The 141904-nt window shown below is 41.2% G+C and overlaps 9 protein-coding genes and 1 pseudogene across 22 annotated transcripts; 5 read left to right on the top strand and 5 right to left on the bottom strand.

The window, feature by feature from the left end:
• Positions 1–41422: 41422 nt before the first annotated feature.
• On the top strand, positions 41423–59678 carry LOC147322553 (cyclic nucleotide-gated channel beta-3-like). Of its 4 annotated transcripts, none has more exons than XM_086307019.1 (17): positions 41423–41577; positions 41979–42033; positions 43405–43549; positions 50551–50711; positions 51325–51836; positions 51915–51965; positions 52050–52136; positions 52240–52304; positions 53310–53432; positions 55406–55547; positions 55891–56050; positions 56211–56308; positions 56406–56489; positions 58220–58338; positions 58446–58598; positions 59052–59202; positions 59289–59678. In XM_086307019.1, the coding sequence occupies exons 1-17, from the start codon at positions 41467–41469 to the stop codon at positions 59304–59306; spliced, it is 2235 nt and encodes a 744-aa protein (XP_086163145.1). In that variant the 5' UTR covers positions 41423–41466; the 3' UTR covers positions 59307–59678. The 4 variants fall into 4 exon arrangements, 3 of the variants coding, with proteins under 3 accessions (XP_086163145.1, XP_086163146.1, XP_086163147.1); XM_086307020.1 differs by lacking the exon at positions 55406–55547 and adding an exon at positions 55005–55146; XR_015131106.1 differs by lacking the exons at positions 58446–58598; positions 59052–59202; positions 59289–59678 and adding an exon at positions 57540–57626 and having other exon boundaries at positions 58220–58333.
• A 482-nt stretch (positions 59679–60160) lies between these two features.
• LOC147322552 (cyclic nucleotide-gated channel beta-3-like) lies at positions 60161–70991 on the top strand. 2 transcript variants are annotated; one of them, XM_086307009.1, is made up of 18 exons: positions 60161–60395; positions 60683–60872; positions 61480–61546; positions 62968–63119; positions 63220–63519; positions 63602–63810; positions 63892–63942; positions 65064–65150; positions 65243–65307; positions 65381–65503; positions 66808–66949; positions 67037–67196; positions 67674–67771; positions 67962–68045; positions 68192–68310; positions 68546–68698; positions 68853–68985; positions 69095–70988. In XM_086307009.1, the coding sequence occupies exons 1-18, from the start codon at positions 60300–60302 to the stop codon at positions 69113–69115; spliced, it is 2250 nt and encodes a 749-aa protein (XP_086163135.1). In that variant the 5' UTR covers positions 60161–60299; the 3' UTR covers positions 69116–70988. The 2 variants fall into 2 exon arrangements, with proteins under 2 accessions (XP_086163135.1, XP_086163138.1); XM_086307012.1 differs by lacking the exon at positions 63892–63942 and having other exon boundaries at positions 69095–70991.
• On the bottom strand, positions 69820–85286 carry nsmaf (neutral sphingomyelinase (N-SMase) activation associated factor). Of its 2 annotated transcripts, none has more exons than XM_086307007.1 (31): positions 85136–85286; positions 82120–82206; positions 81124–81217; positions 80762–80823; positions 80415–80451; positions 79492–79542; positions 79057–79128; positions 78907–78954; positions 78517–78569; positions 78214–78343; positions 78021–78092; positions 77813–77921; positions 76991–77167; positions 76790–76869; positions 76619–76709; positions 76154–76217; positions 74872–74923; positions 74661–74781; positions 74442–74573; positions 74313–74355; positions 74059–74225; positions 73537–73648; positions 73186–73244; positions 72933–73000; positions 72771–72838; positions 72561–72684; positions 72030–72113; positions 71669–71819; positions 71263–71365; positions 71068–71177; positions 69820–70512 (listed from the first exon to the last, which is right to left on the bottom strand). In XM_086307007.1, the coding sequence occupies exons 1-31, from the start codon at positions 85171–85173 to the stop codon at positions 70418–70420; spliced, it is 2754 nt and encodes a 917-aa protein (XP_086163133.1). In that variant the 5' UTR covers positions 85174–85286; the 3' UTR covers positions 69820–70417. The 2 variants fall into 2 exon arrangements, with proteins under 2 accessions (XP_086163133.1, XP_086163134.1); XM_086307008.1 differs by having other exon boundaries at positions 69821–70512; positions 81124–81202.
• Positions 85287–85800: 514 nt separating this feature from the next.
• On the top strand, positions 85801–89777 carry slc35d4 (solute carrier family 35 member D4). 5 transcript variants are annotated; one of them, XR_015131104.1, is made up of 16 exons: positions 85803–86077; positions 86484–86530; positions 86718–86795; positions 86890–86971; positions 87073–87150; positions 87246–87274; positions 87355–87406; positions 87480–87528; positions 87734–87779; positions 87909–87944; positions 88257–88291; positions 88380–88462; positions 88705–88782; positions 89050–89143; positions 89253–89317; positions 89574–89646. XR_015131104.1 is itself a non-coding variant. In XM_086307018.1 (15 exons), the coding sequence occupies exons 1-14, from the start codon at positions 86006–86008 to the stop codon at positions 89110–89112; spliced, it is 828 nt and encodes a 275-aa protein (XP_086163144.1). In that variant the 5' UTR covers positions 85801–86005; the 3' UTR covers positions 89113–89143; positions 89253–89566. The 5 variants fall into 5 exon arrangements, 3 of the variants coding, with proteins under 3 accessions (XP_086163144.1, XP_086163143.1, XP_086163142.1); XR_015131105.1 differs by having other exon boundaries at positions 85806–86077; positions 88705–88774; XM_086307018.1 differs by lacking the exon at positions 89574–89646 and having other exon boundaries at positions 85801–86077; positions 89253–89566.
• An 81-nt stretch (positions 89778–89858) lies between these two features.
• Positions 89859–96133, bottom strand: rbbp8 (retinoblastoma binding protein 8). Of its 3 annotated transcripts, none has more exons than XM_086307013.1 (19): positions 96023–96133; positions 95439–95565; positions 95285–95327; positions 95093–95188; positions 94676–94767; positions 94388–94460; positions 92869–93050; positions 92698–92781; positions 92541–92617; positions 92355–92422; positions 91960–92248; positions 91680–91845; positions 91476–91564; positions 91044–91161; positions 90818–90955; positions 90667–90706; positions 90481–90568; positions 90257–90398; positions 89859–90103 (listed from the first exon to the last, which is right to left on the bottom strand). In XM_086307013.1, the coding sequence occupies exons 1-19, from the start codon at positions 96023–96025 to the stop codon at positions 90006–90008; spliced, it is 2013 nt and encodes a 670-aa protein (XP_086163139.1). In that variant the 5' UTR covers positions 96026–96133; the 3' UTR covers positions 89859–90005. The 3 variants fall into 3 exon arrangements, with proteins under 3 accessions (XP_086163139.1, XP_086163140.1, XP_086163141.1); XM_086307014.1 differs by having other exon boundaries at positions 90667–90703; XM_086307015.1 differs by having other exon boundaries at positions 91960–92209.
• Positions 96134–96613: 480 nt separating this feature from the next.
• Positions 96614–101765, bottom strand: fam168b (family with sequence similarity 168 member B). The gene is made up of 7 exons (XM_086307006.1): positions 101414–101765; positions 99335–99426; positions 99147–99230; positions 98699–98841; positions 98402–98600; positions 98194–98318; positions 96614–98110 (listed from the first exon to the last, which is right to left on the bottom strand). The coding sequence occupies exons 2-6, from the start codon at positions 99402–99404 to the stop codon at positions 98206–98208; spliced, it is 609 nt and encodes a 202-aa protein (XP_086163132.1). The 5' UTR covers positions 99405–99426; positions 101414–101765; the 3' UTR covers positions 96614–98110; positions 98194–98205.
• Positions 101102–104730, top strand: fbxo45 (F-box protein 45). The gene is made up of 3 exons (XM_086307005.1): positions 101102–102615; positions 103256–103612; positions 103714–104730. Exons 1-3 carry the CDS (start codon positions 102289–102291, stop codon positions 103897–103899), a joined length of 870 nt encoding a protein of 289 aa, XP_086163131.1. The 5' UTR covers positions 101102–102288; the 3' UTR covers positions 103900–104730.
• Positions 104731–110276: 5546 nt separating this feature from the next.
• Positions 110277–115035, top strand: nrros (negative regulator of reactive oxygen species). The gene is made up of 3 exons (XM_086307004.1): positions 110277–110432; positions 111750–111864; positions 112988–115035. The coding sequence occupies exons 2-3, from the start codon at positions 111763–111765 to the stop codon at positions 114941–114943; spliced, it is 2058 nt and encodes a 685-aa protein (XP_086163130.1). The 5' UTR covers positions 110277–110432; positions 111750–111762; the 3' UTR covers positions 114944–115035.
• Positions 115036–119895: 4860 nt separating this feature from the next.
• sh3glb1a (SH3-domain GRB2-like endophilin B1a) lies at positions 119896–129524 on the bottom strand. Its single transcript, XM_086307003.1, has 9 exons — positions 129285–129524; positions 128721–128862; positions 127974–128102; positions 126471–126604; positions 125999–126091; positions 123292–123381; positions 122230–122330; positions 121477–121711; positions 119896–121106 (listed from the first exon to the last, which is right to left on the bottom strand). Exons 1-9 carry the CDS (start codon positions 129345–129347, stop codon positions 120999–121001), a joined length of 1095 nt encoding a protein of 364 aa, XP_086163129.1. The 5' UTR covers positions 129348–129524; the 3' UTR covers positions 119896–120998.
• Positions 129525–131505: 1981 nt separating this feature from the next.
• LOC147322544 (crystallin J1C-like) lies at positions 131506–138866 on the bottom strand (annotated as a pseudogene). Of its 2 annotated transcripts, none has more exons than XR_015131102.1 (10): positions 138794–138866; positions 138203–138269; positions 137587–137766; positions 136822–136920; positions 136199–136291; positions 135964–136120; positions 135771–135886; positions 133485–133562; positions 132438–132577; positions 131506–131846 (listed from the first exon to the last, which is right to left on the bottom strand). The product of XR_015131102.1 is annotated as a crystallin J1C-like, transcript variant X1 (transcript). The 2 variants fall into 2 exon arrangements; XR_015131103.1 differs by having other exon boundaries at positions 138203–138272; positions 138794–138832.
• Positions 138867–141904: the final 3038 nt, after the last annotated feature.

The following is a 141904-nucleotide window of genomic DNA, read 5'->3' as shown; positions in this document are numbered from 1 at the left end:
TCTGTAACATGTGGAAATGTGAAATAAGGGAACAACTGATGAAGTGTGTGGGTAGTTGGGATGGACTGCCAGAAGAAAGCATCTTCCCTCTGCAACGAATATCTTAACATAGGTTAGGTGAACAGACCTTTTTGGAACATATCTGAGCAAATAAGACTAAAGTGGAGAAGTTTGGCACAACACCTTGTTCGGCAAAAAAAAGACAGAATGGTAAATCAGTTAGTTTTGCAACTACAAGACCTGGACACTGGTTATTGAGTCTACCATTAATTCCTCTGTACTTAGGTATTACAGAGTCAAAGCTAAACCTTGGACCAAAGGTGTCATGCAACAGGACAACAGGTCTCACAGTCTGCACCTCAACCGCATTAAAAATCTGTAGCATAAACAAATCTGCAAACCTCAATGAAATGAAGCAACGTTGTAAAGTTCTTCCTTAAATATGTGAGAGGCTGATAAAGTCATGCAATGGCAATGATTTAAACACTGTCAGCAAGCAGATAACGACTTGCTGGTTTGGGCAGTGTGGGACGGCTCAATCCAGTTTATTTCTTTCACCTAACTTTTTTTTTGTAAGGCAGAAAATCCAAATCATGAAATCCAAAGTGCGGCAAATACTGTCAAGAATCAGGAAGACAAGCGGAGAGTGAGTCATAATGTTCTAGCTGAATGTCAGCACTCAGGGGTTTTTTATGGTATACCCATCACTGAAACGCCATCAATCATTTCAAGTATGATTTCAGTGCAGTTTCTATTCAGCTTTTGTTATCCTCCTCTGGACAATTAATGCACCTGCTTTCACCGAGATAAAAGCCATGCAAGAGGCTTATCTCAGAGAAGAATAATTACGCCAGAGTCTCTGCCTGAAAATATAAAAACAGGAAAGAAATTGTGGTATTGCACATCTCTGTTTGTCCTGGCTTTTAAACATTTGTCCTGTCCTCTCTGCATAATATAACCAGTACTGGTATTCTATCCTAACTTATTCAACCATTATTCTCTGATTGCAACCTATTGACATTTTAACCTTTAGACACAGTTTGTTTTTTTCCCCTCAGATTGGTTCTTATGTAAGACATGTTTCTAATCATTAAGCGGCTACAATATACAAGTGATTATCAGCTCTGACAAACAGAAAGCAATTTTGGGAATGTGAGAAAGAGAGAATGGCTCATATCAAAGCAGAGACAGTCCCGAGGTGACAAATGAAAATCCAGTGAGCGTTGTCGGCTCTGCTTTGACACTCTGTGATGATGACAAATTGATTCATAAATCAAACCTGGTTTCCAACAATGTCTTCAGCGGTCAATCTAATAGAAGTATTTTCATTTTCAGCTGACTTTCAGCATGTCTCAGCAGGACACTTTATTTTCACCCCCATGTGGAAGCTATTCGTCTAAAAAGGAAGAACGATAATGATTTTTATCTCTGGAAGAAAGCTGTCATGTCATGAATTAAGATGTGGACCTATAACCAGAATGTGAAGGTTGGGGTGGTCAAACAACTTTGTGTGGAACTGAGATCACACTGTGTGGATTAAGATGGATTTTAACTCCAGATTGTTCACCAAGACCCTGCACTGGTTCAAAATGATCACATTTATGTGTGCTGCTGACTGCTTAATACCAAAGTAGCTATGAGTAATGACTCCGCTCACTGGTTACTGTGGAGTTTGCATGTTCTCTTCATGTCTGCATGGGTACTCCAGCTTCCTCCCACAGTGCAAACACATCCACATTAGGTTAATAGGTGATGCTAAATTGACAATAGGTGTGAATGTAAGTGTGAATGCTCATCCGTCTCTCTGCATTAGCCCTGTAATAGATTGTGGAACTGTCAAGGGTGTATCCCAGCTGCCACCCTATGACAGCCGGGATAGGCAGCAGCTCTAAATTGGACAAGCAGAAGAAGACAGATGGATATTTGTCTACAATGATATTTTTTTTTTTTTTTTAACTAAATAGGAGCTGCTAACTCTGACCAATGGATCATGTCGCTCTTATTAATTACAGGCTATGTGTTGCTGATTTAGCGCAGTGGTTTCCATATAGCCTATAATTTAATCAACAACGTTAATTGTAGGTTAGAACAAAGACTCCCCAATGGAAGAGTAACCTTCCCAGCCTGATCATTGCTGCGCATTCAGTCATTTCATTTATACCAGTGTGAACACAAAACAATCCTGTTCAGGGAAAGCTTCAGTTTCCATTGTAAATGACTGTTATTAAGAACCCCAAATCCCACCCCATTCCTACCTACATTCATGCTCTGCTATAGCTGCTATCACATCTCATTTTGATATATTTAATGGTGTGGCTTTGACGATGCCAGATCTAAAGAACAGATTATAGGCTATGCATTTGTCCAGTTAAATTTTTACACCAATCTCAAGGCTCTTTATATTAGAAGGTACAGAGCATACAGTATCAGAGGGAGAACCCTAACAACAAAATGATCCCCTGTAAGCAAACACTTGGTGGGGAGGAAGAACTCCCTTTTAAGAGTGAGACACCTCTGGCAGAACCAGGCTCAAGTGAAGCTGCTACCTGTTGCAGCCTTTTGTGGGGCGAGAGGGAAAAGAAGAGAGAAAAGATGAGACCCCTGCCATTTCTAGTTCAAGGGTCTTCACGCACCCCAGCTTGGGCATAAAAAATAGAGGGTCCATCAGGTTCTGTCTGGTCCCCACTACAAGTACTCAACAAGCTTGGATCTAAAGTTACAGTATCTGCTGCTGGCCTCTGTTTTATTTAACTTTAAGTAGAATGTAAAGCAAGCACTACAAAAGCAAATCAGAAGAAATTTCCAGTCTTATAAGAAGCTAGTTGATGCTGCTTCAGCAGTGACAACTTGTTTCAGAGGCTAAGTGGCTGACAGTTTTTTCAAGTAGCAGAATTCCCTGTGGTGGCCTCTCTCATGTCTTGTCATTCCTCTCCTACTTCCTGCCCACCCATCCTCTCAATTTCTCCCTTTCCTCCCCCCTTTGCTCTCTCTGTCTTTCCCCTCCTGTATCTTCTTCTCGTTTTCTGTCCACATCGTCTTTCCTCGCGCTTTCATCACGTTCCAGGGGGTTTAATTTGCCAGAGTCTACATGGGGAACGAGCTCTTCAGCTAAGGAGCAGAGGAGTTGTGGAGTGCAGCGAGTGAATTGTAAATGGGTGGATGGATAGAGACTGAATAATTAAAAGAAGCTAAGGCAGACGGGAGTGCTTTTAAGCAATCTGACCGCTCTCAAGTTCAGTTCATTTTATAGTAAGTGTGATTCAGGGATTCAGGTTGGTATAACCTGCCATACGTAAATGCTTGAGTGAATTTCCATACATATGGATTACTGTGTGCACTCAAACATCCATGTCTAATTATTGTCCAGGCGTGAATGGGCAGGCAGATTCTCCCCGTTTGTTTTCCTCCTGCGTTCCTGCAGCTAAATTTGATAGACACAGACAAAACTGCCTGCTTGCTTGATGTATTCAAATGGCTTTGGTGAATTGAATGAATAATAGATGGTGATTGTATGGGGGGGGCGGGATGGCGGGGTGGGTTGTTTCTTCAGGATGATAGGGATTGGTGACAGGAAATGGGGCTGTCTAAAGCAATAACATCAAAGCTCATTTCGACTGGACAGTAGTTATGAAAAAAGAAAAGAAAAATGGTAATCTTCAACTCCTCACTGCAGGCATGTCATGTGCCTGCCTGCTTCAAGTCCTCTACCATAATCCCTGTCCCCAAGAAACCTAGGATCACTGGACTAAATGACTACAGACCCGTGGCTCTGACATCTGTGGTCATGAAGTCATTTGAGCGCCTAGTTCTCTCCCATCTCAAGACCCTCACGGCCCCCCTCCTGGACCCCCTGCAGTTTGCATATAGAGCCAACAGGTCTGTAGACGACGCCATCAACATGGCCCTACACTTCATCCTGCAGCATCTGGACTCCCCAGGAACCTACGCCAGGATCCTGTTTGTGGACTTCAGCTCTGGCTTCAACACCATCCTTCCAGACCATCTCCGAGGCAAGCTTTCCCAGATGAATGTGCCTGATCCCATCTGCCGGTGGATCACTGACTTCCTGACGGACAGGAAGCAGCACGTGAGGCTGGGAAAGAATGTCTCGGACTCCCGGACCATCAGCACCGGCTCCCCTCAGGGCTGTGTTCTTTCTCCTCTGCTCTTCTCCCTGTACACCAACTGCTGCACCTCCACCCACCAGTCTGTCAAGCTAATCAAGTTCGCAGATGACACCACCGTCATTGGGCTCATCTCTGACGGGGATGAGTCTGCCTACAGGAGGGAGGTTGAACGTCTGGTGTCTTGGTGCAGCCACAACAACCTGGTGCTGAATGCCCAGAAGACAGTGGAGATTATTGTGGACTTCAGGAAGCACACAGCCCCACTCCCCCCCATCATCCTGACTGACACCCCCATCACCTCTGTGGACTCATTCCGCTTCCTGGGTACCACCATCACCCAGGACCTGAAGTGGGAGCCCACCATCACCTCCGTCATCAAGAAAGCCCAGCAGAGGATGTACTTCCTGAGGCAGCTGAAGAAATTCAACCTGCCAACACGGACGATGATGCAATTCTACACTGCAATCATCGAGTCCATCCTCACCTCCTCCATCACCGTGTGGTACGCTGGAGCCACTATCAGGGACAAACAGAGACTGCAGCGTGTTGTGCGCTCTGCTGAGAAGGTGATTGGCTGCAGACTCCCATCTCTGCAGGACCTGTACACCTCCAGGACATTGCGGCGTGCAGCTCGGATCTCAGCTGACCCTTCTCACCCTGGACACAGTCTGTTTGACCTGCTCCCCTCAGGCAGGAGGCTCCGGTCCATTCGCACCAGAACCTCTCGCCACAAGAACAGTTTCTTCCCCTCTGCTGTTGGACACATGAACAATAACCACATGACTGTCCCCGCCACTAACACATGACCCTACGCTGTGTCACTGCATCATTTCATGTCTGGCACTGATCACCACCTGCACTCATGTATATATCTTTCTACGTAGCACTCTTAATTCTTATTCTCATGTATATATCTCATGTATATCTCATGCACATATCTTTCTTTCTACATAGCACTTTAATTCTTATTGTCTGCACTGAAGCACCGCAGCAATTTCCTAATGTTGTAAACCTCAACATCTGGCAATAAACCCATTCTGATTCTGATTCTGATTCTGATTCTGATTCTAAAAGACTTGTAGCTGTCAACATGCCAGCCTGTCTCACTGTTACCTGCATTAATGAAAGGCTGACCAGCTCTGTAACTGTCTCTTTATGGCAACTTTAAGGCAACAACATGCTTAAATAAGAGACATAAAATCAAATTAATATCCTGAGGTTAGAAATTGTTTTTATAAAAGTTAAAGAAAACGATTTATAAAAGAGTTGCCATAATCAGCTGCCATACTTTAACAATGTTTGACAGTGCACACAGAAACGCCTGACAGAACCAGGGTGAGGGGAGGGAGACGGGACAAAAGACACTTTGAACCCTCAGGTTTGGGACTGTGGTCTTCTCCACAATGGTGGTCTTTGTTTCTTAGGGATTGATATCGATATTTACTACAAAAAACACAGTTATTTTAAAGAGGATCAGAGGTGATGAGGAAGGGGTGAATTTACAGTGCTTAACAAAATTAGACCACCACCCAATATAAGGTTCATGCCACAGCTGGTTTAAATTATGAATTACCAAAATGATTTATATATTTCTGTAATAGTAAATCCACCAGTGTGCACAAGCTGTTTAAATTTTAATGATAATACATTTTAAACATAGTAAACATACAATGTTTACTATTTTTTTATAAAGCAGGAAAATTGTATTTAATTAAACAGCACATAATTGTTTTTTATTAAGATGCCAATTTTTGTAAACAGAAAAATTAGTTTTATTGGTTGGGTGTCATGCTTGAATAATTTCTGACTTCTCAGATGAGTTCAGATGGTAACTTTGTGTTTGCACTGCTTGTATGTGCAGGGTAAGAACATTGCTATGCATATGATGCCCAATGACTGTATGCATAGGAGTTGTTAATTGGTCAAATGGTATAAAATCAAACTTTTAGTTGAAGATAATGCAAGGAATACAATCATAGCAGATGTAACCCTGAGATCAGCCAACTGTGAAGTACACTGACATCATAAGGACAAAGACACAAAGAGAAAAGCAGTGTTCATGGTTTCTGTGCAGACAATAAAGACATGTGTAGTAATCAAAAAGAAAATGGGTGACATGCCCCACGCTCTGCCAAGAACCTGCTTTCCCTCCACTACACCAAACTGCTCTCAGGGATTTCTGCGAAAGCAACACATCCTGTGCTGGAGGACGTTTTCTGAGGTCACATGATTGAATTCAATTTGATCATATTGCAACCTGCAAGTTTGAACTTTACTGGGAAAAGTCACAAGAACCTGCTGTTATTTTCTTTTTTTTCTGTGTGCGTGTGTGTGTGTTTGAGTTGTGCCACAAGATACAGCAGTGATGATGATGGGGTAATCAGGTTGCTGCCTGCTTGCAGAATAGGTCAGAGACATCAATCATAGAAACGTTCACAATGCAGGCCTGCCGGGAGACCGTCGATTCTGTGTGTTTATGTGCACACGTCTCAGAGCGACAGGCGCAGATGTTTTTGTGTACGCCTTTTGCATCCACTCATACGGGTGGGGCTCGCTGTCTAATTACAGAAATCTGTCCAGTTGAAAAACATATTCACGATGCGCCAAAGAGCAGCATCACACATGCAGATAGCTGAACCAGAATTGTAGCATCATATGTTAAAACTTGAAACTAATTTTGTATTTTGTATATATTTTCTTTACTTTGATCTTCCTTTAAGAGGTTTGTAGTGCAATGTGTGTGTAACAGTCCAATACAACTACAATACAAACAATGGCAGTAAGAATCATAGTCTTAAATAGCTCTAATATAGCATCATTATCACTTTGACCTTCAGATCAATCTACTGTCCATAAAGTACAGGTCAGAGGTCAGATGTCACATGATATTTAAAATCTTTATGCAGCACTTTCTATTCATTGACAATACACAGCACACTTGTAAGAATCGTAGTTTCTAAGTTATGAGGCTTTTTGTCAGTTTTCGACCAATAAATCATGAAGTTGACCTTGACCTCAAAGTCTGATCAGAATCACTGAGTTATTGTGTTTACAGACTGAGTGGCACACATGCACAGATGCATGCACTAAAACATAACCTCCTTGGCACAGTTCAAAAACATCAGTTAATATCAATTTGGCACTGATGCAAGCCAACAAGATAAATGCACCATATTTGTCCCTAGTGTGATGCTCTCACATGCTCACAGTTTCACTTCTGCCTGTTCAAAGATTAAACTTGGGTTAAAAGCTCTTTGCATCAAACTTCTAACAAGTCGTTAACAACACAGAGATTTTAACCCAAAGCATAACCTTGGTACTTCTGGTGCCTAAATCTAACCAAACACAAAAGTATTTTTGAAATCTATTCGTCCACTTTCTGCTACTTAACCATGTCCTGGTCATGGTTTCAGCAGTCCTAACAAACCAGACTTCCATCTCTTGCCACCACCTCCGGATTCTTTAAGAGAACTTCAAGGCATTCCCGAGCCAGCTGGACCACAGCGTGATTATATCTAAGTTCAGGACTTTTTGGGTGGGCAGAGATGTTAATCTGAGCAGTAAGAAGAAATGTGGAAGAATTTCAGTAGTTTTGACTGAAAACTGGTGTATCTCAGGCATGTTTTTAAGAATGGAGCATTTCTATGGGTTGAATATTGGTTTGACCTGTTAGCTGTTGGAATGCATGCTTATTACTTACCAAGGGAATTTGTCTATGATGTGGATTGTTAATAGATCCAGCCTCTGAACCTCTTACTGGCCACGCAGCTGAATACTTTCTCCAATATATTCAAGTTCCACTGCCACAAGGACACAGAAAATCCTCCCCACCTCTTACCGCATTCATTTTACATTTAACCTCCTCATATCATATTAGATGTTGATTCATGGAGGTCTTCACTTTTCACTTTTTTGTATTTTCAGTGTTATTGGCTGCTGCACTACAGTCACTTCCCAATTATATTTCCTATCTTATCCCTTTGATAGACTGTGCTGATCAGTGGAGACGTGGTTAGTACCATCACCTCATTAAAAAGGTCCTGGGTTCAAATGCAGTCCGGGGAGTTTGCTTCTTCTCCCCATGTCTGTGTGGGTTTTCTCTGGGTATTTGAGCAATAGGTGTGAATGGTTGTCTCCCTCTCTGTTAGCCCTCTCACCTCATGTCAGATGGGGCAGGTTGAAGGGATTAACATGAAGGGTGTCATCCAGCAAGAGTATGCCCTCAGCTTGCCTGGTGCATTGCCAGATTACAATCAATTACATCAGTCGTTGACTTTGCTCAAATTATATGCCATGAGCTTGACTTTTTTTCCTTTAATGAAGCCCTTAGCATCAGTGGAGGAAGAACAGGAACACTTTATTCAGCCTCATTATCTGTTTGAACACAGATTTAATATGGCAGTTTATATTCAATATGGTAAAGCAGGATTTAAAGGCAAGCATGCATGGTCCGCCGATAATGAATCCTCCAACACTGAGGACCTCTGTCCTCTCTTACCAAGTCATGCATGGTTTTCGCTGAGCTCTGTCTCATAGCTTCCAGCTTGTTTCAAAGGTTCAGGGCTATATGAGCTCAAAGAGCGTCTATGCTAAATCAGTGCTTGCACATCTAGTCCCAGTGATGCCAACAGGGAATCAGCAGCCTGTGTTATCTGCATTTGATTTCCTCTCATGGCGCTATTGCTTTTGTAAGCATAAGGTAATAATTAGTTTATGGTTATTGCACCTCATATGAATAGGATGAGCTCAGTCTGTCAGTTTGTCACATTGCAGCCAATGTAAATGGAATTATGCTGAGCAGTGCTGTTTGAATCTATTTAAACCATATTTATTGTAAAGATTTTCCTTTCTTCTGAAAGATGAAACACATGAGTTGTTTTGTGACCACATGGTGGAAATGTAATGTATGCCATGGATATTTATTCTTGCTTTCATACTGATCTGAACAAAGTTGATTAAGCATGACTTAACCAGGAGTGTGTACCTGGAAGCACAGGGCTAATGTAACCTTACCTGTATGGTGAACAGTATAGTATATAAGACAGACACAGAGTTGCTACAATTCTAACAAGTTTAAAAGTCAGCTTTTGATATGACCACCTTTATTCTTCATCACAGTCTGAACTCTCTTAGGAAGCTTTCTTGTTATGTCTTTAAGTAGTCTTCAGGAATAGTTCTCCAGGCTTATTAAGAATGCCTTCCTGAAACTCTTCCACTAAGATGAGGCTAGAGCGAAAGAGAAAGAGAAAGCCCAGATGTATCTATATGGTCCTGCGTGAGGTCTTTGCTGGATTTTTTTCCTAATTTTTTATGGACACAACTTTCAGATACTTTTTTGGGCTTTTCAGATTTCCCACTTGGCTAAAGAAAATAAACTGGGCAGGAACATGGGCTGGACTGTTAATAATTGAAAAAGCAGCTAATGTACAAAGAAAAACAGTGATAGACCTTCAAAAAGCCTGGATGACTATTACTCAAGATTATTTTAAAAATACAAGAAAGTCTGGCAGCTTGGAAATAAAATACACAACAATGAAGTATGGCTCAAGAGTTTTGCACATTACTGTAAAAATTTAAAAAGAATATGTAAAGTCAACAAAGTACACAAAATAAATGCCCGTCACGCTCCTTGAACTGTAGAAAGACTCCTCACTAATTAGATCTGGGATCCTCAATCTTCATTTACTGACCTTGTTTCCTTCCAAACCTTTTACTGCTGTTGTCTTTGGTCTTCACCCTCGACCTGCAGATAATTAAATGTGCTTCCTCTCAGGCTGTTACAGGCATCACAAGCCTTGTGATACTTTACTAGTAATGTGTTAGAAAGAGGGCTTGGCTCTGTATTGCAGACTTGACCTATAAAGTAGACCTCCTACGTGCATCTGGAGACTGAGAGCTGTCATGACACCCTGACTGTGGACAGAATTATTTACCATTCATCTTCCAATAACCTTCAATCTAAAGATGTTTTTAATAAGCCATAGAGTCAAGAGTCTTGTTTGCAACTTCAGGGAGGATATACAGCAGTGCTCAAGAGTCAACAGACTCACAACAACATATTAAAATTATTATTTTAAGCTAGCTTCATCAATAGGTGATTATTTTAATTTGTTAATGGAAGCAATTATCCCTCTGCTCTAACACCACCACCTCAAATCTATTATCTATTTTTGATGCAGACATCGAGTTAGATCAAAATATTGCTGCAACTATTTAGCAATTAAAGCTATTTTCAGAGTTAGACAAGCAGCTACGTTGCCAGGCAAGGTTGCTAACCACATGAAAAGTTAAACAGATCAGAGATTTGGAGTCGATTCCAAGCGTTGAAATAGAAACTGTTAGCTGTTCATTGGTACATTGAGGTCTAACAATATGTTGGTTCGTCGAAGGAGCAAATCAGGAGTTGCCAAATCAACAATCCAGTACATTCCTGAAAAGAATGAATGGACTGGCCAGCTCAGCAACACCACTAGGCCTGAAAGACCAGAGAAGAGAAATGAAGATCACAAAATCCTTTCCTTGGCTAACAAAAACAACCTCACAACATCTAATCAAGTCAAGAACAGTCTCAAGGAGATAGGAGCATCATTATCAAAGTCTACAATCAAGACTTCTCTTCCTGAATGGCAATACAGGCAATACAATACTCCTTTGTCCCACACGCCATCAGACTGTTTAACTCCTCTCTGGAGGGGAGAGGGAGGGGAAACAGGAAACAGGAGGACAAAGGAGGGGGGAACAACTAAGCTGTAGTGCCTCTTCACCTCACTGTGCAATACCTTTTGTGCAATACTTTTGTAAATAGTCAACAGTGCTCTGTATTTATATATGTGTGTGTGTGTGTGTGTGTGTGTGTGTGTGTGTGTGTGTGTGTGTGTGTGTGTGTGTGTGTGTGTGTGTGTGTGTGTGTATATATATATATATATAACAATTCTGTAACTGTAACTTCGGCCGTTGCTGTGCTTTTTGGAAGTCGAATTTCCCGGAGGAACCCACCCGAGGGATTAATAAAGTTCTATCTTATCTTATCTTATCTTATCTTACAGGGGGTTACAACAGTGTAAACCTCTGCTTCCACTGAAGCAAGACCAGATTGACTGGAGGGGCAAAGTATAGAGAAGTACAGAAACAGCTCGTGATCATCTGTCAGAGTGACGACAGTATTATGACATAGGCACCTATTGCTGTTAGTGCAGCCATCGTAGTCTCCTGTGTTTATTGATGATGAGACTGCTGACAGAAGCGGCAGGCAGAATTGTGAAGTGTACTAGGCTATGCTCTCTGCTCGGATTCAGCCCAACACTGCAGACGTGATCACACAGAGCTTCAGTGAAAATGGATAATGACCCAAAGCAAAGTGCAAAAGCTACCCAAGAGTTTCTCACAGCAAAAAAGTGGAATATTCTTCAACAGCCAAGTCGGTCACTTAATCTCAGTCCAGTAGAGCAAACTGAAGGCAGAGAGACCCACAAACAAGCTGCAGTAAAGGTTTAGCAGTACTTCTTGAGGGAGGAAACAGCATTTGGTGATGACCATGTATAAAAATGCTAAACAGTTAATGTGATACTTGGAATATGGAACATGGAATACCTTAAATTAACTGAAAGTCTGCAGTTAAACACACCTTGGTTGCAATTATCCAAAAACCATGGACCTAACAGTAAAATTTTAGATGAACTTTCTGCATTAATAATGTAGTGTCCCATTCAAACAAACCTCTTATTAAATAAGAGTATGATCAGAACTCAATAAGCCAAACTACACTGGCTTATTTAGTATGCGCGGAACTGTGAACATGCAAATTAGACCCACTTCCACTCTCAGCTGCTTGCTTGCAGACTGCAACTCTTCCTGTATAAGTTCTTTTGCTTTATGGAGTTAGACACAGCACCAGTAAATATTGCAGAAGTGTGAGTTTACATAGATGTTGTTTAGTTTGTACATCAAGCAGTTGCGAATACAGAGATGGTGCTGAGGCACCTGGTCACATCCAATAACCACACAGCCTGGATGTAATACAAGCTTTTGCAGTTTTCCTACTAATTGCCATTCATACTACACTAAAGTAATTAACCTCCAGATTTCTGTCTTTTAAACATTTAATTACAACTTACAATTTAAACCCAGAGAGTCAGTTTTAGGGGTTTTTCTTACTCATACTTGAAAGCAAGGTTGTCTTTCTATAGCAAAACAACGCTAGTGACCTCTTCTAGCTCAATATGTGTTTTTGAAAATACTTCAAGTAAGTGCTCCACAGCTTAGCAAAGAAATAAAGCTCTAAAATAGCAAAGCTATGCCACGGCTGCCGAGGCGAGCCGTGTGGATTTAGAAGGAGGACCCAAGATGCAGGCAGTGGATGAGATACCGGTGGTTTTATTTACAGAGGTGTAGTGGCAAACAAACAGTGGGGCATAACAAACAACTAAAGACACCTAAACTGGGAGAACTAAAATAACAGACCTGGGAGCATATGACAACGGATGATGAATAGCAGAGAGACGCAGACGAAGAACGGGACACCGTGGAACACAGGGTAACAGACTGACACAGAGTTACACAGACTGACACGGCGGAACACAGACAAACCGGCAACAGGCAGGAGAACACACAGGGCTTAAATACACACACCAGTAATCAGGGGATGAGAGACAGGAGGGCAACACAGCTGGGAGGAATCTGGGCTGACGGGACAGGGGAAACGTAAACTGATCACACTCACATACGACGCAGACCTTCACAATAAAACAGGAAACTCAGATACATGGAACCAGACAAGACATTGAACTAAACAGACAGATTCAGATGCAGACTCAGAGGCAGATCGAAAATATAACACACAGAACTCAAACAATAATAATCATCATCATCATAAACTAGAAAATGATAACTAAAAGCGCTGGGTCACCGACCCAGGACCATGACAAGCTATGTATTTCTTAAAGCCCCAAGGTTAGGCCGTGAGGAGTGCTGGGTCTTTATCCTGCTTTCACAGTAAACAAACATCTTTAATTAATTCAGGCTTGAACTGCTATTTTCATCCAACACATGGTGACACTAATCATAAATGATAATAGTAACCGCTCCCGCTAATCCTTCCATACATTTGTAATTAACTGGGGGAAAGTTTATCTTCATGAGTACAGGAACGACTTGAATTATTCCTAGGGAACAGAAAAAAGAAACATTTTCTGCAGTGTCGAGAATTTGTAGCTCTGTGACACGCACATGCACGTAGAGACACACACTCACACAAACACATGCACAGACACACAGAGCTGAACAGTCAGAAAAGGGACAGTTGTGTAGGCAGGGTGGCAGATTAATTTGTGGAGTGGATGGTGTTGTGTGTGTGTGTCAGGGGTTGGAAAGAGAGAGTAATAGAACAGACAAACAGACTGACAGCCCCCTGTGCCAATGGAGGAGTCGGCTATGTGCAGCAGCAGCTCGGTGCTGTGGAGCTTCTGTTGATGCTGTACTCCCGACTTTTCCACTCAAGGGAAACACGGCTGTAAAGAAACAATATAGAGCGAAAGATCGATACACTAGCAAATGCTGACACAGTGGATGGACTAGTCTATCAACTTTCTTGCTGTCATTTCTCTTCATCTTGCACTCCCTGCCTTTGACAGTCTGTTTTAGTTGATGGGAAAATGGACACATAAGTCCGTCCACTGCCTACAGGCCAGGAGCTTTCAACAAAGCTGATAAACCAGTGTTTGGCTGATGTAATGGGACATGACTGCTTAAGAACAAGAACACAACCAAAAATAAGCCATGTGCAGTGACAGTGTTGCAATTTCCATCTCTGTCTTTTCGAGTCACATTCAGGGTTCACCAGTACAAGTCTGCTGTGTGTACATGAAGCTACGGTTACAAGGAATATAAAGGCTGGAAGTAATAAATACATGAACAAGTTTTTCAGCATCGCTCTGAAACAGGATACTAATTTTAGAGATATCCCCCACACACTACACACCATGCTCTCATACTGTTTAAGGAAAATTCTGACCCCACCATCCGAATGTTGCAGCAGAATTCAAGACTCATCAGACAACCTAATGCTTTTTCTTTTGTTGTCTCATTTTGGCGAGCACCGTGTGAACTGTAGCTTCAGTTTTTTGTTCTTAGCTTAAAGGAGGCTCAGTCGGTGTGGTCCTCTGCTCCTGTAGCCCATCTGCTTTAAGGTTCAACAAGGAAATGCGCTTCTGCATACACTGATTGTAACGAGTGGTTATCCGAGTTACTGCTGCTTTTCTATCAGTTCAAAGCAGTCTGGCCATTCTCTTTTGACCTCTGGCATCAACAAGTAATTTTCACCTAGAGAGCTGCTGCTCACTGGATTTCTTTTCCTCTATTTCAGACTATTCTCTGTAAACCCTGGAGATGGCCGTGGGGGGAAATCCCAGTAGATCAGCAGTTTCTGAAATCCTCAGACCTCACTCTGTCTGGCACTAATAACCATGCCAACTTCAAAGTCACTTAAATCACCTTTCTCCTTCCGCTGTGATGCTTGATTTAAACTTCAGCAAACAGTCTTGTCTACATGTCTAAATTGCTGAAATGTGATTTATTAATTAGATGTTTATATTAACTTACCTAACAAAATCGCCAGTGAGTATATTTTTATACTGATGTGGCTTAACATGCACCGCCCCTGTTAACTAAACCGAAAATATAATAAAACAGACACACATTCTAGGGGTTTCTAAATTCATAGGCTGCATCCTCCTGAGGACCCGGCCTTCGCGGTCTCCGTGGGCCGGGTCCTCTGAAGGTCGGGCAGACCGGAAGTGAGCGGCTGTGAAATTGGACGGTCTAGCCTTCAGTTTTGCATCACCAGCTGTCTCAGTGGAGTTTAATAAACTCGGCCGTCTGCTCCTTGCTATGTAACATATAACAGGACACTGTAAATTCGTAAATTCTCGATCAACTCAAACTTCTGTTTAATCGGTTTTCTGTTTGACGTTTATTCAGCTGTGAGAAAACTGTAACTTTAATCTCAGCCAAAGTGATTTATTCAGATATTTGAAGTTTACACAGCCACATTCTTGCCTGAAAATATCTTGAAAGTTTACTTTGTGACCCAGAAAAAGTAATAAGTAATATTAAATTAAGTAGCTGCCGCCATTGTTAGAAACTGGAACTGGCTGGGCCGCCCTTTGAATTCTGGGATATGGTGGGCCACGAAGGATACACCCGACCCATCCTTCAAATCTGGGGAAAAACAGGACGCATTTGTCGGCTGCATTCGGAGGACTCTATGAATTTGGACAGCCTTCGTGGGGTCACTGTAACGTAATTGGTCTACAAATGCAACCTCAGGAATATGCAGCCTATGAATTTGGACTCCCCCATTAGCACTATAGCCACACTCTGACACTATGTAGCCAGTTAGCTCTGGCTATGTACCAGTTAGTCTAGTAATTGTGCTTGTTGGCTTGTTAAAACTACTTTTCTGAATTTTTAATTTGGGTTTGTTGACCATGCCTGATTTGTTTTAGCGGTAAAACTTTGAGGCCAACTCTTTCTTTCAGTCCCTCGTTAGCTAATGCTAAGTTGGCATCTAACTGTAGACACTAGGCTATTGTCTTGACAACCAGGAGATTAATCAGCTCTCCGATTAATCTCTTTTTTTTAATTCTTTCTCTGCTAGTTCTCCATATAAGAATTTATATTAGTTTTTGCCTAAATTGACCTCTAAACAACATCTTTAGATTATATATTAGTACAACATGAGAGAATCAAAGTAGCAATAGCCATATAAGACCCTGGTTGACTGGGTGTGTATACCCTTTAAGTCACTCCCTTGCGACTTAAGAAGATAATACCTCTGTGGATCTGCAGTCACAGTCAGTGAAAAACCCTGCATCACAATGATTATCAGTGCAGCTTTTGAACCATCTCTGATAAATGCATGTGTGGTGTACAAATCAAAACCATTTCTCTTGAAAAGCGATGAGATCCATTCGTGTAAAAGACAAATGCAAAGAGAAAGGAAACTGAATAGCTCCCTCGTTGTCATCAAAGTCAGAGAAGCAACTCAAAACAAAGCTACATAATTCTCATGAAAGAGCTCGAGCTGTAGGGACACATCTTTCTAAGGCTCCACGGATAAAAAGCTTGCCGTATAATTGGGGATAATCAAATTCTCTGGAGTTCTGGCTGTGTGTTGGTGGCCTCACTGTTTGTAAAGATTACAGTCCTTCGTCATCACTCTGTCATCATTAATAATTGCAGTGATGTTGATTCCACCTCTGCACAGTCTGCTGCTACAGCATTCTCTCATCACGCATTTTCACAACCAACAATCTGGGTCTTGAGGCATGGATCAGATTAGTTAGTTTGAAAAGATACCTGCTGTCAGTGATCCGAAAGAGCCACTCACCTTTGGCTCTCAGAAAACTGTAACTGCTGTTATCACACAGCCTCAGTCTGGACTCTGACTCTTTATAGCTGGCCACCAAATACCCTTCTTTTTTCTCTTCCTCTAGTGGATGTGGCAGCAGAAAATAGCAGCTAAAGCAAAGTTGGCCAGTGACATAAATCACTGGGATGAGGCACCATTGATAAGACCGTTCTATCTGAAAGTTAGGGACCAAACAGCTCCACTGATGAGACAGTGGAAGGACGGGGATGATGGCTAAAAAAAACAAAAGTAAGGTACTGAACTTAATTCTAAAATAACGTATCACCTTCTCTCAGTGATAACATCCTCAGGTGCTGACTGATTACATGTTTTCGTTGCACCTTTGTCCTTCCTTTGCTGCACTTTTTCGTCAAGAGGAAAAGAGCTTGAAAGGGTGAAAGGTCAGTCCCAAGGAAGAAGGCACGCTGGTTAAATTTCAATTTTCAGCCAGCAGAAGGGGATTGCAGAGGCAGCCACAGAATGGTTGTGTCTTTAGGGAATTGTGGGGCAATGAGATTCCTACTGAAGCCATTTAGAGTTGTATCGGGATTAGCCAATCACTGTGGCCACTGTGGAGCACTGAGGACTATCCATCACAGCGAAGGGAGCAGGGCCTGGGATGCCTCTGTCACTAGATAATGCATAGTGAGGAGGAGAGAGGGGAAAATGTCTCAAGAGGAGGGTGAATGTCCTCCACCGTCCTTAAAGGATGAGTCTTATTTCAGCCTGATGTAGTCTTTTACTGTAGGCGGGACCTGGATGGTGAAGCCAAGACAGAGACAAATTGAAAAATAGTCCATAAAAAAGGGGCAAAAGAAAGAACTTTAACAGATACCTCAAACCTTCCCACACTTGAGCAGTCGTGTTTTTCTTGAGGACTCAGCCAAACACCAGCAGCACCAGCAAGGCCCAATCACTGTGAGCCAGAAGGCTCAGTGTCCACCATCATCACCCAGGCTGGAACAGGTCCCAACACCCAGCCACTGGAACACTGGGTTTGATTAATGCCCTCACTACTCCGACTGTTAGCATCTGAGTGAAATGGAAAATCTGGGGATGAAAACAACCAGGACAAAAAAGAAGTAAATGAGCAAAGAATGGGTGTTTAGAAGAATTGTTTTCTCATGGGGATTTCCCAGCAGCAGGAGCAGCTGTCTTTAAACTGAAAGAGAGACCTGGCAGTGGGATGTGAGGTTACGTCCCATCTCTGCCAGAAAGAGTTGTCTCGACAGAAAAAATATCCACCACAGAGATTAAAGTGATAATATTTCAGCTGAAATGGGGCTCTGCAGCAGCCAATCTGAGTGCCAGCGAGAGATCGGAGAGAAAGGGAGAAAGAAGCACATGATGAGGGTGGGGGTTTTTTTTGTGAGTCCAATATGAGCTCGATCAAGTCTATTATATTACCTAACAGTCAGAGTATATTTTATTTTATTATTGGCAATAACATCTTCCCCTATATAAGATGATAAAAGCAGAAAAAATCTAAGCCCTCTTTAATAAAAGTGTCTTTCAGGTAGGTGTCTCTTTTGTGTTTGTAAAGGGAGATAACACAGAAAACAATTGATAATATAAAATAATATAACAGAGAAATTGGTACTTGTGTCCATGCCTAGAAATCTAAATAAAATCCAAAACCAAATCTTAACATAGAACAGCTAGGAGACAATATAAAACACTAAATGTGCATTTTTATTTATTTAATTATTTATATGTAGTGATTATCATAGCATATTAGGTATAAAAGAAATATGGAAAACATTTCTTTAGGATTGGTACTTATGATAAATATTAAAGTCTTTAAACCTAGGCTAACGTTTTGGAAGAGGTGTAAAGGTTGGCCTGTGTTAAACGTCTGTGTCCAACTTGGCCCTGGTAAGTGTTCAAAAGTGGAATAAGCCTTTCTCCAACTTTCAGACGGAACATCATCAACATCAGTCTCCAAACGGGAAGATCTGGATTTGATAGTGGAAAGAGCCAGGTGAAATTTTCAGCCAAGAAAAATACCAGGTTCAGCTGCCTTTTCAAATTTAATAAAATATACTTTTCAGTTTTTCTTTTTCAATCAAACAACAAGCAACGGATCATTGTTAAAAATGTTTTGCCATCAGTTACTCATATTTTATTGATACCAATATGCTCTCCAAACCTATTGTTGGTGAAAATATTACCATTAATCATTATATCTGAACAATCCCTCTCACCTCTGAACAGTGGACACAAAAAACCGATGCCTCCATAGCTGCTTGTGTTGTGCAGTTTTTGTTTTTCTGGTGTTGCTTGGGCAGTACGCATAGATTGCATAATAAATATTCAGGTAGCAGCCATGATGCCACCATTAGTTTATGATATACCTTGTTGAAGCCTCGAGTTTTTGGCTTTCACCTTTTTTTGGCACCAGAAAGGATTATATTTGGAAGAGCAGCGTAGTGCTGATTACTGCTGCCATATAAATATAACAGTGCTTGAATTTCGCTTATCAGAAAATGTTGAGCACAAACGTCTTACATGGTCTGTAAAAATAAAATGAACTGCACAATAATCCACATCATTTGTCAGATTTAGCATTAAAAGTGCTCCAGAAAGTACAAACAATACAGATGCAGTATTGTTTGTACTTTGTTGCTAGCTCAAGCCTAGCAGACAGCTAGCTTATAAAGATGCCTGTCTTAATGCATATTTTAAATGTAATGCCTAAAGTCTTAATACAATTTAAACCAACAAAAAAAGAAAATAAACAAATCAACTCCACACACGAGAAGAGAATTAGTTACTTACCTTAGCTAGCTAAGCTGGCTAAAACTGTTTTATCTTCCAAGCCATAAACATATAGAGCCTATGAAAACTGATTTGCTTTAGGGTTCAGCACAAAGTGGCCATTCAGAACTACAAATTTCAGAAACTAGAAGTATAGTGCAAAATGTATTAACTGCATTATGGCATTAATGTTCTGTTACTACTTTTTTTTTGGCACAGATGTTAATTTGTGATGTGCTAGCTTTTAACACTGTTGAACAGTCATCTTGCTTTAAAACTGCAGCATTATCTTGTACACGGGGATGTTTCTACATTCATATGATTTATTATTATAGGAAAGATGGACTTTACTAGCCATGGCTGTGAACGAGATTATAAGATTTCCCGCTTGTCCTCCAAGCCAAAGCTTATGTATTCCTACTGAACACACATGATCTGTGTGTGCCACATATTAAAATAAGAAAAAATGTGCAGCACTTGCTTTGGGTTGCGACTCCAGGTGATGGTGACTGTGCTGAATCTTATTTTACTTGTCCTAAAAAAAATTTCCTTGCCCAATTTCTCTCTTTTCTTAGGTGACTGAGTTGATCTGTAATTTTCCGTGCCCTCGGGAACTTTCAGTCTGTCATGTTTCACCACCAAACTGGATGCACTCCATGGGCAATTGCAAGGGTGAGGAGTTCATGCGCTGGTAATGAATGATCCTTGGGCTTTTTTACTCGGTACTGTAATCACTGCCTAGCCCAGAAAAGTGAAATAAAACAGCATTTCTTGCCTGGCAGTATATATACTGTGTAGGATTTCCATGCACCTGACTAGTTCTGAAAGACGCTCTACCTCAGCTGACCCTCAGAGTGGGATGGAAAGGAAAAGTCATTTAGTGTTGCGGCGCTCCTCAGGATGACTCATTCCTCCTCTGCCAGAACCAGATGAGAGGGGAACTTCCCTCCTTTCTTCCTTCAGCAGCTCATGTCTGTCCACTCTTTCCTCGGTGTTGACGTTTCCACAGCACGATGAGCGCTTGGGTTATATTTATGTCCTGCTTCTTTTCCTTTTCCCAGCAGTGTGTCAGACAAATTGAAATTTTAAAAAGGGATGGGTATAAAATGAAGCAAGAGGGTAAAAATAATGGGGGGAAAGTAATCTGGAGGGAAATTGTATTTCCAGCACTGTACGACTGCAGGATTATTTTATCGTTGGATGTGCCTCGGTGCTACAAAGCTGCTTCCAAGCACCTGTCTCATATTGGAGAGTGACGCTCTGCCTCCCAGTGTTTTACACTTCATCATTCCTGTGGCAAGCAAAGTGCTGGCAGAGACTTTTACAGCTATCTGTTCCATCTCCTGAGCTGGCACAGCTCCTAAACACATCCTCTCCAATGCATATACTGCTACATTTAAACCATGTTTCTACTACATCTGAGCCTAGCAAGGACAGCTGTGTTTGTGACTATCATGCCGGGTGCGAAAACATCATCTGTTCAACAGTGTCTTGATATACGGTGAATTATGAAAACACTTCATTTCCTTGGTTTGATTCATGTAACATCCCTTCTTTGCAAGGCTGCGGTTCAGCAGAGAGAAGGATGGTTAAATCATTTGCTCATGAGACAGGACATCAGTCCCACCCAGAGTTCTGGCCTCACATCTTTGGGTGTTTACAATCTCTATAAAATACTTCAACATACCCCTTTGTCATGTAGGTGTCTGGTTTCGGGAGAAAAAAATAACGATAATAAAAAAGTGATCGCCGCAAAGAGGCAAAGGAAAGACGAGATCTGGAAATGCAATGATACTGGTGAAAAGAAATCGCATAGCATGAAATGAGCAGAGAGGACCATACGGCTGATTTCGCTGTACACAGTAAAATCTGGCTGTAGGAAATTCTGGCTAGAAATTGAAATTTTCTTTTCAAACCACTGGATTGATCGTTGTTGGTGGTGGTGTTAGGGGGTGGGACAGATGCATGTTGTTTTGTCAGGTACGCATCTGTCACGGTGCGCAGCTGCTGGCCTTAGCTAATAGATAGATTGCTAGCTTTGCAGCATAGTCATTTTATCCTTGTGATTTTAAGCTGGAGTCAGACAACAGACATTAAACAATTACCAATTCTCATTCGCTGATCTCACTCAAATACTAAAGCATTAAACATGAAGGTTGTGAGAACATCGTATTACAGACAAGTTAGCTTACTGTGTGGTTTTTTTTTTGGTTACTATGCTGATACACAAACCTCTGCAAAGTTTACTCTCGACTCTTTACTTGTCCATTTAAAAAAGATATACAGCTATGATGGCAAGGGATGGGATAAAATGAAGTAAGAGCCGGTGTCTCCTTCCCCTCACCTCTAACAGATGGCCACACCTGCCCAAAGGTGCTTCTGATGGAGGTTTCTTCCTGTTGAAAAGGAGCTTTTCCTTCCCACTTTCACCCAGTGCTTACCTATAGGTGGCCTTCTGATTGTTGGGATTTCTCTATATTATTTTAGGTTCTTAATCTTACAACATAAAGCACCTTGATGTGACCTTTGTGATTTCATAAGTAAAACTAAATTGAACTGAAATCTTAAAGCAAAGTAACAGTTCAGTACATTTACTCTTACTAAAGGTAACAGTTACTATTATATATGTGTGAGTACATAGTTAAAAATACAACCTTATGCTAAACAAAAAAATGGAACAATATAGTATTGACTTGACCTGTAGGCTTATGTTTAAGTTTAAGCAGAGATGCTCCTCTCCTCAGCCTCCTCCTTGAAAGGCGAAATCTCTCACTACACAAATATTTCCTTTTCTTTCTCACTACACAAATGGTAGTTGTATTTCATCAACAGCACCTTCTTCTGTACCTGAAGCTCTCGCCTGGCCTTGGAAGTCATCTATCACTTCAGACAATGCTCTTGTTTTAATAGTTTTTATCTTGTCTGGCTTGATGTGCTGAGCCGTCATTCTTGATTTGACTCTGGTAACAATGTCACTCATGTCATCAATGACTTTGTCTGCATATTTTTCATCAAGGTATACCAGAATCTACAAACTACGGCCTAATAATTCACGCTTAGACTCTGGGACATCGGTGTGCTTCAACGCTGGCACCACATGTCTGTGTTTCTGTCCAAAGCCATGTCTTGACAAATAGTCTTTTGTTCTTCCAGCACTCTTGCCACTTCTTTTGGGATGAGCCCGATGTTGCTGGTCACTCTGTAACAAGCTGGCATTTGGGGAAATACGGTTGTTCCTGAGGTGCCATCAGGTCTCTGTCTTTTTTTCTTTTTTTTTAAACCAGTGTTAATAAAAGCTGCCATCACTGTCACAGATGCCAGCAGACCCACGCTTCCACCGTTCAGTGCCGCACTAAAAAATTAAAAAGAAATAAGCCAATAAAGGAAGATGGTATGTTCAATCGTCGCAGTTAAGACACGCAAGCTTTACAAAATCTTTTTATTTTCATTCTCTACAGTCCATTGAAAATGACACTTAAAAATAATTTAATGTGATTTTGAACAACTTCGTTTTTTTAATCTATTTCAGTTTTTACCAGTTTGTATATTTTATTGCTGAAATTTACACTCCAAAAGCTCGCAAATGTGTCACGTTCTGTTTGTCTTCATTGTGTAACCGTGTGTGAAAATTGTGTTTTTATTGTAACTAATCCAGCCCAAGTATCTGTCAGTGGATGACTTTAAAGCTACTGAAAGCCAAAGCTACTCACCAGTCGCTACAGTGTTTTGGCCACCGCTTGCACTCAGCTATAAGACCAGCTGTTAAGTGAAGTGGCTTTCACTGTACTCGCCCTGCTGTCAGTGGTGATGCATACTTGATTGTTTTCATTCAGACCCCTTTAGTCCAGTGCATCAGTCAAGCCTCGTGCAATCAGTTCTGCCTGTGTGGTCCGCTGGAAAATGTGCTCTTTCCCACCATCTATGAACGCAGTACTCACATGTGCAGAGATTTTGGAGGAATGACCAATGACAGCTCTTTTTTTCTATAGATTCAATGCAGCCAGAATAAAGTTGCCAGTCAGCAGGAGGTCAGCCATAATCAGAGGGTGTTCAAGGGTTTGCCAGACTTTTCAGCTATGCACTGTTTGGGTGTTCATCGTGCAGCATTACACGAATGCTTGCACAAATGTACACAAGGTGGTACAGTTCAGCAGTTAACATCCAGTCATGCTCAGTGGTATGTACAGTGCTGAGCAGACTCTACGTGATTCTGATTTTATACCAAGATTACAAGAAGAAAAAACAACAAACAGAAAGGTGGGTTCACTGTTGGATGAACAGCTTCACGAAGAACAGTGACCAAAGTGTCATCATAGTGTCAGATATTTTGGACGACAGCCCATATTTAATGACTGAAACGCATCTGTGCATGAGTGTGAAGTCTAGAAAAAAAGCTAATGACCAACACTTCTTCAGGTGACTGAAAATGTTGTAAACCAACAGTGTCGGCAAGAACAGGCTGGGAGACAGGAAAGACAAGTGCACATTTGAGAGTTCAGTCGCGCTGGTCTGCAGTGATGTGGAATTAAAGTTAGATGCTCACTTGAGTCGTCCTTCCCTAGATCCCTATGTTCCTGACAAGCGGACAAGCACATGTGTGGCATACACTGAGAGAACGCTCCAGATCTGAACCTCCACTGTGAGCAGATGTATCTGCTCTTGGGTCATTTTGCTGCTTGTATAGTTTATGTCTGCTAATCCTGTTATAGGGCAGGGTCACTGCAAATCAATACAGAATTGTGTTGAATCATTGCCTTTATCCCCCGATGAAATATTTCTGTCCTCATGGGAGTCACTGAATGGTCTGATGAGTGTGAAAATGATGTAAACAACATCGCTATGGCCTTCACGGTCACCACACCCCGACCCAGTTAAACACGATTGGAGAATTCAGAGCAAATTCTTAGACAACAACAGACTAACAATTTGAGGAATGACAGGTGTTACAAAAACTAATATCCCGAGCCATAATACTATAAAACTATCTGTTCCGATATTTCATATCTGAGGCTCGGACACAGCTCCTGCCTGTTCACAGGACAGCGCTGCAGCCATCGGGTTACGCTGGCACAGTCAATGAGCTGTTAGGACATGAGTCACTGTCTGATGCTTCAGGACTTGCTGCATATTGATCACAGCTCCTAGTTTAGTAGACAAACACAGACACAAAGCCAGAGCAGGCTTGCTATCAAATTTCCATTTCCACTCTAACATGATGGTGCCTATTGATTGCGCTCGTCTCTATGGCTGCTAATAAATACCTTGTTGCTTGAGCTCCTGCAGTTTTCCCTGAGCTTGCATCTCTCCATAGTTTTGGTAAGTGTGTGTGTGTGTGTGTGTGTGTGTGTGTGTGTGTGTGTGTGTGTGTGTGTGTGTGTGTGTGTGTGTGTGTGTGTGTGTGCATGAGAACATATGTGACCATGCTTGTCTTCCCTGTCAGTATTTACAGTGTTCAGCACACAGACATTTCCTTTGTTTCCTCTCTTAACCATGCAACAGGTCTTCACTCATTCAGATTGTTGTGACACTCAGCAGCAGCATCCAGGCAACAGAGTCGAGGCTGAGCTGCTCACTTCTCTGTCCTCTCCGTTAGCCTCTCCACGGTCCCTTTGGTGAGGCATCAGCATCAGTGAGGTCACATCAGTCGTGATGATCAGACCAGAGTAACAGAGAGCATAATATTCCTATTCTGACATGGGAAGTAGACATTTTTCTCTAGTTGTAGCAGCGAAAGAAATATTTCAGGTATTTGATGGGATGCTATGACATTTTCTGACATTTATTTGTGAGCTTAAGCTATCCAGCAAATGCATCTTGCTGCAGTAAACCAAGACACTGAAGATAAATGTTAATGCATCACTGTGCCATTAGGATGGATTGGATTACTGTTATTTTTCATTATTTTTTTTTATACATGTTTCAAAGTATGTTGCTTTTTAAAAAAAAAAAATTAGGCAGTTACATCATATGTCACATATGTTAAATTTCATGTGTCTGAGAACGGTATACTGATGGTTGGGGCAAAGACTGAGCTCTAAGCAGCTGTGATGGTGATGCAGTCCTGCATGGTAACACCATGAGGACCGGTTGACAGGAGAACTGCAGTGGTAGCATTACTGAACCAGGCTACAGAGGGAGTTGGCTGCACCAGCACCTGACTTGTCAGGTGGAGGAAAAGGTGCTTGATCATGAATTTGATTAAACATTTTCCTAACAGATTCTGGATTTTCAGATACATGATCAGTCTGTCACTTATGGCACTGAATCAAAACAAGGAGTCTAGCAGTTTTACTTGATTAAAAACTTTTCTAAAGATCACCAGAGCAACGTCAATGTATCAGGTCACTGTGTCAAACATAAGCCCCCGGGGCCAGAATCAACCCACCTGAGACTCCAGTCCGGCCCACTGGATGGCTTTGGAAGATCTGATGTAGATTTGGTGTAGTGGGTCATACTACACCAAAGTAACTAAGTGATAGATAAATAATGAAATGACAGAAAAGTTCCTGTTTTTTCACTAGAGCATTGCTACTTTTTCTGTAATTTCACACACCAGTGGTGCTGACACATTTCTACCATTTACTACAGCAACCTGAGATTCCAAAGAGTACAGTAACAAAGTATTTGTACTTTGTTACCTCCCACCTATGTCCATGACCAGCTGGCCACAATAAAACTCTCTGTCCACTAAGCATCATTTCACCAGCTGTGACACGTCATATCAATATTTAACACAGCCCAAAAGCTACAGTAAACAGTCGGCTTTGATGAAAGATTTTTTCTGCTTTCCTGCTGAACATTGCGTCACTTTTAAAAACTATATTTGCTAATATCTGTAAAGGGAAGGAGGCATTTCTTTCCATTTACTGAGATCAACATTAGACTTTCTGAGTTTGATGAATATGTAAACCTTTCCGTAACACGTCTCATAGCATCATGGGCCACAGTTTCTAATGTTGCAGTGGCACGTTTGTGTCCAGAGCCTGTAGTCACGATAATCTGTCTCGATATTTACAACGGCTGGTGCTCACTTGTTTTCACCACCATGGCTACCGAGAGACAAATGGAGAAACATGCCCAGCAAATGACTTACCTTTTCAAACACTCCAGTGTTGTGCATGTTAGGTTAATTTATGACTCTACACTGGCCGTATATCTGAATGTGAGTGGCTCTGTTATCCAGAATGGATCCCAAAGTCTTCTGGGATAGGCTCCATCGAGTTCTTGCACTGCTACACTTATAAATGAAGATTAATTTGTCGAGCATTTTCTGAGATTTCTTTTTATTTATGTTCCTTAACAAGACCTTGAACACAGTGAATGGACTGTCCTTGTGCATTTGAAGGAGTTGGTATTTGTGAACTCATGAGTGAAAATAGTGGTAAAACTGATTTACAGCTTTTGAAGGTTACTCAGACACATTGAGCTTGGCCAAGGTAGTAACCAAAGAAAAGACAGCAGAGGAAGAAACAATGACATTTCTCCAAGTAGCCTGTCCATCTACTACCCTGATATTAGACTGAAAGACCAAATGAAACAGAGGGAAAAAAGAGAGTGTGGGAAGAAAGAGAGAGCTGATTCATAAAGAAACATAAATAGACAGAATCAGAAGGGAAACTGTGTGAAAGCGCAGACAAAGCAGATGGAGTCCTGTCTTCCTTCAGAAAACAAGCCGTGAGTTCCGCTGAGCTCACACACCAAGGCTTTTGTCCCCTGGCATTTACCCATAAGCACTGCGGCTGGACACCCGTCCCATCCTGTCCCAGAAAAGACGCATCGCCCGACATGGCTGAGGTGGAGGGGCAGGTGCTGCGTCCCAGCAGGAGGACGGTGGGGAGGGACAATGTATGCAATTCCTGTCTGGCACACAGTCAGGCTCTCACGGGAACAGGAAAAAGAGAGAGAGAGTGTGTGTGTGTGTGTGTGTGTGTGTGTGTGTGTGTGTGTGTGTGTGTGTGTGTGTGTGTGTGTGTGTGTGTGTGTGTGTGTACATGCCACTATTTGGACTCCATGCCTCTCTGAAAGTAAAAATCTGGTGAGGCAGCAGGCATAGGTGGAAAAAAAACTGCATTGTACTTGGAAGTGATATAAGGTCAGCAGTACTGCATGTGCACACACACTCACAGACACACACACATATACACACATCTTAAATGCCTTTCAGCAGGTCTGCTGTAAAAGTCAAGTGATCAATTTGGGCCACATTATCTCCAAATTCCCTCTCTGCCTTGCATGAAACACATTGATCCAAAAATTCTGCAGACTTGCTTATTTGAAATCATAAAATCCATTAAAATTATATTCAGATTTTTGGTCAGCATACGTTTCTATGCCTGTGTGGTTTTCCTCCAGTATTATTCTGCACTCCACGGGCATGGGGGTAAGGTCAAATGGAGACTTTAAATTGCCTGTGGGTGTATATAAATGTGATATGTGGTAGTGTTATAAGAATGTCCAGCTGCACGATTTCTGGGCTCCAGGAAAAGTGGGTACACAAAATGTGCTTGTTCGTAGTGTTCATAATACACAGTATGCACACACGTCGAGGTAATAAGTGTCCTAAAATCCTTAGAAATTAGTCGTCTATGTTTAAATCTTTTATTTATTCATTTATCTATTTTCATTAAATTCTGTCGGTAAGTATTCCTCAAAGACACAGGCAGTCTTTGTCTCATCTTTGCTCAGAAAACAGAGTTTGAAATGATCCTCTGTGGTGCTGTGGGCTAAGTAGGAGCCAAAGTGTGGGCGTAGGGTGGAGGACGGACAGTGGAAGAAGATCTGATTTGTCCCAAGAGTGAGGGGAAGAGGAAGCTTTGACTAAGGGTGTTGCAGGGAAACCCTTTACCTTTAACAGCTTTATAAGCAGAGGTTTTGGCATTTTGCTGGTCTCAAGCTTGTGTTCAGGTTTGTGTTAACACAATGCCCCAGTCTTCCCAGAAGTGGGTAGATGTGTGCTGCTCTCTGCTGCTGTACAACACCCATGTAAGCTTTCGCATTTGTTACTAACCATAGTTGGTTTTTATGACAGACCATCGCTCACAGGAAGGGATGTGTTTACAGCTTTTGTTTCATTTGAAATAAACAGACAAAAAAAAGTACATCTGGCAGTTATCATGAGACAATAAACAGCAACAATAAAACCACCTACACTACCCCAAACTACATCTTCAGAAATTCCCAAAAGGCGTTGATTTAATTGTTCGACTAGGGTTTCGTTTGAGAGGAGCATTACAAACAAGCAAAATTAGATCAGTCTGAGAAATGAAACTGACAGATTACTAAGTTTAAAGGACAACACTAACGTTTCAGTCTTTCTCTCCTTCATAATTTTGCTGTTGCCGTCTGCCGACCTCCAGCCTCCAATGCGAGTGTCAAACACTGCAGTTCCTTAAACGGCCACTTGAGGGGAGTCAATCAAATCCCATTCATCCATCCTCTTCCGCTTCATCGGGGTTGTGGGGAAGCTGGAGCTTATCCCAGCTACCATACAGTAAGTCCGGGGTGGGAGGGGCTTAAAGAAAACTTTAAGAAACCTTGAAGAAATATATTAAATTACATGTAAGGTATGTACACAAATCTACACAGATTGATTTCATTTCCAGTTTCATATCCAGTTCATTTAATGTAGTTTTCCTGACAAAAATAAATAAATAAAAGATAATGAATGAAAATTCAGTAAAATAAAAACACTTTTGCTGACATACATGTCTGTATGACATCCACAGGGTTCCAAAAGTAAAGCCTTCTTGTCACTTTTAAGTACAAGGTTTGTTTTTTTGCTGTAAACATACGACATATTCAGCTGAGGTCAGCTTGTATTTGCTATTTTAGGATATTACTGTTACATTACTTATCATTTCCAGTATTCCAGGCCTATGCAGACTGTCCTACCTTGCTCACAAATAGCACACTTGTATACACACACACGTGCACAGATTACAGCTGGTATTTGTAGCCTAGATATGAAGATAGTTGGTTCTATAACTCTTATCCAGAGGAAGTGGTGCTCTGCAGGGAGGCAGCTGGAGGCCAAAATGCAGCCTGGTGCTCAGAGAGGAAAGGGAGGATATAATCAGTGTCTCCATCTGTGGAGGGTGGCATAAGACAAGACGGGAGACACGCCTTTAATTAACCTTCACCTTCCTCTGCTTGTTCTCACATGTGCATGCCCGTGTTTGCGTTTGTGTGATTAGATGCCAGATAAAACACGGTCAGAGTGGTGCTGTTAAACTTACAGAGAATAAAATGGATGGAAACCAAGTCACAACATCCAAGGCTGAAAAGTGTTTTTCTGTGTTAAACTGTCACTTCCTTTTTTACAACCTGGTCCAAAAACCAGCTTTGATGTTTTGTTATTATTTTCTGTCTTCATCGGGACCCTTTTTAAAAACTCATCCAACCATCATTTGTTAAGACTCATCTGTTAAGGCTTAAAAAGAGAGGAGAGGAGGTGGCTTTGATTGACATGCGCGACATCATTACTCAAAAAAAATAATGAACTACTCATACATGTGCGTATGCATTACTGGTGCTAACACGGGGGCGCTGTATGCTTCATCTCCACTAATTCAATTCACTAACTGCATCTCTTGACTGTGTGGGCACTGTTGGTTTCATTTGGGTCATTTTTGATGGAATTATCCAAAAAATGTTTGACATGTGGCACAGACCATCAAAGAAGTACTGTATGTGTTTCTATTTTTTATTCTGTTAGGCCTCAGTCACACAGACCTAAGGACAGCTTTGAGATCCCTGCAGTCACCTGGCACTGGCTGTCATTGGGTGAAATCATTGACAAAGCGGTGCCGCAACAAAAAACTCCATGTGATTGGCTGATTGGTCACTGGTAGTTTGTAGGGAATACGTCTGTAAACATTCGAAATGTACTCACCGAGTGGTAGTGGAACTTGTGCAGTGCAAACCAGTTTGTGTTGCACATTTCACAGTTTCAGTCCTGTTTAGTGAGCAGGTGTTTTTTCCACACCAACTTTCCAAAGCAATCAAAGCATTTACAAGGAGATTTTTGACTACAGCTTACTTAGTGTTGTCATGCAAACAGGACCACTACTGGCTCCAAAAAGTGACCTGCACCCAATATACCAATGATAAACTTCAAAATGCAGATCAGGAAACTCAGCTGTATATGACGCATCACCTCGTCTGTACAATTTTAAAGTGGGAGCTGAATTTTTGACCCTTATCCTTGTAAGTCAAGTCAAGATTTAATATTATATACTTGTGCATGAGTTTGCCTTCGCACCATTTATGGTAACACTGAGTCCTAAGACAAAGAAGAAAACTTTAACATAGTGAGCTAACACAGAGAGGAAAACACACATAATTGTTTTTTACTGGAAGATATATGGACTGTAACGGTTTCTTGGCAAACAGGGGCACCGTGGCTTCCTGGAGTCTCTGCTGGCGTCTTGGAAACCTCATGGTGACAAGAAAACTCCAGGAAGCTGTGGCCTTTAGCATGTTACAGTTTTTAAATATAAGAATGGTAAGACTCTAACTGGCATCTGAAATGTCAACTTTTCTTCCTTCTTCTTTTTTGCTGTCCTTTAATTCACTCATTTATTGATTCACCTTAATTGGATTCGGTAGTGCGGACATTTAGGATGTAGTTCAACTAATCCTCGAGTCGTTTGCCGCTATAATGTCCACACTGACAAGAAACATCAGAGCTTCATCTGGCTGTATGTGTCACTGTCACTGTAACTAATTCAGAAAGTGTTGACCCAGGGAGTAATACTTTTCAGCAACAGTTGACCTTTGTCAGGCTCAGAGTGTTATGGTGAGGAGACCTGTAGCTTAACGCTGACTGACAGCCTTGTCATGTAAGATTTGATTGGTGCCAAGGGGTGTGTGAGACAGTGATGTAAAAAAAGAGGAAAAAAAGATATGGGGCTGTCAACATTCATGAGAAATGATCACGGTGTCAAAGGGAGAGCATCCACTTGTCATTTCTCAGACCGCTCTGTTCTGTTCCACTCACCATCTTTCTTCCATTCATCTTTCTGATGCAAATCTATCTTGTTTTCTTCCTTCCTTCCTTCCTTCCCATCCTTTCCTCTTTGTTTTCCTTCACTCTCTCCATTCTGCCAATCAGAGATGGGCAGTAACGCGTTACTGTAATCCGATTACTTTTTCAAGTTACGAGTAAAGTAAGGGATTACTATTGCAAAAACGGTAATTAGATTACCGTTACTTTCCCGTAGGAACGCTGCGTTACTGCGTTACTAAAACCGTGATTTTTTTGCGAGAATGTCTCATGACAGTGACGTAAGCGAGTGCGCCATTCGTGACAACAGCTGTGTGCAGATCAACAGTGGATCATATATCGAGTGAGGAGAGAGTATGAGCGTGCAGCGTTTAAAGCGTGGAAGTACTGACTTTACTTTAAGTTTGATTCCATAAAAAGTGACAAAAACATTAGCGTCCATTAGCGTTGTGCGTGGGAAGAAAACTTCTTTTTACAACGAAAAAAACCCCTAAACTTCCAAGCAATCCTTCGCTGCTGCACACCTGCACCAGGATAAACCTCCGCCTACCCTACTCCTGCTTTACAGGTGAAAATAGAGCAACAGGACCGCTAGTCTTTGACTTTATTTATTTTCTGCTGTGTTTTACTTGCATCTATTTGAAAGACTGAGTGTAAACACAAAAAATATTTTATTTTATGTGCTGGAATGTGTAGAAAATAGGTTTTAATGTTAAACTAATTTATTCAAGTCAGAGAATGTTGCATATAATTACATTTTTGCTTGATGCATAAAGTTAAAAGATTAAAACTAATAAAACAAGTTTTAAAAACAGACTTTTCCATTTGATTACATTTTGTATGATGGATTATGCAGAAAATGAAGAATTGGGCTGAAAGATCTATCGCTTTATCACCTATTGAGGTTGTAAATCGTGTTTTTAAAAAGTAACAAAGTAACTAAGTAATTAATTACTTTTGAAAATAAGTCATCAGTAAAGTAATGGGATTACTTTTTGGGGGAAGTAATCAGTCATTAGTTACTGATTACTTTTTTCAAGTAACTTGACCAACACTGCTGCCAATCCTTCGTCTCTCCCTTTCTGTTCTTTCCTTTACTTCCCCTTGTTTACTTCCTCCCTTTCCTCCCCTCCTCTTATTCTCTTATCCTTTGCATCTTTTCCTTATTCTAAAACTGTCCAGCTTACAACCAATTCAAGCACCATAATCTAACTCTAATTGTAAATGGACTGGTTTCTACTCTACCTGACCTCTCAAAGCACTTTGAGTGTGTAATCAGCCAGATACACACGCACAAAACAAATACTTTTATTGAAGCTCTTGATCCATAAATATCAATTATCACGCTGTCATTGCTGGATATTGATAAAAGACCTGAGGAGCTCAGACATTTTTGTGCAATCAGTCTTTGACTGAAGATGCCACTCTTGATTAACTCCAGAGCATGTGGGTGTTGGGAGAATCCAAATACAACAATGCAAACACATATCGAGGCACGAGATGTTAGAGACTGATGTGAAATGGTGTTAGCACATCGTTGTTTAATAAGCAACCATCCACACAGCTCCCTGTGTTTGCTGGACAACCACTGAATGCACCTGAGCTGCTGGTCCAGCCCCACGGTTGTGACAGTGAGAAACATGTGACTGTAAGCTTTAATGGGCAGTCTAAAATCTCAGGCCTGTCACTTTGTGCCTTCATTCAGATTAATGTGCACACCGAGCGGCTGGGCATTAAGCCCCACAGGCCCTCTCAATGACACACTTCAGTGCTCTGTGGCTCACTGCTGTACACCTGGAAACACATACCAATATCCTGCACGGAGGCTTGTCATGGTCACTCAGGAGGATGTGCACTCAGAACACAAACACTCACTTCCCCGAGAAAAGCCCAAGAAAGGTTTATTTCAACTCCAATTCTTTATAATAAACAAATTACTGAATAAAATCCAACGATGGCATCACTGTGCCTGTTTTACAGAAGGTCTTAAAGACTCATATGTGTTATGTTTTCCACTTCTAAGCTTTGGTAACAAATAAGAAGAAGAAACTGTACTCAAAGAACGTCAACATATTAAAAAGGTTTCTTAATGTTAATGAAGAATGATACATTTTTCCTGTGAAGTGTATAAATTCATTTTAATATTAAAGTTACTCATTGCCCCCCAAAATACTTCATCTATAAGAATCAGATGTTAATTATTATTTCCTTGGGATTTGGGATTTGACAGTAAATTAGTGACTCTTTATTTTCTTGGGGCAAGTTCTGTAGTGGCACCAGATGTTGCTGTCTTTAAAATGCTCATAAGTCATGCTGGTGTCTATCTTTTTTTTCTCTTGGAGCTTGGAGTAATTCTCAACAGCATCTGGCTAATTCTAATGAAAATTTTTTCATCATCTGTTGGAGAGAGGAGGCAAGAGGAGATACAAAGTGTTGCTCTGCCCCCATTTGGTAGCAGACAGAAAGGCAGGAGAGCATATTCAGGACTGATAGCTTATAAAGCACCAACACTCAGTAACTAGATATTTAAAGATAAATTTTGTACTACTCCCAAGGTACGCTAAACACCGACATATAATTTAGATGCAGGCGATTAAACCCTCCACTCCCAGGCAGATTGCATAGTACAGGCGGCAGAGGAATGCTCAAAAAGCACTTATTACAGTGGAATTAAAACCACTTTCCTGCTTGTAAATTCAACAATATATTATACAAAGCGTGTGCACTCACTACAGAGACGGTGTGTCATACTGTGCAAAAGTATATGTGCACTGTGAAGACCTAAAGACTGCATCGGGTCATAAGCTGCTACTTTTTTCCCACACTGTGAACACTGCAGCTTATACAGACATGCGGCTAATGCATATTTTTTTCATGCGGCCAAAAACGTTTTGCCTGGTAACAGTAGGCCAATAAAATTGATAAGTAGTATATATACGGTATATATTTTTACCGGTTGTTAAGAGCTGTTGTAATGTTGTTTGTGCACTGTTCCGTAAAAAAACCATAAGCAACGTAATTTGTGTGTTACTGATACGTACGTATACTTAAAGGTAGCCGTGTTACAGGCGCTGTTCGAAGAAAAAAAGCATTTGCAGTATGTATTTTTGTATGTTTATGTTACCATGTTTATGTTACCGTACGAATTAAATTAAACGTTAAAAATCCTCATGTGTAATGTTTCTGTGTAAATATCTCATATTACAAGTGAAACGCATACGGCTTAAAATCCGGTGCAGCCTGTACAAGTACAAAATTGATTTTCTTTCTAAAATTAGAGCATGTGGCTTTTAATCAGGTGCGCTCTGTAGTCTGGGATTTACGGTAATATGTGCTGATGCAGCATTCATTTTCCAAAAGCGTTGTGCAGTGAATAAAGAGACAAAGAAAGTCAAACTTTGTCAAAGCAAAACAGGAAAACTACCCACTATGAGTATATACACCAAAACACCCCCAATTTGAACCCTACATACAGGTAGAAATTAAAACTTTCTCAACCTGTAGTGATACATTAGGTGGTGGACTAATGAGGCTATGGAGAATCTGCAGGTGTGTCTGGACTGCACTGACTGGGAAGTTTGGATGAGTATACAGATGCTGTGACGCCATCGGCTCTTGTGAGGACAGCTGCACACTATCTCCCACCACGCTGAGTTATAACAATGACAAGCTCACAGCTAAGGTAAGGAGGCTAAGGTTGGATGAGGAGGAAGCATTTTGGAGTGTGGACAGAGTCACTAGATGATGTTAAAGAGCAGATTTATCAAGATGGTGACAGAGGCCGTCAACTGTACTAAAGAAACCAGTTTCCAGCTAATGACTGCGTCTGTCTGAAAATTCAATTAAATTTTATTTATATACTCAGTGTTGGGAAGGTTACTTTTAAAATGTATTCCACTACAGATTACAGAATATATGCCCCAAAATGTTTTGTACCGTATTCCGTAACGTTACTCAATGAGAGTAACATATATTGAATACTTTGGATTACTTAATGGTGATGGTAAGCTACATTGTAGCCACAGCCACCCTGGGGCGCACTGACAGAGGCATTGATTACAGTTACTGTAATGGATTACAGTTACTCATATTTTGTATTTTAAATATGTAATGGCGGTACATTTATTCCGTTACTCCCCAACACTGTATATACTTATTTACTAAATCATGACAGCAGTCACCTCAAGGCACTTAAAGGGCAAATGGCAAGTTAGATATTTCTATTTATCGTTTTAATAATGTATTTATTTCTCAGTATTTATTTTAACAGCCATCAAACTGGCTGAGCCTTCCAAAATAAGAGACTTCTGGGGTGTTGAAATCCTAGCAATGGTAGTATTTGGCATTAGTGAATGCTAGCTAAACACAGACAGTTAGCTTACCTAGCAGTGACTCCTGCAACATCCACTACCAAAACTGGGTTTGGGGGGAGTTTAATCATGCATTAGATCCTGAGAGTCCAAATACACCTATGGTCGACATGTGGGCACTTTGGAAAACAAAGATGCAGAATAGAATAGAATAGAATAGAATTACTGTCATTGTACATGTACAATGACATGGTGCAAGAATAAAATATAAATAGTAGAGAGCAGGAATCAGTGGCAAACAAGAGAAGTATATATAAAACCAAGAGAAAGGCACACATTAGAGAACATTAGCATATTACGTTAGTTGAGTGGCTTCATTAGCAGGTCATGCTGACTACTGATACTCACTTAACGAAGTACAAGCCTAAAGCCCCTCACCTCACCTACAATTCACACCTAGCCAACGGCCTGAACAGCTTCTACTATTGCTTCGACAAGCGGTGGAACAGAGCTGTTATCCCCCCCACACCTCTCTCCATACTTGAGACCGAGATAAACCCTGTCAAAGCACGTGGACCAGATTTGGCGTTTCCATCCACCTTGAAGCAACTGTGCTGATCAACTGTCTCCACAATTCACTGACATCTGCAACACATCACTGGAGACATGTCATTTGACAGCCTGCTTCAAGGCCTCTAACAATATTCCTGTTTCCACAAAAACAAGGCTCACAAGCCTTAATGGCTACAGACGCATCTCATTGACCTCTGTAGTTATGGAAATAACTGAAAGCTTGACAGCTTTGTGCTGTCCCATCTCCAATCAAGCACAGCTCGGAGCTGATTGTGAACAGGACATACAAAACCTCACAGGACCTCGTCTTCCTGCATAACTCTCCAGTGGACACTGTGTAGTCCTTACATTTCCTGAAAAATATGAACAAGGACCTACTTCCTGCGGCAGCTGAAGAAGTTCAAGCTACCAAAGTCAGTGATGGTGAAGTTCCACTCCTCCACTATGTCCTCATCAGTGTCTAGTACACTGCTGCCAAAAAATTCTGAAGACCATATGTAAATATGTGTACATTTTTTGTATTACCAGTGTATTCCACTACAGATTACAGAATACATGGCCCAAAATCTGGTTTGTAACATATTCTGTTAGGTTACTCAATGTGAGTAAGGTATTCTGAATACTATTATAATTACTGAAGGCTACTCGCCACTGAGCTAACATTGTTAGCTGGCGTTAGCTGAGATTAGTTAATAGACCGCAGACTGTTAGACTTGATGGACAGCATTAACAACCTGCTAGCTGCAAATAATCATGTGCAGTTCTGAAAGCAATACCAACTAGATTTTTAAATCTTAATATAAAATGAGTCACAGTAGGCTGGACATTAGGTAAGGCTGCAATTTTTGCAGTGGTTTGGCATAGAAAACTATTTCTTTATCAGTAATATGTTTTCATTCTATCTGCTTTCAGAACTGCACGTGATTATTTGCAGCTAGCAGGTTGTAATGCAGCCTTCATTAATAGTAATAAATCACACAGCAATAGTACATCGAAGATGCTGAAGTGGCACATAACCCAGGTTGCTACCACAACTAAAACAAGGTAGTTGTTGAATGCAGGGAGCGGGACCACACCTCCATACACATCCCTTCCGGTTCTGTCTATGTATGACACCCCCTTCAAGAAATGCTGTCAAACCTAAAATAAGGGTGTGGTCCCAGCTAGTCAATGTTAGCTACATCTTTATATAGCAAAGTGCATGTGGGCAAACTAAATTTATATATGTTCAACAATATTCCTCCACCCCAGCACTGCTGTACCTAATGACTTTTTTGGTGATTTGAGGCATTGAGGCGATCGTGGCTCAAGAGTTGGGAGTTCGTCTTGTAATCGGAAGGTTGCCGGTTCGAGCCCCGGCTTCGACAGTCTCGGTTGTTGTGTCCTTGGGCAAGACACTTCACCCGTTGCCTACTGGTGGTGGTCAGAGGGCCCGGTGGCGCCAGTGTCCCGCAGCCTCGCCTCTGTCAGTGCGCCCCAGGGCGGCTGTGGCTACAATGTAGCTTGCCATCACCAGTGTGTGAATGGGTGGATGACTGGGTATGTAAAGCACTTTGGGGTCCTTAGGGACTAGGAAAGCGCTATATAAATACAGGCCATTTACCATTGATTGCTTATATCACAATGCATTTAATTTTTAAGGAAAACACATTTGAAATATTTAAATGAATAAAATAAATCTACTTGGTTGCCTCTGCTGTATGTACGTATAAGTATTCCGCACCCTCTCTCTGTGTATTTCTATTAATTTTCCATGTCATCAGGTAAATCAGTAACACAACATCTCTACTACTTTAGACAGTGGAATAAGTTTTTTTTCATTAACTTGAAGCAGTCTTTTAAACAGCTTCGTTCGCTGGAACAAATTGTTGCCTTATTGTCTCCTACTGAATGGAGGCCCCTCACGTAGTAGCCAAACAGATTTTATGGCATTGATAAAGGAGTAATCATGATGGCATTTCTCACAGTGATTATTCTCTGAACTAGCCTCCCTCAGTTAGGCCTTCTTATCATTTCTAGACCCCCCTTTTGAGAGCTGTTCTGTATTACACCAATTAGCACAGTGAGCAACTCAGCCGCTTCCACTCTGTGCTATAAATTTATTTCTAGCTGTTTCACTGACAAGGTATGCTGTCACTGTGCTGCTGACTGACAGGAGTAAATGTGTGCTTGTGTGTTGGATGGTTCAGCCTGGCATTTTATTGCACTATTAAACGTTATTAAACATCCTTTTTTTGTTGTATTTTACTGTGTTTTAAGGATAATGCCCTTGAATTAAAAAAAATACAATGTTAAGGGCTAAAGGCCCAACTCTCTTGGTTTAATGGAAAAGGAGCAGATACCAATACCCATCTCCCTGTATAAATGGACAGTAGAGGGCATGAAAAAGTCATCTACACCTTCCTGAACTCCAAATCCTCTCGTGTACCTCAAACGAAGTCGATGGTCCTTCAGACCGCTCAGAGATACATTGCACAAAGCCCGTGACTGAGTCAAGCCACCATCTGCATCACGCTGGCATTTTGTGGGTCATTCCTCAGCGTGACAACAGGCATAGAAAAGCATAATATGAGCTGAGTGGGTGATAGTGCTGCAATTCTACTCTTAATGACAACTGAGAGTGTGTATGTTTCATTGTGATAAGGGCTAAATGAAAACAGGAAAGCATGAAAGAAAATGACAATGACAATAAAGTGAGATCTGTGGGTGAAAATGACCATATTTCTGCAGGTTCCAAAAAGGTGCCACAGTGACTATGAAATCAGCTTAATGCATTTAGGATGGCCCCAGTGTTCCGATGAGCAGGTCCCTATTAGGAAGGTAATTGGTTTGGCGGATTACTCAAAAAGTTATGGACTGATTTGCATGAAAATTTACCAGAGGTCAGCCTTGGCCCAACTTCAATGCGATTAACTTTGGAATAAAATATAGTTTCAGATCTGGACTGAGTATTTTTGTGAGATAAAACTAAATTGGACATTTTGCATGATGTCTTCACATAAAATGTGGAGGAAATCTTTTTTAAAAATTGAGTATGTGGAAATAGAAATGTTAAGAAGTTCACGCCTCTGAGTTTATCCTTCTTGCATCCTATCAGGAAGTTACAAGAAGCCTAAACACATGTCTTTAGCATGGCCTCGAATAACACAGAGACTTTATGTTTGGGTTAAAGTTAAAGATAGGTTTGCTCTCTTAAATCAGGCTGGTGGCTGCTGAACCAGAGGAATTCTGGTTATAGCTGAGGCAGATTCTCATTACTGCAACAAAAATATAATGGAACGACTCAGTTAGTATGACTGTACAAGACATTTGCAGTGGATTTAATGTTTTAGGTCTCATAGTACTGCCATCTGTAGGCCAGGTGAGGAAGTGCGTCTATTTCAGCTTTAATTCTTTTTTTCAATTCAATTTTATTTCTACAGCATCAAATCACAACAACAGTTGCCTCAATTTATATTACAATAATACATACAGAGGAAAAAACCCAACAATCACATGACCTATGAGCAAGCACTTTGGTGACAATGGGAAGGAAAAACTCCCTTTTAACAGGAAGAAACCTCTGGCAGAATTACTCCAGATGTAACGGGACTCAAACCTTCCTCAGTAGATAATGGTTCTCACTGTGGTTCATGAGTCCTAATGCCTTGGAATTGGCTCTGTAATCCTTTCCAGACTGATAGATATCGGTGACTCAGCTGTTTCTTTAGATCGTGGTGTGGTGCGCTACATTTAGAGATCTTTTAGCCTTCTTTACTTTGTCTGACAGGTTCTGTTTAAGTGATTTGCTAATTCACCAACTCAGAGTGCTATTGAAACAAAACTCAGCTTTCCAAAAAATGTGAATAATCACAGTTAATGTTTAATTTAAAAAGAGAGGAAGTTGCTTTTTCACACAATGACAGGTAGGTTTGGGTGGCTTTTCCCTCTTTGTCTAATATTAAAGTTTGATGATCTGGAACATGTGTGAAAAATATCCACAAAAAAACCTAAGAAATCAGGAAGGGGAAAGAAAAATACTTTTTCACAGCACTGTAGCTCTGAAGTATGAACCATTATAATTATGGTTATCTGTAACATTTAGCTCTAAATGTGAAAGAAAAAGACTTCAGAGTGGCACAGTTACAAACCAGCGCCATCATACACTTACAATCATTTTCTGTTTTTACTTTGAAGTGTCTTTTCAGTCTTGCTGTGACTGACGTAAGCTGTTAAACAGTGGACCTCTCATCATGTTGAAAGTTTAGCTGTGAAAGAATATGAATGAATTCCTCATAGCCAGAGTGAAGACAACAGCATCACGATCACTGCTTCGTTTTGCTGAATGCTATGAATAGTTTGACCCTGCAGCCAACATGCAAGCTGCAGTGCTGCTGCCGTTGGCCATCTGCAGGTATCTGTTTAGAGAGATTAGTAAAAGTGCTGATGATGCGAGAGCTGTGCCTTGCACTCCCGACTGCACACTAAACAACAACTCCCAGACTAAATTAAACACACACTTAGCCCAGAGAAGCTCTCAACAACTTTTAGTTTTGTTTTTAGCTCTAAAAATGTTTCCCAGGTCCACACGTAAGCCATCTCCAAACTGGCCATGGACATGAGCTGATTACCTGCACTGAGACCGCGGCAAGACTGGAGTTGGTTGTATGAGAAGCGGATCAGCCTGTTTGATTCCCTCCTGCCCTGCTTCAGACAGCAAAGTACTACAGTGAGTAAATGAGAGCAGCGGGCATGACGCACTCATGACCACATTTTAACTCAGTGAAAGGACACAAGGACAGAGTCACTTTGACCTCTCAGTGAACTGGTGTATATCTAGTTGGGTCATTCAAACCCACTATGTGGACTTTGTTTGATCACTGTCTTCCATCCTTTTACAATGATACATTCAACGGGAATGGCAGTTTTTTAAAGTGTATCATGACTCGAGAGTGTGTCACTTACAATAAGAAGAATGACAGTGTGCTCCACAGACATTCGCACGCATGCTAAGCAGCCCTCCCTGCTTTAGTGGTCACCCCTAAGCCAATTGAGGGATGGGCTGACATGTCACTGCTGATGGTGGGGGCTATGCTCAGTGCAAGAGTATTAGTCCTGCTAAATACAGTAATGCAATTAGGGTCAATTTGGTTATGAGGACACGCTGAATTAAAACAGGTGGAGAAGAAAAGGTAGGCGGAGTGAAGGGGATCAGGCTAGTTGAGGGATCGTTTTGATCCTTGCCTCCCGCCACACTCCCCTCATACAAGCAGCAGGCAGGACGGCTGATGCACTCGTAGGTCGTTAGACATGTTTGCAAAGTTGAAGGGTCTCTTTAGCAGCCCGCAGGTGCCAGAGGGCTCTGGGACTACTAGCAAAGCCCCTGACCCAGCTCCACCTCCACCTCCACCTCCAGCCAAGGTATGTGTTCCGCCTGTATATTCAGTTATTAGACTAACTATAATAAATCGTTATTGTCAACCAGATTTTTGACTGGTTACAGACATGAGCAGTGGCGTCTCGTCTGCCTCTATCATTCAACCAGCTGCTCTGTACCCTGGCAGCAAAACAGAAAAAAACCCCAAATAAAATTGTTTCACTACCTCATTGAAATCACTCATTACCCAAACGGGCACTTTGAAATTTGTTTTATCATGAACGCAGCCTGTTTTTAAAAGTGTCCATCAGGGGAGGCAGTCATTTGTCAAACGCTGAATTCACCATTCTTTAAAACTGCCACTGAAATTAAAGCGTCCACTGTTTGACAAATGGAGCCAGGCGTCAGATTTTGTGAAGAAAAAAAATGTTGATTTGTCGTGTAGGAGGAGAAGCCAGCTGAGAAGGAGAATGAAGACAAGAAAGTGGACAAACCACAGGGTGAGTCATTCTAACGGCTGAAAAGTTTACCCAGTTCCTTTTTTTTGTCCCATCCTGTGAAATTAAAACAAGACTGACTGTTAATATGTTGGGAACATGAGAAAATATGGATTATTTTAAATTTCGCTTCATTTTGGTTTCCCTCTTTATTTGTCAGGGACTGTGTACAAAAACTATTCATCTAACATGACAGTTTGTTGTCCCTGCACAGGTCATCGAGCAAATAGAAACATATGCATCATCATTTTTTTTAAAAGACATACTAATACAAATGCAACTGACAAATCAACGTAATAGGCCAAACACCCACATCTAAATCCACCAATATCCATCCACATAAATACAACACTTGTTTATTTACAAGGGAAATAAGTATGTAACGTTTTACTGTATAATAAGCTTCTTTACAAATGTATTTGCTAATTAGATACTGCAGTGAAACACAGTGTTACTGAAACACCTCCACACTCGTGTATTATTCTGTTTATTCTTGTTATTTGTATAAAGCTGTAGTTATAATAGTTATAGTCATAGTTATAAAGCGCAAACAGTCAAACGAGTGACAAAAAGGGACCAAAATAAGAGAAAGCCTTTGGACAAATGTCCAATATGAAACGTTCAGCCTTGGACGACTTCTCTCGCGCCTGCTGACCGTTTCCATTTTAGTTGAGTTTCCTCGACTGCTGAGCTCGACAAGAAATGGAATTTCACTGATTTGTTGATTGTGTTGCTGAAAGTTTGAATGGCCTTTTGGAGCCGGAGTGAATAACATCAGGTTTGTCTCCATCATCCATCCAGGTTCTGTTACTTCATTCTGCTGATCCCACGGTTGCCTAATGTGTCTGAAAGCCGGACAGAAACACGGCCAGCGAATAATCAACCCCTCAAATGTCATATTCAGCGTCTTGTCTCTCTCTTTTACAGATGTTACAGGAATCTTTAATAGATGATGAACTAAATAAAAATGGTTTCACATAACCAGTGCAGCAAAGATGCCAAAAAAAGGATGAACACATTTACAGTTCGTAGTTGCTTCACAGATGGATGACATGCAGTTATAAGACTAAAGGGACTATAAGGAAAACACATAATACAATGATGAGGAAATTAGCAATTAAAAGAAATAAATGGGAAAACAGAAACCATTATAAATATAAAACTTAATCTAATGTATTGTTACGGTTATATTTCTAAATGTGTAATATTTTTATAAAGATGTCTAAAAGAAATGCTTTACAGGAAAACAAACGATGCAAAATAAATAATTAGGTAAGATCAAACATTTTTTTATTCTTCTTCCAGGAGGTGAGGACCATTTCTAACAATCTTGAAAAGCCAAAATAAACGTAGGATTTTTTTCCCCTTTCTTAGAATCAGCTCCATCGCCGGCACCACCCCCAGCCCCTGAACCAGCACCATCAGCGGCCCCGGCACCAGCTTCGGCACCAGCTCCTGCCCCAGCTCCAGCCGCGGCTCCAGCTCCTCCACCAAACCCCGATCAAGCTGGAGCTGAGGGGTAAGACATGCGCTTGCAGTGTTGTTTCTTCTACCTAATTTTTTCCAGGTACATTTCATTTGAAAGCGGGTGCACCGACAGTCAAAAGCGTTTACAGAGATTAGTTACAGTGTGTTTATCCTCAGAATATCAGCCCAGCCTCCAAACTCCACTTTAGCTCACTGCAAACACACACCTGCCAAGTGACACCACAAACCTATATCAAAGTAATCACCCCATGGACGCTAATTAATCAGATTCCCTGGCAAGAGGGCGGAGAGGGAGGGAGGGTGCCCAGGGAGATAAGCGCAGCATGTGAGATCTTTACCTGCTGGAGCAACATGCATATTAAAAGAGGGATGGCCTGAAAGTGGATTAAAAGATTTTCAGTTCTTTAGGTTTTAAGGAGCTCACCAGAGCTGCTTCTAGTCCCTCAATAAACACTATGAAGGCGACAGGTAGAGGCAGCAACGGCTGATCCTCGTAGTTCTAAGCACAGGTTGGATTTCAACGAGGATATGATATATATGACACAACAATGGTGGCAAGAGCCAGAGGCTCCAGGTGGAGGACAGGTAGCGTGCGTGTGTGTGTGTGTGTGTGCCAGCAGCTTAAGTAATGTGTGGAATAAATAGTGTCAGAGCTCAGAGGGGATCCTGAGGTACTCTACAGAAGAGCTAGACTGGGAGTTTTTACTGCCAGTGCTACACAAAACCTGAAGTGTGTGTGGTTTACTCTGTGTCCTTCTCATATATAAACCGCCCAAGTATGTGTCCTTCTTCTTTTATGAGGCATATTAGTGAGATGAAATGCTGCATCGCCTTTAGGGTTGATTAAGTCTGCAAAGGCTTCCTACCAGAACCGGTGTCACCACGGCGTTGGCTCACTTTCTTTAACTTTCTTTCATTTAGTTTCCACAAACCAGGGGCGGTACTCCAACCCAGCACAGTGTACCATTTACACACTGAAAACAATGAAAGAAACGATGGAAAAACAACCTGACAATTAAGTGTGAAAATGTACTGACTTTAATTTGACTGCAGGGCCTGATCTCAGCATGTTGGATGTGTCAGTTTAAACATGGTGTATTGTTCTGTCAAAGGCACTACAGAATTTTATCCACTAGGGGGAGAGCATCCATCATTCTCACAGCTCGGGCCGAAGTGGAAGACCGCTATTGGCCTAGCCTGGCCTGACCTCTAGATCTGTCCTCCCTGACCCAAAGTGCCCTAACCTTAACCACAAACAGGTGAAGCTGGACTCCATCCATTTGGCTCTGCAGTGAGCACCACTTGGCTGATTGCATTTATCCGTGTAATGTGATCCTTCTTATGTCACAAGTTATTTCTCTCTGTGATTCACTCTTTTTAGCGTTTCAAATCACAGGTACTGAGCTGGGTCCTGAATGAAAAGGGAACGATTGTAAACTGAAATAAACACTGAGGATGGTCGCAATGCACTGAATCAAATATTTCTACATTTATATACCTTAAATGTGTATTATACTTTATCAGTGATGGCAATAACGGAGTTACAAGTAACGGCGTTACTTTTTTCAGTAACGAGTAATCTAACTAATTACTATTCCTATCGTTACAATGCAGTTACTGTTACTACTTTAAGGGGCGACCGTGGCTCAGGGGGTTGGGAAGCATATCTGTAACCGGAAGGTTGCCGATTCGATCCCTGGGCTCTCTGTCCTGGTCGTTGTGTCCTTGGGCAAGACACTTTACCCTACCGCCTACTGGTGTTGGCCAGAGGGGCCGATGGCGCGATATGGCAGCCTCGCTTCTGTCAGTCTGCCCCAGGGCAGCTGTGGCTACAACTGTAGCTGCCTCCACCAGTGTGTGAATGTGAGAGTGAATGAATAGTGGTATTGTAAAGCGCTTTGGGTGCCTTGAAAAGCGCTATATAAATCCAATCCATTATTATTACTAACAAGAAAATGCGGCGCGGATGCGTTACTATTTTTCAACAAACAGACAGTTGAAGCTGTGTTCAGCTTACTGCACCTTATATCAGTTGCACGGAAGTAGCTGTCTACGTAAGTAATCTGGGCGCTACAGCTTTAAGCAGCTGCGAGCGCTCTCGCGGACGGCAATCACTTTTTGGCACAACACCTGGAGCTCAGGGGGGCAAAACAATTGCATGAGTGCTGCTGTTTGACTGAGGAAGAATAAAGTAGTCGTGGTAAGTTAATCACGTGACCACTTAAAGATGACAAAGCAACAGGGTGATATATACCAGTTTTTAAATTGTGCAGATAGGCCACGTAAAACCAGAATCCTGATAAACAATATATACACTGCGTTTTTTCCTGAATAGTTTCGTCACGTTAACGTCTAAGGACAGCGCTAGCAAGCACTCTCTGCTTATGACCAAAAAATTAAAAAACTAAACAAAAAACAGCCCGTTCGTGTTGGTGGAAAAATGTACCATGCTGACCAATCAAAAAATTATATTTGTTTAGGAAGAGGGTGAAGTTTTAGGAGTGACAGCAAGAGAGAGAGAGAGAAAGAGAGAAAGAAAGACAGCAGAAAAAGAGAGAGAGAGCGTGTAGTTAATGTGTTGTCTTCAGTGTTGGTCAAGTTACTTGAAAAAGTAATCAGTAACTAATTACTGATTACTTCCCCCCCAAAAGTAATCCCGTTACTTTACTAATTACTTATTTATGAAAGTAATTAGTTACTTAGTTACTTTTTAAAAACATGATTTATGACCTGAATAGGTAATAAAGCAATAGATCTTTCAGCCCAATTCTACTTTTTCTGCATCATCCATTATATAAAATGTAATCAAATGAAAAAGTCTCTTTTTAAAACTTGTTTTATTAGTTTTAATCTTTTAACTTTATGCATCAACCAAAAATTAAAGTATATGCAACATTCTCTGACTGGAAAAAAATTGTTTAACATTTAAACCTATTTTCTGCACATTCCAGCACATAAAATAAAATTGGTTTTTATGTTTACACTCACTCTTTCAAATAGATGCAAGTAAAACACAGCAGAAAATAAATAAAATCAAAAACTCAGCGGCCCTGTTGCTCTATTTTCACCTGTTTAGCAGGAGTGGGGCAGGCGGAGGTTTGCTCTGGTGCAGGTGTGCCGCAGCCGTCATGTCAGTGGAAGGATCCAGCAGTTTCTCTGTGAATTTCACATTCCTGTGGCAGCGCACTCGGCGCTTGCTCGGAAGTTTAGGGTTTTTTTCACTGTAAAAAGAAGTTTTCTTCCCACGCAGTGAACAGCAGACCCTAATGTTTTTGTCACTTTTTACAGAATCAAACTCAAAGTAAGGTCAGTACTTACACGCTTTAAACGCTGCACGGTCATATTACAGGGAGTGCAGAATTATTAGGCAAGTTGTATTTTTGAGGAATAATTTTATTATTGAACAACAACCATGTTCTCAATGAACCCAAAAAACTCATTAATATCAAAGTTGAATGTTTTTGGAAGTAGTTTTTAGTTTTTTTTAGTTTTAGCTATTTTAGGGGGATATCTGTGTGTGCAGGTGACTATTACTGTGCATAATTATTAGGCAACTTAACAAAAAACAAATGTATACCCATTTCAATTATTTATTTTTACCAGTGAAACCAATATAACATCTCCACATTCACAAATATACATTTCTGACATTCAAAAACAAAACAAAAACAAATCAGCGACCAATATAGCCACCTTTCTTTGCAAGGACACTCAAAAGCCTGCCATCCATGGATTCCGTCAGTGTTTTGATCTGTTCACCATCAACATTGCGTGCAGCAGCAACCACAGCCTCCCAGACACTGTTCAGAGAGGTGTACTGTTTTCCCTCCTTGTAAATCTCACATTTGATGATGGACCACAGGTTCTCAATGGGGTTCAGATCAGGTGAACAAGGAGGCCATGTCATTAGTTTTTCTTCTTTTATACCCTTTCTTGCCAGCCACGCTGTGGAGTACTTGGACGCGTGTGATGGAGCATTGTCCTGCATGAAAATCATGTTTTTCTTGAAGGATGCAGACTTCTTCCTGTACCACTGCTTGAAGAAGGTGTCTTCCAGGAACTGGCAGTAGGACTGGGAGTTGAGCTTGACTCCATCCTCAACCCGAAAAGGCCCCACAAGCTCATCTTTGATGATACCAGCCCAAACCAGTACTCCACCTCCACCTTGCTGGCGTCTGAGTCGGACTGGAGCTCTCTGCCCTTTACCAATCCAGCCACGGGCCCATCCATCTGGCCCATCAAGACTCACTCTCATTTCATCAGTCCATAAAACCTTAGAAAAATCAGTCGTGAGATATTTCTTGGCCCAGTCTTGACGTTTCAGCTTGTGTGTCTTGTTCAGTGGTGGTCGTCTTTCAGCCTTTCTTACCTTGGCCATGTCTCTGAGTATTGCACACCTTGTGCTTTTGGGCACTCCAGTGATGTTGCAGCTCTGAAATATGGCCAAACTGGTGGCAAGTGGCATCTTGGCAGCTGTACGCTTGACTTTTCTCAGTTCATGGGCAGTTATTTTGCACCTTGGTTTTTCCACACGCTTCTTGCGACCCTGTTGACTATTTTGAATGAAACGCTTGATTGTTCGATGATCACGCTTCAGAAGCTTTGCAATTTTGAGACTGCTGCATCCCTCTGCAAGATAGCTCACTATTTTTGACTTTTCTGAGCCTGTCAAGTCCTTCTTTTGACCCATTTTGCCAAAGGAAAGGAAGTTGCCTAATAATTATGCACACCTGATATAGGGTGTTGATGTCATTAGACCACACCCCTTCTCATTACAGAGATGCACATCACCTAATATGCTTAATTGGTAGTAGGCTTTCGAGCCTATACAGCTTGGAGTAAGACAACATGCATGAAGAGGATGATGTGGACAAAATACTCATTTGCCTAATAATTCTGCACTCCCTGTACTCTCTGTCACCACCCGATCCGTACTGGAAACCCGATCGGTACCCCGCATGCGCAAAAGGTGTCTACTTCCGGTCGAAGCATTTTATGATAGCATTTTACGGGTCAGAGTATCTGTTAAGCGCCGTAAAATAAGAAGAATAGCGCCTAATTACAGAGTTAATAATACAGACTTTGTAATATGTCACATGTAGATTCATCAGCCAGATGAACTGCTTACTAACAACTGACAATGATAGCAGACATCATCATCGCTATTCCAATCAATCCTCTCCACACAGACAAGCATAAACACACTCAACTATCACTAAATCAAATTTAACACACGTTTGTAATGACGTTAAATCAGTTTACAATAGGGTTCATTCGCTCAGTCAGCAGGTGGCAGTATCCTCTTACACTGGGGAGTAAACTGCCATCATACGAACAGAAGAAGAAGAAAACCCCTGCACATGCGCGGTACGGATCAGGTAGACCCGATTTGTATGGTCCGACTTTGCACATGCGTAGTAAGGATCGGGGAGTCCTGATCCGTAACTATCTTTTTATTTTCCGTTTTTGTCTACATTGTACTGAAATGCTTCATTACTGGAAACATTTTAAGAGATACTTATTATTCCTAACATCTTAACAGATACTCTGACCCGTAACTATCGTAAAACGCTTCGACCGGAAGTAGACACCTTTTCAATTCAATTCAATTCAATTCAATTTTATTTATATAGTGCCAAATCACAACAAAAGTCGCCTCAAGGCGCTTCATGCGCATGCGGGGTACCGATCGGATTTCCAGTACGGATCGAGTAGTGACAGGGTCGGGTGTGTCCTTCGTGGCCCACCATATCCCAGAATTCATAGCACGGCCCAGCCAATTTCAGTTTCCAACACTACTACTAAGCCACTACTAAGTTTTAAAATTACTCTTATTAATCTTTCTGGGTCACAAAATAAACTTTTAACATATTTTCAGGCGAGAAAGTAGCTGTGTACATTTCAAATATCTGCTTGGTTTATCAAGACATCACATATTTGCAAAAGTGCGCCGGTCGAGCCGGTGAGAGCAGCGGACTCCCGGCTTCATCGTTTTCAGACCCCCGCTCTTTCGCTACTCGGGTTAAACATAATATGTAAGTCACTCGGATAACTTAAAAATGTAATTGTTTGCCTTTTTTCTGTGTTTTATTTGTTCCGGAGTAAATCGGTTTGGCTGAGATCAAAGTTATTAGATTATTAGATTAAATAAAACTTTATTAATCCATCGGGTGGGTTCCTCCGGGATTTTCACACTGCTGAATAAACGTCATAAAAAGAAGTGTGAGACAGTCGAGAATTTACGCCAGTGTCCTGTTATATTTTAGATAGCAAGGAGCAGACGGCCGAGTTTGTTAAACTCCACCGACAAAGACGAAAATCTGAAGGCTAGACTGTCCTATTTCACAGCCTCGCACTTCCAGCCTTCTCGGTCTTCGGAGGACCCGGCCCACGTAGACTGCGAAAGCCGGGTCCTCCGAAGGATGCAGCCGACGTTTTGGGATACAGCTATTATCCATTGTTGATCTGCACACAGCTGTTGCCACAAACGTCGCACTCACTTACGTCATTGTCATGAGACACTCTTGCAAAAAAAAAAATCACGGTTTTAGTAACGCAATAACGCAGCATGCTCACAGGAAAGTAACAGTAATCTAATTACCTTTTTTGCAATAGTAATCCCTTACTTTACTTGTTACTTGAAAAAAGTAATCGGATTACATCTCTGGTTGTCTTGTGTAGTAGTGTGTAGTGTTGTGGATAGTTTTGTGTTGTGTGTCAGTACAATGTGACTGCTACATGACCAGAAAACCTCTTAATGCATGTTAAAGTAAAGTTCCAGATTTTTCAGAGTAAAATCTTACCTCTAGGCAACTTTAAATGCTGGAGTAGAACAGGTGTTGAATCATTAATGCCGAGTGGAGTCTCTGATTATTACACAACTTTTCCTGATTTGTTCCTTTTTTTTAATTGGTTGAAATTCCTCATTCACATCAGGAATTTTTAGGAGTTTTTATGATTTTTCTATCCTCGCTACATCAGAAACTCACTCACTGCCAATAACAGCGCAACTTTCTTATTTTGCTTCCTCAGAGAGGAGGGAGTCCCCCCTCCACCTCCCCCCATAGTCATCAACAAGTACTCAGATGAGCACCTCAGAGCCATAATCATGAAGATGAGAGAAAGAAAGCAGCTCTTCAAGGAGAAAGTGACTGATCAGTATGCTTCATCCCCTGAGATAACCCCTCCTGTCAGTGAGTGCCAACACAAAACCATTCAGTGCTGCAGATTTTCTAATATTTCTAATATCTGTGGATGTATCTAATATTTCTAATATCTGTGGTGTAGTTCATTTTCCTTGTTTAAAAACATGTTTAAAAATAGAGTATTAGAAAAATATATAAATCAAGAATGAAAAGAGCAAAAAGGAGAAAAAAAATAACCTCTTGATTCTTTTGCTTTGATGTAGTTACTTATCTAAGGTGGAAAGTTTTTTTTTCTTTGGGTTTTTTTTTTTTATTGTTGTTTGTTTGTTTGTTTGGTTTTTGCTTTGTTTTATTATTTTCTTCAAGCCCTATGTACAGGAGCTGCATACAAAAAGATATTTTGTGAAAAGGGTTGGCGTAATAAGCAAATGCTTCAGCCAATACCTTTTGATTAGCCTTGTCTCATGCTTTCTTTCTTTATGGTAGATTTTTGTTCTATTTTCACTGTTTTTTTTTTTTCACTGTTTTCACTGAGATTTGAATTTGAATGCTAATCAATAAAATCAAAAATCAAAAAAAAATGTTATTGTTTTCATGGGGCAGTAAGGAAACTAATTCTTAATATTTAACTGTTGCTCACTCAGCCCCTTTATCCTTTCAGCGCCACTGCTACGCAAAGACGACTACAACAGAGTCATAGAGGAAAGGAGACAACAGGCAGAGGAGGCACGGATAAAGAAGGAGGAGGCAGACAAGAAGAAAAAAGAGGAGCAGGAGAAGAAGAAAAAGGAGGATGAGCAAAAGAAAGCAGAACAAAAGGCAGCAGAGGCCAAACAGCAGGAGGAGAAGAAGAGTATAAGAACCAGGATATCCGAGGCAATGTGGTCAGTGGTGGACACTGTGTTGAAGCCACTCGAGGACCTGATGGACTCTGTGTTTGGGCAAACCATAGACCCTTTCACGGACCGTCGCTACATTGCATGGCTAAGCTTGGTGACTGTGGCCTTTAACTACAACACGTGGTTCATCACGGCCCGCCTGTGCTTCCCCTACCACACTGAGATCTCCATCCCTTACTGGTTCACCCTGGATGTGTTGGCTGACATCATCTACCTGGTGGACTCTGTCATCTCCCAACCCCGCAAACAGTTCGTCAAAGGAGGAGACATCATTGTAAGTGGGAAATGATCCTGACTGCTGACAGAGAAAAACACTGGCCTGAATGACAAAGTCACTTTTATTCCCTTGCAGAAAGACAGAGTGATGACAAAGAAGCACTACAGAGATTCAGAGAGATTCCTGGTATGATCACTTTAATCCCTTGAGCTTTGAAGTTATGTACTTAATTAGAGTCAGCGACCTTACAGCTGTCTGTCTCTTTCACAGGCAGACGTGGTGTCAGTCTTTCCATTTGACTTGTTGTACATCCAATTTGGATTCAAATCTGCCTTCAGAGTCAATCGTCTACTGAAGGTAAATCTACTTAAATAATGTTTAGATGAATGAGACAATAAACAACGCCTATTAAATGTACTTTGGCTCTCATCTGGCTCACATTTCCTCACCTGTTTTCAAGATGGACACATTTTTTGAGTTCAGTGATCGTCTAGAGAGCATCATGGCCAAGGCTTACATCTGGAGGTAAGACCATCCATCCATGCATCCATCCACCCACCAATCCATCCATCATCCATCCACCCACCGATCCATCCATCCACCCACCAACCCATCCATCCATCCACCAACCCATCCATCCATCCACCCACCGATCCATCCATCCATCCATCCATCCACCCACCCACCGATCCATCCATCCATCCACCGATCCATCCATCCATCCACCAACCCATCCGTCCATTCATCCACCGATCCATCCATCCATCCATCCATCCATCCATCCATCCATCCATCCACCCACCAACCCATCCATCCATCCATCCACCAACCCATCCATCCATCCATCCATCCACCAACCCATCCGTCCATCCACCCACCGATCCATCCATCATCCATCCACCCACCGATCCATCCATCCATCCATCCACCAACCCATCCATCCACCGATCCGTCCATCCATTCATCCATCCATCCATCCACCGATCCATCCATCCATCCATCCATCCATCCATCCATCCACCAACCCATCCATCCATCCATCCACCAACCCATCCATCCATCCATCCATCCACCAACCCATCCGTCCATCCACCCACTGATCCATCCATCCACCGATCCATCCATCATCCATCCACCCACCGATCCATCCATCCATCCATCCATCCATCCATCCACCAACCCATCCATCCATCCACCGATCCGTCCATCCATCCATCCATCCATCCATCCATCCATCCATCCATCCATCCACCCACTGATCCATCCATCCATTCATCCATCCACCGATCCATCCATCCATCCACCGATCCATCCATCCATCCATCCATCCACCAACCCATCTATCCATCCACCGATCCGTCCGTCCGTCCATCCATCCATCCATCCATCCATCCACCAACCCATCCGTCCATCCACCGATCCGTCCATCCATCCACCCACTGATCCATCCAGTATACAATGCAATTAACTGAGATAGCAAAAATGTCAAAATGTGGCCATATCAATAACTCTCTTTATTACCCCTCTTAGAGTGATTCGCACAATTGGTTATCTGCTCTTCGTGCTCCACCTTAATGCCTGCTTCTACTACGTGGCCTCAGAATATCAGGGCATTGGTAAAACTAAATGGGTCTACTCCGGCGTAGGCAGCGCGTAAGTACAGCACTTCTATACAGCCACTTGTGTTTGAGTTGGAGGGATTTTCTCATCTTTTTTTCTGCCAACTCTTGATGTGGACCTAGCATGCTCATACTGTATTCTGAGACTCTGCTAGAGCAGCTTTTGCACGAGCAGTGTTGGGAAGGTTACTTTTAAAATGTATTCCACTACAGATTACAGAATACATGCCCCAAAATGTTTTTGTAACATATTCCGTTACATTACTCAATGAGAGTAACGTATTCTGAATACTTTGGATTACTTAATATATTATCATGCTTTTTTACAACTACATGAATGTACTATTGCTGTGTGATTTATTACTATTACTGAAGGTTACTCGCCATACCAATACCAACTAGATTTTTAAATCTAAATATAAAATGAGTAACAGGGAGGGTGGACATTAGGTAACTGCGCTTTTTGCAGCGATCTCGTATAGAAAACTATTCCGCGTATATAAAACAGGTCCGCGGCTCTGAACCGTAAAGGCGTAAAACCATAAAGGGACCTCTGGCTAATACGTTGGGTTCGTGTTGTGCTCGTAGTTGAAAACTGGCTTTACTTTGTTGTCTGGGTCAACGTTGCTAGCGAGAGACAGAGAGAGGCGTTGAAAGGCTGCTCCAACCGAATTTATTGTTTCGGAGGAAAACACGAACACAGTGTACAGTCGAGTCTTAATAGCTTACTTACAACTGGGCTCGTCAGGCACTCTTCTTGGCTGCAGTGGTTATTATTATATTTACATGCTTCCAGCTCCCGTTTCTGCTCGATGACATCTTGTACTTTTCCTTTTTCTCCCTCCCTCGCTCACAGACACATAACGGGTATGGCAGTCCATTCTCCCTGCAGCACGGACTGCACTGCCCATCAGGCTACATTCTTTAGGGCTATGCCTGTAGCATTCTGCCTATTGCCTTCATATTAAATCATTTTTTTAAATATTTCTTCACATCATTATGAGACGCGAGATTGAGACACAGGCATTTGAGCCTCTTAATGCGTGTTTTGTTTGGGTTTCCACCGGCAGGGAAACCCAAAATAGAGAGAGCATAGGCGAACATATCAAACAGGAAAATACCGCCGTGTAATCCCTTTATTTCAGCAAAGTAACTGTATTCTGAATACCACCTTTTTAAACGGTAACTGTAATGGAATACAGTTACTCATATTTTGTATTTTAAATACGTAACGGCGGTACATGTATTCTGTTACTCCCCAACACTGTGCACGAGTCACAGTTACAACAAACTGTTTTTTCTTCCCTCCCTCTGTGCAACTTTCTAATGATTGGCTGATGGTTTGAAAACAGTGGCTAGGGGAACATCTGTACTCACAAATGACCATATTAAACATGTTCACTCACCAACATGATACAGAAAGGTAGAAAATGAGCACATAGGGGGATAATGTTAGCAATGCATAACAAAAGGTTATAGCAGAGAAACAAAATTACCTAAAAAAAAGTCTCTGGTTTATCGCACAGAGTTATGAGTTCCAGCTCACAAAGCATCCAGTCAAAATCTTTCATATGTCCTATGTTTGCTGCTGATGCTGTGGCTGCAGTTACCTCAGCTGCTTCTTCTATGCCGAGAAGTCCCTGCTACTGATCGCCGAGTTACCAACTCCTGACACCACATTCGGGCTGATCTTTCAGATGACCAACTACCTTTTCGGGGCATTCTTTATGTCCACCATGCTTGGCCAGGTAGCTTCTTTCTCGTAGCATTTTTGTTATTTTACTTTCTCTTTTCTTTTAATATTTTTTTCTCTTTAGGAAGCTAAAGCAATTTCAGCAAGACATCAAGGAAATCGCTCAAACGTGCCCAGAACCCACCACTGCCATTTTATGCAAAACAAAGAAACAAACTCCATTTTCCCCCACACGACCCCAAAACATCCAATACAGTTTATGACACCCCTCTCTGACACCCCCCCCCCCCTCCCCCCCCCAAAACTCTCCACAGGTACCTGCGTTGTTACTACTTTGCTGTCCGCAGTCTGATCAACATCGGGGGTCTTAATGAACCCGAAACCGTCTTTGAGATTACCTTTCAGATGACTAATTTTTTCTTGGGCGTCTTTGTGTTCTCCAGTTTGATTGGACAGGTAATACAGAGGACACTCTGCCCCATAGCATGAGTCACAGCCCCCAGCATCCTTACTTCATCTGGAGTCCTGATTAGCATCCTTTTAGCATCATTAACTGCAAGTAGTACTAGTAGTAGTAAACGATTGTCTCTTATTCTCCCCCACTTGTCCTGTTTATGTAGATAGATGAATAAACCTGCAATACTCCAGTATCCGTTACTCTGTCTATAGTATTTCACTGGTTCCCTGTGATGTCTTGACTGTCAAAAACAACAAAAGCACATTCATTCTACTGTCTAAGTGAGAGGAGTATTTATTTAGTTTAAACAAAGGTTTTCTTCTTATCATCATAATGTCTCAGATGAGAGATGTCATTGGTGCAGCGACAGCAGGACAGACTTACTTCCGTTCTTCCATGGACAACACTGTGGAGTACATGGTGACCAATCACATCCCGTCTTTGATACAGAACCGAGTCCGCACCTGGTACACCTACACCTGGGACGCTCAGGGCATGCTGGGTCAGTAGTCACTGGATAAAATCTTCATTTCAGTCTTTAAGAGTGTGTGAGAAACGCTTTAATTATAGGACACAAATCAGACGTCAGTCCTACTATTGTGCCAGGTGCAGAAAGTTTTAACACTGAATTAAATAATAATTCTTCATCTCCGTGTTTTCAGATGAGTCCGAGCTGCTGGACAAGATGCCTCTAGTGATGAGAACAGCCATTGCTGTGGACATCAACCTGGCGACCTTCCAGAAGATTGATCTTTTCAAGGTGCACACTCATTAGAAAAAATAAATATATAGCCCAGACAGTAACTGGGAGACTGGGAGATGGTTGGTCAGTTAAATATCTTCATATGTTTCCACAGGGCTGTGACCAGCAGATGTTAGTGGACATGTTGCTGAGGCTCAAGTCGATCATTTATCTGCCCGGAGACTTTGTTGTGAAGAAGGTGTGTTAAGTCTTACACAATCATCGTCAACTTCAAATGTGAATGAAACACAACAAATTACTTAATTTTTTAAAAGTTTATCATCATTTTATGCCAACAATTGAGGGACATTAAATACAAAAAAGTAAAAATGTGCTGGGGAGGATAAACTGATGTTGTGTAATCAAACTTGGCAATAAGGAGATACTCGTTTTAGCCCTGATTCACCATATGATGACAAGCATACAGACTGTAAAGAGGCAAACACACTTATTTCATTGTGATGACAGATTTTTACATTAGTTACAACTGCATATCCTCCATTGTCGAGTACATTTTTAGCTAACTTATTTTTTTACCACTTGAACGTCAAAAATATCCAAGTTTTGTTTCTCTAAAATTCATAATTATGATAAAACCTCAGACAGCGTTGCATATTTTACTTTTAAATTTGGAAAAATGACTTTATAATCTTATAAAATAGTTCATTGTCAGGGTCTGCGCTAGCAGACCGCGTGGTGACAGTAGGATGACCCAAATGCAGACACTTGGAGCAAAACTATCCGGTTGTTCAGTCTGATGTCACTAGCCGTGTCTGGGTCTAAACTCCGCTGCAGGTCCACATATCAAACGATCACTGTGGCATTACTGAGAGTTGAAAAACTGTCTAAAGTCTTTCATCTTTAATAAAATGATCAGCGTTCTGCTCTACCAGGTGTAACAATTGAGTTTAACATCCAGGCATCCATGAAAACGGACATTTATGACATTTAACGGAGTTAGAAGTTAGCAGGAAGTTAGCTCGCTAGCTTCTATCTAAATACAATATAGCATGTCCTGACTGCGGGTTTTGGAAACAAATTAAAACGTACAGCTCTGTTATCACTTCCAACATAAATGAAGACAGAAAACTAAACAGCAGTGACGTTTGTAGGGTCACTGAAGTTTGGCTAGCTGGTATATAATGATGTGCTACGTGACCGCTAGCGACACAGCTATGTTAGCATAATATGAACAAGCTAACTTTTTTTCCACTCGATAAAAGTTAACATGAGTGTTTTCGGTGGTCAGGAACAAATGTAATCGCATGGCAGGATGCTGTAAAAGGACCAAACTTCAGCCAGGAGAACAACTGAGATAATCCATCCACAATACGAGGTTAGTCATTCATATACTGCTGCATGGGCTGGGCTGTAGTTACATCGTAAGGTTTTAAAAACTGAGCTTAAATAAATGATTAGCGGTAATAAAAGCCGAGGGAGGTCAACAGTGATCGCTGACTGTTTTAGGAGCTTTTTGAGATTAAATAGAAGAAAATACATAACATTAAACATGTTAACAACACAAAAGCCATATTAAACGCAGACTACTTTAGGCCCGGAAGTAGGATTCGTCGCGTCATCACTGAACAACCGGATAGGGAAACAGAGCTCAATATCAGCAGAACTGGATGAAGCCTAAACTGCACAAACAAGAACATCATAATACAAAAAGGAATGAAACTCAAAATGCAGGATCAAAGGAAACAGCCCATGACAGTGATTTTTTATTAGGTTAATACTTTTTTTTTCCTCCAAAATTTACAACTTCTAATGTCCGAGTTCTTGTAGGTCTGAATTTATGACTTTAATCTCAGAAGTTCTGTGTATATAAAAGGCCACCACAGGCTTCTTTTAAAGCTAAAATGCCCTTTATAAGCACATACACATAAAACATCCCTTCAGTAATTTATTTGTGTAAATTATTTGTAGGGTGACATCGGTAAAGAGATGTACATCATCAAAGGTGGAGCGGTGCAGGTGGTGGGAGGACCCGACAACAGCATTGTGTTTGTGACACTAAAAGCTGGTTGTGTTTTTGGGGAAATCAGGTGAGTTCAGATACACGCGCACAAATATATACTGATAATTAATCAACATCAGAGGCAATTAATCACAATCAGTGAACAGTGAAATGTTTTCTCTTTCTGTTTCTTAGTCTCTTGCAGTCCTCCAAAGATGGAGGGAACAGGCGCACAGCTAATGTCAAAGCATACGGCTTCGCCAACCTCTTTGTCCTGGAGAAGAAAGACCTGTTTGATATTTTGGTTCATTACCCGGAGTCGCAGAAAGTGTTGGCCAGAAAGGGCAGGTGAGTCAAAGGATTTGACTCAATATTTGCTGCTGATTTCACGAAATAACTTCTGTACTTGGTGGTTTATTTACTGGAAACCAATGATACACTATCTGTGAGGGGGGAAGTATGTGAACATGTATAAATGGCAGCGATTTTTAAGATAAAATTCCAGTCAGGTAGTTTTACACACAAGGAAAACAATCACATGTTAGTGGGTGGACCTATTTTTATTTTCAAGGCCTGATCTTTAAAACAGCACGATTACAAACAAAGCGAAAAGAAAAGTGTTATGTGGACATCAGAAAAAGGGCTGTTGGTGATGTTCATCAGGCTGGGACACCTTTGAACAGTGAGCTTCCCCTTCCTGTCAGTGTGACGCATAAGTACACATGTAATCCCTGAGATATGAAGTTTCCACATGATAATAATAAATGCTGCTGTAGTAAACAAACCTCTGTACCTCTGTAGGAAACTAATAAAGGCCAAAGGTCCAGCAGCAGCTAAAGTTGAAGAAGAGAAGAAAAAAGGACTGGCGCTGTTCGGACCCAAACCCCCCACACCCAAACTGCTGCGCGCTTTGGGCGGGACCATTAACAAAACGTTTATCGACAAAATGAAGGTAACTACACCGTTCTGTCCTAATAAATGCACCCCAAGTGATTATTACATGAAAGTCATTGTGCTTGTCTTTTATTTTTTCCCCAGGCTTCCAGTACCAACTAATAAGGAGCATGGAAAGTTTTTTTTTTAATAACCCCTTTTTTGGAGTGAAGAAAATGTATCTCTCATGGAAATGAACTCATTTCTGTTGAAAGCACCTTTCAGATGATAGTTTTACTGCTCTGTGTGTCATTCTGTCTAATTTAATAATAACAACAAGCCAAGACCATGTGTACCTCAACTACTGCCCCTAGTGGACACTGCTATGTATGTACTTCGTTCATATGGTTTTTATACAGTATAATCGGTCATTTTTCCCACTGTAGGCGTGGAAGCCTGCCTGAGATTATCAGTCAGTAAGAAGCATGGTGACAATAATGTTGACAGTTTATATTATTTGACTGAGTTTTAATAAATAAATATGTTTGAACTGCATTAAGTGTATTTCTCTGTTAGCCTTGTGTTTGTGAGAGCAGGAGGTCACATCCAGGCTAATCCTCACCTGCCAGTGACAGTACGAGGGCCGATTAATTCAGCTGCCTCTGTTTTTGTGAGCCCCACAGACTTAAAATAAACCAAGCATTACACCAGCTACTTTCATCGTAGCACCGATGGTTACTGCAGTGAATTTAATGTTATCCATGATACAGGATATTCAGAAACTGATTATACTCTTTTTACCTGCCGTCTCCTCCAGCTTACGTTGATCAGGTATAGGTTTTTATATAAATTCGCTAACATATTAAAAAAATAGCACTGGTGCTTTTTGGTAAAAGTCTTCTTTCTGGGCTGTGCTCACAACTCCAGGAGACCCATTATTTCTGCTGGCAGTGATTGTCGGCTCAGCTTGTTGAGCTGCTGTTGGCTCCTGGAGAAAGGGGAGTGCCTAGAGGGACTTACTGATTCCTAGAATTTTATTTGCTTCAGTCTGCTGTTCAGGTTTGAGGTAAAGACTCCACAACAAGCAGTTCAGGTACTCTTTCAAAGACCTAACATCTAAAAAAAAGAAGTTTGCAGAAGAAGCAGTGGAAAGGTCAGACTCTTTTCTGTCTGGCCATGTTCAGCAGGTTAAAGAAGCTGATCGGGGCTCCTGAGCCTCGTCCTGCCCAGGCTGCTGCCGCTCCGCCTTCTGCCCCGGCTCCACCGGCTACGGTAAGAGCTTAAATCTCCCTTTATTTTAATTTGACAAACACTGTGTTCATCCAGTGGACACACCATTCAAATTAAACATTAATCAGGTTCATTGGCTTCTCCAAGCTTGTCAGACTGAGTTGTATTAAAATACACAACAGGAGGTGAAAGCCTCTGAGGCAGCTTGACACTAATATGGACAGGAGCTGTCACTGGTTCTTCAAAACATAGGCTCAGGTTGATACTACACTGGCAGGCTAATCACTGCTATTTGTTCTCTTCCCTCTGCCTGTGTTTTAAATTTACAGCAAGAAACGCCGCCAGAAAAGAAAGAAGAAAAAGAAGATCAGCCCACGAAAGAGGAGGAAAAGAAAGAAGAAGAAAAGAAAGAAGAAGAAAAGAAAGAGGAGGAAAAGAAAGAGGAGGAAAAGAAAGAGGAGGAAAAGAAAGAGGAGGAAAAGAAAAAGGAGGAGAAGAAAGAAGAAGAGCCAAAAACAGGTGAGATGCGTGTTTATCTGAGCTGAGTTCCACATTCAGTTACATTGTTATTAGGGTGATGGTCAAGTGGTTTGAAGGGAATGTTTTTTGGTCAGTATGTACCATCGTCCACAGATGTGAGAGGTGTTGGTTCGCTCTGTTATATGTCACACTCTCTGGCCTTGCTGTAGATTCACTAAATGTGTCTTTTAGTGGATTGTTAGACTGTCCATCTGCTCCCTGTTTCTCTGTGAATCACAGACAAAGGGATTGGTGTCATCTGGCTGATCCTGTATCACAAACAGTGAGCACTGTCTTGGGAAAGTTTAGGTTCCCACTGCTGTACTAAAGTAAGCAATAAGAAACAGCCTTCCTTCATGCTGTGGTGATCTTTTCCTCGTGTACCAGTGGTTTAAAATACGAACAGCATCCCTCGGGATATGTAAGAATAGAGGGCTGAATGTCAAATAAGCATGCGGTGCATGATGCTGCTCTGGTTGTTGAACTTTGCACTTGAATTGTTTTTTAAATATCTTTCTACAGTATAGAATCTGAAGGTTTTCAGTGGGGGTTCTGTAACAGTCATAGAAATGAAAAGCTAAAGAATGATGTTATATTTTTCTTCCAGCTCCTGCGCAGGCACCTGCTGCTCCCGCTCCCACTGCTGCTCCTGCCAATCCAGAGGACATTGAAGGGTAAGAATTCATCATGCTTGTACTCCTTTTTCGGCTTATTTAAGGGCATTAGCAATTATTACGTTATTAGTTTTGTAATTACAGCCATTTTTATACATAACCCTCCATCATTAGAATCACAAATGTAATTGGACAATTGACTGGCAAGCAGTTTCATGGCCAGATGAGCTCAGCTCCATTATTTTGTGACAAATTGAGCAGATCAAATATCTGGAGTTAATTAATTAAGTGTTGAGCTTGTATTTGGTAGCTGAACCAGAATGATAGGAAGTGAAAAGTATGGAGAAAGAAAGAAGCAACTCATGTACGGCTAGCAGTGGAACTGGGCTGCTAGTGTTTATTTGCGATGAGGCTGCTGATAGAAGTAGCAGGATGAAGTGTTCAGAGCTATACTCTCTGCACAAATGGATGATGACCCACAGCACACTGCAAAAGACACCCAAGAGCTTCTCAAGGTAAAGAAATGAGCTATTCTTCAACTCCCAAGTGAGTCCCCTGATCTCAACCCAAGCATGCTTTTCAGTTCTTAAATACAAACCTGAATACAGAGAGAGACACAAACAAGCAACAGCTGCCGTAAAAGCAACTCAAGGGCAAAAACAAGGTATTTGACGACATCCAGACCAGTCTTAGAAACAAAACTATTTTAAAATTATGGTTAACTGATTACTTCTAAGCATCTGAAAATGGGAGACTATAGAAAAAATTTGCTGCAACTCCTAAACAGTTAGTGTAATACTTTTGTTAAACCCCCTGAATTACAGATGAAAGTAAATCAAACACATCCTGAGTGTTTTAAAGCTGGTTTCATTCTCCAAACACCCTCTAACATCATGTGCGTGTCTGTTAGTATTCACAGCAACCAGTTGCCTACATTTGAGGCATTTAGGGGCATCTGTAGAACAACCCAGTTTACGCTGTCCCTGTACGGGCACTGCACCAGGACACGTTAACTGTACTAAGAATAACTTGGCTCTCCTTTAGCTCTGCTGTTTTCATGAACTCTGAGCCGCTTGAGGACAAGAATAGTTACAGGTATATCTAACAGGTATCTAACAGTAAGGACTGATGACTCCACAAAGTCCCCACCCCCTCCCCAATGAGAGAGGTCTCTGGAGACCTTCAACACTTACTTTTCAAGATGTGATAACACTGTGACTTGCAGCATGTGACACATAAAGGAGGAAAGAAGATTAGGAGCTTATAGTGGTATTTGTGACTGAGATTGATCTGCCTGTGTTCTCATGCAAGCTGGAGTTGCTTCAATAGAATTTTAAGGGAATGTTGAGGAAATATATTAATGTCATAGAAATGTAACAAATGCCTGTTTAACAAGTGGAAAAGCAGCGCTGCTGTCGTCTCTCCCGGTGTCTACCTAAGGCTATGAGTTGCGTGTTTTATTCTAATTTATCTGTTTTTAGTGAAGAAGCGCCTCCTCCACCTGTTGTCTACTCCCGCTACACAGACGACACCATCCGATTTTTAGCCAAGAAGTTAAAAGAACGCACAGAGATACTCAAAGAGAAGGCCATAGACCCTTACGCCACATCTCCAGAAGTCACACCACCTGTCAGTAAGTGTGGTCAAAAACAAGCCAGCATGCTTAGAGAGAAAAACAACAACATGCAAACTAATGTCTTAAGTCATCGTATGCTTCTTTTTTTGCCTTTTAGCACCTATTCTGAGAAAGGATGACTACATCCGACTGAAGGAAGAGGAGCGCATAGCCAAGGAAGAAGCAGAAAAGAAGAAGGCGGAGGAAGCGGCCAAAAAGGCAGAAGAGAAGAAGAAAAAAGATGAGGAGAAAAGGTTGGAGGCCGAGAAGAAAGCCGAGGAGGAGAGACTGGCAGAGGAGGCCAAGAAGAAAGAAAGGATCCTCCCACAAATCAGCTGCTCCTGCTTTGACGTCCTCTTCCATCCAGTGGAGGAAAAAATGGATGTCATCTTGGGGACCACCATTGATCCTTTCACAGGTAAGCATCACACCTAAGCTCAATGAATTTTTTGTATTTGCCTTTAAATACTTGACAGACATTTCTGTCATTCTCTCTCCAGATCGTCGGTACATTTCCTGGTTGAGCTTCGTGGCATTGGCGTACAATTACAACGTCTGGTTTTGCTCCGCTAGGATGGCTTTCCCTTACCACAGTGAAACTGCCAACCGCTACTGGATATTCCTCGACATTCTTAGCGACATTGTAAATATAATAGACATCATTGTTTGGCAGCCTCGCCTTCAGTTTGTCAAAGCTGGAGACATCATTGTAAGTCACAAACCACTCAGTCACATGTACCTGATAACATTTTAATAGTCTAATTGACTTTCGCACTTCTGTTGCTTGCAGAAAGACAGAGCTTTGACTAAGCTACATTATCAAAAATCACATCAATTTAAGGTGAGAACATGTGTCCAGTGGTGTAAAGTAACTAAATACATTTACTTAAGTACTCCAGTTAAGTACAGTTTTGTTCAACAACTGAAAAATAACACAATTAACATAATGTCAGGAATTGTGGTACTTGCTTATTTCAGCAAGATAAAGCCAAACTACACATATTCCAAATCCAAGACTCCATAAATGAGTGCCTTAATGTCCAAAACAACAAGCACTGGCACTGGCATGAAATGAGCATATATTAGAAATAAATAAATAAAATCCTATTTATTAAATGGTTTGAATTAAATTAAACACTTTATAACACTAAAGGCGACTAAAGATGTATTATTTGGTATTACGTTGTAATTAAATGTACCTACAAATATTGACAGGTAGGCACACTAGAACAAGAAAGTTAAAACTAAAGTGTTTGCAGGAAATAAAGAAATGATTGTAGTTTAAGTAAATATAAGTACTGCATAAGCAGTTTTAAGTTGTGTCCAATTTCATGGTAAGTTTTCAGAAAACGTTTTTTCTACATCATACAAACGCTGTAGTTTTTGGGGCGTGGGTCGTATTATAGAGTGGATTAATCTTACCTTTTTACATCTTTATTCAATATTCATTATGTTGCTGTGCACGATCGATGTTCTGTTTTTCACGTGTCCTTTTATCTTACTAATATATGTGTGATAAAGACTGTAAAGTGCTCTTGCAATGTAAGAATGGGAAATGTTGTTTGTTTTTGTGCAATATTACTAAGAAATTACATAATACATAAAAATAACTTACAGAATATTTTATGTCTCCTTTCCAGTAAAATACCTGAAGTCATGCAAAACTTTCTTAAAATGACTCACCAGTACTTACACTTACTTACAATCTAGTTATTTCATTGTTTTCTCTACTCTCTCTTTTTTGCAGACCGTATTATAAAGTGGTACAACATTAAATATATAGATTTGGATAGATGGATAGATGGTGACACTGCATTTGTTTTTTATCCACATTTTTGCAGTTAGAAGTTTGCATTGTTATATTTATATTTTTACTGAACCAGTTTTTATTCTTCTTTCATATCTGTGAGCTTTGCAGCAAAATCCAAAGTTTAACAAATGTTTGTATTCTGTTCCGTGTAGACTGATATAATCAGCATCCTCCCCTTCGACCTGCTCTGCCTGTACTTTGAATTCTCCTCGTTTTACCGACTGAACCGCTTCATCAGGGTAGGCAGGAGGATGCTAACTTCTTTTTATTGTACTTTTTTTCCATTACATTTTCTGATAAGTTCCTTTACTTTTCCCCCTGTGTGTTTTAGATTGGTTCCTTCTTTGAGTTCAGTGATCGACTTGAGAGTGTCATGGCCAAAGCTTACATCTGGAGGTGACTGCTCGTGAATCGCATGGTGTCACTGTTTTGTAGCTTTAGCGTCACCATTTCTGTCTTTCTGACACAGAGTTGCCCGCACCACAGGCTACCTGCTCTTCATGCTTCACCTCAACGCCTGTGCTTACTACGTCGCCTCAGTGCACCAGGGTCTTGCCACAACTACATGGGTGTATGACGGGAATGGCACAGCGTATGTACACCAGTTTGGGACCTAAAGTTCTACACTGTACTCTGGAGTTCACCGTGGAACTGAAACATGTCATTTCAAAAGAAAATATTTCATTTTTCCTTTTAATGAAACAATTTAAAACTCAGAGAGAGATGTGTATAAATAATCTCAAACAACAAAAAGCAGAAAGCAGGGGTTCTCTATTTAAAGGAAAGCTTAACAAGGCCAAGTCAAGCTGTGTCTATGTAGCGATGTTGTGACACGGTGAAACAAAAGTTTCATCATTACCAAGAATATTATAACTTGGTGTTTCCAAAACCAAATCTATTTCATTATTTAATGACACATATGCACATGTTTTTTGCTTGCTGGTATGCAGTATGCAGATGAAGATGATTATTTACCGTGCTGCGTGTGCTTGGGGAGATCAGCAGCGCCCTCTGTTGTATCCTAACGTGCACAGCATGCTCCGTGATTTTTGTAAGAGTACCTCCTGAACAAAGACCAGCTCTGCTTTATCCTTTTTTTAAATATTAATTAAGAATTGTGTTTTGGCATTCATCTTAGCTGGGAGCTACAAATCTAAATAATGTCCATTAATTAACTGCAGATTGATTAAACTCTCTGATATTAATAATTATTTTCAGCGTTATGCAAATCAAATGCGGCGCTCCTGAGGACGTTTAACCATACTGATGCTGACAGAGTGACTTGCTCTTGACTTTTTGTTCACTGAGTGACGTCGGCTGACTTACACAGAGTCCTGACTGACATCGCTCACTTTTGAATTCAGTTTAAAGAACTCGTATTGTTCTGTTTTAATACTCCTGTATTTAAAAATGTTTATATTTTATGTTCATCTGTGGTAACGCCGTTCTTTAACCCTTTCATGCATAGTGGTCACTACAGTGGACACAGCTATTCAAAGGCTGTTTTCTTGTATTGGTGTCAGTGTTGATGGTATACTTGCACATAAACATTGGACACTGATGTGTCACTACATACTCTGCCACCCACTGGTCAGCCAGTTGTCCACCTTAGTGGACACGTAAAAAACTACATGTTTAAAAAAAATGAAGTTCAAAAATCTTTTTTTCATACCTAAAGATGAATAAAAATACTTGTGAAAACAATCCTGATTGAAGTTGTTATAATTCATGCATGAAAGGGTTAAAGTTCTTGGCCTGTCTCTTAGGACCATGTTAGAGCTTTACACAGCATAAAGGCGTACCATGCTCCTGTTGATCCCAGTAAACTAAAAGATTTACGACATGCCGTCTGTAGCTGTGGATAACTCCTGTCTTCTCACTTCTGTCCCTGCACAGGTACCTGCGTTGCTACTACTTTGCAGTTCGCAGTCTGATCAACATCGGGGGTTTACCGGAACCTGTAACCACCTTTGAGATTTCCTTTCAGATGGCTAACTTCTTTATTGGTGTCTTTGTGTTCTCGAGTTTGATCGGACAGGTAGGAGGATATTCTTCAATGTTAATATTCCACCTGTTAATATCTATGACTTCTCTGTGACACTTTACATTTCTGCCTTTCTTTCAGATGAGAGATGTCATAGGAGCAGCTACAGCAGCTCAGACATACTTCCGGGCGTCAATGGACGGATGTGTTTCCTACATGAACACCTATACGATCCCCAAGCTAGTCCAGAACAGAGTCCGCACCTGGTACAACTACACCTGGGCAGCTCAGGGAATGCTGGGTGAGAAATGTATACCTCTCAGTTGTGTCCTCACCGGAAGAAGCTGATGAGTTTAAATGGGGAACAGGGAATATTCATCCACACAAATACATTTCTATATAAAAACAAACAAACAAAAGAAAACGAGTCGTGGCCACTGATCCTGGTTCTGCTGGAGATTTCTTCCTGTTAAAAGGAAGCTTTTACTTCCCACTGTCACCAAGGGCTTGCTCATAGGGTGTTTGATTGTTAAGAATTTTCTCTGTATTATTGTGAGGTTTTTACCTTACAATATAAAGCATCTTGAGACAGCAGCTGTTATGATTTGGTGCTATATAACAAAATGCAGCTGAAATGAATTGACGTTACAGCTGAGGTAATGAAAAAGACTCAGCCATTCCTTAAGGATTCAAGCATGACTAATAATGAGCCGCAAAAATGCACAGACTAAAAATCTGGAATGTGCTCACATGGAATCACACTGTCTGTCCTTCTCAGATGAGTCCGAGCTCCTGGACAAGATGCCTCTGGTGATGAGAATTGCCATTGCTGTGGACATCAACCTTGCCACATTCCAGAAGATTGCATTGTTCCAGGTGAGGCTGCTTAAGCTTCAGCGCTCTAGTACCATAGAAAGTGTATTAGAGAAAGGGCGTGTGAGTGGACGGATAATGAACTGTAGTGAAGTGTAATTAAGTTATGCTGGCTGCTTTCAGAGATGAGTAAAGCAAAGCAGAGCTTCTGTGATTCAGTGAAAGTCAGTACTCACTACACTCTGTCCTTCAGGGCTGTGACCAGCAGATGTTAGTGGACATGTTACTGAGGCTCAAGTCAATCATTTATCTACCCGGAGACTTTGTTGTGAGGAAGGTTGGTGCATACATATGTGTATACATGTCTGTAGGTAACGACACGGCTACAAAGTAGCAAGCAACATATTTCTGAACTGTGCTGATCATCATGAAGCAACAAGGTGACCTGAGCTGAGTGTCACTGCGCTGATCTGTCCTCTGCAGGGTGACATCGGTAAAGAGATGTACATCATCAAAAGTGGAGCGGTGCAGGTGGTGGGAGGACCCGACAACAGCATTGTGTTTGTGACGCTGAAGGCCGGCTCAGTGTTTGGGGAAATCAGGCAAGTCTGCAGCATCAGGAAGGACAGCTGATGCTGTGAAACCTTTGTTACGATGATGTCACGTTAACTTTGGGTGGAGATAATCTAAGAAGAAGGAAAAAAAAAATCCTAGCAGTTTTTATCACGTCTTTAATGCTGCTTTTGTGAAGTTGTGTACATTGCGCAGTGGTTGTGTTGCTTTATTTTGGCCATAGTAGTAGGCCATATTGTTTTTTGTCTGCTTATCCAACCACAGTTTACTGCAGTCTGCTAAAGATGGAGGAAACAGGCGCACAGCCAATGTAAAAGCTCACGGCTTCGCTAACCTTTTTGTGCTGGAGAAGAAAGACCTGTTTGATATCCTCGTCCACTACCCGGAGTCTGAGAAGGTGCTGGCCAGGAAGGGCAGGTGAGCCGCTTATTAGTGCTTCAGGAACCGTATTTTCATTCAAATTTAAAAGTATCATATACCCTCCAAACCTCCATCCAAATCATTACGTTAAATGAAATTTAAATATGCATCCTTTTAAAAATGTGTGGTGTTTTTTTTTGTCACTGTGAAGGAAACTAGTCAAAGCCAAAGGAGCTGTACCTGCTAAAGGTAATGAGGAGAAGCAGAAAGGACTGGCTCTGTTTGGACCAAAGCCACCAACGCCCAAGCTACTCAGAGCTTTTGCAAATATGAAAAAACTCAAGGTAAACGTGATGTGGGGAAGCGTGTTCTGCTGTAGGCCGTTTAAAAGCACTGATGGCTAAAGTATTTGTGATGTTGGGTCCTGTCATCACTTTGTCTTCTTGTCCACAGAAAATGGAAGAGACGAAATAGGAAGTGGATGTGGAGTGTTATTGAGAGTGTCTTCTACTTTTCCATTGCTACCAAAAGACCCATAATGGAACCGGTCTACAGCGACCAGAAGAGCTGTTGTGATTCAGAGGTTTATGTGACCTGATACTCTTCAGTTCAAACGTCTGCTGGAAGCAGCAAAGTGCTATGATTGGAAAGCACTAATAATCTCCCCCACACTCTTTGCAGATTCATCAATATACACAGAACCGTCTGTAACAGGAGAGGACAACTGTTTGAAATTTGTGTCATGCAAATGATCGACTTTATATATTAAAAAAAAGAAAAAGGCAAAAATTATCCTCAGTTTCATTATTAGGTGTTCAGGGTGATGCGAAGCTCTTCCATCCCTGACTGGAATTCTCTCTGTGCAAAGAGCACAACCTAGTGGCTGAGTGACCTTTAAACTGTTAACTGAGCTGCTGGACTTGTAGTCTATTTGAATTTTGACCAAGAGGTGTAACCAAGAGTATCAAATATCAATATAGAAATGGTTCTGTTTGTTACTGGGTAGTCTGGGTTTAGCCCCAGTGTTTGTTGGATGTCCAAACATCACTGACACTGTAAATAACCAAAATACCTCAGATATATTGATTAAAGTTGTCTTTCCTCTTGACATGAAATCCAAAAGCATGAGCATTTACTAAACTTTTACTTTTTTTTGTTGTGGAAATATTGCAAAATACAGGATGATCCGTAGGAGACGTTTTAGAGGCAACCATGATTTATTAATAAAACCTGAGCACCATAAAGCTCTGACAGACACTGTAAATCCACTGCAAAATTAAAATTCATATAAAGCTACTGAAACATGATTGCTTATTTAAAAACAAGGTACAATCCATCCACCAACTACACCTGCTTTATCCTTTAGGGAGCTGTGGAGGGAGGTTAGGAAGAGATTAGCTACGTGATGTTTAACAGTTAATAAATTTAGGCAAAGTCCACATGTATGTATGTATGCATGTATAACAGGCTAAAAACTGAAGTGAAAAATCAGGCACGTACACTTCTGCTTCCGTCTCTCATGCACGAAACTGTAAGTAGACATTTTCTCCCAAGATGCAGACATCAATGAAAACTAAGACGTGTGGCCTGTTGCTTGGTTTTGGATTAAAAACAGTTCAGAGCCAACTCCTCTGAGATGCTGCACATTTAGAGTATGTTTTCAGCATGTCTCAAGTCCTTTGTGAGTCTCTTTCAAAGGCAGTCAGCAGGATACTTGGCCTGTGTTGTCCAGGATATTGCACTGGGAGTCTTTATCTCCCCAACAGAGACGGAACTTTAACTCTGGAGCTTCCAGAAGATCATCTGTCGGTCCTCTCCACCTGTGATCACTGTGGTGCACAGCTCACTCATCCACATGGCTGTGACAGCACCTGTGTGTACATGGATTTATGTATAATATTCCTTAGCTTATATTGTTATTAATTGATACATTTATTATAACGCATGTACATTTTAAGGTTTTACTACATTAGTGGCACAAACATATTAGCCAAATTAGCATCCAGTGACATCTTCTGAATCAAATATTACAGATTTAGTGGAAATTAGTGAACTGTGTGTTTTTTATTCTGTGCAAGTTTCACAGAAATCTGACCAATACTTTAGAGACAGGGGTGTCAAACATAAGGCCCGGGGACCAGAATCGACCAGCAAAGGCTCCAATCCGGCCCACCATTTTCTGTTATTTACTAACAACTTTATGTTATGATTCAGGGTCATTCAGGACAATGAATTAGCAGAAGTTCCTGGTAAATTTGTCTATTCATTCCTGCCAATTCGTTCAACTGGCAGTAAATAAAACCACAAATGTAGCAGATTGTCTTTCCTTCTTGTTGCTGGTTTTACAGCCAATAAACAAAGCAGCATCAGAAGTTTGAAAACGGGGGTAAAAACTCCACCCAATGATTACTGAAGATGAGCTCTACCTGAGTGTGCAGGGATCCTCTTGGTAACTGTGTTGGTAAGAAGGTCCCACAGGAGGAGGTCACCAGACTGGCCCCCACACAGCACCCAGTTTCCATCCCAGCAGAAACACCTGCACACACAAACATGCTGCTAAATGCTTTGAACATAGCACAAAGAAACAAGTGAAATACAAAGTTCTGGATTGCTAGGAAAACCTCTGCTCCTCTTCAGCTTTCACAGAGGAGATCACCATTCCCGTCTGGACGTCGATAACCTTCATGCAGGAGTCGGCTCCAACGCTGAGAACGTGTCGGCTATCTGAGAATGCAAAAGTGGTATAATCACACACATGTCTTTGGATAATACATATGAGTCTGGGAGTTGTAATTTCTCAACAGAAATTCTTCCTGCTCAGCAGTAAAGGGTTGTTTGATTCACACAGAAGAATCAAGCAGCCAACAGCCGCTTCAAAGAAAGCTGAAGAAGTGCTCTCCACATGCACTTTAACTGTACTGAGACAAACATTAAGCTTAAGGGAATTATTTACTCAACGCTTCCACGAGCAGATCTGAATTTTATGTTTAACATTTTAGGTGATCAAAGTTCCACGTTCACACAAACCAGGACTGAAGTCCGTCTGGTGGATGGTCCCACTGTGGCAGTGGATCTGCTGCAGAGTCCTTTGGCTGCTGTGGTCCCAGATGGTGACGGCCCCATCTTTACATCCAGACACCAGCAAAGTCCCAGCTGGGTTCAGACTGACTGTGTTCACCTGAATTTGAATGTTAGAGAGCAAACATGTTTTTATTACGTACGTTTTTAACGCTGCTAAAATGTCTCAGTGTTTGACAAATATGAACATTTTATTTGTCAGAGTCTTTCCAACAATAACACATGCACACAGCGTTACTATGATGCATTTAAATCCACATGAAGTTTGTAAGATCTTGATGAAACCTGTGGCTGCGGTTTTGTCACTCACCCCAGCATCATGTTCCAACTCACCCAGCAAATTAAACTGGGATCTCTTGTGAGTGGAAAAGCTGTCAGAGTTGCATTCCCACACCTGTGAAGGTCACACAGAAAACAACGCTAAAGGTTCATCCTCTCTCTGACATGGAGTCCTTAGTCTTCCTCAGTCTGCTGGCACTGAAACAAGCCGGCTTCTTTTCAGAACGAGCACCCAGGTTTAGCTTCATGCAGCCTGACCAGGCCGGACTCTCAGCTGTCATCACAGCACGAGTGCGAGCTACGATGCAATAACAGTATTCTCATTCCTGTCCAGGGAAAGCTTTCAGGATATCATTTTACCGTTTGTGTGAGTCTGATGTGTCTACGATGTTGCCTCCTTATTTATTAGTAAAGGGACCTCGTGTGTTATTCATCATGTGATGTACTGTCCAATCTGGTCCATATGACAAATACTGCATAGCTCTCTCCCTTCAGTAAATTCATTAGTCCAGCACTGTAACATGTCCCATGTCTGAAAAGGGTTATAGAGACAATACTTTACCTTAACAGTGGAATCCCAGGATGCTGTGTAGAGTTTGTCCTCAAACCAGCACATTTTACTGACAGCGTCATCGTGACCCATCAGCGTATCCTGCCGCCTGCCATACGGGACGGAGTAGAAATACCTGAGAGAGAGGAGCATGCAGGTCAGCGAGAAGCCGTCAAAACTCTCTGAAAACCACGTTAAATATAATGAATAAACAGTCCGTACACATTGTTGTCCCACGAAGAGCACACCACCGTTTTACTGTCCGCCAGTATCAAACACGATGACAAGGCCTGAAAAACAGTCGAGCGGTTTACTGTTTACAGAGAAATGGAACAGATTCGGAGAAGAGATCCGAGGAAGGAGATGCTGAACGGGCGAGCGTACCATGTTAGAGAACGACATGCTTCTCTGGAACTCCTTCAGCTCTTTGGAAAACATTTTAAGTGTCGAGTCTGTAATAAAGAGCGAGAGGGGTCAGCGTGAAACACGTCTCCCCTGACAGAACTGAGCAAACCGTAATTCATCCTTCTCTTAATCCTTTTAGCTCAACAGCTTTTTAATTAAAGAGAAAACAAAATGAGTTTCCAAGTAGATCTGAGTCGTCTACATTTCTTCTCAGTCTACACATTTTCCAAACCTTTAGATGTGGAGAAAACAGCCGATCCACCTCGAGACACAGCAATGCCTGTCACAGCTCTGCACATACAGCAGAAACAAAGTTACTTAAAAAACATAAATATACACGTATATAAAAAAAACACATGAAATGAAGAATTTGTTTAGAATAACACAGCAGTCTGTTATTGAAGGAAGTAGTCCTGAAACTAGTATTAAGTTTCTGAAGGGGTGTGGAGCTCCTGCAGCTGCCTGCTACCTGCTTTCTTTGAATTCACTTCCTCATTTTTGAGGCAGGGCTTTCACTTTTGCTGTATGTGGTTACATTTGTACTCTGCTGTAACTGCAGCCCACCGAGCAGCTCCTGACTCACTCTTTATGGATCTTGTGGCTGGAAACGGGCTTCAGACTTTCCATGTTTGCCCAGGCCAACCTCCTGCTCTCCTCGGTGAGATCTTCGAAAGACGAGTCCTCGCCCTGAGAGGCTGCAAAACAACACAGGGATCCGGCCTACATGTTAACTTGTTATGGTTATGAAAAACATTTTATATATCAAAACACATTAAAATGCAGTTAATATAGCTGAAAGTGCATAAATGAAACTTTTTTCCTTCAGTAAAACCAGAAAAAAAAAAAACAGGAGTAAATTAATAATTCATCGTTTTTGTGACTCTTTTTAATCTTGAGTTTGTGTTGATTGGCTTCACTCACTGAGACATGCACCATCCTCCCAGAGAGGAGTAGTGAAGCACATAACTGTGTGGGCTTTAGAAACACTGCTCAGCTCTCACAGCTGCCGTTGCATCGTGTTATTAGCTACTTAAGCCTGAACAATGAAAGAGAAAGCTCTGCAGCTGCAGGGCTCTCACACACTTCCCGTGCTGTGCGGTGTTACCTGGAGATAGCTCAGCGTCGGGTGAGTTGATGCTCGAGCTTCGCGTAATGTTCTGAAACCTCGGGGTGATCCTCTGAGGGTGAGGGCTGGTGAACAGCTGTTTGGGCGTCTGGCCAAACTCCAGGATCTGTGTCAGCATGGCGATTCTCTGATCGGTGTCCTCAATGCTTGCCAAACAGACAGAGGGGAAACGTTAGGCCAACGAGGCGGGATGAGCATTTGGAAATATTCTCGTTGGATTTTCTTTTCTGTACCTGTCACAGTCGATCCCGCCCTCATAGGTCAGTGGGTGAAACACTTAGAAAGGAAAACGATGAGATGAATATTAATCGTTGGCATGTTTTCGCGCCTCTTGTACTGAGAGTAGCTGTTGGTCATGTTACCGTTGTGAGCCGCCACAGCTTCACTGCCCCTCTGCTTGAAGCCAAACACCAAGTCAATCCACTCATGAAGGTGTTCGGACACATACTGACTCTCCAGGGCGGCTTTGTGCTTTTGAAGAAAATCACTGGAATCTGGAGGAAGAAACAGCAACCCTTACTTCCTCACGTGACTCCTAATATTACAGAGACACACAGACAGCCGGTCGACAGGAAGTTCACCTGTGGCCCACGGCGGAAGAACAACATCACCAACTAAACTTCCGTTCTGCCGTCTGCCCAAATCCAGACTCAGTCTGTTTTCCAGGAAGCTGGGGTCTGTCCCATAAAACTCTGGGATCAACTGCAAACATACGAGGAAAAGCAACATGTCAAGAAAGACATTCCTCGACAGAAACAGCATCAACACCAGATAATAGACGAATAGCTTTACCTCCTTGAAGTCAGTAGCTCCCTCCAAGCAGTTTTTCCACGTCTCACCTATGCTGTAAGAAACCACAACACGTCACCAAACACGTCTTCAAAGTGTGAAATACAACATTCACATCTTCACCAGAAAACACTGTACGTGTTCAAACTTGTTTCCACAGTATTCACAAACTGCAAACTCTGCTTGCATGCTGTTCCTGTACAACAGTGCATGTAAATGTGAGCATGAATGACTGTTTCTCTCTGTTTGCCCTGTGATAGGCTGGACACCTATCCAGGATCCATTCCTCCCACATGATTAAACTGGATCAGTGTGCACAGATAAATGTACATCTATGTGTCAAACTTCTTTGATTAGCACTATTTTAGTCAGAGTTAGGATGAGCTTAACTTCTCAGCTCAGGTAAACCTGCACCAATGTCAGCTGGTAATTCTCAGTGTTGTTCTCACATGAAATAAATGTTTTGTACATCGTCCCTTAGAAATGCATAAATAATTATTAATGAGGAAAAAGTAATTGCCCCATAAATCTAATAACTGGTTACCACGTTTGGCAACAAGAACAGCAATCAAGCTTTTGTGACAACTGGCAACGAGTCTTTCACTGTGGAGGAACTTCGGTTTGCTCTTCTTTGCAGAATTGTTTTAATTCAGCCACATTTGAGGGTTTTTGAGCATGAAGGTCACGCTGAGCATCTCGATCAATGTGAGCCATTCAGAGGGGGACTTGTTGGTGTGTTTCAGATCATAACCCAAGTGCTCTTGAGCTTCGGAGCACAAACTGATGACTGGACATTCTCCTTCAGTTTCTGGTAGAGAGCTGAAGTCATGGTTACAGCAAATCACTGTACCACCACCGTGTCTGACTGTTGCCACGGTGTTGTCTTTATGAAATGCTGTGTTAGTTTTAGATCAGATGTAATGAGACTCAAACCTTTCAAAAAGAGTTAAGCTTTTGTCTTGGAGATAATCACAATGTTATTTTTCAAAAAACAAAGAAACAAAAATAAACCCCTCTAAACCTGTGTCCTTGATCCAACACAGCTGATTTAAATGGCTAAACGACCTCCTCAACACGTTCTCCAGAAGGCCTGGTAATGAACTAATCATTTGATTCAGGTGTGTTGACCCAGGGTGAGATCTAAAACCTGCAGGGCACCGGCCCTCGAGGCCTGGAGTTTGACACCCTGATCTAAAACATGCAAGTATGACAAAGAAATCAGCCAGTGGGCAAATTTCTGTACTTTACCATTATAACGTTTAAAACAACGGGGGAAATAATTTACCTATTGAACATTCGGTCAGCGTGGTCATAGCGGCCATTCTGGAGACACAGCATGTGCTCTGGAGCTGCAGTTAGAGGACAGCAAATGAATTTAAAAGATCAGAAATCATTATATCATTACTGTTACTTCAAAAAGCATTAGCAAATGTAATCAGGAGAACAGAATTATGTGTCACCATAATGTCAGTGTGCAGTTTCTGAAGGCCGTGAGTCACAATGTGAGTCACAGTTACTGTGACAATTTTGCATTTGACTGATCTTTAAACTTCTGCTTGACTCGCACAAGCATCATCAAGATGAAGACTGAAAGTGTTGTGCTGTGCTTTTAACTGTAGTGTTATATTTGACTGTTGTGTCACCTAGGTGACCAGCAGGCTAAACCTCAGAGTTATAAAACATACAAAAATAACATCTGTTGGTTCCACACGTCCTGTAGATGATAAGTAATGTTAACTGTGTGACATACCAACTCTGACCAGGTAAAAAAGGACGTAGCCTGGAGATGAGTAATGGCTGCCGTACATGAAGCTAGGTTCGGGCATGCCTCTGTATCGAGCCTGTGGAGAAGAGGGGAGCTCTGTGGTTAATAAGGAACTTGTCAGCAAAAACAAACAGTACGATCAGGCAGTCGTCTCACCAGGAGCCTGTCCAGTCGCTCTTTGTTCAGGGCTCCCACAGGTTTGCTCAAGTCTCTGAATGCGGCAGCATTTGTCATGTCTGAGAAACAAAGCGAAGTACCGACAGTGAGAAACTACAGCATCTTTACAAAGATGCAAGACCCAAAATCTCAGCCACCATCACTCTGACAGGAGAAAGCGGCAAAGGTCTGCGGACCCACCTAACCGCGGGCTGGTGTAGTCAGCGATGACCCATGGGAAGACGGGGTACTGCGAGAGGTCGTTGCAGCTGCGGTCAGCCAGGTTGTTGAGGTGGAGGAGATACTGGTAGTTGCTGAGATGACCACGCTGCCACTGCAACATGTAGCTCTCTGCTGTGTGCTCTATCGCGTGGTTTTCTAAGCGAGAAAGGCGAAAACAGCACAGGTATGTGGTTCCGTTAATCACCGAGAATGAAGCATCAGCGGCACTGCTTTATAAAGACAACAGCAGTTTTACATATGTTGCTTCTGCGTCACACAGAAACCAGGTTTACTTGCAGCTCTGTATTGAAGATTGTCCAAGACAGACACGTTACTTCTGAAAAACTCCACTTGGTTTAGATTTATTGGGTTCACAGTACGGACGAGAATTAATACGAGTTTAACAATTCTAAATCCTTATCCATTCTCATTGGCTCTGCTTTGAGAGTCACCCCCATCTCAGCGCAGCGTATCAAAGACATTCGTGCAAATTAATTGCATGTTGTGTGGTCACATTTTTGTGCATGTATGAGTCCCGCACACCAACAAATCCGTATCCTAATGGGTACACATTCGATCTTTCTTAGGATTTAGGTATGAACACAAAACAAAAGAAGAAAAAGATCCTAAAGAGATTTTAAAGCAATTTGTTGTGTATTCTTGACAGAAACAGCTCAGGAGTACAGCACATGTGTGAAAACAGCAGCAAGAGGCCACAAATTCAGGCTTTTAGAGCAAAATATATTTTAAAGAAGTGATAAAATAAATCAGACATTTATTAATAGGCTTGTATCGTCTCACCCAGGAAAGTTGCGATGTAGTAGTAGACTTCATCTCTGTCGGTCGTGCTGTAAAACTTCAGGTATATGTCTGAACAGAAGTCATTCTCAGAACAGAATACCTCCAGACCCTGAGCAGGGAGACCGAACACATGAACCCATGAGATCATCCAAATAAACTGCAGTAAAGAAAGATACTAAAGCTACCTTTAGTAGCACTTGCGACTCACCAGGGGTCTAAGACCAAGCCGTCTTTTGTAGATTCTCCTGACGTTGTGCAGCTTTATCTGAATCACATTTTCCTGAAGGGAGAGGACGTGCACACCAATTACAATTCATTTGTTTGGGAAACATTACTGGTGTTCAGCATCTGAACAAACAGCCACACCAACACCATTCCCACTGCCTGCTTTGTCATCTCACCGGATAGCCATTGAGAGGCTGGAAGTAGAGGTTTTTATCTGTTACGCAGACATGGCCTGGATTGCACACCAGAGGCATGACCATCTCCACTGCACACTCCATGTGAGGGTTTTCAGCAACACTCTGAAAGCTTCACAGCACATTAAAACCACAGTCCTGTCTGGCTGCACGCTCTAGTACATCTAAACCTTATTTAATAATCACTATATTAAGTTTAAGTCACGCATAACACAAACCCAATGAGGCTTAAAAATAAAGTTAGGAAAAAGCATATAAAGACTCATCTGATTGACATCTACATACCAGTTTTTGTCAAACGATGACCTCGCCATTCGGGATTGTAGATTGGCAGCAATCTAGAAATAAAGGAAATGTGGGTTTGGTCTTTGGTTACGCAATGGTTACTTACAATTTTAAACTAATTAAAGGTCATAAAGAGGAAGGAGTAAGAGGGGACAAATACAGGAAGTGCAACAGACTTTCACTGTTTCATTGCATTTGTTTTTCATCGTTTCCTCATCTTCAGGGTTTTGAGGAATGGTCTACAAATGGGAGATGGACCACACTGTTGTGGCATGAAGCCACTACAAATTGGACCTTTATTTAGATTTTATGATGTGGATTTTTGTCAGTGTGTGAAGTGGGGCATTGCTTTCGAGGCTTACTGTGGACTGAGAGTAATGATCGACTTACCATTGCAGTCTGGTCTCCAAGTTTTTCCAGACAGGAGGCCCTGTGGAGCTGCAAAATTTAACAGATTTTAAAGGGAATGAAAGCAGCTCACACCGCACACGTGACACAAAACTCCCCCCCACAGTATTTTGTTTTGTACCAGCGACATACCTGAAGTAACGTCTGGACAACATCCTCTGTTTTACTGCAGAATTCTAACTGAAAGGTCAGCGTCTTTTCTTCCTGTGATCAGACAAGTTTATTCAAAAACAAAAGAAAGTTTCTTGTGAATAAAATGACACACTGGTTTTATGATCTTGTCCTAAAAATGTACTTCAGTGTTTTTAGACAATCATTCCAGAATTTTACACTGGTCATTATATAGCATAGTGTTCAAATGGATCCAACAAATGCACATGAGTCCAGAGGCTGTGATCTTTGGGCTCTGACTCATCGTAAGAAAGTTTTACCTTCCGTTTTCACCCTTTCATAATAAAAGAAAAAGCCAGCAGCAGTTATTGTGAGACAGTGACATTCCAGATTTTAAGCACAAACAAGTCTCTGAATACACAACAGAAGACACTCATGCTGAGCTGACTCACCCACCCTTTCATTTCTGTAAGGCGCAATAACGTTGCTTTCTTTGATGTATATCACCTGAAAACGAAAGAGTGGATTTACTTAGGCTACGTTCACACTGCAGGTCTTGAAGCGCAATTCCGATTTTTTGATCAAATCCGTTTTTGTCGTCTGCTTGTTCACACTACAAATAAAATATGACAGCAAACGTGCTCTAGTGTGAACGCTCAAAGCGGCCCGCATGCGCAAAAGAAGACGTCACACACAACGGCTCTGTTTAGACCCAGAGCAAACAGTATTGTTTGAATGACGGCCCTTAATATAAAGACTTCGGACTTTACGTTTCCCAATTTTTGCTTGAAGTTATTTTATATTTACATAATAATGTAAATAACCTAATAATTATCCTTATTGCTGTTTTAGAGAGGAGCGCTGCTTCAAAGGATAGTTGCGGATTTCTGTCAGAATCTGCAGATTATACAGTACAAATAAAATGTTCATGCTGTCTTCCCAACAGTTTGACTGACATCTACACTGGATGGCCAGGAAGCGTTCGCGATGTCTTCGCCGGCACTGATAATTGGCGTCTGTCTTGTGTCAGTGACGTAAAAGACGGATTTAATGCGACATGACCATTCAAACAGCAGTCGCTTCTAAAACATCGGATATATATCGGATTCAGAACCACATAGGAAAGTGACCCAGATCGGATTTGTGCCGTTCACACTGGCATACCATGTTCGGATATGGGTCGCATAGGGTCAAACAAAAACGGATTTGATGCGCTTTCGCCTGCAGTGTGAACGTAGCCTTAGACAAAAAAGACAGGATGAAAGTAAAGAGGATCAACCTGAACAATCAAATACCATATATTACAGAGAAAAAGCTGCGAGGGCTGGTGCCTCTCTGAAGAACAATATGTTTACAAAAGTAATAACTCCATAACTCACCTGCTTGGAGAGAATAGATATGGCTGATGGTCCGGGTCTGTGAGCACATGCACAAATCAGATAGTAAATAATAAGAATTATGACATCAAAACTATAATTACTTTTAAGATTAATAAAACAGAATAATCACCATTAGCATGTGCCGCATCCAAAGTAGTAGTGCACACGTTTTTATTTTTCAAAAAAATCACATGAAGCCCAATCATTTGCAGATGCTACTTACAAAACTGCTTTTCAAGTACAGCTGGGCTACATTTGCACTCCAAGTAAACAAACCGGTTTGTCAAACTGAGTAAAGATGAGCATGTGACTTGCACATGCAACGCCAAAGATATTACTGTGCTCACTTGTTAAAAGAGTTCTTCTCTTCCTCCACAAACTCAATCTTCTTGCAATCTCGCAGAGGAATCTGAAAGCAGAGTGAGCAGTTATGATTAAAGACGTGGTGGCGCAACTACAAAATCCATGATTCATAGATTTTGTACACAAAAAACAAACAATGTACAATACAAGGCTGTCTCCATTATATCCAGCCTGCCTACATAATGGTAACTGTATCTCCCAGCAAAGATAAGACAGGCCTGTGACACCAATGTATATTTTTTAATGTTAAAATTCACAATTTTAAATTTAGCTAGCAGCATTACCACAATGTTTATTGGTTGTAGTTTTATTTTTGTTTTTTTTAAAGAATGTTATAAAAACAAACCTTTATAATTGGTTCTGCAAGCTCCTCTGGATCAAATATGATCGATTTGGAACAAATCTTGAATGAACCTCTGATTTTTCTGGAAAGAAAAAAGCTGATGTTAGCTTGTTAAGTAATAGCTAGCCCCACCCCCCAAAAAACAAACAAACAAAACAACACACAAAAACCTGGCAAAACAAACAAGAGTAAATATTTTGCACAAAAAAGTCAATAGACATTTATAAAACTAAAAAAAAAAAAATCTTGAAATGTTAGGAGAAATATGCTAATTACAGGCTAGCAACCTCTATCAATTTTCCTTCCCAGGTTTTCCCCCCCAATCGGCCGTGTTTCGGGGGGGGGGGGGACAAAACTGGAAATGAATTCAAACAACAGATTACTTTTTCTTTGAATTGATGGGTCTCAAGGCTAATGTTACAGAGCAGAGCTACAGTGTAAAGTCGTCCCACATGGCAATAAACGTTTAGCCTAAACAACAGAATTTGACTCACATCCAGCCTAGAGCCAGCGTTAGCCCCACAGCTCGATCACATATTTGCCAAATATAAACCAAATGAAAACAGCTACATGGCACAAATGTTGTCCAAATGGCCTGAAGGACAGAAATCTTCAAAATGAGACAAAGAAAGCAAAGGTGGTGTTTTGTGTATTTACTGTTCACTCCTTTTTCAGTAGGTAGGTAACAGGACATGATTATCACTGAAAAGTTCACAATGTTTGATCAAAAAAAAAAAAAAAAGGTTTACACAAGCCTTCATCACAGAACTAAATGGTGTTTGAACAGTTGTTCCTCAGAAGGCAGAGCAACTACCATGATCAACCCTAAAAGCTTTAAACAAACATGAGTACATGATAGCACCAATAAAAACAGAAAAGCATTTCAAAGTGTGAGACTTCTTTAGCTTTTTGTTCTGCAAGCTTATAAAGTACTTCCATGGTGCAGCGATTTAAGGTGTTAGATGCTGATGAAGCGTTGCCTTTAATTATCCAACTTACCTCTGCTTTTTTAAAGTGCTTGTCACATGGTACGCGGTGTGCTGTTCAAAATAATATTCCTCCAAATCCAGCAGCAAGAGGGAAAACCTGGAAAGGAGCAAACAGCTGCTTGAGAAAACATCAGAGCAATGGTGGGGTTAGACTGGTGGGGTCAAATCACCAGATTTTTTAAAAAAGTACTGTATTAATAAATTAACAGTAAACAACACATTATTAATGTACATAAAGGGGAAAATGTGGCTCTTTAACACATAAGTGTGACTCCAGGCAATGATGCATCCTGCTGAAAACTTTCTTTGGTGCACTTTTTAAACATTTAGAATCTTAGAATCAGCAAGTTTCTGCAGATTCTGGTCAGTGCTGATGCATCATGTTATGATTGCGTTCTGTCAGGATTACACACATTAAATAATCTAAGAAAATGTAAATAAAGTCACTTTGTAGGCTAGAATTGTGACCACTAAAAGAGAGAGAGCCTCATAGTTGATTATTCAGCTGTGAGCAATGTTGCAGCTTAAGTGTGTAATATTTCTGCTTACTGCTGCACTGACAATCAATACATTAAACCACTGTGAGCAGTAATGTGGATTTAGAAACCGTGGCATGCACTTCCTTTGCTCAACTTGCATTAACATGTTTAAAAGTATTGAAAGGAGTTAACTGCTGACATATTTAAGAAGCTACTTCATGCCAGAGCAATGTTTTAGCGCGCATATGCATATATACACATATACATACATATACACACATACATATATATACACATATACATACATATACACACATACATATATATACACATACATACATATATACACATACATATATATATATACATATATACACATACATATATATATATACATATATATACATATATATACATATATATATGTATATATATACATATATATATGTATATATACATATATATATACACATATATATATACATATATATATACACACATATATACATATATACATATATACATATATATATACATATATACATATATACATATATACACATATACACATATATATATATATATATATATATATATATATATATATATATATATATATATATATATATATATATATATATTCCAACTGATATTTCACAACAAATCCAATAAAGACATTTCAAAAACATCAGCTTGGTAATTGGACCTACAGGAACTAGAAACAGTCCGGTGCAGCTCAGTCTTCTACATACGCAGCTTTAACAAACCCGACAAAGGGTATTGAAAGGTTTTATGTGGAACTGCTGCTTGTTGAAAGCAAAAGTTATCAGATTAGGCAGAAGGATGTGTCACTAAAAAAGGAAGTGATTTGCTTAAATTCAGTGGCCACTTTGTTAGGTACACCTGTTTATTGCTCGTTAACACAAATGTCTAATTAACAAATCCCATTTCAGCAATTTGGTGGACGAGGACATGGTCACGACTATCTGCTCAAGTTCAAACTGAGCATCGCAATGGGAGAAAAAGAGCGACTTTGAGTGCTGCATGATTGTTGGTGCCAAATGACCTCATTTACTCTCCTGGCATCTGCCCCAATCTAGAAACATCTGCAGGGTTTGCAGATAATGGTCTGAAAGCGACAAACTATCCAGTGAGCAGCAGTTGTCTGGCTGATAATGCCTAGTTGATGCCAGATGTCAGGGGAGAATGGTCAGACTGCTCTGAAGGCAACAATAATGCAAATGACTGCTCATTACAACCAAGGTGTGCAGAAGAGCATCTCTGAACACACAGCACGCCACACCTTGAAGCAGAAGACCACACTGGGTGCCACTCCTGTCAACTAAGAACAGGAAACTGAGGCTACAATTTACACAAGAGCTGCAAACTCTCCATGCATGGATGAATGCTTGTATGAATAGTTTAGTCTGCTGGTGGTGGTGCAATGGTTTAGGGCACAGGTGTCGAACTCCAGGCCTCGAGGGCCGGTGTCCTGCAGGTTTTAGATGTGTCCTTGAACCAACACAGCTGATTGAAATGCCTAAATGACCTCAACATGTCTTGAAGTTCTCCAGAGACTGGTAATGAAATAATCATTTGATTCAGGTGTGATGACCCAGGGTGAGATCTAAAACCTGCAGGACACCGGCCCTCGAGGCCTGGAGTTCGACACCCCTGGTTTAGGGGGATATTTCCTTGGCACACTTTGGTCTCCTTAGTGTCACTGAACATGATTTAAATTGCCACATCCTACCTGACTTTTAAGTACAGAAGAATGCTTTCTATGTTAACCAGACTGTTAGAAGAAAGCTTATTTTTGATGAAATTGGATCCTGACTGATGTAATTGTTTGTATTCATCTCCCTGACCGAACATAACACATTAGAAGCAGAGGCCTGTGGTAGCTTGAGGTCCAAAACTCCAGTATCAGACAGGCTCTAATGAGTCGAGTCACCAGTGCGTACAAAGCACTTCTTCACACTCGCTGAAGAAACTGTTCATCCTGTATTGTTCAGAGGTGACCTCATCCTTTTCCTGCCCAGCATGCTGAGTATCAAAGTGCACTGTGGAAATTCAATGCCCTGCTCTAGACTGAAACGATCTCCTGCGTGGTCCCAAAGCTTTTAAGAGCTCACTCTGGTGGTCAGTTTGAAGCATAGATCATGTGCTAAGGTCTGCCGCTTCCATTAGGAGGCTCAGAATTGGAATTGCTGGAAAAAGCAGCTGCTTTAGTTTAAAGCTCTGTCACAGTCTTTTATATCCTCCACACTCTCACTTAAGCGTCATTTTGTTGTACTGCCCTCTAGACACGGGACCTTCTGGGTAAAAGTAACCGGTCTGCACCGCAGACCAGAGCCCACTTCAATAATTAGACCGCATCCCCCAGCTGACAGTGGAGCTCTGCCTCATTAGCTAAGCAGCCCTGCCTCACGCTGCAATGACACGCGGCCACAGTCGGGGAAAAACAGCCCGCTGCTGCCGCTCAGCTCCCAACAAAACCACGCAGGGAAATAACCACCCGCTAACAGAAGGTGGAAGAACACCAACCTTTCTTTAGTTCGTTCCTGCGCCAGAAAAAACGCCATGACCGCACAGCATCCTCTTCAGAAACTGAATACCGACAAGCCACAACAGCCCGAGCTTTGTAAACACGGAAACTTGGTGGAAACCACGTGACCCACTCCAAGACAGACGGTGAGCGGTCTGCACAGAGCAGCGGAGAGAGACGTCACTCTGCTGGCACGTTCAAGGACCAACACTGCGTCTGCATCAGTGCCCTATAAATAAAAATGAATATGTTTGTTTTGTCGGTACAAATATTTTGTCATTTTAACCACAAACAGAGTAATTTAACTTTCACTGCTATAATAGTGGGAGTTTTGATGGGGTTTTTTTTATTTGAATCAGAAAACCAAGAAACAAATGCACTTGAAAATTGGTTAAAAGTTAAATTAGTGGATTACACAAAACCGCTAAAAAAAAAGAGCACAGCACATCACCAGAGACTGTCATCATCCAGGTCACACCCTCAAACCAAAACAATCAACATACAGCATGCACCGTCTTTCCTGCCGCAATCAGACCGATTGCAAAATAAGGACAAAGTAAGACACACACAAAATAGAATTTATCCCAAATCCAAAAGGACAGACTAAATAAACAATAGTATCTTATCAGTGTACATGTGGTGGTACACTTGCTGTGTGTGGGACACACAGACAGCGCAGTGAACCATCTTCCCACGCATAGACGATCTCGGTGTGCCTGCGTCTTGACGCGTCATGTGTGGTGACAGTGAGGGAAGTTTCCGATCCTGAGAGGTCTTCAGTTTCAAAAACGAGCCGCTGTATTAAAAGCTTTATTATTTTTGTTGGTACTTCTCATCATGTCCCAGCTGCAGCGTGTCTGCAGACCATCATGCAGTGGAGGAGACACGTCACCGGCCTCGCTTTTAGCCTTGTTTTTGTTGTGTCATATTTCACGAACAAGGTAGGTACTAGCGAGGATACGAGTCAAAAACTTTCGTTTGAAAAGGAGGTTACTGATTTAGAGATTCCGCGGAGATGCTTTGAGTAATCCCATGTGAATCCATCCAGACATCAGCTGTGTAAAGGGTAATATTAGCGCTTGGTATCAGGGAGTAGAAATAAGTGCAGGAAGTGTACAAAGACCAAGTGTGAATAGGATCCACAGTTATGCCGAATTGAAAACTCGATTATATCACATAGTTAGAGTCGTGTTGTATCCCGTACAGATTTATAGAGACAGCTGTACAAACCTAATTGGCAGACTTTTAAATGGGTTTTGGCGGGAGTAATGAAGCATCTCTAGGGAAATGATTAATACCACACTGCCTGCATATGAAATGAGCTCACTGTCTTCTCTTTTTTTGTAGTTTGTCCTGTCAGTGTTAAACTTCACCTATCCAACCTTATTTCAAGGGTGAGTAACTGAAAATAAATATTGAATATGTATCTAGTGAAGTGACTCTTCTTTGAGTAGAATACATTTCAATAAATCTAAAGAAGTAAAAGGAATTATTCATTAGTTTAATTATGCACCCTGTTGTGTGATACCTGAATAACCTCGTGTTTGTTCTCACTAACACGACCAAACTGCACATTTCCAGATGGCAGACATTTATTGGAGCTATCCTGCTTCTAGTGTCTGGAAAGCTGGGATGGGTGGAAATAAACCGCATCACCAGGTACTGTCACCGCACTGCATTCTGCTGGGTTTGATATTATACTGCCGCGTGGGAGATTTCCACACGATCCACGTGCTCTAATATTGCATTACAGATCTGCGGCTCTGTCCTGGCTTCCGGGCTCCCTCCTATTTGTGGGGAACATTTACGCTGGTTCCCGGGCATTATCACGTTTAGTAAGTGCACAGTTCACTTAAAATCACATCGCAGTGCATTCATGTGCTGATTTTTCTTGCTACTGTGACAATCTTGTTATGAGTGTGTCTCCTCCACGCAGGACATTCCCTTCTTCTTCACTCTTCAGAACTGCTCTCATCCCTTTAGCTACGTGATCTTCAAGGTCATGCGCAGAGAGGTAAGTGCGCTCACTGCCTGCTGTAAACTGATCTGTTCAGTCATGTGCTTCACACTCCTGCTCCTAATGTGCTCTCTCTGCTTTTTGTTTTTTAGCAGAAGACACAGTGGCTGAAATTTATCAGGTATGGATGTTTTTTTTATTATTTTTTTTAAAAAGAGATTCACACATTTCACACATTAAACGTCCCTCCTTCTCTTCCAGCCTATGCCTCATGCTGCTTTCAGCCATCAACCTTCCCTTTTATGACCCTCAGGTAATAACAATCCTGGCTCACTTATTGCCGGTGCCGTAGATCAAGTTAGTTAGCATGTGTCCTTGCCGTGCAGGTGGACCACAGCGGTTACCTGTGGGCCGTCTGCCATCTCGCCTGTGTTGGTAAGTCTAATATCGTAATATGACTTTAAAAACACTTTTAACTGTGAGAAGAATGATGATGAAGATGTCTGAGCCTTGATAAGGCCGAGGGTTTGAGGTGATGTTGTGTTTGAGCTGATCGATTTTGCCCTAAGGCTTAAATCTTTTGATGGCAATAAGCGACTGCAACAGCAGCAGAAATTGAAACAACAACACTGCTTTGCAGGTGCATATAGAGTCTTTCAAGTTCACCACAAGTCCGTCAACCTGAGGTGAGTGAAAGCCTTTGGTGGGCGCACATGAGCGCCTTCCTAGTCTAGCATGCGGTGCAGTTTCTCAGCTTCAGCTTGCTCTGCTGCACATCAGAGGCTGAAGACGCTGCTTTTGTGATTTGATTGCAGTGATCTTGAGCAGCAGTGCATTAACTACCTGTTCAGGTAAGATTCAAGTCTAAATTGTTTGATCTGAGGCTGAACCTTCAATCTTCTAACGTGAGAGTATTAATTTACTTAAACTACATGTAAACAATTGTGATAAACCCAAGTGTTGATGCGTTAGACATGATCCAAAAAAGCTTATTCGTTTCCTTATTCGACTGCCATTCATAAGTCTTAAAATTAAGGGTCAATATACGGGATAGTGATGTCTAAGTTATTCAGTCGGATTCATTTCAAAACTTTAACCTTTCACGTTAAGCAGATTTAGATATTATCAGTGCCTAATAACAGCTTCCCCCCTTTGAACAACAGCGTGCTGCTGCTTGCTGTTGCTGCTCACCCGACAGGTACGACTGACCTCACATAGATTCTGCAAATATTCTCACAAAAACTTCTGTTATTGCTCATTTTGCAGCTCCTCTTCTACTTCTTTAGGAGCCAGCACAGCAGACCCTCCACCTCTGTCACACCACCCCCCTGCATGTCCTCTTTCACTACATCCATGGATCTCCTCTGAGGTCTTCCTCTTTTCCTCCTGCCTGGCATCTCCACTTTAAAAACTCCTTTGTCCAATTTGTCCACTGTCTCTTCTCTCCAAACCGCTCAACCTGAGCTGTAACTCTGCTGTCCTAGTTTAACATCTTCAACCTCCACTTCCAGCTCTGCCTCCTCTCTTTCTGTTACTACCACTGTCTCCAGCTCATTTTCACATATATATGTGTGTGTGTATATAAAATTTATGCCTCTTGTCCCTGTGCAGGTGACCTCACAGGTGCCTTGGAGTTCCCGTCCCTGCAGTCGCACACATTTCACTGTGGCTGCTGTGCCAGGTGAAAACGTCAGTTTTCTCTAATATTGATTGCATCGATGTTGGTTAGCCGTGAAAACAAGCTGTCGTCCTTTGAGTTCATATCAAACTGAAGCCTTCAGAGTCCGTTCTAATTATACTTGGATATAAAATAAGTAGATCTTTGTTAGAAAGTTTTAAATAACGGCATATTTAGTGTGTTTATGTACAAGGACTCCTGTTCCAGTTCTGTAAAAGGTTTAATAGGACAGAGGAAGGTTTGTGGCCTTCTTACTGGTTGTGTGTCTCACTTCACAGCGCTCTGCTGGGCTTTTTGCTGCGGTTGGCTACAGTCAAATTAAAAAGCGGACTGTCCTTTGAACACTTTGGGGTCTGGATCTTTTTATCTAAGGTGACTTCAGATATGTTAAACTCATGTAACACACAGTTCATCGCACACACACGTGTTGATCGTCAAAGTCAAACTGATGCGATTTACTTGTTGGATTATGTCCTGTCAGGTTACTGCCATGCTCCTGTCTCCATTTATTTTCTCTGTGAACTCTAATGCTTCGTCTCTTTTGTGGTAGGTACCAAACTTTTGTTTCCAGCTCATTTCAGCACAAAAACAAATGTTCATTTTCCATGCTTCAGATTTCTGCATCCGTCTTATTTGTTCTAACATGTTTGTGAACGTTTGTATGTGAATTCTTGTCAGTTGTGGTTTTAAAAAGTTGCAGGTTTATGTCCAACTTTTAATGCTTTTTGTTTTCCAGTTTAATACACGTTAATCTCGTGACGCTGGATTTTTGATGAAAGCCCTGATCTGTTTTTGATTGCAGTGTGGTCGTCAGTCACGTCGGAGAGGCTCTGCTGATCTATTCTGAGAGGGATACTCACGTGTGACGAATTTCAGCACTTTAGACGAGTTCACCTCAAATGACTTTCTTTATTAACTGGGGATGCAGATTCTATTTTTCTACATTCATTTTATAACTTTGTCTATTATCTGATCTCCTGACCAAATAAAAGTTTGGTACAAACTGTCCTCACTGCACTGGGTCAGAATTTAAAGGTCTGCATATTATTACTTACTTATTTGTAGATGAACTGTGACAATCCCAACACTCCATAGAAACAATTATTTATTCATCCAAACTATCCGCACAAAAAACATTAAAAAAAAACAAAACACAAGTCAGAACGACTGAAGGGGAGAAAGGAAACAACGGCAACCTTCTTCACAACATCAGTTCTTTTACAGATGGACATTTTTATTTCCCCTCCTTGTTTCGCTTCGGTGAGAATAGAGCATTTAATGGCTGCCTCCTCCGTAAGCGCACCTCAGGATTCTTCTCTTCTTTGATGTAACCTACAACAGAGGACACATCCTAGTATTAAAGACAGTACAATCCTCTCTCGTGCACTGAAAAGCATGACAGGATGAAGAATGGTCCTGCTGAGAAATGGGTTCAAATGTTTTGCCCTTACTGCTTTAATCTACAGTGCATAACTGTTAAATTACCTCTCTCAATGCATGTTTGCGTTGATGGGAATCCAACTTCCCAGAAGTTTTCAGGTGTGCATGGAGGAACGTACAGGAAACGATGCCTTGAGCAAGCAGACAGCTTTTTCTGTTTTTCCTCCTCTGGCAGATGGGCGTAATACTGCAGGTAAACAATTATTTAAAATAGGATCAGTGTAAGCAGTGTGTCAGTTTTATTAAACTCAAGTACTCAGAATACTTACAATTTCACATTCCTTGCAGGTAGTGCCCTTCAGTTTTCTTCTCTCATCCTTTTTGCGAACGACTGCTACATGTGCAAACGCTGGGTGTCTAATCCAGAGACAGATCTAGGTTATGGAAAACTGACAATGACCAGCAAACATGATCATCTTCAGATAAACACCTGAAAAGGTTGATCAGTTTCTTACCGTGCTTTAGACTGGCATGCACTGTCTTCAGGAGGATCTCCTTATTTGGAGAATTTAGGGGGGGGAAAAAAACACAGGGTTTACCTTACGAATAGATATCTGAAAATACTGATCTAGATTGCACACATTTTCTTTCAATCTGAAAGCTCACCAATGGCCTCCTCTTCATCATCATCACGGTCACAGGGCTGGCTCTGGCCTAGATGTGAACTGTTGCAAGATTTGTACTCCCCGTAAGCCGTTGTGTCGAACATCATATCCAAGCTGTCATTTGCTTTTTCACCGAGTCCTTGAAGTAGGGACAGTTGAGATTACTAACAGTTTAAATCAGCATATTTTAAATATTTTAGAAAAAAAGTGTTGCCGTGTATATTCACCGAACACACCGTCTCCTCTGTCTCGGTCCTTCTCTCTTTGACGCTGAAGTAAGCTGTGACTGACCCAGGTGCAGTCTGTATCTGCCATCTCCACATGATGCTGCCGCTCATCAATTTCCTGGAACGCACAAAACCTGTGTTAGACTCTCACAACGACGTGTGCAATGAATAGATTTAGTTTAAATAATGTTAAAATGATGAACGCTCACATTAAATAGGGACACAGTTTAAAATAATGAGGTCAGTATATGTACAAGTAAAACTCAGGCTTCAGATCAACCTCAGCACTCGCATTTCTACTCCCAGGTCTGGATGATGTTAATAAGAGAGGATATTCCTAATATGGCCAAGCCCAAAGGCCCCGAGCCAGCTTACAGTATAGTGCATGCTGAGGGTGAAGGTTGTTCAGCAGAGCAGATCACGTGACTATACCTCGTCTCCTTTCCACTCGCTGTCGTACATGGAGAGAGCGAGCGCAGGATCGACGCTCCATGTAGGCTCCACTGTGTGCTTCCTATCAGCTGGAACACACAGCCACATTCAAGTTAACTGAATATTATTGAGGAGCATTTCAAACTGTACAACAATCAGAAATATCCGCATGTCCTTCAAGTGACTTTGCTGAAGAGAAATCACCATCTTTAGCTTCACGCTGGCCTTGTGAAGCATTCAGATCCTGCACAGGGGTTCTTTTCTTCCCGTCTGCATCCAGTTTAACCTTCATTTTTGGCTTCTTGAAAGCAGGACTGCTACAAGAAGTGCTTGGCTTTTGGCTGGTGCTCATATTATGTCCTGACTGTACCTGTGTGATATAAAAAGCACCTTGAAACTCTATATTTCTGTCTTACATTTAATTAAACAGCCTGGACACTAAACGTGGTTAAAATTTGACAATGATGTTACTGCCTTCTCTTGCCTTCCTATCTAGTTGCTCCTTCTTGATGCTTGGATTGCTCACAGATATGGCAGTCTGGCTGATCTGTTCACGCTGTAGGTGTTCGCCTTCCTCCTGGTTGTCCGCGTCTTCTTGGAGTCCTCGTTGACTGCGTTCCTGTACCTCTGGACTTCCCTCCTTCACCCGTTTTGCCCTGCAAACACTGCCGCCTTCTGCAAACCGTTTGATGCGTGGGAGAAGAGATGGGGACCCTTTAGATGTTGAGTCTGGACTGTGCATCAGTGTGGATGAAGAGGACAAGAAGCAAGGCCTTGAAGAGGGAAACAAGTATAACTGTAGCACCGAACTGTTATTTTTTTTTCTCTTTTCCACATGGAGGTGTCTGCCACAGCAGAAGATGATGTCTCAATGCTTACTTTAAACGAACGTCCTGCCTCCAGAGAGTGCTGAAGCTTCTTTGCTGGCTTGGGGCTTTCCTGAGATTCTAAGGTGAGAAAGAGAGCTAATCTGTTTGATCACACCTAAGATTCGTTTTTATTAAAGCCTGATCACATTACATTTTTATTAGATCATCATTTGTTTCAAATCCTGCTTATACACACCATCTGCTGCTTTTCAATAAGTTCAAGGCCACAAGTTTCTGCAATTGCTGCCTCTTCTTCACCTTCAGTCACATCGTCTGAAAATGGAAACAGACATGTTAACAGCAACACGCTCATGATCGCATCTACGGAAGACCAATAATGGATGAAGTCATACTTGAGATCTGCGACGCGTCCATTTCACAGGTGTTAGGGACGAGCACTTCTGCTCTTCCAGGATTCTTTGTGGCACCCTCAGGATCTTTGTATAAAAAAGAATTTAGATTAGAAAACTGGTTTGTGTCTTCAGACAGGTGACGAAGAGGAAGCTACTTTAAAGAGGACTGACCATTGAAGAGCGAATTGTTAGACTGTGGTAGAGGCACCTCTGCATAGCGCACACGCTTCATTTGGTCGTTATTTTTCTGTTTCTTCAATCTGTTTACCACGGGCAGTGAGCTGGGCAAGATCGGGGAGTCTGGAATAACGCCCTCTTCCTGTTCTGCGGGTGAGGCCTCCTTGGATTCAGACCTGAAAAGAAAAGCACACGTGTAGTGCTTCACTGGAAACTGAAACTTTAAAACTTACCGAACCTGAACCTACAAGCCTACTGAGGGGGGAAATTTATTTTCCCAAGGGGCCACAGAAGAAACTGGGACTGTTAGCACCAAAAAGCTTATAAACACATAAAAATAAGAATACTGAGTAGCAGCTTGGGATAATGTATTGTTCACTCCTGAAATGTCTGACCAATGTAGGTGATACACATTTTTATAGAAGCTTTAATTCAAGAGGTTTAACAAAAGTATTGCACTGTTTACAGCTATTTGCAGGAATCATGACACAGTCCCCCATTTTAAATATTTAAAATCTATTAAGTATCTTTTCACTGGAACTTTTAATATGAGGTTAAAAAATTAATTAATTAAAATCTGGGCGCAAACGGAAGAAGCCATAAAACCAAAATAAACCTATCGGAGCAGTAGAATAAACTTGCATTTGTAAAAAGAATAAATGCACAAACCAGGCTCAGCAACACCAAAACACATGAAAGACAACTGAAGACATCTTAAGTACATGAGCGCAGTGGATGATTGGCTAAGAAAAACCCGTTCACAATATCTAACCAAATGAAGAACAGTCTCTGTGAGACAGATGTATCAATGTCAAGAGACACCTTGATGAGTAGACTGCGCAATGCTCAGAAACTGTAAAAAGAAATACAATAAAATAAGAAAGCAGGGGTTACATCTCAGACTCTACAGGTCTCAGTGTGTAAATGTTAAAGTTCATGACAGCACAGTCAGAAAACGATGAACAGGGATGGCTTATTTTCAGGAGAAAGCTGCTTCTCTCTAAAAAGAACATGAAGGCAAAGCTTAGGCTCACAAACAAATCACAAGACTACTGGAACAGACGAGACCAAACTGAGGAGGTGTACGTATAATGCAGAGGGGTGTGTTTGGCAAAACCCAAATACATCACCACAAAGCACGGTGGTGGAGTGGTGATGATTTGATGTGTCTGAGTCATCCAAGAACTCCCATATATACCAAAGTATTCCAAGTCATCCGTCTGACGGTTAAAGCTTGGCAATAACAGGCTCATGCAACAAGACAATGATCTGAATCAAAGCAGCAAATCTACATTCAACAGAATGGCTGAAAAACAGAAGAGTCAGGGTGTTGTGCAATGGCCCAGTCAAAATCCAGACCTCAATGAACTGAAGCAAGTCTGTAAAGAGTCAAACTTCCTCCATGATGCGAGATACTGATAAACTTCAAAGTACTTCAAGTTATTGCTTTAACTTTTTAAAACATTTCTCATATTTTTCTCGTGAACAAAAACATTAATGCGACACAGCTTACCGAGAACTCTTCAGTTTTTGCAGCTCAGCTCGCAGCTTATTGTTTTCATCCTCCAGCAGGTTTCTTTCATTTTCTGAGGAACAAAGGTTTGCAAAGAACATGTTTTTCTCTGTTCTTAAACAAACTGAGAATCTTAAAGAATTTTTAGGGTTTTTTCACATTTATTCTAGTATATTACTCGTCATATTATATAACATACTACTGTTGTGAAAGATTGCATCTGCATATGTGTATGCACATCAGAGAGGGCTATTAATGGCTGTTGGACACTGAAATGAAAACACTCACTTAGTTTCTCGATAAGACGCAGATTCTGCTGCTGACCGTTTTTCATGTTCTCCTCTAAGATGGAGCATCGATCACACTCTGCTGCTCGAAGCCTGGAAAGGGAAAGCACTGCTGGCAATCTTTATGTTTCACACCGTTTTAATGCAACACATTAAATCTTGTTAACTTTCAGTCTGCGGGGGAATCTGAAGCACCCATACAATGAATCAGAAAAGGTTATTCTTGTCTTTGGTATCATGTTGCTCCAGTTAATTAGAAATCCCACATCAGTGCCAAACTGCAGCTCTCCCATCCTAAGTTATAGTTAGAATTTAACAGAGGTTCAACGAGACACATATATTCCAAACAAACAAACAAGCATTTGCTACAAAGGGAATAACAGTGGAGTGCACGTGCATTCATCTTTGGGTAAATTACCTTTCCTCCAGGAGAGCCATGGCATCCTGCAGGTTTTTATTTTGCTCCTTGAGCTGCTGGTTTCGACTGTAAAACACTTCAAGCCTCTGCGCATCTCTGTAGAGGACAAACACATCACTTTACCCTTCATACATAACTTACTAAGACTCAAGTGTCTTTCTCATTAAACGCAAAATGACACAACATACTCACAGGCAACGTTCCTTTTTCAGCTTGCTTACTTTTGCTTCCAATTCTAGAAACAGCAACAAGTGCAATGATGACATGTGTTTTCATTTAGCTTCTGAACTTCATATTATAGATATGAAAGCCAGCATGAACGTGGTGAGATCAAACTGTCAGTTACCCTGAAGTGCATTTTGGTGACACTCTCCAAGTTGCCTCCACAAGTCTTGAAAGCGATCAGCTGATTTGGCTGTCCCGCTGCTCCTGTCGTTTCCAAAACAATCTACAAGCGTATCTCTGCTCGCTTCCTGCCAACGCAAATCAACCGTGTTTGCCTCACAACAATAAATTAATTCTTTCAGCTCATTTTAGTGTTGCTTAATGTTAATTCGCACTTGTCAATGTAAGCCTACTTTAGCTTTGCTACATGGCGCGCGCAGACGAGCGCATAAACTTAGTGCTAATTAGCTAAATAATAATAATAATAACTTTCACCCCCTCAACACTCACGTGTTTACTACTTATTGTTTATTGGCTTTCAGAACAAGCATTAATAAAACTTCACCTCTGTCTTTTAGCTTGTTCTCCCAATAACCACTTAGACTACAATTAAGAAATAAATGCAAAGTTTAGACTTAATGACACGAGCTCACGAGAAAACAGCCGCAAACAGACTCAGACTTACACCGACACGTCTAAAGAATAAAAACTAGGATATTCTGTCAAAGAGAAAAATGGTTAGAGTAACGTTTAACAGTACAGTACCATGTTTGAGCCATACAGGCTACGGCTTGACCATAACAAAATCCAAATTCGCGCGCCGAACTGCAAGCTGGGAAATCTTCTTCTTCGTTTTCCAATTGACGTAGGAAAGCTTTGACGCCATCCTCTGTTAAACAGCAGCCAGTGGTTTATGATACTACTTCTCTCCAAACAACAATAATAATGATAATACTTAAAATATTGTTTTATGAAATTAAGTTACAGAAAGTTGTTTGACTTGACCTCAATTACCAATGAGTAGCTTTAAGAATAAAATGTCTAAAATCTATAATATAGAACAGAGCCATGGGGACTACAGTACAATATCATAATCAGAACTGTGTAAAAGTCCTGAGTCGGCCCTTGTTTCTTTATATTTTGAGTTCCAGGTTTAAAATACAAATTCCCAAAGAGCCATTACCTGAAAATATGGCATGTCGTGTGGTCATAAAAAAAATTGTCATACCAAATATTGCCTTTCAAACCAGTTTGAATCGTCCAGCATATATTTTGTTTCATGTTCTTCTTTATTTTGTCATCATTTCTGGCTGCCCCAACACACCCAGTGAGAAGACATGCACAACACAGGTTATTCTTATATTTGTTTTTATTTTTGGTCTTTCTTTAGAATACAAAACAGCAACCAAAGTCACAAAAATAACATTTACAAAACATGTTTAACTGAGGTGACCGAGGCAACATAGAAAAGCATGTCTGAAACAGTGACATTGGTGGATTTTTAGCCTGGAGACTTGAGGTAAGACAGCGAGCGATGTCGGAAAAAGTCAAATATCTTTTACAAACCGTTTGGAATTAGTGCCTTCATTCAGTAGTGCTATTCACAAATGGAGTTTAATATCATTACGGTGCCCTAACATGTCCACGTTGAGCGGTGATTTAATGATGTAGTGCTTCAAATCTGCCTAAGAGTAAATTCATTAGAGTGACATGTAAGTCTAAAATTCTAAGCATGTTGCACTGTATGGCACCATTCAGAATGGTTTCCGTTCGAGTCCCGCTTTCACACACATGCACACACACACACACACACACACACACACACACACACACACACTTCCTGCTCATCCACTCTTATTAAATGGGTGCAATTGACTTCTAATAACTTCCTATACTTGTTCCCCACCAAGAACACTTCTGGCTAAAATAAGTGAATACATCATATATCACCCAAGCAGGAGCAGCTTCAGACTTTTGGGGGGAAAAAAGAAACTGAAACACCATTTGTTTAAAAGAAAAAGAAGAAAGTTTAACAGGCCAGAAAAAGTAAAAGTGTTGGAATGGCCACCAGTCACAGAGGCACAAACTCAAAGTCCCATCTTTTGTTCCTACAATACAAAAATGGTAAGACATTATGCAAACACTGCATCACTGAAAGAAAATGATAAAAACCACTTACCTAAACACAAAGCGGTGAAAAATAGTACAGTTTGGCCCGTGATGGACGGCGCAGGTATGTTTTTGCATGAATAAACGTTTCTCGTCTGTTTTTTTTTCTTTCACATTTAAGACATAGTCACTGGTGATTCAGCATTGCAGATTATTACTCTTTTTTTTTTTTTCTTCTTAGTTCCTTTGGATTTGTGCCTTTTATTGAATTTGCATCTGTCACAGCAGGGAGAATTGAGCTAGCATTACTTTGTAAATCTATATATACACATGCATTCAACATCATATTTAATCCCCCAAATTAAAGAGAAAAAAACTATTCCAAACTCCTTTTTCACTACATACGAATTTAAGCTATAAAAACCTGCATGAGAGTCCACATAGAGTTTGCATGGAGGCTTTGCAGTTTGATGTGAGATATGCAGCAGGTTTGTAGAGGTGCTGGCGTTGAGGGGGTGGGGGTGTGGGGGTATGGAATGCAGCCTTATTCCATTAATAGGGGTTGTGGGGATGGGCCTATTTGTCACCCCCTGCTTATCCAAATGGGACTCTATGTAGTTGGGTTTTAGATTCACATTATGCTGGAAGAAGAAGAATTGGTAGCGGACGCTGCCAGGGCGGGGCAGGTCGTCACCACGAGAGAAAAACACTGGAGTGTGAATGCATATCTACCATCTTCCGGACCTGCAGAGAGAACACCGGGTGTAAACATAAACCTTTAATCTGCACCTTTGACCAAACTTGTGATGCTTTTAAAACATACTCACACTTCTCTCTCTTCACCACTGCGGGGGCACGTAGCTGTAGCTGGGTGTGCCAGGAGGCCGATATGTGGGCATCGTGACTGGGTGGGGAGCGACGGGCGCTGGTGATGGAGTTGTCAACAAAGTTCCTGAGGGGTGAAAGCCACAGGTAAAACTACAAATCGAACACATTTGTATCCTGGATAAGATTCAATAAACTGCTGCAGCTCACCAGCTGACATGGCCATAGTGGTGCCGGCTACCATGCCCATGGCGACACCGTTGTTGCGGGGAGGAGGGATAGGCGGGGCATACATCGCTGCAGGCATCCCATTGGGCTGGACCACTGTCGTGTGATGGATGACATGAGGCGGTGGAGCATACAGAGCCTGTGTGTAGTAAGGGCCTTGTTGTTGTGAAGGTATTAGTGCCTGGTGGACAAACAACCACACGTTACAGCTCAAGCACTGAGACTGGATGAAGAGGGGCAGCGTGTTATTAAAAATATACACATACAGCAAGGACTGACCTGTGCATAGGGGTTCTGTTGGGGGTAGGTGCTCCTGACAGGGTACACAGCAGTTGGGTAGGGGTTTGGGGAGGATGAGTACGGTGGGACGGTCCCTGTGCTGGGAGAGCAGGACACTTTGAAGGGAGCACTTTGAGCATAGCCTGGAGAGGGAGGAAGACGGCTCATATTAGGGCCGTTTGTTCTGGGACAAAATAGCTGAAGCTTGGAAGAAACACTGGCTGTGCAGCTCAGTAAAACAGGACCCTCATAGAAGAGAAGCGCACACACTTTTTAGGGTTATTAAGAGTCTCTTTGGAACTTTTATTCTTTATTACGTTATGTTTATAATTAATTCAAATCAAGAAGTCAGATGGAACAATTTGACTCTTTTGAAGTGCATCAGGAAGATGTGTTTCAAGATCTATCAGATAAACTCGGGCAGATTTCATCGTTACTTTCTTCTCACCGTTAGGGAAGCCTGGGTTTGCTCCTGCGTAGATGTTGGGAGTGTACATTGGAGCAGCCGCTGCGTATCCTAGAGGAAATCCAGCTGCCAAAACCAGAAACAAAACAAGAATATAATAGTATTCTCAATGCTGGGAGATATTTTCTTGTAATTATGCTTGTTTCTTAAACCACTATGCTTCAGGTTACCTGGATAACCTATACCCTTAGTGTTGGTAAAGGGGACCCCTGTTGGTGCAGGGCTGTATACTGGGTTCATTGTGGCTGTCTACTTGCAGATGCTGTAAATAAGAGAAGCACAGACAGGTTGGAATGATGCAATCATGCATGGAAACCAACTGCTGATCTGTGTGCCAGCAGAGCTCTTGTGGAAAGGATGGACATGAGAATATGAAGCTTTCTGTTGCTGTCGATTGTGACCCTGTTGTTCCAAAAACAGCACAGTGATTGTGAAAAGATTCCTCAGAATGTTTAAACAAAACCTTCAGTTCTGCTTTCAGAAACCTTAAGCATGTCGACTGGTTTGGTGTGCTTTCTTTAGAGCTTAGACTTTGACATACTCTCCATTTATTAGACTGCTGTTACTGTAGCTTTCCCATTCGTCACATTTCATTACGTTTATATGTCATGGCATGTGCACAAACTACTACTTTTACCCAACGACACAGCTGACTGACAGCGGTCTGCATGATATGACCTTGCAAGGTCACGGTAACAAAAAAGCGAAGACTAGACTAATAAGCATTTTCTGACATTGTGTGCTGACGTGCACCTATTACAGTTGTATTGGCATTACTATATATTCTGTTTGATAATAAACATAACGCAGAGAAGGTGCTTGCGCTATTTTTAAAAATGGTGTCAACATGGTTCCTAATGCTCTCAGCACTGTCTAAAGCAGAAAGACATGAGCGCAACTAGTCATTGTACAATGTTCGTGAGCAGTTTGTAAAAGACATTTTTGGAAAATTAATACACTCAGCTAGACCTTTCATTTTGCATTTTTTGATGCCATTCTGTTGTTCGGGTCAAACCTTAAATTTAACAAGGTGCTATAAACATTCCTCAGAGATGTTACTCCACGTTAACACGATGCTATCTCCTCCTCTTCCTTCTACCATGGGGTCTGGATCATGAGTTGGCTCTGCTCTCGGCCTCTAGAATTCCCTCCCAGCAAATATCCATATCACTAACTCCCTCTCGCATCAGAACATCTCTTTAAACCGTGTGTAAGGTGACCTTGAGTGTTTTGAAAGGCGCCTGAAACAAAATGCATCACTATTGTTATTACATTTTACAGCTTTCTTTGCGCATTTCCCGAAGAAACCATGACTTTTGCTTCCCATGACGGTCCCTGGGTTGATTTTAATGCATCTGTGCTTCCACCTAGCGGTAGCTAAAATAAAAACTTAAGCATGAAAAACAAAAACACAAAAAACCTTTCCACCTCGTTACAAGGTGCTCATTCAAAGTGAATGGACTCTGGTAAATATAAATTCACAATTACACTTACTCGGGTTGCTATAAGCACAGTCACGCTACAATTGAATCCAGATTTAACTCCAGTTTATTTGATAGGCTGACTCTATAGGAAACTGAAATTAATCAAAACTTCAAATTTTCAAAGAGAGAGAGAGGAACAACATAATTTAGCAATTCGGCTTTATTTGTGTTACTTTAACTATACTCTTTCACCCAAACACAGCGGACGACAGGGGCGAGAGAGGTGTGAAGCTATGCGTTTCTGTTTGTTTGGTGTTTTTTTTTTTTCCTGGATGTTTTCTTAGACTAAAATCTAAATATGTGCTGCTCATCGGTAAGTCTTAAAGGCTGCTTTCGCCTTCCAAGCACAAACCCTCGGCAGTAACATGTGCCCTCTCAAAACATGACGTTCGATACGTCGCCTGCAAAAATTAAGATGGCAACCTGAAGTAGAAGAATTTGGAAAGGTGAACGCAGCGGGGCTTTGTTACCATCAGCTAGCTTAGCTCACAAGCTTCACGATCTCCACCACCTGCAGTTAGCCTAGCCTGTTTGGCGCCGTAGGTGAGCGTTGCTTTACACGCTGACCCGCTAATCACCTGTCTGACCGCGCGAAGCCGCCGGAGTGTCCCCGGACAGCAGACAGATGGGGGACAGCTCGTCAAGCAGGCCGCATAGCACAGGAGGCAGGCAGCCAGACAGCTGTGTCAAGCGGTGCAGCCTGTCCCGTTACCAGATAACACGCATATCTTTATGTCCCGATAACAAAAACCCACAACAACTTACTGTTAGCTGCTTTGACCGTCAGTTAGTCACCTTCTCCGGTCTTGTGGGTTAAAATGAAATAAAGCTAACTGCTGTTTTGCTCCCAGATGCTTTGCTTAACTCTTTTGAGCACCCCGCGTCACTTCCGTGGTGTCACGTGGTATACAAATTAAAAAATAAAATAATATAGTCTACTTTATATAAGATGCCGGTTTTGTTTTCTTTCAACAACGTGTAAATCCCATGTTAAACAATGAAAACACCAGTAGTTCTTTTTAAACTATTATTATTAGTTTTCCGTCAAACACGATCTGAAAATAATTATCAAATCCAACCAACATGACGTAACAGGTCAGATAACGCCTTTTATTGGTAAACAACTGCATCGTCTTTTAATACGGTTCGTATTTTTTGCGACACAATCACAACACTTTTGACGTTGCAGCGGTGTAACGTCCAGTATCGCAACACTGCAACAGTACTGTGTAGCAACCCTCCTTGAACTCATTATGTCGGCTCTGCGGTCCTTGCAGGCGGTAAAATTTATTTGACTCGAGCGTGACTGTTGCTTTATCTAATATCTCGTCGTCTCCGGACTCGGGAGACTTTGCTTACTTCTTAAACTGACCACTGTTTCTTCCGAAATAATTTTCGCGTTTCTGTGACAACGGGACAATTAGTGCTTCGTGCCCTTTGAGGACCTTGACGCATCGTTTCCATTCAGCCATTGAAGTGGGAAGAGTCGGGTCCGTATACTGTTGTGGTTTTAGCGCGATCTACGTGTGGGTTTTTCACAGGTTAAAAATGTTGCTGCCGAGCTCATATTAGGAACCGTCTTGCGGTGTACGGTGAAACTACTCGCTCAGCTGGCGTCGTCGGTGAAGAGCAGGGGCATAATGTCTGGAGCGGCGGGTGGGGGAGGAGGCTCCTCCTGCTTGGGCGCAGCAGCGGCAGCCAGTTGCAGCTCCACCGGCTCTCCATATGCGGCTGCAGCCGGAGGAGGCGCAGGGGTGGCGGGGAGGCTACCAGCGAGGGTTTTAGAGCATGTTTTCTCCTACCTGGAGCTGACTGACCTGATGCGGTGTTCGCTGGTCTGCTGGCACTGGAACAATATCCTGGCGGATGAAAACAGCGAGGTGTGGCGCAGCCTCTGCAGCCGGACTCTGAGCGACGAGGCTCTGCGGTCTGACATCCTTTGTAACCTGCCCACCTACAAGGGCAAAGTAGGTTTACCAGTACACATCCCTCTATCCTGGGGTTACCTGTTTGATTATGCCTTTACACAAAGGGACAATGTAGCCATAAACATTACTGAATGTCAGCGTAATCTAGTGCTTTTTAACGTATTCAATGAAATATAAGACATAAACGGGCATAAAACTGAATCCTGCTTGTTGTATTATTGTCTTTCAGTTGGTGATCACACTGAGCAGGTGTAGAGCAGATGTTTTGTTGCCATTGGGCTTATCACTGGAGTCCATATTGAATTGACTCTCCAGTCTATAGTTGCATAATAGAACAAAACCTGTTCTAAGCAGTCTGTGTATGGAGACTGTTTATAGGAGTGTTGATGGCATGAAAGTAAGGTTTGAATGAGAACAACTTGTCTGTGTCCAATGTCAATCTAAGGACGCTCATTCATTTGTTCCAAAGTGTTTTTAGAAACACGACCTACATTCTTATGAAAAATATTTGAGCTCTGCACCTCTGAATGGTGCAATGAGCGTCCTGCGAGATGGAAAGTGGAGTAGCATGTCTCTTCTTCTGTATGCATGCTTCACAGAACTTTTTTCCCCTTACAAATATTTAGATTTCCCAGCAAGTGTCTGTGATTTTGTTAACTGTAACTGTCTTCCTGTGCAGCTCAAGGCCTTTCAGCATGCTTTGAGCTCCCACGACTGCTCCCGCAACGTTTACGTGAAGAAGAACGGCTTCACTCTGCACCGCAACCCTATTGCCCAGAGCACAGACGGCGCGCGGGGCAAAATCGGCTTTTCGGAAGGGCGACATGCCTGGGAAATCTGGTGGGAGGGCCCCCTGGGCACCGTGGCAGTGATAGGTATCGCTACGAAGCGGGCGCAGATGCAGTGCCAGGGCTACGTAGCCCTCTTGGGCAGCGATGACCAGAGCTGGGGCTGGAACCTGGTCGACAATAACCTGCTTCACAACGGAGAAGTCAACGGGAATTTCCCCCAGTGTAACAATGCACCTAAATATCAGGTAGGAGTCGAGATTTGAAATGACGTTTTAAAAGGAAATTGTGTAAAGAGTACAAGTGAAAACATGATTATAACTCCTGATGTGACCGTGCCTGTCCACAGATCGGGGAGAGAATACGAGTGATTCTAGACATGGATGACAAGACGTTAGCCTTTGAGAGAGGTTTTGAGTTTCTCGGAGTGGCTTTCCGTGGACTGCCCAAAACCTGCCTGTTCCCTGCTGTGTCTGCAGTATACGGCAACACTGAAGTCACCATGGTGTACCTGGGAAAACCTCTGGACGGCTAGATGCAGATCAGCCTGTGCCACCCTGAAATCATACATGTTCCTGTCAAGTGCAGACAGACTGCTGATTCCCTCCCTATTGTAGTGTTTTAAGGTTTGGAGGGTAAGTGGTTACATTTCTTCCAAACACAGTAACCTTATTTCCATAAGCACACAGAGAACAATCTGCAATCTACTTCGACTCACCAAAAAAAAGCGAAGGTTTTTTTTTTTCCCAAACTGGACAAACAACAGGGGGAAAGGAATGTGCAGGGACTGTTTGTGTATCTACGTGGAGAAGTCCACTTTTACAGTTTAGCTGCTGAACTCTATTATTCACCTTACAGGGGAAACTTAATTTAATGTCACGCATTTTGGACTCGTGCTGAAGATTTACTTGAGATTTTGTCTGCTTGAAGGAGGCCTAAGCTACTCTAAACCAAGTGGCGAATGCTTTAACGCAACATTTTTAACATGTGACACAGTCGTTAACATGTGAGTTAATGGACAAACGCATTGTGGAATGACTGCATTACAGTGAAATGAAACATGTGAGATGTATTGTAACATTCTGGCGTAGGTAAACCTCAAGGACACATGGGCCACGTCCATGGCACGTGTGTGGCAGTCCATGCATGCGCACTGTTGTGCTGCGTATGCACTGAAACATCTCCCCCTTTCAAGTACTTACTCAGTAACGGTGGAAACTAAACCTGTAACATGAAATGTGTCTTTTTAATGTGCTACTGTAGTATTACGATTTATTTATTTCCTGGTTTTATCTATGGTACTATAGATACTGTGTGATTTTAAAGCCTGAAAATAAAGTCTACATGGTGCCACTCCTACAGTAAAGACGGTTTGATGTTTGTTTGCATAAGTGAAGAGAATGCAGGTGGTCTGAAAGATCGACCATCACCACACTGTCAGCTATTGATCAACTGGTAATGGTAAATGGACTGATTCTTATATAGCGCTTTTCTACTCTCCCGGAGTACTCAAAGCGCTGTATAATTGTTGGCCTTTTTTTTTTTTTTTTTTTTTTTTTTAAGGGAACTTGGACAAGAGGATCTTGCTCATGCTGCCAAGCTCAGCCATGAACTGTATGATTATGATGCACAGACTAGCATATCTAGGCTATTCCATTAAAAAACAAACATTTCTCTTAGAATCAGCTTTTTAGAACAATAACTTATATATTTAAAGAAGCTATACTAATATTGCTTGAAGAAAAAGTGGATTTTCATTCATGGTTTAGAAGATAAGCCTGGTATCAAAACATGGGAAAAGGGAAACCTTTCATGTACTATTAAGTTGTTTTTAACCAACCACACATGGAGATATGAACCCAAACTTGAGTTTCTATCTAGCGACTCGTCAAAAAAACAAAATAGATCAATCATCCACAGTAACTTGGCACGTGCCCTGTTCCAGTTACTTTGCATCACAGACATTAAACCTGAGCAGTTTTGCTACTGAAATGATAATATACTGTGATGCTGGGCTATATACTTTGATGAAAGTAAAATTTTCCAAGGCTTCATTAAATGTGCTAAAGTAACTGTTTAAATAAAATCTGCTGGTTCGCTCTGGAAATCCTTTTGTCAGATTTCTTGGATTTTTATACGAAAGACTCAGCTGCTAACAATAAACAATACATTTGAATTATTTAGTTTGATTGCTTTATTACCATTGGACTATTTCACAAAGTGTTGTTGCAAATCTAAAAACTTGGCTCTTCTTCTGTTTTTTTAACAAGAGCCAGGTAATTACCATAACAACTGTATTATTGATTAGTATGTGGTACAAGCTGCAAAGACAATATCCAGTATACAAGATCAACCATTATAAATACAAAACATTTTACCAGGATTAATGACTTAGTTATGCAATAAATTATTAGCAAAATAAGAAAAACAAAACATAAAATCATGTGGGGACACAAAACTCCACATGGCTATATCCATTCCTGTGAAAAACTAGGACTATCCTAACTGCTTCTACAGGAATCGGGGAGGTAAGTATTAGCTAGGTGACGCTAATCAAATGCACTCTTTTAGCTGATCATCAGTGATCAGTACGTATGAGCAGCTCTATAAAAACAAGTTTTTTTGGTTTGCATGTCTGGACTATTTAGGTGTAGTCCAATCTTCCCAGGAGTTGACCTGTCAGCCAGTTCACCTAAAGAGCAGACCGTGCAATGTGCAGTGAAACTGCAAAAAAACATAAGAGTTAGATTTCAGACTTTACAGGACTCAGCTCGCATGTTAACTGTTAAAGTTCATGACAGTACAATTAGAAAAAGACTGAACATGTATGGCTTTTTGGAAGGCTTGCCAGGAAATAGCCTCTTCTCTGAAAAGAACATAGCAGCATGGCTTCCAACGTTGCATCTGAACAAACCACAAGACCCGTGGAACAATGTCCTTTGGACAGACAAGACCAACGTGGAGATGGTTTGCCTCTAATCCACAGCAGCACATTTGGAGAAAACCAAACGCAGCATATCTGCACAAACACCTCACACCAACTGTCAAGCACGGCGGTGGAGGAGTGAAGATTTGGGTTTGTTTTGCACCCACAGGACCTGAGCACATTGCTGTCATTGTGTCAACCATGAACACCTCGAGGGGTCAAAGTGTTCTAGAGTCAAACATGAAACAAGATGAGACAAAAACACAATGTTTTATAGCACAGCAGCAAATCTACTCCAGAATGGCAGCAAAAGAATAAAAAGTCCAGACCTCAACTTGATTGAAATGCTGTGGTGGGATCTCAAGAGAAGTGTGTGAGTAATGTCTTAAACATGTTGATTTACTTTGAGGCACCACTTTGGTCGTGTCTGTCTAGCTAGTGAGTGAACAACATGCACATTTCAAATTTCAACATGCAAAAGGCCTCAGACAAACAGCAACATATCCAAGGGAAAGTTGGGATTTGGAGATTATGTATCGGAATTTCAAAAAAAGCCTCTCAGTGCTGGACAGCGTCTCAGCAGTGAAGGAGAGAATTCATTGAATGATTGACTGTCTATGTAATGCCAAGGCAAAGAGATTGGCTGCTTCGCGTCTGCCAATTTGTGGCTCCAGTTTACAGCTTGCCTGTTAGAGTACCTGCTAATACTCCCCACTTTCTGTTCTGTCCTTGAATGTCTGTTTGCCGGACTGTCTATCAAAGTCACTTTCTCCATCCTTGATACTTTTACTTTGCATGTCTCACTGTCTGTATCCAGGGCTGCTATCCTCCCGTTCACCATCAAACCTGCTGTATAACTGCTTAACCTTGGTTTTGTCCACACATAACGATCTAATAGGGAATCTGAAAAAGGATACTGACTATATATAATTTATTTTTAATTCATTTTTAAATCTTTATTTAGTTGCTGCTTATTGACTGTACAGCCATTAACATAATAATGAAATACTGGAATTTCAGTCACTAAAATGAATGCATAGACGTGTCTGTACTGCACCTTTCCATTTGTCAAATATTTCCTTTAAAACATCTTCAAAACTTAAAAGTCAAGGTTATCATCGTTAACTAAAACTAAACTACAAACTGAAACTAGATGTGAAAAAACATAAACATTTGAATGAACTTAAATGTCAAAATAAAAGTTGGACTTCTGAACTAAATTAAAGTGGGAATGATTTTGTGAGAATGAAAACCTTTAAAATCAGTTCAACAATAGAAATTAAATCCTGGTGGATGCCAGTGCCTCACTTTGATGTAAATCCATGTTTCCCTTGGTTTAAGGAAAGTTGCATTTACACGTATGACTTAGCAATATGAGTAACATCTACACCTTCTCAAAGGTTTCTAAATCCCTCCGATGCAATGTTTGACTGGTGGGAGACCTCGACAGAGCCGAGATTTAAGGGCCCACGAAAACGCCGCTGATCCTCGAGATGTTTCCACAAGAGGGCAGTGACGGTTTTTTGCATGCAATGCAAATATCGTCCCACCACAGAGAAAGCCTGATGATGTGGAGCAAAGCCTCTCGAGAGGATAGAGGTTTCCCACATTAGTGTAACGTCAACTGTTGTTGCTGCTTGTATCTGTTCTCACAACCTACAGCCTTAAACAGAAGACTGAGGTGCGCTGATGTATGCGCCGTATGCTCTGAAGGCGTTAACAGGAAGACGGGAATTGTGTGAATATTTATAGAAGCTGTTTTTAATATCTAAAGAAATTAAGCAAAGAAACAAAAGAAACAAAAACTTTCTCAAAAACTAAGAAAGTGTTCTAGTGTTTACATTTAAGTCTCCATCCCGTTTGTTTCGTCAAATAGCAACTGCCCACATCCCCCCTCTACCCTGCCCCACACACACACACACACACTCACACCCACACACACACTCGTGGGACTTTTTTTTTACACCACCGCTGCTAGAACCCTTTCGCAGCTCTCAAAAATAGAATGCAAATATCAGTAGTGTGCCATGTCTTAAAATGGCTTCAGCTGCTGAAACAGACAAAAAAACAGTGCTCACACACTGCACTGCACGTGTTCACAACACTGTGTGAGTGTAGTGCAGGAGCTGCTCTCACCCAGTGTGCTTAGACTGACACACACTGCCTCACACACTGTGAGCAAGGCCACATGTAAAGATGCACCTAAAGCCACTGTAGGTCACGTCGGTAACAGGTGAACACACATGCCATTTCATTAGGTACACCTGTGCAGATATCTTATTAGTCAATTGCAGCAGCAACTCGGTGCACGCAGGGATTCGGACACGGTCAAGACGAGCTGCCGAAGTTCACTGAGCTCAACTCAGTTCAACTGAGCATCGCCATGGAGAACAAAGGCTGTTTTAGTGACTTTGAAGCCGGTATGGTTGTTGGTGGCTGATTATCAACTGGGATTTTCCCACACAACAATCTCTAGGGTTTATAGAGTTTGCAGAGATGCTACACTGCTTCAAGCCGATAGGAAGGTGTTGTTACAACCAAGGTATGCAGAAGAGCATCTCTGAACGCACAGCACCTTTAACCTTGAAGCAAATAGGTTACAGCAGCAGAAGACCACACTGGGTGTCACTCCTCACAGCTAAGAACAGAAAACTGAGGCTACAATTCACACGGGTTCCCCAAAATCAGACAACTTGGGCCCCTTACTGTCAGTTGAGCATGGTTTGACTGTCACAGCCTTTTTGAATATTGCTGCTGACCATGTGACCTTTGTGACCACGTCACAAAGGTCAAATCATCTCAAACTGCTTTCTTGAACATAACAGTGAGTACAATGTACTCAAATGACTTCCACAGTCACCAGATCTCAGTTCAACCAAGCACCTTTGGGATTCACATCATGGATGTGCAGCAACAGTGTGATGAAGAATTAACGCTGCACTGCAGGCACCAACGCAGCACTAGCAAGCTGTACCTAATGAAATGGCCAGTGAATGTATAATAGATTTCATCTCAACTGCAAAGGCGTTTCTGTAGTAAGAACAACAAGTCTTAAATCTCTTTTTTTATGTATCACATGTAACTTTTAAAGGTGCCCTGTGGGAGCTTCTCGTAGTTCATAAGCAGCCACCTTATTCGATTTTACGAGTGTCAAACAAACAACAAAGTCAGCACCCACACATACTCATATGGATCAGAAAATCTTGTTGCCACCCAACCTTGCAACAGAGTCAGAAGTGAGACGTCCTGTGTGAAAACAGGAAGGAATGCCTGACCAATCAACTCTCCACAGAAGGCACCATCACTTCCTGATTCCTAATTCCCCATTCTTGCACCCACTCATCATTACAAATAAGATACAAGCTAACAGCTGGAGTTTCACAAATGTTGAAAGCGACCTTAGTACATTTATTAGCTGGAGAATGAAAATAAAATCAGTAAAGCCAAACAGAGTAGATTGCTTAGTTTCTGCAGTTATGCTCTGAGCCCTTGTGCCTTATCTGACTCAGAATCCCTGTAACTGTTGAAGGTATGTTTTTATAAAGAGCGCTAAATGTCAGTTTATGTGTGTGTGTAGATATATATATACACATATATTTACATATACATATATATGTGTGTGTGTGTGTTTTGTCTGTTGCAGTGACAGGCCGAAAATAAGGCAGGAAGGGTGTGTGCATTGAGTGGTTTCCTCTTGAGAGCTTGGCTGATCAGCACGAGCAGAGGGTGTGAAGGGTGTGTTCTCATTGGGTTTTTGTGGTAGCAGTTGTGCTACCAGTATCAGTTGTCTGAATAATAACGCTATTCTGCTGTGAAGCTGTGAAGCAGAAAAAGAAAAAAAAAAAAGAAGAGAAAGAAAACACTTGCGCAGTGGTGGTTAAGAGCTGTTGAGCCTGCACTCGCCTTCCTGTGGCCCCGAGCTTGAGAACCTGCCTGATTGCAGCTTGTCCATGTGACTCGGTTTCCGTTGCCTGCCTACTTCCGTGAATAGTAAAGAAGGGGCATCTGTGCTTCAGTCAGTGCAGGGGAGAGCAGCTGAACTTGACACACATGTGAACGCACTCTGCAACAGCGAATCAACCAGCGATATGGTCAGGGGAGCAACCGTCAGTGGCTTGGCAAATCCACACCTAACCACCAGTGTAAGTAAATGAACTCTGTACTGCACGGTGTTCTGCTGCATGAAGCAAAGCGCATCGCCTAAATGAGGAATTCCTAATTTAAGGTCATTTTGCAGTCGGTGCATTTGAGCAAGATACTTTAACGATCATCTGTTTCTGAATACGCTCCATTTTCTGAGTGTTATGTGTGCATACACCAGCGCACCGCTTTGACAAACGAATGTGAGCGCAGCATAACAGCTTTCAGACCATGTTTGAGTCATTTAGATGTTGCCTGATGAATGTAAACATATAGTGCGCATAAATGCAAGCGCAAAGTAAGTGTGCGTGTCTTTTTAACACAGTGCACGGTCTTATTAATAAAAAAAAAATAGGCTGCATCAGATAGAGAAAGCAAGATTCTGCAAATATATGTTCTTCCATGAGCTTAACTTCTTCCCCAGGAACATAGTTTAGAAATCATAATGAAAGCGGTGGCACAGTTACTCAATGTGAGCTACGCAGATGCAAAATAAAAATGGTAATAAATCGGTTAGACGAATAAAGAAACATAAAAAATGTTCAAGAAAACCTTTGTGTTCTTTAGAAGCCATGCTTGCGTTATAATGGATAGGCCAACAACACATGCAAGCCAAAAAGAAACGCACGGCCTCATCATGCAGTGAGTCACGCAGTGGTCTGATTTGAAATCTGGGAAATTTTTGCAAAATGTACACAGCAGATGTTTTCAGGATAAAATACGCCATCACTTCCAACATCTGGAGACAGACTGTAAGTCAAAAATTAAAAATCTGAGTTATTCACATATAATAAAAATGAAACCAAGTACATGACGTTGACGTAAACTCTGTAAGGATTATATTACTGTACTTACTATTTACAGAAATTTTCATTTAGATATGAGTAGATTGTAAAAAATGATGAGCTCCACTCTCACCTGAGACAGTCAAATATAGTCTTATAGACTTTTACACTATCAAAGCTTTTCAAATAATTGTGAAAATGAATCTCGGCTATTAAAGTTGAATTTGTAAACTCCCCGTCTGCTCTCTGACCTTCTGTCTGCTTCAGCATTTTAATGTCAAGCTGCTTTCGTCCATTTTCAGACACAAATATTCATTTTAAGACAAAGTTTATAAAGACACATTTTTTTCATACAAGGTTTTTCACCATATACAAATAGTAATAACTATAGTTTAAAACAGAGGAAGATCACAGCTCATTGTCAGGCCTATATCGAACAACCAGCTCCTGCTCACTTCAGCAAAGGGGAAAAAATCTAAAAGTATGTGACACAAACAGGCTCACGCGTTTCTTCTTCTTCTGTGTTCTCAACAGTAAGGATGAGAAAATGCCAGTCCACAGGCTCACACCCATCCTTCTCTGCTTGTTGCACATGTGGAGAACGCTGACGCCAGTCTCGAGTCATCCGCAGCACCGTCGATGTCAGTTGGTAAGACGCTCTTCTTTCATTTAGCTTTTCCCGAGCAAGTTTCAGGAATATTGAGGAAATTTCACAATGTATCACATGGAAAAGGCCAAACGATTTCATGTTTGGCTTAGTTAAAACTAAAAAGTGACTTCGGTAAGACACTACAAAGCTAAAATCTCTAAAAAAAAAAAGTTATTCCTAAGGCACTCAAACATAAATGTGTAAACAAGAAAAGCATCAAGTAATGATACTGAAATATGGAAAGTTCTGTATTATTACCAAAGATCCAGTCCCTAATAGGACCCACCTTCTAAAAGCACGCTGTATATGTGGTTTATAACTTTAGTTAGATCAAAATCCATCCAGATTGGCACATTCCTACACTGTATTAATGATTTAATGACTTTTCAATAAGCCACAAAAAGTCTAAACTTGTGAATATTAATATCTGATGCAGGGTTTTGGAAGCGGATGTCGATTATGAGAAAGAAATTAAATCTCTCTTGTTGAGTGTTTATCAGTCATATAAATTAATATAAATATGAATGATTCTAGAAATGAAACATCTAAAGCAATAAAACCAATAAAACTCCTAGAGGGGAAAAATGATAAGTTATTTAAACTGAAAACTTCAATTTTTTTTTTTAAAGGCGTATCGCCAGAAAGTATTTTTAGAGTGGTCCAGTGACTCAGAATGCTAATGGAAAAGTGATCTGTCAAGGAAATAATGAAGTTTTGGTAAGCTGTGGTATGACCTACCAGAATAAGAAACTACAGCCCACCATGTTTTTCTGTGAGCCTGTACAGTGGGTAACAGTACTTTCAGTTAAATCCCAAAACACAGGAAGGCTAAAATGCTTCCACTAACAGTAAGACGCTAATGTACTGCAGGCAATGCTCATTAGCTTAGTTTAGCATGCTAGCATAGTTTACAAATAACCACACGAGAAGTAATTTAAGAGGGTAATCTTCCCACAATAAAATTTTTTAAGTGCACATGGATATTATTCATGACGATCTTAAAATGTATCTGCTGTGCAAGAAAGAAATCCAGCTTCCGCCAGAATTTTAAAAAGCCGAAACACTGCAAAGTGGCAACCAGTATGCAAGTGTTAAATCATGTGCTTTTTTACCTCCTCTGCAGATACAACAAACGGCTTGCTGCAATAATGGTCAGCTCACATCTGTGCCTGAAGGACTTCCAGAAAACATCGAAGAGCTTCAGCTCAACTACAACCTCTTTGAAACACTACAGAATGCCTCTCTTCTCAGTTACCCTTCACTAACCGCCCTGAGCTTAGCTTGCAACAATTTGAGTAAAATAGAATTGAACACTTTTCAAGACTCAAAACTTTTAAAAAGCCTCAATCTAGCAAACAACAGTCTTTATAACAGCTACGAAGAAACCAGCCTTGCATTAAGAAAGCTATCAGGTCTTATAGCGCTAGATCTTTCTGAGAATAAGCTTACAGATGAAATGGCTGCCTTGCTTCTTCAAAATCTCACGTCACTAGAGTACCTCAATCTTTCTGGGAATCTTTTGTTGAGAGTGGATGAGGCCTCATTCAGGGATCTGCACCAGCTTAAAGAACTTGACCTACAAAGGAATTTGATTTTTGAGATTGATAATGCTTTTGACAGCAGTCCAAAGCTACAGCGACTCAACTTGGCCTTTAACTATCTGCCCTGTCTCACTGACTTCCACATGATTCAGCTGGAAGTCCTCAATGTCAGCCACAACTTCATTGAGTGGTTCATCTCAAGGCAAGACCTCAACGACACTTTCCAGCTAGAGACTCTCGATTTATCAGACAACAAACTCCTTTTCTTTCCTTTCCTGCCCAGCCAGAGTAATTTAAGGTACCTTTACTTGTCTCACAACGCCATTAAATTCTACGAACACTTAGCAGACAACGATATGTTCCCAAACTCAACAAAAACTGTGGAATTCTACAACTTTAACAAGGAGATCAATAATGTGACCGCTCAGTTGTGGGACGAAAACCTTCACGGTGATATATCCTCTCTAGAGACTTTAGATCTGATAGGGAACTCTGTGGAGTATTTCCCTAAAGGATTCATCCAGAAAATGCCCACCCTGTCTAGACTTCAAATGCACACAAACTGCCTGAGAACCTTAAATCTAACATCTGAGCAGTTCTCTCGTAGCTTGTATGAGCTGGATGTTAGCAACAATGAACTAAGCCAGATCTCAGCGGATAAAGCTACTCTGACCACTCTTGGCAATTTGACATACTTTAACCTGAGCCTGAATGGTCTTAAGTGGGTACCCATGGGATTATTTTCCTCACTGCAAAGCATCCGGTCGGTGGATCTCAGCTACAACAACATTGACATTTGCCTTTCTGAGGAAGCTGAGATCAGTATGCACACTAATTCAACTTGCATGAATTGGAAGAATGTTATGTCCCTGAGACAGCTTTACCTTAAGGGATGCAACCTTAAAATAATTCCAAACACTGCATTTGCGGGGTTGTTGCTAACGCACTTGGAGCTATCCGATAACCCCGGAGTAACCATCCATCAATCAATACAAAGTCTTAGCACAACATTACAGCATCTAGGTTTAGGGAACACTCACATACAAGACATTGACTTCTCCCATTTCCAGAGTCTGAAGTCTTTAAACATTTCAAAGAACTTTCTGCTACATCTTCCCCATTCACTTCAAAACCTCAACCTGAAAGTGCTTGATCTGAGGGACAACAGACTTTCTACCATCCCCTCTGGTCAGGCTAATGCATTAGCCCCAAAGCTGCAGACTATTTTCCTCACAGGAAATCAATTCAACTGTTGCCAGACCGAATGGTTCAGGACATTTGAAGCAACAAACACCATCCACATGGTCGAACAGTCAGCCATCACATGCAAGGATCTCTTCCTAAGGACACACAGAGTGGAGAATCCACAGTCGTTTTTGTGCTTTGATGACGGGGAGTCGATCTTTTGGTACATTCTGCTGTTTGTCCCCGTCTTTCTTTTTTTCACAGGAGTCTCTATCATTGTTCTCCTCACCTTTAAGCCCACACTGCTACAAAAGTCCATCAAAAAGAAGTGTTTGAAGCCAACGTCTTACTGATGTCACCATAACTGTATTTTGTCCAGTACATTATTTAGAAATGTAGCCGAATACATATCTGAAATAAATACATTTACCGAAAAGGTGTGTGAGTATATGAAGTATCTAAAAAAGAAAAAGGTCAGTTGTTGTTTTTTTTAGATTGCTCGGTTCAGTGAAGTGTGGTTTAAAACAAGGCCCTCATCCTGATAACCCAATGTAAAAAATGTGGCTGCGCTCTGGGACTTGACTTGGTGAGTGTGTGAGCGTGTGTGGGCGTATATGTGTATGTGTGTTTGTATGTGAAGATATGCAGAAGTACTGTGATGCAAGCTGTTGCTATAAGCAGCAGAGGAAACATGAAATTTCCTGTTTTGCTAAGATGTGCAGCAACTGCCCAGTTTTGTATCTCAAAGAGGAGGGGTTTGAGGTTTCCTTCCTATCAGTGAGACCAAGAAGCATCATCAGTGTGAAATTCCAGTAAGTCAGGAAATGATTTGGACCCCCCCAAAAATGATTGATTCACACGACTGGTTCAGTTTACTGTGCTGGGAGCACGTACACACACGAACAAACACACACATGTACAAATGGGTGCACACAAACACACAAACATGCATACGCCTTCACAGACACACGCACATTCACACATATTTATATATATACGTGCAATGCATTTAACGCATTTTCTTCGAGTTTTATGTAAGTACTCAGGGGCGTAGGAGTGGGAAGGCTGGTAGATTACTGTGTAGCTGTACAGCGTGCTGGAGGCCTAACCAGAAAGTAACCAAAATACCGCTGTGGTGATGCTCAGGGTCATGGTGGTTGGAACGTAAGAAGAGAAACCAGAGTAAAGCCTTGTCAAAGCCTCGAAATGTTATTAATATTGACATATCTTCTACGATATGAAGTTGCCAGTAAATCAGTTGCAGAGAAACTGAATGAAGTTTTTATTTCCTTTGTTGTTCATTTGAATTGATGAAAACTGGTTTAAAATATGCAAAGCTTTAAGAACTGAAGTCGTTGATGAGAGATTCATTACTCGAAGGCTTTTCATTTGAATGTCATTAGGTCACAGATAATGGTTGGGAACAACGACTTGTCTTGGATTTCCAAACTAATTTCCACAGGTACCTGGAACTCAAAACTGACAGATACTTTAGGGATGCCAATTAAACCTATATATTTCCCGTATAGCGGTGATGTATCACCTCTATGGAAGCAGGAAGTAGACCTTCCTGCTTCCATGATGAAGTGGTTAAACTGGGCTGACAAAATGGCTTAAGGGCTGGATTACACTGAAAAATACATTTGAGGAAGGCACTTTGGCACTGGTTGCAGATTGCTGACCAAGAGGAACTTTATTTGATTACTCAGCTATAACAGTTTAAAAGTTAAAGGACAGGAAAAAAAAGGGGGTTAAAGGGGGCATTCACAAAGGCAGCTAGACTCAGTTTTCTAAGACATGTTCAGACCACATATACAGTATATGAAATCAGGTTAGCCACAGGCATGTACCATACTACAAAGCTGCCAAACACGCATTCATGCAGCTGCATTTTCTTTGCAAAACAGCTCAGCTGTGGTTACGGGGTCCATAGTCGAGGTAAGTTGCCAAATGTACGTCACACGGGCAAGCAAGTGTGAATTAGTGAAAGTGCCGTGTGTTTATTTCTTCTCTCATAGTCATAGTTTCTTGCAGATTAATCAATGGAAATGTGAAAAGAGAAGTGACATGTGACTGGATTGGTCTAATGCAGGTGTGCACACTGTCACATATAGGTATAGCATTTTGAGTTAAAGGCTTCACATCTTTAGCCTGTTTAGCATGCTAAACAAATAGCAAGCTGACTTTAGCATGTTTGGCGCGCTTTTAGCAAGTGTGCTAAACATATAGTATGCATATAGATTTGGGGGTTTTGTTTTTTAGATTTAGCAGGCCAACAGAAGCAGAGAAACTATTATAAGAGAGGGAATATCAAATAATCCTTTGATATTCTTCATTGTTGTTGAGTTGTTGCAGAAATAACACTGCAAAAAAAGTTACAAAAAAACAAAACCAAGCAGTTCTTTCCAGTTGTTAACTGCCACACAAATCATGAAACAATTCAAATGTCACAGATAAGTTGAGCAAGTAAACAGTACAAACAGAATTTAAGCCAAAGTCATATAGATCAGTCTTCCCAGATGAATAATTCAATGTGCCCCATCAAAATTTCCTTCCCTATAACTGCTGCTTTAATTGCCTTTTACCACTTTTTGTACTCTTAATCTGAACTTGATACAGCTTGATACAATAGTTGATACAAAACTCTAATACTTAATACTTTTAACACTTATCTGTGTTGGGCAAAGGTAATGTAAAATGTCCCATAATTGCATCATCAATAGGAATCGATAGGCACCAAGGTGGGATTTGTCTGTCTCTCTCTCCAAAGGCTGAACCAGCAATCAACATTCAAATAGAAAATTATCTGCCTCTTTATTAGGTACGCCTTGGCAGTACGGGGTTGCACCTCCTTTTGCCTCAAGGCTTTATTGCACAGATTCAACAAAGTGCAGGAAAAAGTGATACCAAGCAAGATGATGATCTATGCTTACATGTTGTTTACAGCAATTCCAAACCTACTATCTGTACGTCTCAACAGACCAGGCAACATTTTTCCAGTCTTTTGTTTTCTAATTTTGCGAGAATTGTAGCCTCTGTTTTCTGTTCTCAGCAGAGCAGCACCAGCTGGGGTCATCTGCTTGTGTAACCCATCTGCTTCGAGGTTCACCGTGTTGTGCTTTCAGATAAGTTCTTCTTCATACAAGTAAGGAGTGATTAGTTGAGTTACTGTTGCAGTTTATCAATTCTACAACCCCTGATGTATCCATTAGAGGACGGATGTGTGTTAGAAGCTTTCTTTTAGCTAGTTTACCATTTATATACCATTTTATTAACTCGTGACCAATTACAGTTATGTCTCTATCACATTTCATTTATATACAGGTTTCAAAGGTAATGCCCAGAGAAATTACCAGGATGCCCCGAGTGGCAAGACTTCCTTGGCAACTGACAGTAAGGTTGTTTTCAGGTCTTTGGTTAATTAAAACAATGAGCATTTGACCTGGTGTGGCACCAGAAGAAACCTTTAAGAATCACCACAGACATTTCCATTTTATCCAGAAAACAAAAATTTGCGTCACATTTGACTGTAATCTATTCAGTATCTGCAGCTATTGTCACTCAAAGTCATAAACGTCAGCAGCAAAAGTAGATAAGATATAACCTTTGTACATATTTTTGCTCTGACACATCCAGGAGAGATCTCATGAAGGTTCGTGCACTTGACTTGCCCTTCTAATCTGTATAATTTAGCTGCTGTGTGGCAAAAACATGTGGCCAAAACGTTGCCATATCTGAACTGGCTTATTCAGCAGATGTACCAGATGAGCATCAGTACATTTCAGGTTATCACACTTCACATTTTCACCCTGATTTTTCCTGCGCCATCCTTTGCCGATAAAAACGGACAAATACGTGACTTTTTGCACTTCGAAAAACATTGTTGCCCCTATACAGGATATTGTCGAGGCATCTGTCAAAAAGATGAAACCGTCTGATGTCAAGCTGAGATCCACTGCTGAAATGGCAGATGTTAACAAGTGCTTTTAGTGCAGCATCTGAAAGTCAATAAGGACGGATGAAAGAGGAAATGCCTCTTCTCTGACAGGCTATCACTCATCTGATCATCTGCATGAAGTGTGTGGGTTATTTTTAGAAAGGCAACAATATGAATTGTGAAAGATCTGGAAAAACATAAATGCAGAGTTAGGGAGTACTGAGCGCTGCGCAACCGACGAGTTAATGTAACTGCTGTGGTTTTACTGGGGTCAGTGAGTCACTGTCAGGCTGCTGCTTCATTTCAGAGTTCACATGATTCAACGGATCTTATTCTTACTGTCAGAAGATTTTCTCTTTCACCGTTTAAGTAATTCGTGTTAACAATACACTCAAAAAACCCTTTCGGTAAGTGCTACTGAAGGCTGCTGAGGCCAAAGGGAAGCAGTTAATGTCTGAAGTTTCGCTGATGAGTGCATGCTGGAAAATGAAAATATTGCCCTGTGTATATTAATGTTGAGGCAACTTCTTAGTCAACAGGCAGTTTGCAAAATTCCACTTCCTCTTAACCCTTCCTGCTCCTCTGAAAGGCCAGGATGAGGCCCCTTTGTGCTGGACTTACTGTTGAGCTAGAAAAGAGCTTTCTTGATTATCTGGCTAACAGAAGCTAGAGACAACTTTACAGGCTCATTTAATGAAATTACTGTGACATGTTAAGGTCAAAAAAGGCAAAAACTACTACACAGATTAATGTACACAGACCAAGAGGATTTAGCTAACCCTTTAAATCATCTTCAGATAAAGATATTATGTTCAGCTGGGTCAGTTATTATCTGGGGATTTGTGGTCCACAGCTGCTAGCGCTGCAGCATGAGGCTCTTCTGGGAGATGTGGAAGTCACCGGAGAATAGGTCAGGAGAGAGCCCAAACACCGGGGTAAAGATAGTATGCTATATTTTCAAATTAAAGTAGCCTGAGAATCAGTGGGGTCAGTTTTACATTAACAAAATCTCTGCAGTGATCGAAGCAGCTGGCTCTAAAGTATAGTGGACATTATGAATTTATTTTAGTCCTCGGGTTCAACCTCTCCTCCCAGTTGTGGCCCAGTAACTGCCTTGTAAATACTGTTGCGGTAGCACGTGTTCAAACCAAAGAACGCTTTTGAAATAAGTCTTCCGATGTCTGAATTTTTACTTCAACAAAAATCTGTTTAGTATGTTCTTCTGCACATAAAAGAAGGAAGCAGTTGCTACAAATGTATCATCCAGCTGATTCGAGACTGTGTGTGTTCCCTGCTTGTCCTGCCCTCTGGTGGTTCCATCAGTGAACATGAACACTCGAGAGTGAGGGGAGCAAATTTACACGCATCCAGTCTCTAAACACTTTATTTTATGCATCTTATTGGGGGTTTTTTCTTCTTTTTACAACTGTGTCATCTTATCAGTTACACGCACAAAACAAAAAAGCAGCCGAGGGATAGCATACTGAAATCTCCCAGAATGTAACAAAATATTTTGGAGAAATTGTCTACATAATAGTTTGAAATGCATGTTTATGGGAAACTGATGAGGGATGTTAGTAATGGAAAAAAGGTAGATTAAATGTTAAATTAAATGTTTTCTTTCAGGCCTTTAAATAAAAATAAAAAAATCAAACACCAAGCTGACCAAAATCACCAATGTGTCAAACGCAGTCGCTGTTTGTGGATGATAAATATTCGACCTAAATTGTGCATGAGCCGAGTACAAATATCAGGATTGAACACTTGTAGAGGAGGCTTATCTGACAGCCTCAATACTGCTGGTTTAGCTGCAAAAAGGCACTGACTGTGAGAGGGCACATGTTGTCTCGAGGCTCCGTGTGAGTAAAGCTGACTGACAACACTGTTACAAACAATTCATATTCAGGCTAAACCACAACAGCTGCTACTGCATCACAAGATCATTTATAAAATAAGACTTTAAGAAGATCAGCATCACTTCAAACTGAAGTGCTTTTTTTTTTTTTCCACCAAATTAAAAGTCTTCTCTGTATCACTACTTACACACAAGAACAAAAATGCAAGGGAAAAACATGACGGTCACCATCTGAGATATATATATATGCTGTAAACAAAGTTTGTTTTTCCAAAGTTACAGTTTGGGAGATGTTCTGGCACATGTTTCAGGTCGTATGGCATCAAAGAGAAAAAAAGGCAAGGAAGCAGGTTTTACAAATGTATGGCATACACATGAGAGGATGGGTCAGTTTGCTTTCCCTTCTCTCCATTTTATTCATCCCAATTCATGTCTGCAACAAGCGGCACGCCTCCTTCCTGCAAATAAAACTCATTCTAAACGGCTGAATGGAGGAGAAAGTGACGCCTGCCCCTGCATATAAATATGAGATCACAGCTGGTTACTGAGGGCTGGACAGATAGAGGGGCAGAGAGAGAGAGAGAGAGAGAGAGAGAGAGAGAAGGGACTGTGGGTCTCAGTTAAGCAGCTCCAGGTAGGTGATTGGCACTTTGCCTTTCTGGCTGCCTCGCTCGCCCATGAGCCAGTCTGAATCCATGCCTGGGACGCTGCTGACTACAATCACCTGGAAGCACAAATGCAAAACTGCATTAAATGATCACATCTGTTTTTCTATTACAGGCACTCTCTGAGATGCACATTTGTTATAGATAGTGCTATTTTCAGGCGGCTCAGGCTGCAACGTTAGCTCACAATTGCAGCGTCAGACTGGGGTTTTTTCTGAATGTAAAATAAGGTAAACTTGCTTCATGGTTACTCAACCGCAAGGAAGAGGAGTGGCCTATGTTCTGCTGAATAGAGGTTATGATAGAGGAACTGCTACAGGACCATGCGGTTAAAGACACGTGAAGAAAATGACTAAAATAGGCTTCTCAATCTTCTGGATTCTTGCATGAAGTTAAACTGAGAAGGAACAGTGAATATTTCATCCTCACCTCATCAGCCAGCAGGGAAAGCTCACTGCTGTTGCCAGCATCGTAGTCATAAAGGACCCGGGCTTTCCGGCTGCCGTTGGAGCTGCGCAATTCACTGAATCCACCTGAAGCCGAGGAGCTGCTGCGGCCTGCAGACACACTGGGCAGGGAGGCGGACATTGGTATGGTGGGCACCGAGATGCTGGCCCCGCCCGACACTGACGATTGGTTGTTGTTAGAGAATGATGTGGGGAAACTGGAGGGAGGAGGAGACGATAAGCAACTGTGGACTGCTGGGGAACCCCAGAACCACAATGAGTGTTTGAGTTCAAGTTCAGTGTTATCTCTCTCTCAATTAAATTTGTCAGCATTACTCTTTCATTTTTTTACAGTTCAAAGGGAGGAAATTTTTTGCAACCCCTCCTCAGACTTGCTAACTTAGATATTAACAAACACAAATGACAAAAACATCGTTAAAACACTTTTGTTTGACGAGTCAGGCTCTAAAAGTGAATAACATCAAAATGATAAGGAGTAGAATGACTCAGCTTCTTTACAGTCAGAGTACATTAAAACTATTATGAGTAATAACAAAACACAGGTTCTGTTTGAAAAATACTGATGAGGATTGCTTGTGCACTTTTCACAGATGCTCCAGTCGTGTGGTTCAGAACAGCTACGTATCATCGCTGATATCAAAAACCTCATGTTTTCTAACAGCAGAGTAAGATATATTCTTGACATAAGGAATGAAACGTAGCAGTAGTATTTCACCTGCCAAGCTGCTTTTGGAGATCCACCATGTAATGGTAACACTGTGCGTAGTAAGTAGTCTCGGCCTCCACAAAGTCATTCAAGCAGCGTAGGTGGTGTGCCTAGAGGTGAGACGGCATTAGTGAAACATCAATAAGAGGAAAACAAGAGTGCAGTCCTCCCAGTGTTAAACAATGTTTTATTTACTTGGTTTCATTTTTCAGACAGGCAGCAGCACAGAAAGCAGCACTATAACACAGTAACAGTGTTAGCTGGGCTACATTAGGGCCGTACGCCACACGTCGACTAATCGTTGCCATTCTTACTAGTAGGTACCACATGTACTAGTCGTGTAATCTAATTGTTAACATTTTAAATGAAGCCCAATGCTGGTAAATTGTTGTGTCTTCCACAAGATGGAGCTGCAGCCTCCACATGTTGTAGGAAAAAAAACACCATAAATATTTGTTAAGCCTATTATTGTTAGTTATTTTGAACGCAAATAAATGAGATCATGATACAAGCGGTGGAAACGAGCTTCCTCCTAAAGGTGGCTGGCCTCTGCCTTAGAGATAAGCTGAGGAACTCAGTCATTTGGGAGGGGCTCAGAGTACAGTTGCTGCTCCTCTACATTGAAAGGAGCCAGTTGAGGTGGTTTCCTCCTGGGGTAGAACCAGGACACGCTGCAGAAAACACATCTCTCAGCTGGCCTGGGAACGCCTCTGTGTTCCCCCCAGATAAGCTGGAGGAGATGGCTGTAGAGAGCGAGGTCTGGGCTTCATATCATGTTTAATATCAGTTTTTTCAAGGGTTTTTCTTCTTCTTCATCGTCTGTGTGAAATGTTCATAATGTGCAACGTTCCTTATGCACAGTGTGAGGTGCCACATAGTGTACCGGCACTGAAACTAGGATTCATTACTGAAGAATGTGGTTAATGGTTTCAAATGGATTTGTTTAGACAGACATTGTACATGAAAGGATCCTGAAACCTAACTTGATATCTGAGTATTTGTAGACTAACTAGTCAGTCAGTTTAATTAAGAACTAAGAAATCAGTCACCAGGAACATCCTTACTACATACATGGGTGCTGCTGACGCCTTCTAACAGCAGTCTGGTGATTTCTGCCTGCCGGTCGAACTCGCTCTGGGTCATCTTGAGTTCCTGCTCTGCCTGTGAATGAAGAAAGGAAACTATAATTTACAGAAAAACCTCATTTCAAAACTTTCAAGGCTATGGATGACAAAGATGACACAGATAAGGAAAAGCGTAGGCGAGGCTAAAGGAAATATGATTTAAAGATGAAAAAAAAAAAAGATGGGTTTAGTTGGCAGAGTGTGGATCTGTGCTTTTCATAATATACGACTTTTATGGAATGAGTCAGATGTCTTTAAAAAAAGGAAAAATAACACGATTTGCAGTATGGATAAACAGGGACAAAGACACAGCTGAACATGACGTTTCCTTTTCCGTATACTGAGCAAGCCAATTCAATATGAGGTCTGCTGGGATGGCTAAGAGGTCCGATAAACATGTGGACAATGGCCTCACTGTCCTGCGCGTGCCACAGCCTACTTCACAGGCTGAGGGAGAGCTGTGGAGGATGGAAGCTTCTGCAGTGTTTGGTCCCTGTCAGGTTTGTCTGCAAGGATTTCATTTCCATGAGGTATCACAGCATGTGTGATGGAGGAGATGGAGAAATCGACAGCAGCTGTTGACACTACTACCAGGAGGCTTGGTCTGTGCGTGTGTGTTCAGTTCAAAGATGGCTCCAACATTCCACTCACCTCTGTCACTTCCTCTGCTCACATCTGCTGCTTTGCGTTTTAAAAACAGTGACACAGTAGTTAGAGCTCCAGCTGCTGCACAGCCACAGCCAACACAAAACAAGCGTACACACTGCGTTTGTGCGAAAGTGCAACAGTGGCATGCTCTGACAAAACCGCACCGTGATCATGTAGCACATCAACTGTTTCTCCTCAGACGCCCGCTGATCTGTGTGCTACCCTCCTTATGTCACACCATGATTCAGCTTAAGATTAGAGAAACGACTATTTACGTCTCACATGTTTAGTTTACAGTGTTCTCACTCATGAGTGAACATGTTTACTCAGATAATGTGGATACAAAAAGCTGTTTTTAGAGATTTAACACACAATTAAAGCAACAGTACTCACTAGACTGTGCTGTTTGAAAATGCTACATTAAAACACTTTAAATATCCTACAAGAGATAATAGAACAGACGATCATAAGGAGGAGGAAGTTATGCTCACTCTGTTTCAGTGAGATTGTTTCTTCCCAAAGGAAACTGTGAGCAAAAGATACGAATGTTTTCTGGAAACACTGAAGACTGGGACTGCTGGGATACTGTCATCTACGGCTCTTACATGATACGGTACTGCTTCTGTTCAGTATTTGTACAGCAACACCGGCTCAGACACATCTAACCTATTTCCTTACTGACAACCTGAATGCTTTAGATGTAAGCTGAAAATAATTCAAGCCTAAGATGATAAAAAAAACTGAGGTCATTAGTGAGACCATCTTCAGACAGTCTTAGCTGTGAGAGTCATATCCCCTTAAACAAAATCAAAGCACATAAATACCCATTAACATTACAGAAAACTCTTTTTGCTTGTAGACAAAAACAGTTGAGCACTACACATTATGCACGTAGATTAAAAATGAATACATACCATTATATTTAGCACTTAATAACTTAAATGTTTAAACAACTTTCTGAGCTCAGTTTGAGTGGGAGAGCAGAGAAAAATAGGGGCAGCTTTGAATTTGTAGTAATACACACATTACAAGACATTACAGCCAAATATGCACTCCTCATATACGGTTTAATGTTATATTGTTAATTGGCAATTATGTGACAACAGTGGAGAAGAACAAGAGTTTCTACTAAGAGCGAATATGTAATAAAATATTTTTAAACACGTCACCACTTATATTTCATTCATTGGACAGTTTATTAGGTTCAACCACTCATTAACACAAACCTAAATCAGCCAATCACATAGCTGATGGCTTACAGCCTTGCTGAAGTTCAAACAGAGCATTAAAATGAGCATTAAAACTATTCAGTGACCTTTTTTAACATGGCTCAGGATAACGTACCATATCTCACACAGAGTTATCAGATGTCAATCCAAACTAGCATCCTTGGGATGTTGTGGATTTGCATTATAGACCAAAATCTCTGAAGATTGTTTCCAGCTCCTTGTTTTATGCTTGCCAGGAAGAATTAAGGAGGTTATGATGGCAGAAGAAGGTCCAACCTAATAGTAACAACGTGTACCTAATCAATTGGCCAGTGAGCTTACATATTAAACAAGGCTTTTACGTGCAAACTGTGGCACACCATGCGGTACAAGGACAAATACATGCTCCTCACACCCACACACACCTACACCCACACACCTGGCCACCTCACAACCAGAATAAGGACATGCTTTGTTGCCACACTTGGTTTAATCAAGAGTTTCAACAGTCTGTCTGAAGAACATGAACACAAAGCATGAGATTAAATTAAGAAAAGGGAACTCTAAAACTTCCCATGGTGGCTCATGTGACTCTTTGCATGTCACAAGAAATAAAATGGTCAGCCTTGTGTTGTGTAACATAGTGTGTCAGGCAGTACTTGTGTGACTTCAGACAGAGTGACAGTGGGACACGCCCAATAGATTTTCTTCCCCAGTGAAGACGTTAGCCAGTGAATGTACTAAAAGCAGAATTCACTAAGCTGTTCTATCAGCGTGTGTGTGTGTGTGTGTCCTTACTGCAGCTCTTGCATCAGCCATCCTGGCTTTCTTTAGTCTGGTTTTGGCTGCATCCAGATCCAGGCGTTTAACCTGCAGCAGCTTCCTCTCTTTCTGGACACAAATCACAACACAAAAGTCTCACAGATAAACGACACATGGACACAGCACAGTGTAAACAAGGCTTCTACTTCATTCATCAGGTGTTTACTTTAGATTATAACACGATTATAAGGGCTTGTTTTCTATAATCACAGTGTGGGTTTGCACACACCTGACAGTCTGAACACTAGACTCTAAACTGAAGTGAGCATAAAGTACAGACTTCAACAGGATCTTTCACTACTTTGTAAAATAATGGCTATAATCATTAAAGCTATACTCGTTGACCCTCTGCAGCCGTCACTGTTGTGAATGAGATCCAGATTTAAAGGTCAAAGTCCGGGAAAAAGCGAAAGTGATTCAGGACAGGTAGCCTGCGGGTCCAACTCACCAGAATAGTTTTGAAGTCGCCCTCTAAAAAGTTTCTGAACGGTGTCAGGAAGTTGATGGCGGCACTCTGGATGAACTCCCGTTCTGCCCCACCAATCTGCTTCTCCGTCTCTCCACATTTTATCAGAGCGTTTCCTACAATGGTCAGCAGCAAAAGGAAAGTTTAGTGCCAGCAGAAAACCTGGGAGGGAGAATGGTGATATTGTTTCAGCTGGACACTGATAAAGGGCCTGGCTGGGACTGAAAATAGCAGAAGATGGTTCTCAAATCATCAAAATGTTCTTTAAAGCAAACAAACCAGAGTTTAACTCTGTTTTACACGTCTTCATGAGACAGAATACTGGAATACCAAACAAGCTGATGATGTTTTGAGAAATATTTAGAGATTTTTAAGATTAGGCTTAAAAATCTTTCCTTCTGATAAAGCTTATAGTTAGGGCTGGACCAGGTGACTGGATCCTTAGTGATGCTGCAACAGACCTAGGCTACTGGGAGCGACCCATGATGCACTGCATTTCCTCTTTGTTCACACCACCCTGCATGTAACCAGTAGTTATTATTAATCTCTGGCTCTCTTCCACAGTGTGTCTTTTGTCCTGTCTCCCTCCCCTCCCTGCTAACCAAGTAACTGCCTCCCCCTGAGCCTGGTTCTGTGGGATGTTTCTTCCTGTTAAAAGGGTGTTTTTCCTTCCCACTGTCAATCGTGCATTTATATTCTATTAACAACTGAACATCTAGAGCGACCGTAATTTCTTTTAGTCTTTTGTCCATTGTGTAATGTCAGGAGGCTTGCTAATGATCAAACAGCTACTCTGACCTGAGTTGCTATAAGGCCTCTTTTAGTTGCCTTTGTAGGGTTTAAACTAATTTTTTGTTAAAGATTCAAATCAGCGAAATAAAGACCACAAAGTTTCAGCTCAGCTGGTGCTCCCAGTAGGACTGGGGTTATCTCAGGTTGATTGCTCCGACTGTGCAAATTCTCATTAAACTCACAACAACATTACTTTAAGAAGGACAACAAAAAAAATCTCCATCAATAGTAGCTAATTATTTCTGGAAAAGGAACAGACTACCTGGGAAAACTGGGGCATGATTTAGGTTTTTCTGCCAGATTTGCTGTTTGATGTATGAAGCTTTGTGAGTGAACAAATCAAAGCCAGAGTAGCTTTGGTCTATCGGCTTTCTAACGGCAGATGCATCCAGCCACAGCTGAGACAGGCCTATTAGCATTATTCAGATATCATGAGCCTATGTGCAAGTGCAGAGTACCTGGCTCAAAGTCTTTTCCCATTTTAATACAAAAAACAAAGTGAAAATCATTAAATATGGTGCAAATATTAGGTTTTTATGCGTATTTATAATTCATGCAGTCTAACTGGGCTAGCCGCTCTGTAGCTGATTTATTTAATCTGGAGGTAATGTGCAGACTTTCTTTCCCTGAGCAAAGACAGTCTTTGATCGACTACAGCCCCAGTACTTGTCAGTGTTTCACCGTGGCACTCACCATAGGCAGTTCCAGGACCAAATTCATTCCCTGATTCAATCATGGACTGTCCCAGCAGCTCATGATTGTTCATACGTGTGGGGACCTTCTTCTCCAGTTTCTCATAAACAAATTCTTCTAGCCGGACATCTGCAGAGCGCAAGGAGAAAACTCAATTACAAAGTCACAGGACTACAGTGAGCGAGCCAAATGCAGGGAGTGACTTTAGTATGCTTCAGACAGCCCGACTTAAAGACCCACACTGAAAGCTTTCATTGTGACAGCTATGACAAACTACAAGCCAGCGTCTCTCGGAAACCGCTGTAATTTGTTTCATGTTACTACATCACGTGAAAGATTATCTGTGCTGTGTTTAACGTGAACACAGTAAAATCCCGTTTCTATGACTGTTGCACAAGACTGCAACCGCCAGATGGTCGGTCTGTGTTTGTTGTGCCTATGCTGGTGTTCGGCTGCAGAGATGCAACATCATGGTGTGAAGTGAGGAGGATGCACAGCTGAGTTTACAGACTTCACAGGCACCCTACATACCCGTGGAAGTCAAACACCCTCTCTGAGAAGTAAAGCTTTTAATGTGAGCCTTAGTGGCAGCGACAAATCTTTCATCTTTATTGAGCTGCTCTTCAGGGAATTCCTGATTCCTGAATATCAGGTTGCAGGTCTATAAGAACATTGTGTGGGTGGGTGCCCTGTGCTGCTTAGAGATGTCAGTGTCAGTCCTTCGAAAGTCAAAAAGAGTGATCTTACTGGGGTTGGGCTGTAGTAAGACTTCTGTCTGCTTCATAATCTTTTCTGTCCATTGCTTGGTGCTCTCAGCTCTGATCAAAAGTTTCTCCAAATGGGCATCCAATTCTGTCTTTTCAGCCTGACCAAGCTTCTCTTCTGTAAACTGAAAAATTAAAAAATATGCGTTTACATTGCGCATGCGAGTTGTAGCTTTCACAGATGTATTCAAAGATACACACAAGACGACTGAGAGTAAAGAGCTAAGCAACGTTATTAAGCTCGGAAAATAAAGGTTAGCGCTATCTGCCAGCTGCTGTTGATAGCTTCATGTGACGGTGTTGAGGCCTTCAATGATAGTTAAGTTGAACAAATAGCTTAGTGTTAACACAACCTGGGTGACGCACGTGCTTTTTAAATACATCCTACAATGCAAATTATAGAAATTAAGTTACAATTAGGTGTAACTGCTAAGCTACAAAGTAACAATCACGGTAACGTTAGCTCTTTAGCAAGGAAGCTAAGGCTACCTCACAGTGGCTAACATTGGCTAGCAACAATTCCTATGAACTAAATGAGTAGACTTACTTGTACCGCTCGGCTCAGAAAAGTACCGGCGTCTGCGGCTAGCCGTTTTACATTAAAATCCATGGCACAGCAGCGAAAATAAACACTTAATGTTAACAACTGGCTTGTCTCGCCCTCAAAGAGCCATCACTATACAAAATGTCATTGAAGCAACTTTTTTTTTGTCCAAGTTCCACCCAGCTGTTGAGCCAGGCAAAGATAGTATAGTGACAAGATTGTTCCCTTCCATCCATCCATTCGCTTCCGCTTATCCTTTTCAGGGTCGCGGGGGGCGCTGGAGCCTATCCCAGCTGTCATAGGGCGAGAGGCGGGCTACACCCTGGACAGGTCGCCAGTCTGTCGCAGGGCCCTTCTATAACTTGTCAGTGGATATTGCCAATGCGCATAATAATATACGACGATGGGTGGGGACGTTGAAAATGCAGTTTAGATGATGCGAGGGACAGCACTTGCCTGAAATTATATGCAACTGCTGAAGCAAGTGATTTTTGTTCTAACAGCCAAACAGTATCCTGAATATTCAAAGGTCGCCGTATGACCAAAGGAATACAGTAGCGAGTAGGAGATTTCTCTCTTGCTTTACAAGTAATCTTTGGATGCATTCACGTCACACGGAAACATTAGCCGCCATTGTATTTATTTTGATTTTGTACTTCTTAAAAAAAAGCGAATTTTAAATTTTTTGTCTTTTTTTTTTAATTTTGTTTTTTATTTAACTGAGCCCGATTTCCTTTTATTTTATTTACTTATTCTAATTTTCTCCTGCAACACAGGAATGTCCCAGCCTTTGGGAAAAATAAACTATTTTTTATCTTCTAAACTATAACAACTTTTTCATTTTATACTTCTCACTCATTCTGTAAACATTTCAATATAAGCTAGACATGGGGGGAATTCAGTTTTAACGAGGGCAAGTTTTTATCAGGGTGCTAACAGTAAAAAAACAAAAAAAAAATTATTTCTTTTTTAAGTCACGTTAAGTTTCTTTTTTAAGGCCTTTGCCATTTACTTTCTCATGTGCCTTTGGTAACTGTGTGAAACTATTCTGTGAATCTTTCGTTATTATACCATAAATACAAATACAAAAGATTGTTGTTAATAATAATAATAATAATAATAATAATAATAATAATAATAATAATTCTTATTATTATTATTCTTATTCTTATTCTTATTCTTATTCTTATTCTTATTATTATTATTATTATTATTATTATTATTATTATTTAAGGATACATTATTTCTATGTTTGACATCAACAGGAGGAGGTGGTGTTGGTTGGGTTTGTGGAGGCTCATTTGCCTCCTATAAATTAATTTGCAATTCCACTGAAAGTAAAGTGCACATTAGTGCACACACAGAACTGTTAAGTACACTTTTTCCATAAAATCTGCTGACACATGTGCTGTACCCCATCAGTAACACAATATCTTTTGCAAACATCAGCCCTTTCTCCAAAAACATCTTAACAAAAGCAGAATTTGGAATAACAAAAACACTCTTCAGGTCTGGATGTGATTATGCCAAAGTGAGCCTGTTACCTGCTGTGTGGGAGGAAGTCAGGCAGAGGGAGACATCAAATGACTTCCCCTTGCAGGCTACCAATGCACAGTCAGCCTCAACCTTTCCACTCACCAAAGCCTTGGCTCTGAGATTTCTTCATCCAAACATTAGTGCAGTCAGTGTTTAGGAAACATAGCTTAAATTCACACATAGCTCCCTTTATTTCTTTGCTAAGATAACAAACAGTACCAGTTTAAATACATTGACTGACTGCGTTAACCAGTCAATCTCTGCATGTAAAACTTTGACTGGAAAAGCAACCCAGAGTCTCCAACGGCAGCCTTTTTTCTTAACTAAACTCACCCCATGTCAAAGATATCAAGGATTTGACACTGCCTTATGTTTGGCTAACTTTCAGAAGTGTTGGGGCGGGTGCATTAAACATGTGAATATTAATGTCAGCACTTTCAGGAAGGCAGAACAGCTCCTGTGAGAGAGAAATAAGTGGCAGTCTCTGCGTGTTCCAGTAGTAAGTAAAGTGTATCTGCTCTTTCACTTCACAATAACAGAAAGTTCTCAAAGGAGTAAGAAGACAGAAACCCACTTAATGGTTCAGCAAAACTACTCTCTCTCATCAGACATGCTTCCTGAGATTAGGAAATCCCTACTTTCCACTCCGCAGGAAAGCAAACAGCAGACAAATACAAATGTCTCAGTAACACAAGTTTTTATTTGAGAATAGGTTATACAACGTTATTATTTAATTTCATTTTTTTTACATGATGCAGCTTCGACCGAGCAAATAGATTCGAGTTTCATTCAGCGCAAGACTTTAGAATGCAACTGTCATGGATGGCTGTGCCAAAGTACATCTGCAACTTGAGAAAGTCTCTTAAAATGCAATTATCCACAAATTCTACATAGATGATGAATTTATGGGGGCAAAAAAATTAAAACTGATTACTGAATCTTTTTGAGCACTTTTTCAGCTAGCTCCAACAGCAGAGGGTATCTGAGCGTCCTCTTCCTCCAAGACTCTGGGATTCCCCGGAGGCCGGTCTGAAAGCACATCAAGATGACAGCTGAAAGTATCAAGCAAGCACAAAGCTCTCCGAATATCTGAGCTCACTGTGAAACTCATCAAAGGAGCTCCAGGAGTGCACAGAACAACATGCAAAAAAGGATGGATTTTCATGTCTCTTGCAGAGTAGATACATTTGGACTGGATTGTGCTTGATGGCAATAAATAAGTAGAATATTTTCTCCCATTAGTGCTGTATACCTCACATCTGTGCTGGAAGCTTGTGGCTATTCTGACGCTGGTGATATCCCACCTACAGCTGTGCAAATATTGGTATTGATGCAATGTCGTCTGGCTGACGAGCTCGCAGTTGAATGTCTTCACATTCTGGTGGTGTCACAGCTGTATGAGGTGCCGTTAATGTCTTTTCCCGATTCTGACTTTGCTGATTTTGTTTGTACAAAAGTAGCAACAGTATCCACTTACTCCATGTTGCCTTATCTTTTCAATGAGCAACATGTAAAAAGTGTCAGTGTTGAATGTAAACACTTTTTTTCTAGTCATACACTAATTTGGATAAGTGACCCATGGCTCTTTTTACGTATCCAACAACCATGTTCCTACAGTACCTGTGCCCCAAAACAGGCTCCAATGAAGGAGGCTCGACTGGCGGTGCATCCCCCGCAGCGCATGGTGTCTCTGACTGCTTCGTCCAGCTGGTTGAGTGTCAGGACTCCATGAAGCGCTCCCTGGAACGCACCGGGCAAAGCTGGAAACAGATCCAGTATGAATGGCACATGGTTGTATCCACGTTACTGGGCTCTTTAATGTTTTTACTCTTCCTTATGACGCCACACTATGCTGTAATTCAGTTCAAATTAGTTTCATTTATATAGTGCCAATTCCCATCAGCCAGTCAACACAAGATGCTTTATATTGTAAAGTAAAGACAATATAACAATGCAATATTAGATAGAACCCCATTGGACGACCCCTGTGCGCAAGCACTTGGCAACAGTGGGAAGGAAAAACTATGTTTTAACAGGATGAAACCTCTGGTAGAACCAGAAGGGAGGGAAAAGAGAGCAGAGAGAGAGACAGGACAAAAGGCACAGTATGGAAGAAAGAGACAGAGTTTGATAATAGTAAGTACAGCAGTGGTATAAAAGCACACAGGAAGTGAAGAAGAAAAGCTCGGTGCATCGTGGGAAGCCTCCAGCAGCGTAACTAAGGGAGGGTTTAACTGTAAAAGCTCTATCACAAAAGTAGAGACAGAGTTTGTTTCCTGACTCCAAACTGGGAGCTGGTTCCAAAGAGAAAGGCTCTGAAAGCTGAAGGTTCTCCCTCCCAGTCTACTTTTAAATACCCTAGGAACCACAAGTTAGCCTGCAGTCTGAGAGTGAAGTGCCCTGTTAGCATATTAAGATACTATGAGGTCTTTAGCGGCTTTACAGTATACTTAAAATGTACATTATATTAATGGTGTGAACTGGCAAGCAGAACTTTCCACGTGTACATTAAGTATCTGAACCCTTTTAGCCCTGTAAAACCTGAGACACTCAACTCAGCGGGAACGGGAGAATGAAAAGCCAGGAGGAGGGAGACCATTAGGCAGGAGATCAAAGACTGGAGCGCTACACTGACAGGAAGGGTCCTGCTGCTGCCTGCTAGCTTACCTCATGTGTTTGTGAACACGGCAGGTATGAGCTGTTGGGATGTCTTGGTGAGGTTGTCCTTCACCTGGCTGATATGAGCTTGAGTGGAGACACGGGAACAGAGATGAGATTTTTGTTTGTTATTGTTTTTCTTGTAACAAATGACTTTTGACTCTGAAATACAAACTGCCAATTTTAAATGTAACCGTGTCCTGGTATGCAATATCTTCAAGTCTTAAACGAAAAGTTGATTTCTGTCGACATGCTTATTTAAAGGACATAATGGAGAAGTAATGCAAAGAGAACCACCAATATGCAGCTTTTTTGTAACAAAACCTACGATAGTGCCTTACATGGACTGTATGTACAGGTATGCAATGTACAGGCTTCAGTCAGCTGTGACCTTGGACTTGTTCATGGCTACAGATCACACCACATAGCAGCGTGTTGCCTCCTTCCTGACCATGTCTATACTGTCCTACCAAATCATATCTATAAAAGATAAATGCAGCTTATGTCAAGATAGTGGTGGACTGTGACCAATGCTACAATTAATCACTGCACTTAAGTGCAAACTTAAGGTTTGATTTAATGCAGTTTTATCACTCTTTTCATGCCATTTCTGCCCAGTGCAAGCTGGATATTTCCAAATGCGGTGATTATGAATGTTTGTGATAAACTGGATCATTTGGTGCTTTTTCATGGGTTTGGAAACTTAAGTTAAACAAAATATTTCATAACCCCTTGGATTAGCTGCAAAATGCGATAAAGCTGAAGCAAGACTTTTTATTTTTTGAGCTCATGGAAGCTGACTTTATAGGAATGTGGTTCTCACAGTTAAAGCAGTTAAAACATCTGTAAACATAAATAAAGCAGTCAAATACAACAAAACCATGAATGCAGCATACTTTCAATTCACATGCTAATAATGTTTTCTACTTTTTCCTGTTAAGTTTGTGAATGCAATTATTGTAAAGTATGATTAAAGTGAGGCATAAGCACTTTTGCTGTAGTAAAGGATTTAAAGACAGTCCATCCTGTGTGTTAATATTAGTAGTTAAGACAGATGCACCAGTTAGCATAAACTAACAGATGCACCAGTTAGCATAAACTAACAGATGCACCAGTAAGCTTAAGCTAACTGGTACATATGGACAAAAGCTTAATATCTTTATCCTTTTTCTAGCTTCTGAGTTAAAGCTAGCTTGACATTTTGTGATTTTCTATGAGTAAATATGCTACTACCTTTTCATTTTATTGTGAAATGTTAACTGTCAAATAGAAAAGTGATGCCATTTGTTGATTGAATCTAAAGCTATGAAGCTAGAAACTGCTAACCTTGGTTTAACATAAAGGCTTAAAGGGAAACTTTAGACAGTATCAAAGATGGACTTAGCTTTCTAGTCAGAAAAATGAAGCCAATGCATTCTATGTAAAGGCCACCAGATGGCGATATGCTTTGGTGGCAAAAACGTCCTATAGAAATCTATGGGAAATTGCTTTGTGTCTCGCTCTCTGTGAACACTTTTTGGATGATTTCCCTGGCTCAGTCACTCAATTTAAGCTATGCTAAGTAAAAATTGAACAAATCTAAGTTATACTTTGTTTTGAAATATGGTATGAAACTACACACTAGCTGGCTAAGAATTTAGTCATTAGCCAATGTTTACAGTCAAAATTTATAGCCAGATCCTCCTCTCACTGTTACATTCCTTTTTTTCCCTTTTGTGCAACAAAGATGAAACACTTATCTCGAGGCTTCAAAGCAGGACTTGGAAACTAATGGCTGATTTTGCTGTAGCTCTTTTATACTGTTTCTGTCCAAGGGTTAAAAACATCGGCGAATCAGCAGCTCTATAGCTCATTAGTTGTTTGTTTAAACTGCTCACTCTTGGGCTATTTATAAGATTTAGTGAGAGTTGAGCTAGCCATTTCCCTCATATGCCAAACCAAAGCAGGCTAATCAAACTTTGGTTCTAGCTTTATATTTATATCCGTCTGTTTTCACGGCTGCTTCTCCTGTTCAAGAGTAACCTGCAGCCTATCACAGCTGTCACTGGGGAAGAGCCTATCACATGGTTAACAAGGACAGTCATTCAGAGCTAAGGCCATTTAGACTCACGAGTCAACCAGAAACACTCATATAGGTACTGGGAGAACATGCTAAAATCCACCCAGAAAGGTTCACCCAGAACATTCTTGTTTTTTATAGTGATCCTTCTATTTAAGAGTAGCATCAATCTTCTCCTGTATTCTTCTTGCATTATTCCTTTAAATTCCATATTGAATGAGTCTTCAAACCCTTACCAATGACAGCCTTGTCCAGCTCTTGAGGATTCGGTCTATCGGGGTCATTCAGCTGAGCCAGAACTGCATCCAGAGCGTTGGGATCTGGACCATTCACAATGAAATGCTCCAAAAACCTAATGTTGCACAAACAAAGTCAGACAGATGGATAGAGGCTTGCAATTCCCTAGCCTGCCATGACGTATCCACTTACCTCGCTGCAGCCAGTGTGACAGCCACACACATGTCATTATTCTGGGTCACGCGAATGGCTTTTTCCACTTTCTCCAGCATCTCAGGTCGCCCGGCGTACATAGCCACCACAGGAGCGATTTTAGTGACACCGTCTATCTGACAGTCCACGTCACAGCCTCAAAGACAAAACACATGAAGATCACAACCTTGCAAATCAGGGCATGGAAAAGTCTTTGTGCAGTTGTGATATTTACCAGTTTCTTCTTTGCCAGCATCGACATTTCTGATGAAAGCCTTCAGGCTCGCATTCCTCCATGGGCCATCGATGGGGAGAATTGCCTTAGGGCCTATCAAATGCAACAAACAGCTGCTTTATGATGGAGGGAAGAATTGGTAGATATACAGCAGGAAGAAGAGGAAAAGAAACATTCCCTTGGATGTCCTGATGGAGCTGTTTAAGTTTCTGCAGGTGGAGCTCTGTTCTCTGTTCAGTCATGATGGCTATCGCTGATGACACAGCTCTTCTTATACTATTCCAAGAAGACATAAAACCATCTGCAGTTCATTGTACCCAAAGTGCCCCGTGGTGCTGTGGCAATTTACTGCACAACAATATTTATACGACACCCTGACAGCAGAAAAAACAGCCAATATTCAAAGTGCTGGACAAAAACCAACTAAAGAAGAAAAAAGGAAGTCTGACTGTGGAACATTTTCATGGAAAGGGAATGCCCCCATCAGCAGGAGGAAAAACAGCACGCACAGAGTTATCATGCAGAAACACAGGCTCCCACAAAGTTAATCACCACCTGTTAAGCTGGTGATTAACTCATGGAAATTGCAAAATTGATAGATGGCAGCCACACAAGCACAGTACCTCCTTTCTTTCTGTATGGATCATTCAGGGGCAGATCGTAGACCGTTCCCGGTCCAAAGAACTCATGAAAGCGCTTGGTCAAGTCTTCCACATTAACGCCTGTCGAAACGGGGCAATACTCTGCGTCAGTGTAAGTGGTTGTCACAGGCTGCACGTTAAAAGGTCATGGTTTAACAATGTTATAATCTAATAATATAAATGTTGGGTAACACTTTATAACACAGCTGATGACTGAGGGCACAATTCCCCAATAATTAAAAGGAATTTAAATGTATTTGCAATTATGTTACCTATAAATACTTAAAGGTAGGCACACTAGACAAGGAGGGTAACAAAGACATAATTACACTGTGAGGAAAACCTAAGTAGTATGTAAGTCATTTTTGTTTAAGTAGTAGTACATGACTTTTGGGTTTTTACAAGAAAGGGGCAGAAATATATTATTTAAGTAATCTTAAATGCTGCATAATTTCCTCGTAAAATTTCCCCATATGACATCATAAGTATGCTAAATTTTCATATCATGGTTTACCTCGTCTAAATTGCAGGTGTTTTACAGGAAAGGAGACTTTCAAGTTATGCAGAACTTAAAATTACCCATACACTATATAAAATTATTTATGATCACTTAAAAGTATTTGCACACTACCTAAATTTACTTACAGTAAAAATGTGATTTGTTACCATCTTATTCTAAATTCTAAATTAAACACGCTGGCAGGTGTATGACACACAGTTGCCGCCTGTCTGAGCGACTTTCACTACCTCCACACCGACTCAGCGACTCCAGCAGGACGTATGCCTGGTCTCCATAGCAGGTCTGCTCGCCCGTCGTCCTGCGGTAGAACGGATTCGCTGACTGAGGCCGAAACTCTGGACAGGGCTCCAGATCACGGAGCACTTCTTTCAGTTTGTCCAGGTCGTAGATCCAGTGCATGGGCTGGGCTGTATGTGTGTGGAACATTCAGTAATGGATATATTATTTCCCAGAGTTATTGAAAATACAGACATCCTAATGCATTACAATAACAAGCATGTTTTAACAATGGCAAACGGCAGTATGTGGTGTTTGGTTGCTATGCAGAAACTCTGGTTCCATAACATCATGGGTGAAGATGACATCCAGGCACCACCCCTGTGCTTTATCAGTCAATACAGATGCTGCTTAATTGTACTGAACACCAAACAAGGGAGAAAATGTGACGTATAAAGGCTTCTCAGTTTTACTCTAAGAAATAAACATGAATTCAACATGAACCCTGTGAAAGTATCAGGCCTATGAATTATTAGGATTCGGGGGACTAAAAGAGAAAGATCTGCAATATGTAAAACTCTGTTGCTAATTAACTCACTCCCGGTATCTGCACTCGGTTTATCTTACCTGCTGCATCTGCCACTGCTGCCCCGATAATGGCCCCAATGGCTCTGTCTGCAACACTCGAGGACATCTGCTTTCATTACAGCCAAACAGCAGTATAAACAGGAAATGCTGCATTCTTATATAAAATGGTTATTCTTATGATAATAAAGCATAAGCCATAAAAAGCAACTCTTGTCTGAAATGTCTGTAATTTTCATTAAAGAAACAGGAATGTTTCTCCGTGACGTTGGAAATGCTTTTATGTTGCCAGCAACTAAAATGCTTTGACATGTTTAATTTTAATTCCCTGCTTTCGGTGGGTAATGCTGCTATTGAAAATCCAGATGCACAAATAGATCTTTTATAATGGGATCAAACTTGCCTTCATGGACTTAAATGCCACCTATTTTGACAAGAAAAAGACGTTTCCATGTAAACTTACACAACACAGCTTTGACTATATGTGATTATGTAACGTCTGGTGAAAAGATTAGAGGTATTCATGTCTATTCCAGACTTTATATCTATAGGGAGAGCATGCATTTACTGTATATGGTGCATCATAAAGTATAACTTCTGTTAATAACAAGAAAATGTTTTATTGGTTCCTACCTTACGTCCAGTCTTCTCCCTTTGCCATACCGCTTTAAGTGCTCTTGTGTCACTGACAGTTTAGGATAAGGGGAGGGCAATGATAAGCACACGGCAACTCAAGAAAAATGGAGGCCAACTGGATGTTGAAATGCAAAGAAAAGTATAAACAGAATACACGGGGAGGCTGATGATAATGTCATCAGTTCTAATGACATTATCAAATGAGATGAGAGTCTAAGATAGCCATTTAATAAGATTGCTGTAAAACATCCAGCCATTATAGATAGACAGACTGATTTCTCACAGAACCACACGAATGTCGAGTTTATGGTACATATAGTGAGAATCACTAAACTACAAATATCTCCAGCAAGCCATCCAGTTACTTCACACAATTAAAAACTAGACAACCTTGAATAATTTGGGTTCATCTCAGGAGTCCATGGTCATTTTGTATTTAAGGAGAAGTGAGAGTACACTTTCAGAGGAAGGAAACACACATTTCACATTCTGCAGACCTAACACTGGGGGTCACACCCTTCATCGTCTCAGTCTGGCTCTTTTATCACGCATAGAGTTTCCTCATTTGACTGCATGTGTTTAAACTCAAAACTGTTTGAATAACCTCTTTTTTTTCTTTTTGGTTAACTTGCACTTAATAAACTCTACTCCAATACCGCCTGGCAAATTGCTCCCTGCAGAAAATAGCCCTCATAGACTCTCTTTGTCACTTTGATTTGGTATGCTCTTTTTCTATGTATCTTCCACTCCATTGCCTCCATTCTGACACTTTCCCAGCTGATCCTCTCCGCTGCACTGCTGCAGTAAAGCCTGGCCGGTCTCCATTTATCCCAGACCTCTCATGGGTATCCCAGGGCATTGATTTCTCTTCTGGCCTCCTAAAACAGCAAAATAGAGTACTAAGGGTAAGGTCAGACAATCAATACCAGTTACAGTTGCCGCCGTTGTTACGGTCGTCTTCAGTGTTACCTCTGGGTTATACAACCCCAATTCCAAAAGAGCTGGGACGCTGTGTAAAATGTAATCGCAATAGAATAGAGAAACCATATGAAATGTCTCAGAGAACTTGGGATGGGGCCATGTTTACCACTGTGTAGCGTCCCCTCTTCTTTTTTTAAAAGCAGTCCGTGAGCATCTGGGAACTGAGGAGACCAGCTGCTGGATATTTTGGATATTAGTGTTCTTGTTCTTGCTGCTCCGTAGTCCTGGGTCTTCTTTGTTATAGTTTTTCATTTCATGATGTGCCAGATGTTTTTAGTTGCTCCGGACTGCAGACAGGCCAGTTCAGCAACGGGACTCTTCTACTACAAAGGTTTTCAATTCAACTCAGTTTTATTTATATATATTATATATCATCAAATATTTTCATGAAATTGTGAAATATCTCATTTTCACCATTACAACACAACATCTGTGTAATAGTGGGAGCTTATAAGATTTGGAAATCATTGAAGTAAGTTTTAAATGTACCTTTTATACAGTGAATGAAATGAGGAATTGCATATAGTAAAACATTCACTCAGATAAGAGGCTTCAAACAAGGGCGGTTTAATGAACACATACAGCCCGTTTGAATTCATGTAAATATATTGAGCCACAGATAGATCAATATTCAGAAGGCAAATGGAGAGCATTCGCTTTCTCTGTCAGGGAGCTAGCACACCTTTCACAGAGGGGATGCAAGAGCTGCACATAACAGATCACATGCTGTCACTAGATCAAGTGACACAGTGAGAGGGCTGAAGCGCCATAATTTACAGGCGGACAAGATGATATTGATAGAGTGTGAACAACGCTGCAACGCCCGCATGCTCGGGGGACTGCTAAAGCTTGGGTGCTCTGATCATCTAGCAAGACAGTGGGGAGTGGAGGAGATGCCACTCAGTTAGCAGATGTCAATATTAGCTAAGTGTCAATGTGTAAGGGGTGTGAATGCTGACAGCACGGAGTAACACATACAGGATGGCTAAAACAGGAGTAGTTAATTTAGGTTTGGGTCTCTTTTCTGTGTCATAAAGTAGCATAAGAGTGAATACAAATGTACCTCAGGCACCACTTCGAGTTAAACAGGTACAGGTGGTTAATGTGGTGACAGGGCCACTTCCATATCCACAGGTCAAAAGGAGAAATATTATGTAAACCATGCTGTGTGAAACATTAGATTCTTGTATGAGAGTGAAAAAGAAAGTTTTTACAGGATTCTGTGCAGTCCTGTAAAAAACTACCAGTACCTTTAGCCTCAATAACTGGTTTCTGTTTGACTTTATCAGTCTGTTGTGTCAGTGTGGCCCAATCTTCCTTTTAACAGTGCTTCAGGTCTTTGAGGTTTGTAGGAATTCATTCATGCACAGCTCTCCTAAGGTCCTGCTACAGTCGGATTGAAGTCTGGACATTGACAGGACCATTGCAACTTCTTGATTCTTTTCTTGTTCTAGCGTTGATGCTGCACTTCAGATCTTTGTCCTGTTGGATGACCCAATTTCAATATAACCAATATAAACATATTTTTCTTGTCATTTTTCTCTGGTTGACTGCAACTAAACAGCTGTATTACTTTATTACTACGTTATTTGTAGAAAAAGCTCAGCTAGTAAAACATTTTAAACACCCAATGAAGCAGGAGGAAAAACCAAGTTGATCTCTGGTGAAGAGGAGTCTTCTTATAATATCCTTTTTGTTCCTGAGATTTATTCAGCTCAGTCTTTTATCTTCTTTTTCTGCCATATTTTTGGTTTTGCTTCTCCTCAGTAGCTCAGTGAACCTTACAGCTCGTTGACTTGATTGTTGACTTTAATTATGTGCTGTGACAAGACAAGAAAATTAAAAAAAATCCTGGCACTGAGATCACATCTGCCATATGTGCCCAGACATTATCATGTTGTTTCTTGGACGCTCAAATGGTTAGTCATTACCTTTCAGTTCTAAGCAGCAAAATAACCCAGAAACACTCAGATCAGTTGTTTGTGCAATAAGGGAAAATCGAAGGCCGTAATACCACGGTTTGGTGCATTTACTTCAGATCACTGGGTTTTTGCATCTCTGTGTAGCTGCGATTTGAGCTGAATATAACATTTTTATGAAAAAGGCTGAAAATGCATGGCAGAAAAT

Source organism: Aulonocara sp. 'chitande type north' Nkhata Bay, linkage group LG9, assembly GCF_057382095.1.
Source record: "Aulonocara sp. 'chitande type north' Nkhata Bay isolate Kocher_YH1m ecotype deep benthic linkage group LG9, A_spYH_male_GT1.1, whole genome shotgun sequence".
Lineage (NCBI taxonomy): Eukaryota > Metazoa > Chordata > Actinopteri > Cichliformes > Cichlidae > Aulonocara > Aulonocara sp. 'chitande type north' Nkhata Bay.
Note: the sequence above shows the minus strand (reverse complement) of the source record. Positions and strands in the feature narration are given on the sequence as shown.

Coding starts and splice junctions, on each gene's coding strand:
- nrros (XM_086307004.1), top strand. CDS start 111,763: ATGCCAGTCCACAGGCTCACACCCATCCTTCTCTGCTTGTTGCACATG. Junction 111,865..112,987: donor AGCACCGTCGATGTCAGTTG/GTAAGACGCTCT, acceptor CCTCCTCTGCAG/ATACAACAAACGGCTTGCTG.
- LOC147322552 (XM_086307009.1), top strand. CDS start 60,300: ATGTTCAGCAGGTTAAAGAAGCTGATCGGGGCTCCTGAGCCTCGTCCT. Junction 63,520..63,601: donor CACCATTGATCCTTTCACAG/GTAAGCATCACA, acceptor TTCTCTCTCCAG/ATCGTCGGTACATTTCCTGG. Junction 65,504..66,807: donor TATGACGGGAATGGCACAGC/GTATGTACACCA, acceptor GTCCCTGCACAG/GTACCTGCGTTGCTACTACT.
- slc35d4 (XM_086307016.1), top strand. CDS start 86,006: ATGCAGTGGAGGAGACACGTCACCGGCCTCGCTTTTAGCCTTGTTTTT. Junction 86,078..86,483: donor TGTCATATTTCACGAACAAG/GTAGGTACTAGC, acceptor CTTTTTTTGTAG/TTTGTCCTGTCAGTGTTAAA. Junction 87,151..87,245: donor TCAAGGTCATGCGCAGAGAG/GTAAGTGCGCTC, acceptor TTTGTTTTTTAG/CAGAAGACACAGTGGCTGAA.
- fbxo45 (XM_086307005.1), top strand. CDS start 102,289: ATGTCTGGAGCGGCGGGTGGGGGAGGAGGCTCCTCCTGCTTGGGCGCA. Junction 102,616..103,255: donor TGCCCACCTACAAGGGCAAA/GTAGGTTTACCA, acceptor CTTCCTGTGCAG/CTCAAGGCCTTTCAGCATGC. Junction 103,613..103,713: donor ACAATGCACCTAAATATCAG/GTAGGAGTCGAG, acceptor GCCTGTCCACAG/ATCGGGGAGAGAATACGAGT.
- sh3glb1a (XM_086307003.1), bottom strand. CDS start 129,347: ATGGATTTTAATGTAAAACGGCTAGCCGCAGACGCCGGTACTTTTCTG. Junction 126,092..126,470: donor GCGACTTCAAAACTATTCTG/GTGAGTTGGACC, acceptor ATTTGTGTCCAG/AAAGAGAGGAAGCTGCTGCA. Junction 122,331..123,291: donor AAGGCGTCAGCAGCACCCAT/GTATGTAGTAAG, acceptor TCTCACCTCTAG/GCACACCACCTACGCTGCTT.
- LOC147322553 (XM_086307019.1), top strand. CDS start 41,467: ATGTTTGCAAAGTTGAAGGGTCTCTTTAGCAGCCCGCAGGTGCCAGAG. Junction 43,550..50,550: donor GATCAAGCTGGAGCTGAGGG/GTAAGACATGCG, acceptor TTGCTTCCTCAG/AGAGGAGGGAGTCCCCCCTC. Junction 56,051..56,210: donor GGACGCTCAGGGCATGCTGG/GTCAGTAGTCAC, acceptor CCGTGTTTTCAG/ATGAGTCCGAGCTGCTGGAC.
- fam168b (XM_086307006.1), bottom strand. CDS start 99,404: ATGAACCCAGTATACAGCCCTGCACCAACAGGGGTCCCCTTTACCAAC. Junction 99,231..99,334: donor TAAGGGTATAGGTTATCCAG/GTAACCTGAAGC, acceptor TGGTTTTGGCAG/CTGGATTTCCTCTAGGATAC. Junction 98,842..99,146: donor AAACCCAGGCTTCCCTAACG/GTGAGAAGAAAG, acceptor CTCCCTCTCCAG/GCTATGCTCAAAGTGCTCCC.
- nsmaf (XM_086307007.1), bottom strand. CDS start 85,173: ATGGCGTTTTTTCTGGCGCAGGAACGAACTAAAGAAAG. Junction 79,129..79,491: donor CGCCTTACAGAAATGAAAGG/GTGGGTGAGTCA, acceptor GTCTGATCACAG/GAAGAAAAGACGCTGACCTT. Junction 76,710..76,789: donor AGCGACTGGACAGGCTCCTG/GTGAGACGACTG, acceptor TCTTCTCCACAG/GCTCGATACAGAGGCATGCC.
- rbbp8 (XM_086307013.1), bottom strand. Junction 92,249..92,354: donor AGGCAGGACGTTCGTTTAAA/GTAAGCATTGAG, acceptor TCCCTCTTCAAG/GCCTTGCTTCTTGTCCTCTT. Junction 91,565..91,679: donor CCAGCGTGAAGCTAAAGATG/GTGATTTCTCTT, acceptor TGTGTGTTCCAG/CTGATAGGAAGCACACAGTG.